At 43.2% G+C, this 114,926-nt stretch overlaps 3 protein-coding genes across 7 annotated transcripts; 1 reads left to right on the top strand and 2 right to left on the bottom strand.

Annotated features, from left to right (window-relative positions):
- The first annotated feature begins 3,864 nt into the window (after window positions 1–3,864).
- TGFBRAP1 (transforming growth factor beta receptor associated protein 1) lies at window positions 3,865–27,235 on the top strand. Of its 5 annotated transcripts, none has more exons than XM_081002997.1 (13): window positions 3,865–4,016; window positions 6,164–6,269; window positions 8,121–8,822; window positions 11,362–11,556; window positions 13,443–13,597; window positions 15,942–16,024; window positions 16,875–17,216; window positions 18,892–18,949; window positions 20,064–20,207; window positions 20,747–20,893; window positions 22,908–23,067; window positions 24,008–24,441; window positions 25,942–27,235. In XM_081002997.1, exons 2-13 carry the CDS (start codon window positions 6,224–6,226, stop codon window positions 26,128–26,130), a joined length of 2,655 nt encoding a protein of 884 aa, XP_080859123.1. In that variant the 5' UTR covers window positions 3,865–4,016; window positions 6,164–6,223; the 3' UTR covers window positions 26,131–27,235. The 5 variants fall into 5 exon arrangements, with proteins under 5 accessions (XP_080859123.1, XP_080859122.1, XP_080859121.1 ...); XM_081002996.1 differs by lacking the exon at window positions 3,865–4,016 and adding an exon at window positions 4,119–4,253; XM_081002995.1 differs by lacking the exon at window positions 3,865–4,016 and adding an exon at window positions 4,119–4,257.
- Window positions 27,236–28,238: 1,003 nt separating this feature from the next.
- On the bottom strand, window positions 28,239–30,483 carry GPR45 (G protein-coupled receptor 45). Its single transcript, XM_081003217.1, has one exon. The coding sequence runs from the start codon at window positions 30,272–30,274 to the stop codon at window positions 29,138–29,140; it is 1,137 nt and encodes a 378-aa protein (XP_080859343.1). The 5' UTR covers window positions 30,275–30,483; the 3' UTR covers window positions 28,239–29,137.
- A 16,693-nt stretch (window positions 30,484–47,176) lies between these two features.
- Window positions 47,177–85,544, bottom strand: MRPS9 (mitochondrial ribosomal protein S9). Its single transcript, XM_081003207.1, has 11 exons — window positions 85,384–85,544; window positions 76,349–76,528; window positions 66,991–67,053; window positions 66,871–66,901; window positions 65,232–65,311; window positions 58,663–58,751; window positions 55,929–56,004; window positions 53,181–53,349; window positions 49,968–50,076; window positions 48,343–48,512; window positions 47,177–47,383 (listed from the first exon to the last, which is right to left on the bottom strand). The coding sequence occupies exons 1-11, from the start codon at window positions 85,471–85,473 to the stop codon at window positions 47,292–47,294; spliced, it is 1,149 nt and encodes a 382-aa protein (XP_080859333.1). The 5' UTR covers window positions 85,474–85,544; the 3' UTR covers window positions 47,177–47,291.
- Window positions 85,545–114,926: the final 29,382 nt, after the last annotated feature.

Below are 114,926 nucleotides of genomic sequence, written 5' to 3'. Positions count from 1 at the left end.
TCGAACAGGCTGTTGTGGAAGGGTTTGGCCAGCCTGGGATGCACTGGGTCCTGAGGGGATCCCCCTGCTGTCGCTGAATAGAATCGAACCCAATTTGGGTTTGATTGCTGTGCCAGTGCCAGGCTGGTGCAGTAAATTGCCTTCCCACCTTCTGCTCCAGTGGGAGCAACTGAGCTGTGGGTGTGGCATTGACTGACGCTTTGTCGCACCACTGCTGCCTGGCTGGAGTTTGAATTTTCTTGTTAGTTACTGGTACCTCTGCCTGTTGAAGCCATAGAAACACTACCTGAAGATGTTGCCATCAAAAATAATATATTGTGGATAAATTTGGCAGTACATGGATTAGGTTTTTGACTGAATGTGATGAGGCTTATTACTTTGGCATTGATGTGTGAAGGATGGAACCAGTGCTTTTTTCTGGGGGTTCGCATACCCCTAAACATTTTGTTAATCTTTGTACATTTACTGTATTTATTTTTCCTGATTTGAAGTATAAAACGGTTGTTTCCTTGAGTCAAAATGAGAGTACCCTTAAACATTTTTTTAAGAAAAAAAAAGCACTGGATGGAACTATGAACACACACCATCATGAAGGACCTCTTGGGCTGAATAATGATAGAAATGGCTACGATTTTAATACTTTAGACTAGTTTGTATATGCATGTTAGTACAGTAATTTGAAAACCACTTCAAGGCTGGCATTGTGAAATAACCAGTTCACATTTCATTATCCTTATTTGCCTAACAAATATATTTAACATTGTAATCAAAGTGTATCTGCTCAGAAGTATGTTTCACCTGCAAGTAAGCACCTTGGTACTTAAATTAACTTGTATTTGAGTAGTGATATATATATATATATATATATATATACACACACACACATGCGCACTGCTAGGCTGTAGTCCTATGCAGCATTATCTGGGAGTTAAGTTCCATTGAATGCAATGGGGTTTATTTCTGAGTATGTATATATGTATACGATTGCACTGTTAATATTTAAATTGTTAGAAGGTCAAGTCTATAGGAGTGGTTGATTGCACAGATTCTGCCCTTGCAATAATCAGTATTTTTATTTGATTAGCTCATGCTGCTTGCAGGTTTCCTGTTCATTCCTGGGTTTTGCTACAAACTCCCAACTGGTCTTTGGGCGATTAAAAGGAAAAAAGAATGTGTACACAGATAATTGTGCTTAAACAACACATGTTGTGTCTATGTGCAACTGCATGGGAGTGGCGTAACTGGACAGCTTATCAATACATTTGTGTATTAAGAAATGAAAAAGCAGTGTCAACTCAGGTGGTTTTGCTCAGCCCTTGGGCAACAATGTTTTCGAGAAGTCCTGTCTCTGAGTAGTCCCACCTTTCCACTTTACTGCTTCCCATATGCTTGCTCTGACCTTCTGGGCACAATCTGCATCACTGCACAGAAGGAAAATAGGCAGCTTTCAAAAGTGTGGACTGGCTCTATATTTCTGCTTATTGTAAGTAGTTTTTAAATCGCCTCAGTATCGAAAGACTTGCACGTATCTTAGTTCTGCTGTTAAAAACCACATGGATTCCACTTCTTTCAATGGAGCTCATTTCCAGATAAATGGGTCTAGAATTGCAGCCTTTAAGGTATTAATTGGTGCCATTCTCATATACTATTTGCATAAAGAGCCTATGCTATGTATGAGAGTCTTGGAATAGTTCTATCTAAGATATGGTTTGCTTCACTCTATCCTTCAGAGGACTTGGGAGACTTCATACAACTACCTGATGCATCACCACAAAGAAAATAATTAACGTAGAAACTTGCTGTACTGGTTGTTAATGTTTGACTCTGCTTTTCTGATCCTGCCTAGCCCAGTTAAATGGGAGTAGCTGGAGTAAGCTGAAGGGGAATCATCATAACACATTTGGTATTGCAGTTGTTACCGAATCTCAGTGATTGCTGTGTGGCCAGTTTTAAGTCCACGTTGTTTTCTTGGGGTTTCCCTCCTTCCTTGTAGCTTTTGGGTCCTTGTCTTCATAAATGTATTTTTTATTTTATAAAATTATAAGAAAATACATAATTAAGACCAGAAAAAAATATTACAACTGAAAAACCATTGTACAGTTTTTAGTGTTTCTTGACATACTCCGTTGTAAGTTTAAATCTGTTTCAACGTAATGGAAATGCTCCTTGACCTTTGTTTGTAACTACTGCTATTTAAGTTTCAACATAATTGTCATATATATATAAAATCTGCCAACATAGCGTAAGACGTCATGCATCTGTAGTGCGGAAAAGCTTATACCATAATAAATTTGTTAATACCACACATGTCATGTGTCAATAGATACCATAATAAAACTTTAAGAGAGGGGTTGGGAACTAGTCCCCAGCCAAATTTCATATAGTGGGCAAGCAACAGGGGAATGGTGGCACCAAAAGACTGAAAAGGGGTGTCCCACCCACTTTGGGCTATGACACCACTGATGTGCACTCGCCACCATTACACCTGGTGAAAAGGCTCAACTTGTCTAAGGTGCTACGGATACTAAAATCACTTCCTAGTCTGACCGACATCTCAGGGCACACTTACCAGAGAGCAAGCCCCATTGACCACACCTTCAAAAATCACTTTGCCACCAACATGCCTGGGTATCGGGCTCCATCCCCACCTTAGGACTGCAACCAGGGCTGGACCCACCCATGAGGCCAGGTAAGGCAATTAATTACCTTGGCGGACTAGATCCACAGGGGCAGCAGATCCCAACGTAGATTGCAGAATTGTAGAGTTGGAAGGGACTGGGGAGGGGGTCCTCTAGCCAAACCCGCTGCCGTGCACCCAATGCCCTTTTAAAATGTTTTGGGGAGCATTATTGGGTTGCTCTTGCTTTTATTTCTAATATACACATTTTATGTTTTTATGTTGTGAACTGCCCTGAGACCTGCAGGTATATTTTAAATACAAATTTAAATAATAAGAGTAAATAAACAAGAATGGAGGAATCTCAACTGAAGTACCAAGCACAGGTGGACTTTGGTTTAAACACCTCCCAAGGAAAGTGCAGTCTACCACCTTCCAAGGGCACCTGTCCCACTGCCATGCAGCTCTTACCTCCAGAAAGTTCCTGGTGAAGAAGACTTTATTATTGGGTTGACAGAAGGAGGAGGAGGAGGAAGAAGACTTTATTATTGGGTTGACAGAAGGAGGAGGAGGAGGAAGAAGACTTTATTATTGGGTTGACTACTGAAGAAGAAGACTTACTGTATGTGTTGACTGAAGAAGAAGAAGACTTTATTATTGGGTTGACAGAAGGAGAAGAAGAGGAGGAAGAAGAAGACTTTATTATTGGGTTGACTACTGAAGAAGAAGACTTTATTATTGCGTTGACTACTGAAGAAGACTTATTGGGTTGACTGAAGAAGAAGAATATTTTATTTTTGGGTTGGCTGGGTTGCCCCAGCTACTTCGATCGGCTCCCAACCCATGAAAACACAACAGGGCACCCAACATTAAAAACTTCCCCATACAGGGCTGCCTTCAGACGTCTTCTAAAAACCAGAGCGTTGTTTTATTTCCTTGAACATCCGCCTTTCCTCCTAGTCCCTGGCAGCTGGAGGCACCTTTCGGGCAGGACTGCGACCCGAGGGACATCCTTTTGGGAGCATCCCTCTCCTCCCGTCCAGCTCCGTCGGTTGGAACGCGGCGCGGGGGCCGCCGAGCCCGCAGGTTCGATCCCCATCGGGGGCAGCTGCGTCTCCCTGCCCCGCGGCAGGGGGTTGGACTAGATGTCCTTCCCGCCTCCCTCCCTCCCTCCCTCTGCTCCCTCCCTTCCAGCGGGAGGAGCCTCCGCCTGTCAGCCTCGCCTTGTGACCGGAAGGGCCGCGGCGCCGCCGCCGCCCCCGGAGGGAGAGACTCAGCTGCCGCTGGCTTCGCCACCGCGGCGGCGGGAGAGCCGCGGAGCAGCGCCGGCGGGGCCTGGAAGGAGGAGCGGGCTTGGCTCGCAGCGGAGGCCTCGGCTCGGACGGTCAACAGGGGCTGGGTAAAAAAAGACGCCTTCCTCGCCCCCTCCTCCTTCCCGGCACCTTCCAGGGTCTCCCCGCCTCTGCCTCGGTCCGGCACCCTTTGCTGGCAGGGGGTCAACCCCGCGCCCGCCCCGGGGTGGGCGTGGTGCCCTTGGGTGCTGGGGGTGTCGCTGCTGCTGCTAGCCCAAGACTGCTCGCCTGGCCTGGTGCGTTGCTTGATACAAAGCGCAGTTTCCCTTTCCGCATCTGGGAGGGTTAGTAAGTACTACTCGTGTGTAGCAAGTGGACGGGTTTTTAAAACTGGGGTGGGGGGTAAAGGAAGGAGGGGTGAGGCTGGTGGTGGTGGGCTGGGCTGGGTTGCAGCAGCCAGAGCTCCTCCCTGCATCTTGGTAAGAATGGTGCAGAGACACCATCTAAGCACCATTAAGCTCATGTATATTATATACAGCGTTTAGAAGGCAGCCCTGCATAGGGAAGTTTCTTAAATGTTTTAAATACGTTTGATGCCCTGTTGTGTTTTCACTGGTTGGAAACCGACCAATATATATATTTATATAGGCTTGATAAACTTTACGCAATTTACACAAATTTCTTAGCGATTCAGCTTCCCATTCTTACATTCTTGGCAGCAGAATAAGTACTGTGCATAAGGCAGCAGGTAATTGCAGCTGGTGGAGGAAATCCCCACCCCCTGCAATTACCTGCTGCCTTATGCACAGTACTTATTCTGCTGCACGTTTCTTTCTTTACTTCGTTCTTACTATCTTCCCATTGCTTATACTTCAAGGTTTAGTCATGCTGGCCACATGACCTGGAAAGCTGTCTGTGGACAAATGCCGGCTCCCTCGGCCTGAAAAGTGAGATGAGTGCCGCAACCCCATAGTCACCTTTGACTGGACTTAACCGTCCAGGGGTCCTTTACCTTTACCTTACTTCAAGGCTCTCTCTGTGTGTTTGTTTACCAGCGAGGCTTTCGGCTAACCAGTTCTCACTAGGTATAGGGGCTGGGCTGGGCTGGCTGATCGCCTCTGTGCAGTTTCAAAAAGTAATGACGGCCATATTCCGTGCCTAAAGAAAGAAAAGGTCAAGAACTGACCCGGCCTCCACACACAGGCTGCTTCTTCCTGACTCCCTTGGAGCAGGGACAGAATGGCAGTAGAAAAAACACTGGTTGTAGGCAAGTTTCATGGAAGTCACACTGTCCCCAGAAGTTAGTTGAGCAGTTCCACACTCTTCGTAAGCAGTGGTGTTAGAAAGCCTTACAACATCACCTGCTGGGGTTCTGTGGTGTGTCATGTTGTTGATGTCTTAATAGAGCGGACACAGGTAATCTGTATAAAAGGAAGGTGCCGTAGAGTCATTCTGGTTATCAAAATCCAGGGAGGAAGCACGGGTGTGTTGCATTTCACAATTGCAGGTGGACTACTGTGTCATCCGTGTGTTGCAATATTCAGTTTTGGATTGGTGTGGCTGAGTCTGCTGTTGTTGTATTTATTCTATGAACTCCTCGACACTCGAGAGCACATTAGTCAGCCCAGAATACTCATCATTGTCATTTATTAGATTTGTGTGTCGCCTACTCAACAGCCTCTATGTGTCTTGAAAATATGCAAAACCACGAATCCAAAGTTTTAAGGCATAATTTACGTGTAAGAAAATGACAGTCTACAATGAGGCCTCACATTAGAGAAAAATCTTAAGTAAATAAGTCTCCTTATATCAGTAGAATTGAGAAAAAGGTGAGAAATGATATCACATGAAAACTATTATTGTTATACAGTGGTACCTCGGGTTAAGTACTTAATTCGTTCCGGAGGTCCGTTCTTAACCTGAAACTGTTCTTAACCTGAAGCACCACTTTAGCTAATGGGGCCTCCTGCTGCCGCCGCGCTGCCGGAGCACAATTTCTGTTCTCATCCTGAAGCAAAGTTCTTAACCCGAGGTACTATTTCTGGGTTAGCAGAGTCTGTAACCTGAAGCGTATGTACCGCTGTACCTTGTATACCTCTGTTGTTATCGCCACACTTAATACACGGTTAAATAGCTACAACGTGCAATGGGATGAAAACTGGCAATTGCTCAGCAAAACATCGGGTGAAAAGAGCAATGTTGGAAGAGAAAAAAGTCCTGCCTAGTGACTAGTCTTTCACCCTTTTCCCCACAGTGGCCTACAAGATGCTCCTAGCAAGCCCAGAGGCAAGATGGCAACCGGTGTCCTCAGCAAATGAAACTGAGGCACGCGCCTCTTAAAGCCACTGCTTGTATCAGAGGTGGGGAACCTTTTTTCAGCCTGAGGGCTGCATTGTTTCTTGGGCAGCCCTGGGGGGGGGGGGGTGTCTCTCGTGCCAGTGGTAGGCAGGTCCGCAGGCAGAAGCAGGTGGAGCAACAGGTTAAATTCCAGCTACACACAAAAGCCAGAGTGTCTACACCAATACATCTCTCCATTTCCCATCGAAGCAACGTGCCTGCACACCTCTCCGTATAGGAAAGTGAAAGGCAGTTCGAGGGCTTTTTCCAGCCACGCAAAAGCATTCAATAAGAGGGTCAATGGAGGGGCATGGCCTGGATATAAAGGAGAGTCCCCTGGGCCTGAGGTTCCCCACACTTCTCTTACACCACCTTGTATTATTTGTTGCATTTCTATCCCACCTTTTCCTCCATGGAACTCAAAGTGGCTTTCATGATTCTCCCCCCTCCTCATTTAATCCCCACCACAACCCTGCAAGGTAGGCTGGGCTGAGAGGCAGTGCCTGGCCTAAGGCCACCCGTTGAGCTTCATGGCTGAGTGGAGAATCGAACCCTAGTCTCCTAGGCCCTAGTCCAACACTCTAACCACTGCAATATGTGTGGCAGAAGGAGAATATGCTGCAGGTGTTTTGATGTCAGATTACACGCCGCACATTCTCTGCTGAGCCACAGGGAGTGAGCACTTAATTCCAAAAGTATTCCCAACCCTTATGATGGCTTTAGGAAGTCAGAAAATTGGATAGCGGCACTATTTAGGATACAAAAAATTGGGAAGATCTCGAAGCCGTCTTGCTTTCTTGAAAGGTTTTGAGGGTATACTCAGTTTTATGTCAGGATTAAAGTGAAAGTGACTCGCTCGCAGCTGTGTGTACAGGTAATGTGAATACAGTATTTCTGCAGCTGTAAAAGAAGAGGGGGGAAGCCACGGCTGTGCAGGAACACGGTCTCAGGGCACAGGCAGCCATATTGCAGTGTCTGGATGGGGGAATGCCAGGGGACGCCATGTGTGCTGCTTTGGAAAAAAGAAAGCAACAAAAGTGTGCTAAATCAAAGAGAAGTGCATTACATACATCATCCTAAAGCAGGGGTTCCCAAACTGGTCTGTGGACGACCAGTACCTGTGAGCTACATTCAGGTGGTTATTTCATATATTATATTTTATTGTACAGTAGACCCACAACTTATCACATTTGACTTGTGTGCATTTAGCTTTACGTGCTAATAATAATAATATTTTTTAAGGGGATGAGTGTGTGTGGAGGGGACTTTGGCAATACCACCCACCATTGCACCAGGTGTGTTTTGACTATATGCAATGATAGCTTTATGCGCTGTTCCTGGAACATAACCCCCAAGTAAGTTGTGAGTCTGCTGTATTACAATTTGAATTCTATGGAATTCCAGATCCAAGAATTAAAAAGCAGTGGAAACAATTTAAAAATCATATAGCATCTAGCACAGCACATTACAGTTGCTGCAACAGGCAGAAAAATCATTAGGTGCTCTGACAAGACTCTTAACAGTTTTTAAAGTGGTCCGTGGTGAAAAAGGTTTCTTGGACAAACATACATGCAACCTGTATGTCCAGTAAACCAAAGGAGGTGCTTTTCTTCTTCCTGCTGTCTGCCTGGAGCCGATAAAGTTATAGACTGCAGATTTTGAGCCGATCTGCGCCAGTCTGCTTGCCTTATATTAGCTTCAGGCTAGCCATGTACAGGGACAAGTTAACAGATGTACCATTTCTAGTGTCGCGTTGGAAAGGGCACCTGTTTACAGGCGCTGTTAAGGGTTGATTCCCTTTAAACGTTCTGTTTGTTCTCCCTGCTGCTTGGGTGTGGATAAAAATAAGCCTCTCTTCTCCTTTTCCGCGGCAGGCCATCTGGAAAGCGCGATGAGTGTCAAGGCCTTCAGGCTTGTCCCCGCGGTTGAGCGGGACTTGCTGATGGGCGACAAAGCTCGGATCAACATCGAATGCATCGAGTGCTGCGGGAAGAACCTATATATCGGAACCAATGACTGTTCCATCTACTACTTCCTGCTGGAAGAAAAGAACTCGCCAGCTGAGAAAACGTCCTTTTCCGTCTCCAAACAGCTGCACAAATACCTGAGTTTTCGGAAGCCCGTGGGGGAGCTGAAAGCCGCTTCGGCGCTCAATCGGCTCCTGGTGCTTTGCGACAACACCATAACACTGATGAACATGATGAACTTGGAGCCCATCCCCACGGGGGCCAGGATCAAGGGAGCTACGATGTTCACGTTGAACGAGAACCCCATGAGCGGGGATCCTTTCTGCGTTGAGGTTTGTATCGTTTCGGTCAAGCGCAGGACCATCCAGCTCTTCTTGGTCTATGAGGACCGCGTTCAGATTGTGAAGGAGCTTCTCACCCCGGAGCAGCCTTGTGCCGTGGCTATAGACGGCCACTATTTATGCCTCGCTCTCACCACCCAGTACATTATTCTGAACTACGACACTGGCGTTTCCCAGGACCTCTTTCCTTACTCTAGCGAAGAGAGACGGCCCATTGTGAAAAGAGTAGGCAGGCAAGAATTCCTGTTGGCGGGACCCGGAGGATTAGGTAAGGTCGCAATGTTCTCTGCTTCCTGTTGAAAGGATTTTGGGTCTGCGCTTAGAAAGGGTTTGGTCCTCCCATGATATGTCAAATCTTGATCCAGTTGAATTTGTTCCTTGGTGCTATGCTATCCGGTCATACCAATACCTAATTTCTGTGCAACGAGCTGTGATTTCACAGCAGGAGAGCATGCAGACGACAAAAGAAATAAGGAAATAAAAAGCAAAAGTTGACATACTGTTGTGGACTGGAGTGCTGCATTTAAAGATGCCCATAAAATGCTTATGACAGTTGTGCAGGCACATCCCAGGCAACAGTTGTAATAGGAATGAATGCACTGAACTGGCAGGGTAAAAGGCTGCATCCCACCAGGGCTCTATTTTCTAACTTGAGAAAACGCTATAAAATCACAGTCCGGAGGGAGATGTGCTGCATATTGTACTAAAAGCCAATTGTGTGGAAAGGTCCCAAGACTCTAGCAACTGCTGATAAATCTTGTTTTGTTTTTTAAAAAGTAGCATATTGGAAAACACGAATGAGTAGTCTGATCTTGGAAATTCATGCTTCCTTACTGCCTGATCCTAATCAGTGCTAGGCATGCTTGAGCCCATTGAAATCAATGAGATTGGGTTTGCTTTGCTCACTGTAGGATCAGGCTGTTAGTGGCATTCCACTAAAATTGAATTCTGATGTTTTTTGGCATTTTGGGTGCCTCCCATGTCACTTACTTGACTCGTCCAATGCAGGGCTTGAATCGTAAACAGAATTGTGCCAGGACTTTCCTACTGTAAGAAACAAACGAAGTAAGTGGCGCAGGGTAACTTTGTTAAGCCAACACTGAAGTCAATGGCGCTGCTTCAAGATTCAAACTGCATGCTCCGGGGGGAATCGCAACCTCCTTGCTAATATTTATTTATTGTCCTCTTTTCTAACGCGCTTGGATTCCTTTTGCAGGTTGTAGAATTAAGGTTGTTTTTGTACAGCTGCTATCCGTAAGCATTTATGGCTCAGCCATAGCTCAGTATAAGACCCCCAGCTTTGCCTGAGATAAGGTGAATCCTACATGGCGTAAATAGCTTGTTAAAGATGAGAGTCGGCTCTTGCTTTCCTTAATAAGTGGAGCCTTCTGTTCTTATGGAGAGGGCAGGTGGCTATTCGTTTCTGGAGGAAACATCTGTGTACTGTTGTTAGGCTTGATAGCACATGGAGCAATCCCTAAGTCCTAGATCCACAGGCTGCAGGAGGCGAGGAACGGAGCAGAGGGGACTCTCCACCAGTGGGCAAGATCTTTTTCTAGCAGAGGGGCACATCTACTGCAGAGAACAGCACTATAGCCGTAGATAGTTCAGTGGGCATGTATCTACCACCTCACGAGAGTGGTGCATGCTCTGGTTATCTCCCGCTTGGACTACTGCAATGCTCTCTATGTGGGGCTACTTTTGAAGGTGACCCGGAAACTACAACTAATCCAGAATGCGGCAGCTAGACTGGTGACTGGGAGCAGCCACCAAGAACACATAAAACCGGTCTTGAAAGACCTACATTGGCTCCCAGTACGTTTCCGAGCACAATTCTAAGTGTTTGTGCTGACCTTTAAAGCCCTAAACGGCCTCGGTCCAGTATGTCTGAAGGAGCGTCTCCACCCCCATTGTTCTACCCGGACACTGAGGTCCAGCACCGAGGGCTTGCTGGCGATTCCCTCACTGCGAGAAGTGGCACCCACCCTGTGGAACGCCCTCCCACCAGATGTCAAAGTGAACAACAACTACCAGACTTTTAGAAGGCATCTGAAGGCAGCCCTGTTTAGGGAAGCTTTTAATGTTTGATGCATTATTGTATTTTAATATTTTGTTGGAAGCTGCCCAGAGTGGCTGGGGAAGCCCAGCCAGATGGGCAGGGTATAAATAATAAATTATTATTATTAAATTATTATACCACCGAACACTATGGGCCTTACTTTCAAACAAATATACTTGACTGTTATTGCACAAGGTGTACATTCCTTCTACTGTATGGTGAAGGACAGAACATCGCTGATGACCAAACGGAAATGTCATGCAACGTTCTTTCTAACAGTAAATGCAACTGAGGCACCGAACGTCTGGTTGAAATCAGCATCCGCACAACTGATTCTTGCACAATGACCGCTCACTCATCAAAGCAGTGGGCGGGGTTTGCAACCTGGCACGGGCTTCCCCTGCCTGGGTGACACCCCCTTTGCTTGCTGGCCATCGCTCCGCCCCCTCCCCACCTAGCCAATCATCTGCAGGCGGGGGGGCGGAGTGAGAGCCAGGTAGAGCAGGCTCCAGCCGACCATCTCTCTCATCGGTCTTCAGAGCGTCACAGCAGTCCGCACAACTGATTCTCGCACAACCTATCCTTTTATCTATTTGTTTCTAAAACTCACTTGTGTGACGGAATGTTCCATACTGGTTAACACAGTTTAAAAAGGTGTAGCTGTATGCAGATAACTGTGTAGAAGCCGGGTGATCAGTTGGTTGTCCGATCAGACTTCTAACTCATTGCTCCCTTTCTAAACCGGCAGGCATGTTTGCAACTGTTGACGGCATCTCCCAGCGTGCTCCTGTTCACTGGTCAGAAAACGTGGTTGGTGCTGCCCTCTGCTTTCCTTACGTAGTTGCACTGGACGAGGAGTTCATTACGGTGCATAGTATGCTAGACCAGCAGCAAAAACAAACACTACCCTTTAAGGATGGTCATATCCTGCAAGACTTTGAAGGTACCTAATTGTGGGTGGGTGGGTGTGGGTGGGTGGGTGGTGAAATACTTTGGGGAAGATCTAAGTGTTTTTCTTACAGTCTTTAAAAAAACATAAAAGGCAGGGACTGGCTCAAGAGCAAACCACTGAACTGCTTTTCTTAAGCCAAGGGTGAAGAACCTGTGGTCCTCCAATGTTTTTGAACTCCCAACAGCCCCCAACCAGCATGGCCAGTTGTCAAGGATGATGGGAGCTGTGGTCCATCAGCAATCTGGTTCCCCGTCTTAGTCTTCAGCATTTCTCACTCAAAATATTAAGTATTATATTACATTCCCAGGTTATCTGTACTGCTCGGCCTACGTGTGGTGTAGTGGTTAAGAGCGGTGGACTCGTAATCTGGTGAACCGGGTTCGCTTCCCCGCTCCTCCACATGCAGCTGCTGGGTGACCTTGGGCTAGTCACACTTCTCTGAAGTCTCTCAGCCCCACTCACCTCACAGAGTGTTTGTTGTGGGGGAGGAAGGGAAAGAAGAATGTTAGCTGCTTTGAGACTCCTTCGGGTAGTGATAAAGCGGGATATCAAATCCAAACTCTTCTACTTACTCTTCTTCTACGTGTAGACGCAAAACATGCCCTAAGGAGCTAATGAGCTGAATGGCTTTTATTGTGTATTCTCAGGCCTGATCTCACTCTTAAGGAAAGGGCGTATAATCTGTGACTCTCTAGGTGTTGCTACACATCAACACCGACATTTAGCCATGCTTTCTGGGGTTGACGGAAGTTGGAGTTCCTCATCCATGTTCTGAGGAACGATCGTGCTCTGGAGCTAAGGAAACCCACACTTCGAATGTGCATACAGTGATTGAAAAATGCATATATGGGCAAACCCCCAAAAGGGGTCGCTTTCCAGGTCATTGTGCGTGTCAACCTGTTGTGTCCCCGCCTAGTTCCTCCCCCTTCTGGGGCCAAAATTGGCGCACATGTTGGCACATTGGTGTGTCACTTGGACGCACACAAAATGGCCGCCTGCTGTAAATAGCTGGTTGATTCAAGAGGGTGCACTTCCGATAATAAGGCTCTGTTGTCCAACGTGAAAGATATTTTTTGCCATCAGACACAAAATATCTCTCCTGTGGGGGTGACATGGAAGTACTTCCTATGGAAGATCATAGAGACTCAAAAAATAAAGCGGTTGACAGCGTTTGTTTGGCGCTTTTGGAAAGCATGAGCATGATTTGAGATTGTGCAAGTGCAGCACTCTTAATGTTGTTTGTACAAGTGTTGCTTCGAGCTCCTTTTTATGTGGAAATACAACTGGCATATTCTAAAAATAAACTGGCAGGCACTAGCTAAACTGAACTGATGTGGAGTTTCATTTCTTCATTTTAAAATGGAGGAAGAAAACGTGTTTGTAGAACCATCAGCGACCATTTGTGTACTTGTAACTTAAATCCATGTTCCATCACTAAAATGTCAGCAAAGATACTTGATCCCAATGGTAACTACATTTTTGCAATGCCAGGTGCTGTCTTCCTAACTTTGACATTATCTGATACAGTGCTGTGTTTGCATTGCGCTGGATTTGCAATAATAATAATAATAATAATAATAATAATAATAATAATATTTATATCCCACTCTCCCCAGCCAAAGCCGGGCTCAGAGTGGCTAACAACAATAAAAGTAACACAGTTTACATAAAATCACAATCAATTAATCAATTGCATTCTAAAATCAATTCATTCTAAAATCAGTTCAAAATCAAATTTCCTCAAAATGTATTTCCTCTTTAAATTGCATTTAGTTTATGCATATCCGTGACTTTTCTATATATATTCCGTTTTTGTTTTTTTAAGTCATTTGCGATCATGTAAAATGGACATCTTGTTTTCATTCTTTCCCCCCCAGGCAGAGTAATTGTGGCTACCACCAAAGGGGTCTATATCTTGGTCCCACTACCTCTGGAAACACAGATTCAGGATCTTTTGGCCAGCCACAGAGTCGAAGAAGCATTAGTCTTAGCAAAGGGAGCCCGAAGAAATATCCCGAAAGAGAAATTTCAGGTCTGTTGGTATTTTTTGAATGCATCTGGGCATGTGAAGGCAGCAGAATTGCAAGCAAGCTTTGAAAAGTCTTTATTTCGAAGTATCTAGAAACTGGAGCCATTTACATGCTGGTATCGCAAGAGAGAGAGAGCGCCATTCTTAGAGCTGCTTCCAGGATGCTGTCTTTAAGCTATGAGATATTAGGAAGCTGTAGTGCTTAGTTAGATTGGGTGTGTTGAGAGTTAAGATTGTTCCGTTTTCTGAGTGATGAATATCCCTGTAAGCATTTGCAACTGGAATAAAAAGGCCGTGTGCCACCTTTTGAGCTGACTAACTTTAATCTTAAACTATTTCTTGTGGAAAAGCAAGTTTCATTTACTTCAACAGAAGTAAAGAGCCAGTGTGGTGTAGTGGTTAGGAGCAGTGGACTCGTAATCTGGGGAACCGGGTTCGCGTCTCCGCTCCTCCACATGCAGCGGCTGGGTGACCTTGGGCCAGTCACACTTCTCTGAAGTCTCTCAGCCCCACTCACCTCACAGAGTGTTTGTTGTGGGGGAAGAAGGGAAAGGAGAATGTTAGCCACTTTGAGACTCCTTCAGGTAGTGATAAAGCGGGATATCAAATCCAAACTCCTCCTCTTCTTCTTCAACAGATCTTGCTTCCAGGCGGAAGTAGTAGTTTAGCAAGCATAAAAGGTGGTGACAGGCATTTGTGGAATGTAAATATCTGTGTTCGTTGGCATCATTATCTCTTTGTTGCATCTCTGAGGGTGGGAGTGACTCGCATAGGCACTGTGCTCATAAGCATTGGGCTAGCACCTGGGAGATCAGGGTTCAAATTCCCACTCAGCCATGAAATCCATGGTTGACTCTGGGCAGTTGAAATATTTCGGCCTAACCTCCCTCGCAGGGGTGTTGTGATGATAAAATGGAGGAAGGAGAAGACGCACAATACCACCTCCAGCTCCTTGGAAGGCAAGGTGGGCTATAAATAAAATTAATTGATTAGATCTTCACTTAGCTATTATGCTGTACCAGCTCTCTGAAACAATTTAGGCTTTCTTGGATATAGAATCACTGTTCGAACTTTCTTGACCCAGCAGCCCTTCATAAAGTCTACCTAAGGGTGGGGGGCTTCCCAGTCTCCCCACCCACTCACCTTCTCGTTTTGCCTTCAAATCACATTAGCTTGAACTCTCTTCAGATGAATAACTTGACTCTACTACCAGAGCTTATTTAATGTCGATGGATTCCCCCCACCCCGTGTAATTTTGTATTGCTTGAGGCTAGATAAATTTAATTAAATTACAGGAAAGTTTAGAAGACAAATTAAAACATCAGATTCTTTTCACCCTAGAGCGTTATTTCATTAGCCACAGTTGAGTCCTCTTGTTTCATCTCCTTTCGCTTTGTGCCAGCGCTCGTCTTCACATGTTTTTGTATATTTATTGCTGGTGCATTTATATCTCATCCTTCTTCCAAGGAGCTCGAGGCACCGTTACGTGATTCTCCACAGACACACAGACACTCTCTCACTCTGTCTCCACCCTTCTGTGCTTGCAGTGGTCCTGCGAGGTAGTTTAGTCTGAGAATGATTGCTTCAAGGTCCAGGTGCACCTCAGGAGAGTGCTTGGGAAAGGTTGCAATAGGTCTAGAATACACTATGAGCTTGCCAGGTTTAGCTTCTGCTCAAATCAGTGAAAGGAGGGAACAGGTGCAAATAGGTGCGCTACTTGTGGATTTTGAAAACATTGCATCTCGATTCAAAGTAGTTGGCTTGTAGACTGTTCTACTGCCACATAACGCTTGCTGCGGGTATGAAAACTGTTTGGAACAGTTTCCACATCTGAGAGAGCATGCAACCCAGTTGCAACTTGCACGTACATGCATTTTGCGGTGTGCACATTACATTGCTACTTTGCATGCACACAATCCACATGTTCTTATGCTGTTTCCTTCATGGGATTGATCAGATCTGTGGGAATCTCATTGACTTTGAAGTGCCTGTAGGCTCTCAGCTCAGACATTGCTGGAGTCATCTGAAGAAGTTTCTCATGTGTGCTTCTTTCTCTGTTGCAACTGGCACCCTTTCGCAGTCCCCCGAGGACTTGCCGGGAAGCTGATAGCTAGATAGCTATGCTTCGTAGTCTCAGGATGGACTTGCAGCCTTACCCAACTCTCTGATTCTCCATATTGTGAAAGTCGTACAAATTGCATGCAGTTATGAGCTTTAAATCAAGTCAGATTCTGGCTTATTTCTCATTTCAGCATGGCACAACTAGTGTATGAGCCACGCTATTAATTTTTTTCTTTCATCGGTTTCCTAAACAGGTGGTATTTTCCCCTCTTTGTTTCCCATTTAGGTTATGTACAAACGAATCTTGCAGCAAGCAGGATTTATACAGTTTGCACAGCTTCAGTTCCTAGAAGCAAAAGAACTCTTCAGGTAATCCCTCATGTGGGGTGAAGAACACTTTTTGAGTGTTACTCGGCAACCAATTGAATCCTTGTGCTTGGGTTTAAAGGCTTCTGAGTTCTGAAATATTGTCATGAGGCAGGACTGAAACACTTAGAAGGCAAAAGATGTAGGATTGCGGACCAAAGCAAATTTGGGGTTGCTCTTTTTTCATTCGGTAGTGGCTGATGAGTGACAAAACTCTCTGACGCGTTCCCAAGTCCTGCTGATTAAAGGGCCATGAGATAGTGCTCGTTTGTTCTGCCCACAGGCCCCTGTCTTGCTTGCATCTAGGCAACAGCTGATGTACCAGGTTTGATTTTGAATCAGCTGAGTGTTTGCAACAATTGCCTTGGCTTTCCCCTTAAAGTTGGTGTACGCATTCTGACTGGTACTGTGTGTGTATGCGTGCCGGCAAACTGCATAGCTTCTGGGAACTGAGCTTTTTGGTTTGCTGTTGCACATACAACAGAAGCGATGGTAAATGTGGAAATAGAGTTCTGTTTGTAACGTAGCCTAGATCTGGGATTACCAACACAGCACCCACAGGCACCATGACGCCCACTGCCTCTTGGGCACCCTCCAAAACCCCCTGCCCGCTACAAGCTTCTGCGCATGCGCGTGACGTCATTTTGACCGTCTGCGCATGCGCGAGCGGCGAAACCTGGAAGTAACGCACAGCCCGAAAATACTTATCCTGAAGCATATTTATCCCGAGGTATGACTGTACCAAGCTAAGTGTCCTCTGTGTGTGTGTGTGTGTGTGTGTATGCGCGCGCATGCTCCTGTGTATACTTTCCCCTTTCTTTTTGCTTCATTTAGTTTGACACTGTAATTGCAGAGGCGGCCAGCTGGACGTCCGGGAGCTGATCTCTCTCTACCCCTTCCTGCTGCCTTCTTCCTCTTCCTTCATGCGGACTCACCCTCCCCTCCACGAATATGCGGACTTGAACCAGCTGACGCAGGGGGACCAGGAGAAGATGGCCAAGTGCAAGCAGTTCCTCATGAGCTACCTGAACGAAGTGCGCAGCACCGACGTGGCCAACGGCTACAAGGAGGACGTCGACACGGCCCTGCTCAAGCTCTACGCAGAGTCCGGTCACGAAAGCCTTCTAGATCTGCTGGTCTCCGAGAATTTCTGCCTTCTCGCGGATAGCGCCGCGTGGTTGGAAAAGCACAAAAAGTAAGCCTCTGGGTGACATTTCCTAACCCCCAGTAGAGCTCAAAGTGAAAGGAGAAATGCCCAGTCACTACCCTAATTATTTTCTGGGTTTTTGTTTTTTTTAAACATCTTTTAACTAGATGCCCATATCCCATTTTGAATGATGTGAGGCCTCCGGTGAGCAACAAAATTTTCTCCATAACCTTTTTTGATTTAAAAAATGCAAGCAGCAAAATAGCGTTCTAAGTCCCCTAGTGCCAACTCCCGAGACTACCGTGTGTGTGTAAGATTATTTAATATTGTTTGTTGAAAAAAGGGATTTTAGAGCGGCTTGCAAAAGATGGTACCTGCCCTCAGGGTGTTGGTCCAAAAAGTCACGGCACGTGAGGAAAAACGGAATGGAAGGGAGGAGGGAAAAGCAAGCTCAGGCACAATACACATTCCCAGTGCTTTTTTTCTGGAGGTGCTCAAGGGTATGCGGTACTGGCACCTGTTTTCTCTCGAAGAAAAGCACTGGTTAAAAGTGTGGCAACTTCATGGTGAGTCCTGGCACCATTTTTTTTTCCAAAGAAAAGCACTGCACATTCCTAAAATAAACATTTATTCCTCATAACCCCTAAGTGACTTCCCCTTTTTGCCTTTTAGCATCAGCATAGCTCGAAAAGAGAGCCTAACTTTCGAGAAATGTTCCTTTTCTTCCGAAGGCTCTTGAGTCACTCACATAAGAACTGTAAGCTGTTGTGTAACTGTGGCATCCAAATACAATCGTGCTTGTTGCGTAACTGTAGGAGCCTGAAATTCATTGCTGAGCCCCACGGAGAGCCTCAAGGTCCATAAATAGCAATACCCTAGTGGTCCCAGCCCTAAGGAAGTTAGATTAGCTTCAACCAGAGCCAGGGCCTTTTCAGCTCTGGCTCCGGCCTGGTGGAAAGCTCTGCCTCATGAGACCAGGGCCCTGCAGGATCTGATTTCTTTCCGCAGGGCCTGTAAGACAGAGTTGTTCTGCCTGGCCTTTGGCTTGGAGTCAATTTGATTCCCTCCCCCTCTTTCTTTTTTCTTTTTCCTTTCTCCTCCTGTGATGAGGCTGCATTTTAATATTTTAATGTTTCAATATTTTAATTGTTGTATTTTAATCTTGTTTATAAGTTGTATTCATTCAACTTGTTTTTATTATTGCTTGTTAACCACCCTGAGTCCGGCCTTGGCTGGGGAGGACGGGGTATAAATAAAAATTATTATTATTATTATTGTTATTATGAGCAAGGGTTTGAAGGACCACCTATGTCGATCCTTCCCCCTGGCTTGTTCCTGCTTCAGCTGAGAAGAGGGCAGAAGCCTATTGGACTCTCTTCCAAGTGAACGTGAGAACAGGCTGATGAATCAGGCCAGGGGCCCACCTGGTCCTGGTGTGCGTACTCTTCAGATGCTGGCTGTGTTGTGTTCTGGAATCAGGGCTACAACCTCACCCCAAAGTAGCAAATAGGAGGGAGAAATACGACCTCCTTCACATGTAAAGTGGGAATAAATAGACCCACTTCACAGAAACTTTGCAAGAATTAATCCGATCCGATCGGTCTTTATGACGATCGCAAATCAGCCTCAATAATTAAATCATTAAGCCCGTTTATCACACAGAATGCCAAATAATGATTCTACTCATTTGCCTTTTTTTTTAACAATACTGCTTCTTACACAGGTTCTTCGCGCTCGGACTCCTGTATCACGCAAACGGTCAAGATGCATCAGCACTGCAGGTTAGAGCGCAGCCAGGTCTCCAAGGAAATCAAAGCAACACGTAAACCTTTCACGGGGAACCAAACCGTTTCAACTCATGTTTCAGTTCCCGTTCTGGCCATTAGGCAATTGTCATGCATGTTCATTCACTTAGAGCTATTGTTGTTGCTCTCCAGGTAGAGAGCTGAGCTAATGAAAGGGGAACAGAATCCCTGGTGTCTCTGTGTTGCTCCCTTTTTCTGGTTACCTTTCAGCTCTTTTAGCATATCTGGGCAACAGGGTGGCGGCAGCCGGGTGGCAATATCAGTTGAAGGTCAGGCACGCTATTCAGGTGGCTGGTCACCCACCATCCCAGCCAGGTGTATCATCTAGTTGTCCCCTGGCTTCTGTCTCTATTCCTTGTCCAGCTGTTCTGGACATTTCTGTAGACATTTCTGGTTTGCCTATCTTGCAGCAGTAAAAACAAAGTGCTTATTGTATGAGGTTAAAACCACAATAGCTCATCTAAGATCAGCTCAGGACAAGTCCCTCTTGCCTCTCTGCAGGTGGGGGAGGGTTCATAAATCAGTGTGAAATAGTAGCTACCTAATTTTAATCCGCTTTGGAGCGCTTGTGGTCACCCTGATATCTTTGCACTTCCAGGCCAAAACATTAGAATCTGGGAGCAGGTTCACTTATTAAGAACCGGGTAGAATGCTGCCTGTGTTCTGTGAATAAAAGGGGGTAGAGAGATTTGTACATACAAAAAGGAAGAAGGCAGCCAATGATTTGGAGTATAGACGGGGAAGATCACATCGGGGAGATGGCACAGCATGGGTAAGCATGCCCAGTTGTTGCCAGGATGATGGGCAGGGAAGGATTTTGACATGGGGTCCCCTTTTTGGTGGCAGCCCTGTGTCGAATGTTTACTTTTGCTCTAGGAGTCCAGCGCAGAGGCAAGGGGAAAGACCTGCACTTTGCACCCGTTCTCAGCTCCTGTTGGTGCTGTTACACAAGTCTTTGGCATCGGTGTGCTAAGTCTGTTGGTTTGGGTAAATTTATATTAACTAACAGCCCAGAGCAAAATAGCAGCTGGCTTTATTGCCGTGGGATTGAACCTGAACCTGATTGTTTCATGCTTCTTTTCGGCTTCAGTTATGGGTGAAAATTGTTAACGGTGACATCCAGGACTCAACCCGCACAGATCTTTATGAGTATATAGTCGACTTCCTTACATCCTGCGCAGACCATGAATTGGTGTGGAAATATGCAGAATGGGTCCTGCAGCGAAGCGAAGAGGTTTGTGGCTGGGTATTTGTGGGGTGAGGTTTTTGAAATTGAAATTGCTGTTGCTTGGGATATTTGAATATCATAGACTTGTAGCATTGGCAGGGACCCCAAGAGTCATCTAGTCCAACCCCTAGGTAGGTGTGCCATCCATATTGGTTGTCAAAACCTTCCATGTCTAACAAATCTGTATTTCTTAATGTCATCCACTCCCGGATCCAGGTGAGACGGGCCGCCTCATGATATAATTTCAAATTAAAAATATATTTTAAAGAGAGAGGCAGCAGCACAGCTGTGTGTCCCCACCATTAATCCTGTATAAACTGAATATTGTGCATTCCCTCCCTCAAACATCCATTGTTGCACCCTGCCAACTTGTGTCATGTTTTCATTGATTTTATTAGCACTAGAAAAGGTCAGATATTTTCAGTCCCTTTTAACAAGTATGAGGCAACAGGAATTGATAACCTGGCACCAGAGACTTGTGTGTGGCTTCAGCCATTTATGTAAACTTGGCAAATCTTAATATTGTTTAATGCATCTTGCTTTAGGTTGGTGTGTACATCTTCACTAGAAGACCCTCGGGAGAAGAACAGAAGAACAGCTTTAATCCAGACGACGTCATCAGCTGCCTTAACAAATATCCCATATCACTAGTAAAATATCTAGAGTTCTTGGTTCTAGAAAGAAGAGTGAAAGTAAGTGGCGATAGTTGGATCCGGTAGCATAAAAACTGGTGTGCGTCTGTTGCGATGTTCAGTTTATGCCTGAAGCTCAGAAATAAGTCCAGGTTGTTCCTTTAGTTCTCTAGATTGCTGCAGGGCAACCATGGTAACTTGCAGCTTTAAAACACCTCTATTCCATTCTGCTTGCTTATTGAGACTCTAAGCAGGCCCATTACCAAACTGGATAATTTAACACCAGGAGGTAATTATGGCACAAAGTACACCCATAAGGTGACCCTTTTGCTTATCTATGGGAGCAACGGAAAAACAAGACTTAGCCTTTACATTATTTGCTCTTGGAAGCCCAGTTCTATTTACTGTTGCAGCATAAGCAGAGGAGGAAATGCCTCCTATAGAATCCTGCTCCCTTCTCCGGCTGCTTTTGAGCAGCCCTAAATGCCTGTGTGTCCTGTCCCCCGCCCCCAATTCCAGAAAGGGGCTCTTAGTCAGCTTCTAAGGCAAAGATACAATGTCCCTCTGCACCAGGCATAGGCAAAGTCGGCCCTCCAGATGTTTTGGGACTACAACTCCCATGATCCCTAGCTAACAGGACCAGTGGTCAGGGATGGTGGGAATTGTAGTCCCAAAACAGCTGGAGGACCGAGTTTGCCTATGCCTGTTCTACACTGAGAGGTCCAGCTCCGAGGGCCTTCTGGCAGTTCCCTCACTGCGGGAATTGAAGTTACAGGGAACCAGGCAGAGGGCCTTCTCAGTAGTGGCACCCGCCCTGTGGAACGCCCTCCCATCAGATGTCAAGGCAATAAGCAACTGTCTTACTTTTAAAAGACATCTGAAGGCAGCCCTGTTTAGGGAAGTTTTTTAATGTTGTTGTTGTTATTACAGTTCCCATCATCCCTGACCACTGGTCCTGCTAGCTAGGGGTGATGGGAGTTGTAGTTCAAGACCCAAGTTTGGGAAACACTGCTTCACATCAAGGATGGGGAACCTCAGGCCCAGGGAGCACATGTGCCCCTCCTGACCTCTGTCTGACCTTGAAGACTCTTCCCACCCCCAGACTGCATCCCTCATTGGTCCTTGCAAGTGCTTTTAATTGGTTTGATTCTTTCCTTAAATTATGGTGATGCCTCTTGCTTGTCTGAGGGTGGGTGGGTGGGTGCCTGACTCTTCTCCTCCTGTAAAAAAAATAAATAATAGAAATGCTTCATTCATTTTGCCTGCCCCACCAATCACTGCCATGCGGCCCCTGGAAGGTTCCCCACAAGTAAATGTGGCCTTTGGGCTGCAAAGGATCCCCCACCCCTGCCCAAATCTCCCATGTCTGATGAAGTGTTTTCTCTGGGGTGTTGGGTATTCCAGCATGACTGCTGTCTCCCAACTTCTCCTGCAGCAATAGGGCAAAAGCTTCCTTATCTCCTTCCACATTCTAGAGTGTAGGATCTCTAGAATGTGGAATTAGACTGTTAAAAAGATGAGCTCCCCCCCCTCCTTTTTTCTCTTTTTTTAAAAGCCAGTCAGTGGGTGGTTAGGAAGAAGTAATTCCAAGATTAGAAATTTTTGCATAACTTCAAATGCTTTAGAAGCACGATTTTATATAATAATTGTTTTACCGAAAGCGAGAAGGACTCTGGGCTTAGGTAAGCCCGCTGAATTCGAATGGGTGAGATGCAAATGGGAGGAAAGAGTGACAAAATTGTGATAAGGTAAAAGTGGCATGTGAATTAATAGATAATAGGATTCGTGCTCCTTGAGTTATTGCTAATGGTGATCATATTTTGAAAGGCAAATGAATTCTTTCTATTTAAGTGCTGCTCTGGAGCTCCTTTGCTCTTGCAACGCACGTGGAATTTCAAACTTCTGAATTTGTCAGAACACAGGTGCCCAGTCCTTTTGAAATGGTTTTGTTTTCTTTTTAACCATTTTGTTGTTTTTGAAAAATTCAAAATACTCTAACATTAATACTCCAACATTAATAAACCTACTTATGGAGACAGTCTTGGAATTAAAATATTGTCTTTTATGCTGGCAGAAGGAAAAATTCCACACCCATCTGGCAGTCCTTTACCTGGAGGAAGTCCTGCATCTGAAATCACTGGCTGCAGAGAAGAGTGAGGAATTGAGCAAATCGCAGGCGAAGCTACGCAGTCTTCTGCAGAAATCTGACCTTTATAGAATTCGTTTTATTTTAGGTAAGAGAACTGAAATTGTATTTTATATGCTTCTGATGAAGGGTGTGTTGTTGTTTTTTTAACCAGCTACACAGGCAGAGAAAAGGAAAAGGACATTTGAATTGCACAAGGGTGATTTGAACTCAAGTTGTCTGAGGGATAACGTTAAATGCTTTGTGTTGATGTCGGTTCCTGTTGCATCATTACAGTGTCAGGATAACTCGGGCCTAGTTCAGCTTGCTGTGGGATCCAGGAGCAGCTCCCTGCAATTCAGTGCATTCCAGAATTTGATGCAGGCATCAGTGTAACGTGCCCGATTGCCACAATCCTTCCACTATAACTTTCTGAAGTGAGGGATCCTGGGCAACTGGACATAGCCCATATTAGGTCATTTTGGCATGTGTGTGGGTCTGTGCCCCGCTCCAGTATGGCAACAAATGAACCCAGCCAGCAACGTGTGAATTCTAAGAAGTGGCTTTAGTGGCATAAGAACATAGGTCTTTTAAACTGTGTGTTTAATGCTGTGTTAAATGCAACCGCACTGCCAAAAATAAGGTAAATATCAGCAGGGATCCCAGTAGCAGGCTTGCACCAGGGTCTTCCCCGGGGCTCTGCTTTCTGCTGCATTTCCAAAAAGCTGTCTCTGAGAACTGGGGGAATCCTGCAGAGTGATGAGTAAAACAGCTGTGTTAGGTGGGAAGCCAGCCCTGTGTCGGAAAGGGAATGTCTTCTGTTCGCGAATGAGACTTATTTCCATCCTGCTCATTGTATTCAGAAACATAACGATGAGCCTAGAATTCTACACGTAACTGCCCTGTGTTGGGAGGGAATTTTTGTTCTTGGTTTTATCATTCTGCTTGCTCGTTTTCCGTTGCTCTTTTAAGTCAGCTAGCTTTTCTGAGGAATATAGCTTTCTCTTGCACTCTAACAAGGCCTCTGCTTAAAACGTTACATTTGGCAGATAAAATCAGCGGCACAGATCTTCACATGGAGTGTGCAATACTCTTTGGGAAACTGGAACAGCATGACAAAGCTTTGCATATCCTGGTCCACGAACTGAAGGACTTTGCTGCCGCGGAGGAGTACTGCGTGTGGAATTCGGAGAGCAAAGACCTTCCTTACAGAAAGAAGCTTTTCCACATGCTCCTTTCGGAGTATCTAAATTCCAGCACATCGGAGCACCAACTGGCCATGGCGGCTGTAGACCTCCTAAACAACCACGCGGCCGAATTTGACGCGGCCTGCGTTTTGCAGCTCATACCAGACACCTGGTCAGTGCAGCTCCTCTCCTCGTTTCTCTGCGGCTCCATGCGGGAAAGCATCCATGCACAAAGAATGACGCAGATCGCACTGGGCTTAGCAAAAGCGGAGAACCTCACTTACACGCATGAGAAGGTGAGTACAGTGGACCCTCCAGATACGAATTAAATTCGTTCCGGGGGTCTTTCCGCAACCGGAAAAGTCTGTAGGCAGAGGCGCCACTTCTGTGCATGCACGAGGTGCGCAGAGCGCTTCAGCACATGCGCACGTGGCAAAACCCGGAAGTATTTGCCACGTTTAAATTATTATTATTATTATTATTATTATTATTATTATTATTTATACCCTGCCCTCCCCAGCCAAGGCCGGGCTCAGGGCAGCTAACAAGCAATAATAAAAACAAGTTGAATGAATACAACTTAAAAACAAGATTAAAATACAACATTAAAATATTAAAATGCAGCTTCATCACAGGAGGAGAAAGGAAAAAGAAAGAGGGGGAGGGAATCAAATTGGCTCCCTTAGGGAGCTGCCTCCCCGTGCCCTTGCACTAAAATGGTTTTGCCATGTTCGTAACCTGAAAGTTACATATCCAGAGTGGTACGTAACTAGAGGGTCCACTGTATGCCAATTTTGCTGTTATCAACGTGGCAAAACCAGGGCACGTGGAGGCACCTTCCTAAGGCAGGCGTTCAGCTGTGTCAGAAGGTAATAAGCCACGGGAAAGAGGCAAGCCTTCATAGACATGCTGCAAGGAGCCCTCGACATTGGGGTGGGGAACCTGCGGTCCTCCAGGTGTTGTTTAACTGCAGCTCTCATCATCCCTGCCTATTGGCCAGGCTGGTTGGAGCTGATGGGAATTTCAAGTACAGCAGCATCAAGAAGTTATGATGGCTACCTCTGCTGTACACACACACACAGAACCGGTGCGATGGATGTTCTCCCAAAGCTTCCCTGGGAGAAGGAAGCATAGTTGGGAAAAGGGGAGTATTTGCATCTTTACCAGAATTTAATTTATAAAATAGTAAACTATAAGCCCTACCACCACCTTCCATAGACCATTTTTGTCTCATAAAGTTGATACACTGCTTGACTGTAAAAGCAAGCAAACCTCAAAGCAGTTTTAAAAACAAAGCAATAGAATTATCATTAAAATGACTATTTAAATGTTCTTAAAAAATTTAAATTGGCGATCAAAAGCATATTAAAGCACACGTCTACATGCTACATATGGAATTTTGCATTTATGTACAGATGAACTACATGGCTGCACCCCTAAAGAGCTTTTTAATACCCCTTACTGTCAGGGCTTCCAGAAAGAAACTTTGGAATTGTAGCTTGATTAGTTTACCAAAAAGCATGTCAGGGAATGATCATTGCACCAATTCTAGTAGATGGCATATGCCACCAGTGAAGTACGCAGAGGGTCGCACTCAGCTAAGTCCAACTCACAAGTAGCACCCTTTGAAATTAATGAACCTAAATGACTCCTGTCCATTCACTTCAATGGGTCCACTCTAGCACTGAATACCATTCAGAGTAGCAATAGTCTCTGTGACAAAATGGCAGCCTCTTAAGCACCCTCATCAGTTCATGTTTTCAGCGGCTCTTTGGCTTGTTTCTCCCGCTTTGCAGGTGAAGCTAAAAGGGATCGCAACGGTTCTCTCGGACAGAAAGGTCTGCCAGATGTGTCAAAGTCCTTTCAGCGAGCCTGCGTTCGTCAGGTACCCAAACGGCGGCGTGGTCCACACGCACTGCGCTGCGAACCGACACGTGAATTCCAGCACAAACCACCATCTCTCCAGCCCCAGCGGACGGACATGAAATATGCCCAAGGTAGTGCCAGATGCTGCGTTGGTTAACTCCTTGGAGTAACCGAAGGAGACTCTGCTGGGCGAAAGAACAAAAATATGTCGAGGAGAGAGGAGTCTGCCCTGGGGTTGATGGAGGAGGACTTTTGGTCAAACACGGCCTCTTAAACTGCTGATCTCTTATGAATGTAGGCAGCACGAGAAATTGCAGGTGTTTATATAACGAACAAATACTTTCCTCACGGTAAGGGTGCTGGGGAGGGGGTAGGGAACGGAAAAGCTTTTAAAAATACATATACCTATATTAAAACGTGCACTGAATTCGGTGATCAAGTGGTCTTGGAAGGAGAGGGGCTGATGAGCAAAAACATCTCTTCCCCAGAAAACCGATTCTGTCTCTTGAATAAGTGGCATGAAGGAGCACTTTTCTCTTGAGAGTAGAGCATAGCCTGCATTATGTTCTCTGCCGGGTCTAAATTTTGCCTGCCGGGACAGCGTCATGAACTTGTTCTGTGCTCTTGATACTGTTTTTTTGTAAAAAAACAAAAACGATTTGTTGCACTTTTGAGCCTTTGTCCTTTTTTCTCTGCCATGCAAGTCCATTTGTTACAAAACCTATTGGAAGCGCTAGGACCCCATGGGAGCTCCTGCTCAAATGGGGAGGGAATGAGAGGAGGCATGATGACAGGATCACCATGCTGTGAAAAAGCCACTGTTTCTGACACTAATTGCAGCGAAACCACCAGGGTCTGCCACCTGGATTCATAAACCATCGACCGGAGGTGGGTGTGGGTAGGTGGGTGGGAAGGAAGAGTCTTTAATAACTGTAACGACTTATTTATTATCATACAGATGTTCTGTAAATACAGTTGAATGAAATGGTTTTTATATCGGCGTTCCCCTAGAGCAAACACATGTAACTGGTAATTCCAGGTATAGCTTTTGAAGAGTCTACACCTGAGGTTGTGTGAAGAAACAATCTGCGGTTCTGAGCTCCTTTGCAAGAATGGGTTCATTCAAAGGGATTAAGGGATGCAGTCACCCCAACGTCCGTGGTTGCATCGTGATGGTGCGCAGTAAGCTTGATAACACTTAATAAATGCTCTGTGGATACGGAAGTATAGCGTGCCAAACTTTTTTTTGGAAAAGACACCACTGTGTGTAGGTAATGTGCTGTTTTACTACGTTATTTGTACATACAAACATACACACCCATCTGTGTTGCTCTGTGTCACTCCTAACACAGTGGTACCGCGGGTTAAGTACTTAATTCATTCCGGAGGTCCGTTCTTAACCTGAAACTGTTCTTAACCTGAAGCACCGCTTTAGCTAATGGGGCCTCCTGCTGCCGCTGCGCTGCTGGAGCACAATTTCTGTTCTCAACCTGAAGCAAAGTTCTTAACCCGAGGTACTATTTCTGGGTTAGCGGAGTCTGTAACCTGAAGCGTATGTAACCCGCGGTACCACTGTATTCAGTTTAAAAGATTGGAAAAGCAGTGCTTCCTCTTTGAGTGAAACCTTTACATTTATTTTGGGGAGGCTGTGTTATTCCTCCAGAAAACCCAAAGCAAGCTTTGGTTGCTTCTCTGCACCTTATAATGCAGGTGTGATGCAGATGTACAACTCCCTTCGTCCCCTGCTCTCTCGGACTGATGGTGGGGGTGGGGAACAGTTCAGCAGTATCAGGAGGGTCAAAGGTCCCTCACACCTGACACAGGCTTTTGTACTTTGCACCTGAGGCAAAAGTCCTTGGAACGAAAATGGGCAAAGAGTGGCTGCAGAGTTGCATCGGTGCACCATGAATGTTTCAAGAGGTTTCTCCTCCCAGAAGGCTCGGTCAACTCTTGTGCTTAGTTAGTGACTGAATAGAACCAATTGTTTAAAGCAGGGTTTCCCAAACTTGGGTCTCCAGCTGCTTTTGGACTATCATTCCCACCATCGCTGACCACTGGTCCTGCTAGCTAGGGATGATGGGAGTTGTAGACTTAAGGGTCAGACTAGGTGCGGCATTATTTATCATGGCATTTGTGTGGCTGCCTAATAACCTCCTACGACCAGCAAACAAGCAGGAAACTATAAAAAGACCATTTAAAACATTAATAAATAAATACAGAAACAGTCGCAGCCAAAAATTATATATTGGAGAACTAGTTTTCACATCGTGAACAAGATACATGACATAAAACAATGGATTATAGCTGAGAGGTTAAAATCACAAAGGGTGTAAGAGAATTAAACATCCTCCTGGCACCCAAAAGTGCCAGATGAGCCTCTCAGGTAAGGGTATTCCACAACTGCAGTGCCATTCCTGAGAGGTCCTCTCTCCAGTGGCCATTGGAAACTTTGTTCACGAAACTGATGGTGGGTGGTGGTCCTTCATCAGTATAGCAGCCAGGGGGTTGGGCTCATCTCCCGCAGCCTCCGTGGTCCCAAAACTGATCTCTCTCTCTCTCTCTTTCTCATATACTGTTATTTTCAAGAGAATAAACCTAGAAAGAACAAAATGCGATCTTGCATTTAACAGCACATTCATAACCTGGGCTGTTCCATGAAATTAAGTGTTTTAAATCACAACCCGCTTTTGCTAGATTGTGCAAAATGATAGATAAAACACAAGGAAAGATTTCTGCCTCATTGTGTTTTGTCGGGCTTCACACTGCCGATTTGTTGCCACGTGTTGCTCTTCGCAGGACAAACCTAAATAACATAATGGGGAGTCATGGAGCTAAAATCCGATACCGATTATTTCACTGTGTGTGCTTGGCTGTTGGTGATGCTTTTTCCTAAATAGAAGAAAATACAGGCAGTATATTTTATTTGGCAATGTATTTGGTAAGACTACAACACTTGTTTAACCTGACAATGAGACTAGTGTGGGAAGTGCTTCAATTTAATGGATAACAAGAACAAAACTCCCTAAGTTTTCTGGGTTACAATCAACACATTAAAGAAAACAGCATGGTGCTGTGAGGGCAGTGACGGAAGATACAAGCTGCTCAGTATTATTTTTTTTACGGTTCCTAAACTGTGGATTGGTGCTCGCTACAGACATATATTGTGCTTGGCCTTATTCTCCGTTTTGTTCGTCCAGGCACTTTGGGGAAGATCTTGAATGTTTTTGGCATGAACTCCAGACAGGCCTCGCGGAACTTCTTGATCCTCCAACAATAGATGACAGGGTTGAATACGGATTTGAGGTAACTCAGCCACAACACACAGGTACTGGTGATGTAGAAAGACGGGCTGTAGTAGAAACTTCTGCTAAACACAGACATCAGGCTAAACACCGTGTGCGGAAGCCAGCACAGAGAGAAGCCGACGAAAAGGATGAGGATAGTCGTGAAGGCCCTGGTCTTGAAGCTCATGTCGACGTTCACCTGGTGAGGCTTCTGCAGCCCGGTGAGGCCTAGTTTGCTCCCCTGACTCAAGCAGACGCTCTCGGCGTGGTTGTGGATTCTGACGGTGTTGCGACGGACAGTGTTCAGGATGCAGAGGTAAGAGTACAGCATGATGCTGAACGGGACGAAGAACGCAGTCACAAGAAGCATCACGGCGTAGGCTCGGTCTGCAGGGCATTCTGTGTAGCCCAGGACACACTGGGGAGCGCGGCTCGGGACTTCTACGAACATCCACCCAACCACCGAAGGGAAAGAGATGCAGAAGGAAAAGGCCCAAGAAACCGCAATCATGACTTTGGCGCGCTGGGGGTTGAGTTTGTCTTGGCGCTGGACGATGATGAGGAATCGGTCGACGCTAATGATCAAGAGTATCGAGACGCCTTCCAAGACGAAGAACCAGTACAGCATGGCAGATATTCGGCAGAAGCGAGCCCCAAAGTTCCAGCTCACCGTCAGAATAGTGACGGCGGTGAAAGGCATGCAGAACAACGACAGCATGATATCCGAGAAAGCCAAGGTAGCTAAAAGCAGGTTGATCGCCGAACGCATGGCTGGTTTCTGGTAGACGATCAGGCAGACGACAGCATTGCCCAAAAAGCCAACCGCAATCATGAATAGCATGATAATGGCCAGCAGTATCCTGAGCGGGGTTGGGAGCACTGTGTAACTGGGGTCTGTGAGCCAGCTGCTTACATTCAGAGCGACAACGAAGTCTGCAGGAGTCTGGTTGCATGCCATCACAGTGCAAAACACCGGCATCCGAGATGCCAAACTCTCTTCCTGCTAACTCAATGGCGGCTGCCATTTTCCCATCTTATCAGCCATACAAACTCAAAGCAGGTGTTAGTCTGTGGCTAAGTCAGTCTGAAAAAATGTTTCTTCAGCAAGCGTTGGCAAAGCAGATTGCAGCAATTTTAAAGAAGCATGGGCTTCTGCAGCTCCCAAATAGAGCCAGTGTGGTGTAGTGGTTAAGAGCGGTAGTCTCGTAATCTGGGGAACCGGGTTCGATTCCCCGCTCCTCCACATGCAGCTGCTGGGTGACCTTGGGCCAGTCACACTTCTCTGAAGTCTCTCAGCCCCACTCACCTCACAGAGTGTTTGTTGTGGGGAAGGAAGGGAAAGGAGAATGTTAGCCGCTTTGAGACTCCTGAAGGGGAGGGAAAGGCGGGATATCAAATCCAAACTCTTCTTCTTCTTCTTCTAGAAGCGTGGCCATTATCAAGTGTGTATCTTCAGAGAGACGTGGCTCTGGAAAATCAGAAAAAAGAAATATGGTGGTAACTCATCTATTGGTTTTTTAGTAATATGTCTACATTGATGGTTTCCTTTCCATTGAAAAAGTATGGGCAAGGTACTGAATACTCAGTACAGTGGTACCTCGGGTTAAGTACTTAATTCGTTCCGGAGGTCCGTTCTTAACCCGAAACTGTTCTTAACCTGAAGCACCACTTTAGCTAATGGGGACGCCTGCTGCTGCCACGCCGTCGCTGTGTGATTTCTGTTCTCATCCTGAAGCAAAGTTCTTAACCCGAGGTACTATTTCTGGGTTAGCAGAGTCTGTAACCTGAAGTGTATGTAACCTGAAGCGTATGTAACCCAAGGTACCACTGTATCATACAACAAAGTGCCACTTCTTGGTTTACAAGAGCTAACTTCTATATTAAAACTTACATTTAGATCTTTTACTTTGGTAAGCCACTTATTCAGTGACTGGGAAAACCTTGAAAACTGGTTGCCTGGCCATTTAATAGCTTCCTTCCGGCACGAACCTTAAAACCTTTTCGTTTATAGTATTTCTAAACGATCTTATTGAAATATTCAAATCAAAATTGCATGGACAAACATGACGCAAAAGCAAGCTTCCGAGTTGTAATATGGTTCAGCATTATCTGAAAAATATTGGCACCTTGTGATTACCACCACAGTGTGCCAATTATATTAGTTTCATTACTGTGGGATCAGGTTTCATGGCTGCTGACGGCTACAGCGAACACACTCTGTACCAGAGGCCTGAATGCTGCTCTAACTGCTGATCCCACTCTGTATTCAGAAGCCAATTCCCTTGCTGGGACAGGACTTTCTCTGATACAGGAATCAGCCTGCGAAAAATATATATGCTTAAAATAGCAGCATGGAGCAACCTAAGATGAAGAAGGGAGCATGTTTTGCTCTCTTTCATGTAGAGCAGGGTCTGGTGGCCTGTGACCAGCCAGATCTTTGCTGGAGTACAACTTCCTTTATGCCTGACCCTTGGCCATTCTGGCTGGGTCCAATGGGAGTTCAACAACCTAGGGGAGCCACAAGTTCCTCACTCCTGTTGTAGAGAATGGATTTCCCTCTCTGTATGTGAACAAAGCAGGCACGTGAATTAAACACGCACATATGGCTGCCCTAGGTGTAACAAATAAATGCAAAATAAAAAAAATTCCTTCCAGTAGCACCTTAAGGACCCCTGACCATTAGGTTGCCGTGGCCTACTGTGGGGTTGCGGCGCTCGTCTCGCTTTATTGGCCAAGGGAGCCGGCGTACAGCTTCCGGGTCATGTGGCCAGCATGACTAAGCCGCTTCTGGCGAACCAGAGCAGCGCATGGAAACACCGTTTACCTTCCCACTGGAGTGGTACCTATTTATTTACTTGCACTTTGACGTGCTTTCGAACTGCTAGGTTGGCAGGAGCAGGGACCGAGCAACGGGAGCTCACCCCGTCACGGGGATTCAAACCGCCGACCTTCTGATCAGCAAGTCCTAGTCTCTGTGGTTTAACCCACAGCACCACCCGCGTCCCATAGTAGCACCTTAGAGACCAACTAAATTTGTTATTGGTATGAGCTTTCGTGTGCATGCATCAGGTATCTGAAGAAGTGTGCATGCACACGAAAGCTCATAGCAATAACAAACTTAGTTGGTCTCTAAGGTGCTACTGGAAGGAATTTTTTCATTTTGTTTCGACTACGGCAGACCAACACGGCGACCTACCTGTCAATAAATACAAACCAGCTGAAACACTTATACACATAACTGTGTTGCGGCTGCTCAAGTAATGCAGTCCATTCAGTAATGCAATTCGGAACATCAGAAATTGGAAGTAACAAAAGCAAGAAAAAGTGCCTTGGAAAGGCAGTGTTCCCTTCTCCAGAACCATCAGCTCAGCAATAACAAGATGTTCTTTTTCTGCACAATGTTCTCTCCACAAGCAGTAAACAAGCAGCTCCCCTTCTTTCCTAGGCACGAGCAAGTTTTCTTGTAGGGTCCTAGGCTGCCTTAAAGTACATTTGCTCCAAATCCCTTGCCCCTGCCCCCCCAATATTGCTCTGGTACGATTAAGAAGTTAACACACACAAATGCAACTCATATGTAACCCTTCCAACACTGCAAGGGGGTGATGGTCAGTGCATTCTCCTGCAGGTTTGGGTTTGCTCAGGTGGGTTGATTCCACCCAGGAATGAGGGACCTTTGGTCCTCCAGAGGTTGCTGGACCACAACTCCCATCATCCCTAGCCACTGGCCACGCTTTTGAGGGCTGATAGCTGCCGCAGTTTAGCAACCGCTGGAGGGCAAAGGTGCCCAGCTCCTGATTCAGCAAAATAATCAAGGGTCAACTGATTCTTGCCTTCCTCCACAGGCAGATTTGAGGAATGTTGAGCTAGCCCTTCAGAACAACTGCTGAGTCTGGGTCCTGCTTCCTGCAGTTCTTGTTCAGTGTTAACTCTCCCCTCCATGTGCTGTCAGCCTCGTAAAACTTGCCTCATGCAGCAACCATGCACAGTGGCTGGGTGCAGCTGTGGAGTTAGAGGCTTGACCCAAAGATGGAATGAGCTACATCCGGCCTGCAGGCTAGCAGTTCACCATCTGCAATATCAAGGTTTTTGGTTTAACTCCCCAGCGCCAACCTCCTGAGGTATCAGAACATTAACTCTTGGATCTGGACCCAGGATCTAAAGTAGTTGTGAAATAAATATAAAATATAGTGGTACCTCAGGTTACATACGCTTCAGGTTACATACGCTTCAGGTTACAGACTCCACTAACCCAAAAATAGTACCTCAGGCTAAGAACTTTGCTTCAGGATGAGAACAGAAATCGTGCTCTGGTGGCGCAGCAGCAGCAGGAGGCCCCGTTAGCTAAAGCGGTGCTTCAGGTTAAGAACAGTTTCAGGTTAAGAACGGACCTCCGGAACGAATTAAGTACTTAACCTGAGGTACCACTGTAAAGCCTGTTCACATCATCATCATTATACCTCACCATCTGATTTGTTCTTCCAGAAGTTTGCTTTAATTTATTCCCAACAAAAGATACATTGGTTCCTCCCCATTAAATATTTCCCTGAGTTTGCTCTGAAATAATAATAATAATAATAATAATAATAGAGAAAGAAGTTTCAAAAAGGATGTCGTGGAACAACCTACCCCCTGATCTGTTGTCATTGTAACCCGCTGCCTGTCAGGCCTGGTAGTGAAAAATTGCCCCATTTTTTTTTTTAAAAAAGTAATTGACGCGACAGAGATGCATGGGCAATATTTAAATGAGCCACTTAACCTGACAGTTCCAAATGCTTCCCGTTGAAACGAAACATTGGTCTTTAAATAAATGTGCTTTGTTAAATATTGGACAAAAGCAAGGCTTCCAAATTGAACCTTGCGATAAGGGCTATCTCTGATCAATGAACTGTCGCAGCAAGGTAGCTCTTTGTGAATGGCACAGAGCTGTGCATGCCATTCTCCCCCACGCAAGGCTTCAGCGGGGCTCCATTAGCTGGTTGACTCGGATCTCTTCAGGCAAGGAAACAGCATTCATATCCGTCTAGGTGTCACCATGGCAATCCCTCACTTGAAAAGGAGACACGACCTCGGTGGTAAATTAGCGAGCGATCCATCGTAACCAAGGGAGAATAGCGCATATTTGAAGCAAACTGACAACTTGGGGGGAAATTAGAAAACAAAGCCTAGGGGGGAGGGGAAGCACCCTAAAGTAGAAGTGCAACTGGGCTGGATGAGACCAGAACACTTCCAGAAACAAGGACCAGTCAGGCAAGGGTGGGTCTCACAATCTTGGCTTATTTAAGTGGATGGTTTCCCACAATGAGAAGTTTACCTGCAGTGTTCAACGTGCAATCAGTTATAGCTCAGTAGGAATGAATCTGCCCTACGTTCTTGCATAATAATAATACAGTGGTACCTCAGGTTAAGAACTTAATTCGTTCTGGAGGTCCGTTCTTAACCTGAAACTGTTCTTAACCTGAGGTACCACTTTAGCTAATGGGGCCTCCTGCTGCCGCCACACAATTTCTGTTCTCATCCTGAAGCAAAGTTCTTAACCCGAGGTACTATTTCTGGATTAGCGGAGTCTGTAACCTGAAGCGTCCGTAACCCAAGGTACCCCTGTAATAATAATAATAATTTTATTATTTACACCCCACCCATCTGTCCAACGTTCTTGCATTATTCTTATTATTATACCCCACCCATCTGGCTATGCTGCCCCAGCCACTCTGGGCGGCTTTCAACAGAACATTAAAAACAGAATAAAACTTCAAACATTAAAAACGTCACAATACAGAAGTTTATCAGGCCCTGAACAACCTGGGTCCAGGATACCTTAGGAACCACCTGATCCATTATCGTTCTACCAGATCCCTGGGATTTTCAAGGGAGTCACTGGTAGTGCTCCCTCGTGGCTTATAGCCACCAGCTACTGTATGTTCAGTATTGTGGGCACAATTTTACAAAACTCCCTTCCAGATGAGATCAGACAGGTTCCTTCCTATTGCATGTCAAATGCCCATGGAAGACCTTGGCATTCCAGCAGGCTTTTAAATGGAATACTGATTTCATTGATTTGACACGTTTCAGTTCCATTGTACTGATCCTCCTATACACCCCTTAGAGACAGACGTAATTAAGTGGTATATAAATTGTCTAGATAAATAAATAATCTGCTTCGCATGCAAAAGGTCCCAGGTTCAATCCTTGGGCGTAGGGCTGAGAAAGAATGATGCCTGAATGCTTGCACAGAAAGTCCCTGGTTCAGTCTCAAGCCTCTCAGAGTATGATGGGGGAAGAATGCCCTTTCAGTGGTCTACTCAGGAGTAGGTAAAAAGGGAGAAATTCAAGTCTCCTCCTTGACAACTACAGTCTGTGTCCTTTTCTGGCCACTTTATCAAGTATTAGTAGTCTAACCCAAACGATCTAAGCAAAACAGGGGAACCACCAAACCTTGAGTGTGTCCAAAAATCAGTATCCAATTAAGCAGGTGATTTTAAAGGTGTCTTGAAAATGTGGTAACGGGGAGAAACACCAAGTCTGTGCAATCAAAATGAAAATAAAGCAGTAAATCAGAACGTGCATCTTGTTAGAATTCTTGCTCCGTGATTGCAGTCATGGGATTGTTGTCTTTCTCATGACGGTGTATGTTTTGACTCCACAAAGTGGGAAGTGACGGAGACAGGATGTTTGTTTTACTGTGTTCTGTGAAGTGGGACTATTGTCCTTTGTTTGCTCTCTTTGCTGTCTGATGCGCCAGAGAGAGGGAGACATGTTGCAGTGCTCCGTGTATGTTTATATGTAAATAAAGTAGATTAGCCAAAATGCTGAGTTGCTGAGGTCCGTTACGCAAGCTGCAACTGCAAAGACTCTGCGGATCCCTAAGTGTGCCGATGTCTGTTGGCATCGGTCGCTGTGATGTTTGGGCTGAAGAAAGCTATCGACGCTCCCGAACAAACGACCAGGAGGGAGAGAACATGCCAGTTGGGCATGTGTCTCTGCCAGGGTCCTACTCAAGTGTAGGATGAGCTCCTGACACATCTGACCCTACACTGGGCAAAAGTTAGCATAGGAAAATTTACTCTTAATGGTCTCGTCTGAAATTGAGAAACCTCTGGTGTCAGTTGCAAGATGAGGGTGTGTGCCCCTTTGTGCCCAGGCAGCTTCCAATGATATAATAATAATAATAATAATAATAATAATAATAATAATAATAATAATTTATTTCTACTCTGCCCATCTGGCTGGGTTTCCCCAGCCACTCTGGGTGGCTCCCAACAGATTAAAAATGGAATAAAACACCAAACATTAAAAACTTCCCTAAACAGGGCTGCCTTCAGATGTCTTCTAAAAGTCGGATAGTCGTTTATTTCCTTGAAATCTGACAGGAGGGTGTTCCACAGGGTGGGCACCACTACTGAAAAGGCCCTCTGCCTGGTTCCCTGTAACCTCACTTCTCACAGTGAGGGAACCACCAGAAGGCCCTTTGAGCTGGACCTTTTGTCTGGGCTGAATGATGGAGGTGGAGACGCTCCTTCAGGTATACTGGGCTGAGACTGTTTAGGGCTTTAAAGGTCAGCAGCAACACTTTGAATTGTACTGGGAGCCAATGTAGGTCTTTCAGGACCGTTGTTATATGGTCCCGGCGCCGCTCCCAGTCACCAGTCTAGCTGCCGCATTCTGGATTAGTTGTAGTTTCCGGGTCACTTTCAAAGGTAGCCCCACGTAGAGCGCATTGCAGTAGTCCAAGCAGGAGATAACTAGACCATGCTAGTGATTGAGATCTACTTCAGGAAAGGGTAATTTTTGTAAAGTTGTGGAGGAGGTGGGCTGTCATGGTGATAACTAGTGCCAGATTTGCAAGGCTTCCCTGAGAGATGCTAAGATGGTGCATTGGACTACATGGTCTGCCCATCCTTAGGAAACAGAAGCTGACTGAACTGTACGTTTTTGGAGAGAAAGGCTGAGGGCAGGCCAGAACTGCACCACACCCTGCAATGACAGTTCCCAGGAATCCTTAGGAGAAAGAACAGCTCTTAAACTGGCCTATGTCTGAAGCACAGATTTACCCAAATGCTGTGCAGAATCTTGGTGGAATCATTGGTGCAGTGAGTTAAGACGCCAGCCTGCTTGGTTCAGCTAGGTTACTAGGCTAAGGAAGTCAAGGATCTATTTTTTTAACTAAGAGATGACGCCGAGCTGGAAGATGTTTTAGAGAGATCCATTTCAAACAGGAGTAGGAAACAGCTGTTCCATCTGGTATTGCCCCAGAGAGGCTCAGCTGTTTTGTAAAAATATTAAGAACTTGGGGCGGCAGAAAGGGAGAAAGAAGCAAAGTTATGAGCACCAAAAATGGAAAGGTTTCAAAACTCTGGAAATCTGGTCAATAAATAGACAGGACACACTAAAATATGAAATAAACAGAAAGACAAAAACATCAAAATGCTGCATTATTATTATTATTGTTTTTCAGATGAGGCAATTCTCCTGAGATTTAAGAACCTATATATGATATAAACTTGAGGAAAAGTGTGTTCAGTAAAGAGTGTACCAGTTATTGGAGGCGGGGGGAGAGAGGTAACTGCTTAACCCAGGGGTTCCCAACTTGGCGCCCACACAGAACTCCTGTGGCATTCATGAAAGGTCTCAGTAAATTTCCCCTCAAAAATCCCTCATCCATTTGAGGCTTACCTCTCTCCACAGTCTATTTCCCAGTAATCATTTTCTTCTCGGTTAGGCTCCAACCTTTGAAGTGAACTCCAGTGGGGGAAAAGTGCCTCATCAAACAGAGAGCGAGCCTCTAAGCCGTGGGTAAGTTAGGAAGACTCAGAACTTCTGACCTACACATTCCTTTCACTCTCAGAATTTATTCCTCTTCAGTTTGGCTCAAGAAGCATAACAAATAGCAAGGAAAGCTAATTTGAGAAAGCACAGAAAAATCTTTATCTCTGTGTCCAGAATAATAAATATCAAGGTATTGTGTGGTCACTTATTTTTCTATGTTACAATCTTATTTTATTTTTGTAAAAAACTTTTCCTAATTGCTTATGTATCAGACTCACAGTATCGAAGAACTGGAAGAGATCACTAGGGTCATCAAATTTTGACAATGTGGGCTTAAATGCATGACCCTGAGATTCAGAGTCTCATGCTCCACTGACTGAGCTACTATGTCTATGTGTTGTGTCCCCCCCCCCTTTTTTGCTCTTTGTCGTCTTATACGTCACGTTCATGATGCCAGAAGGTTTTGTTTGATCTCCTTAGAAATATTATTTATAATAAAATAAAAGGATCCCTGGCCTCGTTTCATAGGTAATTGGGAGAGACCTACATTTAGGAGAGATGGGCTCTGCTGCCATTATGGATGCTTAAGCTGCGATTCCTGCATTGCGAGGGGGTTGGACTAGATTACCCTTGGGGGTCCCTCCCAACTCTACAATTCTATGATTCTAGGGCAATTTGGCTGTGAGATACCAGAGGTGAATTATTTGCTCTGCAATGAAGCTGTACATCAGATGCCCAAAGTAAGAGCCACCCAGACACGCCAACAAATAGCTTCCTTTGGGCAAACCGCCATGAAGACAACATGCGGTACAACAATACACAACCATTAGCACCATACAGTGGTACCTCGGGTTATAGAGGCTTCAGGTTACAGATGCTTCAGGTTACAGACTCTGCTCACCCAGAAATAGTACCTCGGGTTAAGAACTTTGCTTCAGGATGAGAACAGAAATCGTGCTCTGGCGGCGCAGCAGCGGTGGGAGGCCCCATTAGCTATAGTGGTACCTCAGGTTAAGAACAGTTTCAGGTTAAGAACGGACCTCCAGAACGAATTAAGTTCTTATCCTGAGGTACCACTGTACTGAACAATCCTCTATGCACTTACTTCAAAGTCAACATCTCAAGTTCACGCCCAGGTGCATAGGATCTTTTGAAATCGTGGATCAGGTGAGGTATAAACCAGGCACCAGACCAGAAGGCCGATTATCTAGTGCAGGCTTCCTCAACCTCGGCCCTCCAGATGTTTTTGGCCTACAATTCCCATGATCCCTAGCTAGCAGGACCAGTGGTCAGGGCTGCTGGGAACTGTAGCCTCAAAACATCTGGAGGGCCAAGGTTGAGGAAGCCTGATCTAGTGCAAGATCCTGTTCTCACAGCAACTACCCAGATGCCTGAGGGAAACCTTCAGTCACGAGGTCACTCTCCCGTTCTGTGGTTTCCAGCAAATGGTATTCAGGAGCAATACTACCTCCGACACTGAAGGCAGAGAGCAACCGTTGGAGCGATAGCCTTCTCTTTAGTAGTGAGGCATGTCTGGAACCCCCAGAAGGGGCAAGATCCTTCTGTGACCCTGATTCACCTCCTCAATTTGGAGTTCCTTCAGGAGGCGAACTGGGTCTGTTTTTGAGCCATGCTTCAGGGGGCAGCGGGGTGGGTGTGTCACCTTGCAGCAGAATGGCCTGGGAATGGTCTTGAATGAAGGGGACTCTGCCTATCCAACTCAGAAAAATAGAATTGCAGAGTTGCAAAGGGACCCCGAGGGTCATTCTGGTCCAACCCCCCTGCAATGCAGGAATCTCAACCAAAGCATCCATGACAGATGGCCAACCAACCTCTGCTTGAAAACTTCCAAGGAAGGAGGGAAAAAACCACTGCAATAAAAAAACAGGGTTTCCCCACAAAGGACTGTTGACTTTCCAACTGAGCCATCATTTTAGCGAAGTTCCCGCTCTCATTAAAATTTTTGACCATATCCCTTCATAAGGACCCTGCATACAAGCCGTGTTTCCTTACCAGCTCTGACCGTTCTTTTCTACGCTGCACATGCTGAAGTGTAATTTAAAAAAGAGAAAAGAAAAGATGATGAGGCAGAAAACTAAGTGCCGGCTAGTTACATAATACGTTTAGCTTCCTTCCCTGCACCTCGCTTACCGTAGCATTTTGCAGAGATCGGTGCAACTCAGAACACCTCCCCCATCCCCCGATTTAGTGGTGGTGGAGGAGTATTTGGAAAAATGCCTATCAAGAGAGACAGGCTGCTGCCAAGAAAACCGGCAGGATAGAGAAGCGCACCATCAGAGCTCCCAGACAGACCAAAGTGCTGCACCTTGGCGCTAGACAGCTACTGCAGGCAGCGCCATGCAAACAGCCAGCCCGGGCTTCAGTTTCTTGCAGCACCGGGAAATGCACGGCTCCCCCCCCCCCCCTTTTCTGCTATGCATGATGATCCCCGGTTGCTGAGAGTTTAATTCAGGCCAGATGAATATGCATAGTTAAAAGGTAGCAGGAGGTTTCTCCACTCCCCGCAAACCCTTAAAAAAATAAAAATCCGGTAGCTCGCCCCTCCAGACAACGCGTGCGCGCATCCGAGCCACGTACCTCGTTTCCGCTGCAAGGAAGCAGGCAGCCGCGGAGAGGCGAGCGCTGCGTCCCCGAGACGGCGACCCCGGCGCGCTCCATCCAGCGCGCACTCTGCGCTCCCGCCGAGCGCCCATCCGCGCCCAAGCGGCTCCAGGGCTCGGAGGCGGCCGAGGACGGTGAAGGGGAAAGCGCCCCCTCTACAGGCGCTCCCCCGCGGTCCACAACCGACAAGCGAAGGCCCACTCTTTGTCGGAAACAAAAATAGATACATGTCTTTATACCGCTAACCATTCCCATCCCCAGCGGCTATTTTTATATTATTGTTGTTGTTGTTGTTGTTGTTGTTGTTGTTGTTGTTGTTTAGTCGTTTAGTTGTGTCCGACTCTTCATGACCCCATGGACCAGAGCCCGCCAGGCACTCCTGTCTTCCACTGCCTCCCGCAGTTTGGTCAGACTCATGTTGGTAAGCTTCGAGAACACTGTCCAACCATCTCATCCTCTGTCATCCCCTTCTCCTTGTGCCCTCCATCTTTCCCAACATCAGGGTCTTTTCCAGGGAGTCTTGTCTTCTCATGAGGTGACCAAAGTATTGGAGCCTAAGCTTCACGATCTGTCCTTCCAGTGAGCACTCCGGGCTGATTTCCTTAAGAATGGAGAGGTTTGATCTTCTTGCAGTCCATGGGATTCTCAAGAGTCTCCTCCAGCACCATAATTCAAAAGCATCAATTCTTTGGCGATCAGCCTTCTTTATGGTCCAGCTCTCACTTCCATACATCACTACAAAACCATAGCTTTAACTAGACATTATTATTATTATTATTATTATTATTATTATTATTATTATTATTATTTTATAAAAGAACAAGATGGAGCAAGCTTCTTTTCTCCAGCTCCGGAGGGTCGGACTCGAACCAATGGCTTCAAGTTACCAGAAAAGAGATTCCGACTAAATCTCAGGAAGAACTTTCTTACAGTAAGTCAGAACTGTTCCACATTCCCTCAAGAAGTGGTGGGCTCTGCTTCATTGGAAGTGCTACGGCTGGATGGCCATCTGTCATGGATGCTTTAGTTGAGATTTCTGCATTGCAGGGGGTTGGACTAGATGACCCTGGGACCCAGTTCTCTCTTGTGGCTCCTAGAAGTTGTCAGCATGCCATAGTGGCCACACCCTGGGAAACAGCTTTGACTGGGTGGCTAAACGTGCATGCGAAGGCAGGCTCCAGTGGATTGAAAAGAGGAGACCAATAGTGGGTCCAACAGTCAAGAAGGTGCTTTTGGGCTTGTTCGCCTGGGAAGGTAGCCCATCTAGGAGAAGGAAAACTCTGATCCTAAACCTCCACTGCCTTGTGGGATATCTTTGGGAGAAGAAAAGGCTAAGGAGTGAACCCTACACAAATCCAGAGTGCAGTCCCTAAGGCGGTTGGATGGTGCTTTGTACACCTTCCTTCTGGCAACTCCTGCAACTAAGCTGGTGGCAGACATATTGCTCTGCTTTCCTTTGGACCACTTCAGCAAGGTCTTGTCTGGGCAGCAGCCCAGGACTTCTATACAGTGCCCAAGTTTGTGTCCCAGGGCGGTCACTTCAGTGCTGCTAACACAAGAGTTTGACTCCACAGATGGATGCCTTTTCACACCCACCCACAACATAATTGAAGGACTGGCATCCTGCATTCATAGAATCCTAGAATGGTAGGGCTAGAAGGGATCTCAAGGGTTATATAGTCTAACTTTCTGCAATGCATAAATCTTTTGTGTGACATGAGGTTCGAACCCACGACCTGAGATTAAGAGCTTCCTGATCTACCAACTGAGTTATCAGTCAAGAGAAAACTATGTGGCTCGCATGGAACATTTCCCCAGTTCCCTCTCCCTCTCCTTATCACCAACCGATAAATAAAAAGCAATGAAATGAGCAAATGGAACCAAAGACAACAAAAACTACATCTGCAGAACATTCAGAGCCACTCCCAAAGCACACAGAGTAAGGAGCTTGCATCTATATGTAAACTGTAATTGTGCCACTTTCTTCTTGACATTACCATCTTCATAAAACATAATAGATTGCTAATTATCCACTGGAATGAAAGTCAAGCTTCAAGAGCAGCTTAGGTGGGGAAGAATGGTCCACAAGGGAGAGAGGGAAAACATCTCATCACAAGAATCAAAGTCATGAAGGCAGTGCCATGATTCAAGAGATGCTGGTTTATAAAACATTTTGGAGCATTTATTCATGATGTTTGCAAAAAAGGGACCCTGACAACAGAGATCTTTAAGAAGCTTTCTTCAAAATGAAGAAAACAAGATTGATCAGGAACATATATCCTAAGAGTGAACATTCCTTTTTAAAGGGCAACCCAGAGGTGATTTGACAACCACCATACATTAAAGGGCAATGTATCTGCAAATATTTTGGGGTCCTCCAATAGTTAGATCCAAATTATCCATGGAAGACAATCATACTCAGTTATGAGTGATCACCAAAGAAGGTCAGTAGTCATGGTGACTCTAATTATTATTGCTTAAACATTTTAAAGCAATAATAATTAGAGTCACCATGACTACTCACCTTCTTCTTTGGTGATCACTCATAACCGAGTAAGATTGTCTTCCATGAACACAGTCTTAACAGTGAGTCCGGAAGTAATTGTGGAGGCCACAGTGGGGACATAGGTTTCCGGGCAGGAGTTGATCACATCGAGGATTTGCCAAGCATGCCTTCCTCTAAGCTTATTTCTCCTTTTTGTCCTGAGTTCGTGCGTCTTCAAAGTCCATGATGCGTTTGGTAAAGGCTCCCCAATTAGGAGTGCTCGCAGGCCAGTGCCTCCCAATTTTCTGTGCTTATAACTGCATTTTTTAAGATTTGCCTTGAGAGCGTATTTAAACCACCAGTACAGTGGTACCTTGGGTTAAGAACTCAATTCGTTCTGGAGGTCCGTTCTTAACCTGAAACTGTTCTTAACCTGAAGCACCACTTTAGCTAATGGGGCCTCCCACTTCTGCCACACCGCCAGAACACGATTTCTGTTCTCATCCTGAAGCAAAGTTCTTAACCCGAGGTATTATTTCTGGGTTAGCGGAGTCTGTAACCTGAAGCATATGTAACCCGAGGTGCCACTGTATTTCGCTTTTCATTCTACTGAGTCACCTTACAGGGTTCTTGCTAGTGCTATGTTAGCGATAATCTACAAGCAGATTTGTCCACACTATCAGGAATACTGCAGGGTTTTTTTGTGTCCATCCCACTTTAAGACAGGCTGCGGCCGCTCCAGAACCGTGCAGTGATTGTTGAGTGGAATACCTGGACATGCAGCTATTACCTTTATGCTGAGGGAATGGCACTGGCTACTGACTAGTCACAGGGCCATGTAAACGTTTATTAACATTATAAAGCCCACAAAAACTTGGGGGCAGGGTACTCATCCCAATACAGACTTCTAAGATCACCCAGGGAAACGGTACTCGTGGCACCACTCCACAGAACATAGGATGATAGCTCTAAAATGGACAGTTTCTGCTGCTGCTACACCACTTTGGAATGCCTTTCACTCTGCCATACGTGAAGCAACAATTATTTGCTTCAGATATCTTCAGATGTATCTGTTTGTGCCAGCTTTCCCTGGTCTCTGAATCAATGGGCTTCTGTTTTGATATTGATTTAAGTGTTTTTATGTTGATTCATACTGTTGCACACCACTTGGAAACGTTTAAAACATTAAGCGGTTTTGAAATACTTTTAAATTTAATTCAATAAATACAATATTCAAAGGGGGAAAAATACTTTCTTTAAAAAGATGGAAGAGTAAAGCTAAAGGCATCGTACAGGTATCAAGCCTGTGTTAGTCTTTCGTTCTTCTGAAAATTCACTTTTTGGAAGAAGAGCCATTGGCGAAAAACAGGATGACAATGATTGGATGATGGCGTCGTGCAGATACCTCATAAAGAGTAAGTGAAGAATAGCAATTCCACTCTAAGCACGTGGTGTGGAAGCATCTTCCCCAAAACGGTCAGAAAAAAAGTTGTGTTCCATCTGGCTTCTCTGCAAAATCTTCTGGTGCAAATTAAAATTTCAAGGGTTGGGTGTTCTTTGGTTCGGTTCAGACATGCTGGTCTAAATAGCTTGTCAAAATACTGGTGCTGCTGGCTTCTCAGAGAGGAACGCCATGATTTCCTCTTTTCAGAACCTGCTTTTCTTTTGCATCTTTAAGTACATTATTTACATTGGGAGGGTAGGCAGCTGCTCTCTCTGGGCAATGACAACAAAACATTGTGGTTACCCACAATGCACTATCCAGCTTCTTTTCTTGCAACTACTGCATTGTCACCGGTATAGGCTGTGGTTCACAGGCTAGGCTCTATAGAAAGCCACTGTCCATAGAAAAGCTTGCTACGGAAATTACCAGGGTTGGGGGGGGGGCACATCTTTAAAGTTGTTAAATGTTACAAATATTATGCATAAATGTATCCTTTCGACTTGCTGGGAAATCACCTAGCTTTAAAAATCATATAAAATCAACTCCTTTGCTAGTTTCCTTCATTCCATCGCCAATTTGCTTCATCAGCCAAGGACATGGAAACCACTCGGTCCCCGCCATAATCCCTCAAGCGGGAGGTCACTCACAGGAGTACTCACTCATAGGTGTCAATCGCTGGGCAAAGGCACTCTTCCGGACTTGCCCAGGTGGCAGACTATGCAAACCAAAGTTCTATTGTCCCTTTGTAGTAGGTGCTTAGAATGTACTTCCCAATACATATCCTATATCCGCCTGTTGCCCCAACACATTCCTCCTATGTTAATCATGTATAACCCTTCCTTTTTCTGATATAGCAATGATGTAGTGATGATGCTTAATGAACTGTATGCTGGGATAAAACAGAAACTTTTAAAAGTCCTTGTCACCCCATCCTCGGGGTTCAAAATTCCTCTTTGAACCTGCTGCGCAATAAACTCTGGTCTACAGCTATTTGCTCCGACTGAAGTCCATCCTTTATTCCGCAGGGACCCATGGGCTCTGCCCGACGAGCTGCGTGACTGAGCAGCCTCGCACCTAGATTTTTCCGTAACAGCTGGTAATTGAATTTATCAACACTGTTTTAGATTCCTAGAATTGTAGAGTTGGAAGGGACCCTGAGGATCATCCAGTCCAACCCCCTGCAATGCAGGACTGTGCAGCCGACCCATACAGGGATCAAACTTGCAACCTTGGCGTGATCAGCACAACACACTAACCAACTGAGCTATCCAGGCTGTTGTTTACAATGGCAAGAGATAATGATCATGCAATGCACCAATACAGAGACATGTTATTTACCTACTGCCTGAATTCACTGTATCTGTTCCTGTATAGCTCACACAATTATTCCTCTATCCTCAGTGGGTCTTTGACATTAAAGTAAGTCTCCCACAACATTCCTCCCCTCCCAAATAATAATTGTTAGGGCTAGTAATTAAGATAATCATAGTACATTAACTGTATGATAATTGCATAAATCTGCATACGAATAAAATAATTCTGGAGAGAGCAAAAAAAAGCATTCTTCACTTTTAGATAATGCATACAGGTGTTGAAGCATGAATTATTTTAGAGAAGATGTCTCTTAAGATGCTATCTGCTTCCTGGGGTTTTGGTAATGACTTGTATTAAACACAGGCTGCCTGATTAACAGGGACACCTTTTTAGTTTATCAAAAGGTTTGCAAAATGATTACTCTAACCAATCAACTAATTATTGCAACCCTCATAATGTTCAAGCAATTAAAAACCCTCCAAATTAGTGACCTTACTTACACTAGTTAGGCAGCAATGAAAAAAAAAGAAAAAAAGTAGTAGCATTGTGTAAAATAGTCTGGGCTCTAACAATATCTGCGCTCATGATTTAAATAGTTTCGTAAGCATATGTGTGTTAAAAAGTCTGATGCAATTCTACACAATCTCCACATTTCCTTATTTTTGCCCCCTTTGGAAACCTATGTAATTTTGTAAGGTAGACTGTAAACAGCCCCATCTTGTGGTAAGAAGGTTGTATTGACAGCCAGAATTAAATTCAATTTTAAAAACTGATTAAAATAGTTTGTGTGTGCTGCAAAGAAGGTATACATTTTTCATGCAATCAGTGACTTGGGGCATCACAGATTCTAAATACGACTTGCATATGATGACAGAACATATACCAACCATGCTGTTTTCAGAAAGAGGATTCCTAATAGTTTCACCAAGGAAGAAATAATTCATTGTCTTGCTTTTTCATACTGAAGGCTCAATACCTTTGTACCTTCTGCTTTAACAACAAAGGGCAGAGCTCTTGAAGAGCAACTCACATTGCCTCCCTATTCGTCCTACAACTGCAGCCTCGTTCTGTACTTCCTTCCATGTCTAGCTGCCTCTATTCTGTTCCCCTCTATCCTGTCCCCACGTTTATTAAAGTTCCCGCTGCTCATTCAGTAGGAAAGCAACTTTGACATCAAGCAAGTTTAATACCTCCAACTCTTTTTGTTTTGTCCTTTTCGTAAAAGAAGAAAAAACATGAATGGGAATTTGGGGTAGGTGGGAGAGAAACAATTTAATTACAAATATATAGATATATATTTACACACATCCACATGTCTAAAATTTATCCATCGCAACAGCTGCAATGCACTTTGTTTCACTTCTGAATTTAGCGCTTTTGCCAGGTGAACTTTTTGCGGGATCCCGCTTGGCCGGGCTTCTTCCGCTCTCTCACACGTGGATCAACTGCTAGGAGACCAGCTGCAGGGGCGAGAGAAAGGTTAGAAGAAGTTCAGTCACGGTGCTTCTATACTACACTCAGAACAGCAGCTGAACTTGGGAGAAGAAAACAGGAAGGTGCAAGCTGAAGCCCAGTGGAATGAGATAAGCTAATGATGAGATTGTACACTTAAAAATATGAAGTACGTTTCCATTGTTTCTGGATTATATTTTTTTGTTTTTGTCTTATCAAAGACAAATGTTTAAATGATTATTTATGTAGACAAGGATTAAGCGTAAGGTATTGGTTGTGTTTAGAACAGATTTATGAAAGATTTAGAAAACTTATTGATTAGAATATTTGTATGAGATTGTATGGGAAAAATACGGAATAACAGATACAAATTTGCTTAAAATGTATATAGGAAATGCAGTGTAAGCGATGGAAGTCAATCAATGAAGTTTTATTTGTTGAGATATTTGTGGAGTGAATTTGGAGGAAATTCTTCCAATTTTTCTCCTTTTTCCAATTTTTTCTTCTTTTCTTTTCATCCTTTTCTCTTTTTTGTTCTTTTTATATATTTGTGTGCTTATCTGAAAAATATATGTATGTATTTTGCTTGTATTTTGTATTATGTTAAATAAAATTTAATAAAAAAACCAAAAATAAAAATATGAAGTACGACCACTTTTCATGAGTGGGTTCCATAAGAGTTGCAGCCAATGGATTCCATGCCTCAAGGAATAGATTTCTGTTCAGGCAGCAAGAATTCCTCTTTTTCGCCCTCCCCCTCATCTGCTCTGGATGGTTGGGGGACCTTCTGGAGCAATTTTTTTTTGGGGGGGTGTACAAAGGGATTGCTGGGGGTGGAAGAGGAAAGAAGGGTGAAGTCCTGCTGTGTGAATGGATGTCCACTTAAGCAATGCTTGGATTCAGCCCAAACATTTCTAATGCAAAACACAAAGATGAGCCAGGGCAACTTTCTTCTTCATGATTATACCTTGCCTCATGGACTCCACCTCGTTTTCGGTGACAAAGCTGCACAACGCTCTTGCGGAAGCTAAGCGGATCGCTCCGGCCTGCGCTGCTCTTCCTCCCCCAGAAACAGAGCAGACCATGTCGTGCTTCTCCAGGCGATCGAGAAACTGGAAGGGGAACATCAGCTGTTCTCTGAAAAACATACAAATGCATCCAGCATTATTGGCTCATGTAGTCCAGTTTTAACACCAGAAATCAGGGAGACAGGTGGAAATGATCTAGATCAGTGGTTCCCGATCTTTCCCCACAAAATTGTGGAGGGTTTGGATAGACCACTTGTTTATTCCCCCCCCCTTGTTGTATCAACTGTAATGCACTGTGCTAGATGCTGTATGGTTTTTCGTTGCATTTTTATCCCTCCTTTCACTTCTTTTATGTTGCATATATAGATTCCATAAAATTCAGCTTGCCTTTAATGGCAAACATAGCATGGTTGCCAGCAAAATGATGTTAATATAAAACTATGTCAAATGAAAACTCCCAAGGCAAATATCTAGAACAGGCTCATTTGCAAAGAAAGAAAGATAACCAACATAACCCTCTCTCTATTTCTCTCTCTCTTTTGCAGTGCCACAGACAACAAACAAATGAGTTTTGTTAAGATTCTGGAAGGCTGCATTTGGCTTGGTGGGGAACAATTTATGCAGGCCTCTAAAGATCAGTTTCCAATAAGGAAACTGCAGCCTTCTTGTGAGTTTAAATGCATTAATCTAGCCTTAGTTACAAACAGGATGCCTTTGGTCCAATCTGGTAGGGCTCTTGCATAAATGGCACCTAGAATACCCCTCTGTTCCAATCTGTGCCCAAGATTAACTAGATTAGGTGCATTATATCTCGGAAATCCTGGCTTGATAAATGGATTTGCATCATCACTCTCTCATGTTGCATGGAACGTTTTCTCAAGTGGAACAATCCACTTGGTGAGAAGATGAACAAACAGAGAGCTTCAGATCAGTTTCAAGGTGGCCCCAGGATTCCAACTTGTATTAGGTGCTATGACAAAAGATCATGCAGACTTCTTATCCAGTTTGAGTGCAAAAAACAAAAACAAAAACACAGTGATAGAAGGAAATAGTTTAGCCCAGGAGAGAAACATTTTTTATTTTTAATATATTTAGGCCACTCGTTCAGCCATAGTCTAATTGTTTACAAATGCTTTTGACTTTGGTGTTTTTCAGTGCAATCCTGCAATCGGGGATCCCAGGTTTTATCCGGTGGCATGGAAGAGTCTCCAGGTGAGATCTCTTTAGTCCATCATCTTCCTGGAAGTCCTCTTGATGGGCGGTGTTCAATTCAGACATTTGTGACTTTGGTTAAACAATGGCAAGAAATAAGATGCTTCCAATTTTTTGTAAGTATTGATGGTAGGGTGGTGTGCACATGTAATACAACCTCAATCTTTAAACAAAAATGAAAACTGAAGAAACTAAGAAACCTATACAACTCATATCCCTACCTTCCTCTCAAAGTCACCCAGGGCAGCAGTCTTTGCTAAGACTAGAATGGCTATAGTCTTTGTTTCAGCAACATATCCCCTTGAATTTTTTTTAATAAAATAACTATCTACAGCAAACTTAGTTCACTCACCTGTCCTGCAAGACTGGAAAGTAAAGTATATAATCATCTCCATTTATAGTAATTTTCCCACTTCCATTGTCATAAACCTTAACGGTTGCTTTTGCTGTCTTTCTCCAGCCTTGAAAAAATAACACACGTTTATATTTAGCATCTCAAAAATCACACGTGGCATGCTCATCATGGGAAAATCCTAGCAAAAGTGAAATTCTCTCATAATAAATATTATTTAATCCAAGTTCATCACACAACATTCTTTCCTAGCCAATTGCAGTACTGCCCATGTTTCTTTTTCCTATGAGGAAAAGTTTCTATTTGTAATGTAACAAAAGCTATTTTATCCATCCTGAAGCCCAATACTGATTCAGTGCCTAAATTTGTTCCGGAATGGGAAAGACTTGAGTTGCCAGCCTTTTGACACTTCCGTATGGGTGAAGCTGCCTCAGTTGTTCAGGTAATGGAAACAACAGAAAGTCCATCTCATAGCCAATAAATAGGGACTGTTATTCTAGGTATTGGCCATTGAGTGGGTTCTGATGCTTCCTGTTTATCTGTGGTTGCTAAAATGATACCAAGGAAATTTGCATTATTATTATTATTTATTATTTAGCTGCTGGGAAACCCAAGTGGTATGGCTAAGCCCTGAGATTAGTATTATTGTCTTATGGCAGAGACACTGGCATCTTTCGACAACAAAGGCTTTACACATAATCTCTCTCCATCCGTGCAAGTAGTTGTTATAAAAATACTGAAAAGATTTGAATAAATTGAAAAAAGGGATAAACAGCAAGAACAAAAATGTCTCATCCCATTAAAGAAAAATGGGACATGGTGGATAAAATATTCATATTGCCGCCATTGCTATGAATATTTCTTTTTTTCCTCCAGCAGAGGGAAGCATACTCTGAGAATTCAAAATGGCAGCCAGCATCTTCAACAGAGAAACTGGATTTTGATAAGATAAATAGTTAGTTAGATTCAGACCTATACAACATACATGGAGAATTATTCATTAATAGTGACCAAAAACTCTGTTTAAGCATAAATACTTAGCAGCTCATCTCATTTACTTCAAATGAAATTAGATATGCCTAAAGCCACAGGACTTCAGATAAAGTGATTTTTAAGGTTAGCTCAATGTGCCAATTGCAAGATTTTAGGGCAGTGAGATTTCCCCAGCTGTTGATTATTGTTGATTAATTTCTGTTTGATTTTACAATTTTTAAAACTGTCGTAAGCAGCATTGAGAACAGCAAATGCAATGGAATGGTAGGCTATAAGTATTTTAAATAATAAATATGAAGAAATGATGGACCTGGACCTTAAGGCAACTTGTTGCGAACTGGGAAGAACGTTTATCAACGAAGAAACGGCACATTAGTCCAATCAATGGCTGCGTTCATACATCGTAGTAATTTATAGCTAATGGTTTACTGTGAATGTGCAGATGCACACACAACACCCTTTCGCTAGGGTGAAAAGGAGCACCAAACCACAATCCCCGACTTAGCGTTATTTCCAAACTAGGGATCATGGTTTGTTCAACTCCAAACCAACCCTGATTTGAAGCCAAGCTTTTTCTTAGCTTCAGATCATAGTTTGGAGTCAAACAAACACAGCCTGTTACAATCCCCAGTTCAGATGTACTGTTAAGTTAGAGATCGTGGTATGTTGCTCTTGGTATGGGATGAGCAATGTGGGCGTAATCTCTGTGTTCACAGTAAAACAGTAACTGCGGCTTACCATGGCATGTGAACAGGTCATACATGGGACTATGTCTATGTTTTTAAGACTGCAATCCCATATTCACTTTCCTGGGAGTATGTCCCACTGAACTCAGTTACAAATTGTTTTGATCAAGCCCATTATGCATTTAGGGATGTAAGAAAATAAAATGATGCAATCTACTACTGATACAAAGAATGCTTTCAAAAACAAATTCCTTAGGTTTCAGATAATCTTTACACTGAAAATCTTTAAACAAAAGATTATGCTTTTCAACAAATACCCGTATTTTGTTTGATGAAGTCTCGTTGGTATGAAAATATCACCAGCATGTTTAGAAGATTCAGCCATAGTCTATAATCTTTCTCAACACAGACAGTAATATTAAATGGAAGAATTAACACACATACAAGCCCAGAATCTTATCAATCCGAGTCACTGTGGTGTTGTGAAAACTGAGTTAACAACAGGTAAAATTTGAACAGCTTTGCTTGTTAAGAAAATAAGGTACTGAACTAGCCCAAATGAACTGTCAGGTTAAAAAAACCCCACATAAATGAGAAATAAATGCTTAATAGATACAGTCATAATGCATTGCATTCTTTTATCATGAAACCAGGTGTGAATACAGCCTGATCGTAAGCCTGTGTGTTTACTCAGAAGTAAAGCCCAGTGACTTCAATGGGACTACTATGTGCGATTTTTCCGCATACGTCTGCCAAATTGTTATCTGCCCACCCAAGGAAAGCTGCTAATGGGTCCTTATGCCCTAGCAAAACAATTTCATGAAACAAGTACGACAACATTTCACATTTCACCACAAATCTTGGGGCAGCATTTCTTGGTTCAACATCATAGGAGAATAGGAAGCTGCCTTATGATCCATCTTGCACAGTACTGTCTACACATTGACTGACAGCTGCCCTTCAGAGTTTAAGACAAGAGGTGCTCACAGCACTATCTGGAAATGCTGGGGAATTTGAACCTGCGTCCTTCTGTAAAGGTAAAGGGACCCCTGACCATTAGGTCCAGTCGTGACTGACTCTGGGGTTGCGCGCTCATCTATAGGCCGAGGGAACCGGAGTTTGTCCGCAGACAGCTTCCGGGTCATGTGGCCAGCATGACTAAGCCACTTCTGGCGAACCAGAGCAGCACACGGAAACGCCGTTTACCTTCCCGCCAGATTGGTACCTATTTATCTACTTGCACATTGACATGCTTTCGAACTGCTAGGTTGGCAGGAGCTGGAACCGAGCAACGGGAGCTCACCCCATCACGGGGATTCGAACCGCCGATCTTCTGATCAGCAAGTCCTAGGCTTTGTGGTTTAACCCACAGCGCCACCCTCTGTGTCCTTCTGTATACAACGCAAATGCTCTAGCCCTGAGCTATGGCCCTTCCCATGCTTGTGAATGGACAACCAGGAAAACATATTTTATTTCTCAGGTTACCAAGAACTAGCCCTCTCTCTGCAAAGGAAAAACAAGAACAAAAAGTTACCTTCTGCAGTACTGAAGGCCAGGCCCTGCTCATCATACTGTAGGGGTTCTATGTTCTGCTTTTTGGATTGCACAGGTAATTGCTTACGGAATTTTTGCACATAATCATCTTCAATCTCATGGCACGGCATTGCAACCAGTTTTTCTAGCAGCTGAATACACCGTGAATACTGTAGACAATAAAAAATATCATTAAGGGGTTGGGGGTGCAAGTGTAATTGCATTTGCCAACAACTTCTATTTTTACATGCATGATCTTTCCAGTTCTGCTCTTATTGACAACTTTTGACAGGATGACACTTCTGCATTTGCATGCTGCTTTCAAAACAACATGCAGATGTATCATTTTCTATGTGAATAAAGATACCTAATCCTTTTTTTTTAACCCTAGCAACAAATGAATCCAGAATTCAAAAAAATGCAACCAACCTCTTTGTAAGACGGGATTACCACATTAAAATGAAGTTCATCTTAATTTTCAAAGAAATATTTTGCAGGCCTCAAAACAGAATCCAATTCTTTGATGAAGAGTGGCAAGAGGTAAGCTTCCCAACTCATTTCAAACAAGTTGATATGTACATTTAAATGGAAATAATTTTATTTTCCTAAACGCCACTTCTTAGGTGATTATATTTCGTAATACATACGGAAAATGTGTATCTATGCCACTGGCTGTTCAGTCGGGAGTTACTTTAAATGTTTATAATTTTCTTTTTAAACCAAACAATCAAGCTTCTTAAAAATTCAAGCGATACTTGACTTAAAGGGCAACCTCTTGAAATAAATTATCCTTTGCTACTATGTGCTTCGTTCCCTACATCGTGAACATGTGATTAGAAAGTAAAACGCCGCACTGCTAGTACATGATCTTGTTAATAAGGCTTATCTGAAGGCCTTGTGGCATCAAGAAATTTAAGAAGCGGCTGTAAGTATAAAGTCTTTCACACACTGGCACACATGTTTGTGTTGATGACGAATGTTGTATTGATGACCACAGATCTTAAATACCTGTTTAGTGCACACACAAAAGACAGAAATAAAGAACAGAATTAATGGGGGGGGGGGGGGAGAGCAACAGAGGTGACATAATGAAGATGCAGGTAATTCTTTGTACAGAGTACCTGATCTCTCATCATCACCTTTTTATTACAAGTAATCCAATTGGCAGACGTAGCAGTATTTGTTTGGCACAAGCCCTCTTTACTTGTTCCTCTCCACACAATTATAATCACATGGAGATGCACCCACTGCCTTTGGGGCCACACCATCCTTGCCCCTTCCTGCTCTCTACATATTTTGGAGAATGTTGTTAAAGAGAAGCCTGCTGAACGCCCATAAACACTTCCCACAAAGGGGAGAGAGCCTGAGTGCGCAATAGGCTTTCCCTTTACAAACATTCCCCCTAAAGCAGCGGTTCTCAACCTGTGGGCCCCCAGATGTTGTTGGACTACAACTCCCATCATCCCTAGCTAGCAAGGCCAGAGCTCAGGGATGATGGGAGTTGTAGTCCAACAACATCTGGGGACCCACAGGTTGAGAACCGCTGCCCTAAAGTGTGAGCAGTGGGGAAAGGCAGGACCAGCAGGGGACCCAATAGTGGGATCAGGGGTGCAGCCCTGCATGCTCTCTTCACACAACTACCATCACATGGAGACTAGGTTATCCTAGGTTCCCCAAAATATTCTGCATATTACACACTTACACACACACACACACACACACACACACACACTGTTGTACATTTGTTTAACACCACCACAACATGCAAGGGATTATATAGGGCTAGCACATTACGAGCCATTATTATTTTGTTTCTGCAGTGTTCTTGCTGATTTTATGTTTCTCTTAATAAATAAACTCTTTGTTATGGGGTTCCCTGCTGCACCAACGCTGTGAGAAGTAAAGTGCCTTCCAGGTCTCCAACCTTTAGGCAGTACTGCCTCCACCTTGCTTTTAAGTTTCCAAGTCAACAGGCAGCAGGGAAGCTCACAGCTTTAAAGCGCTTATCTTGGGATTTAGGAAACCACCCACATCCTCTCTTCATATTCCCTGCTTCCACAAGCCTGTTGCCAGAGTGGCCAGGCTCATGGGAAATAAAGCAGTGAAGTAAAGCGACAAGCCAATCCTCCCGTTTTCCAAATAAGAGTTCATTTAAGGGAAAAAATAGTGATTAAGAATGCATAGGATCTAGCTAGCCTTACACTTTCAGCAAGCTATGAAGTTCAGCTTGCATGCCTGGAAAATGCATGACTCTTTGAGATGTTTCAATGAAACCAAAGAAAATTAAAAAAAAAACCACTTTGGGTGGCAGAAGGTTGGATAGGGAAAGGCCAACCAATGAGGAAGAGAACCGGGACACCAGGAAGTAGGTCAAATATACAGGAAACTTTTGCAGATGGATGCTTGGGACAATTATCATTTTGTTCAAACAGGGGAAGAAGTTAAACTGGAAGGATCTCCTCCTGGGTTCCTGTCAGACAGATTTAACTAAAGAGAAGTGCTGCTTTGAGAGAATCCATTCAGTCTCTCACAATTTTAGTGGACAAGTTGTCCAAATGTGGCTTACGTAATTTGTATAGGAATCAATACAGATTCTTCAATATGTGTGTTTATGTGCACGAAAGAGACCAAGAACATGAATAATTCCTGTCTCCAAGGAAAAGATTTTTTCAGAATCCTTAAAGAAAAACCCATGTAGCTGTTCCGTTAAAATACAAGGTTCATTAAATAAAGGAGATTAATTACTCACATCTTGATCTGACAGTTTTTCCACTATCATTTCTTCCAATTCCTCTTTAATCAGCCATCTGCTGCCAATCAGGTTTCTGTTTAAAATATCACATATATTCTCTTTTTAACTAATCATGCAATTAGACTAAGATTGCAAAGGGCCACACATACAGTCACACTTCATTTGGAAATATACTTGTCTTTTACTTTGAAAAAGTGCAAGTTACATTTACAAACTTTCTATTCCCAAAAGCAAAGAGCAGTAGCTCCGGTGTCATAATTTTGCTTTATTAACAAGTAATATTTCTAAAGTGGTTGGGAGTTAAAAGTCCGGGCATCAGTTTAGTTTAAAGGCAACTTTCAGCAGCATTCTAATGTGTATGTAAACCAGCTGTACCAGAATGAAATTTAATACACAAGATTTCAAAAAACACAACACAAAAGATCACAAACATAGCAAGAAATAGTATTTCGTCTTCCCCATAACTCTTCCCTTCTATCTAGAGGTAATTTCAGGGTGTGAAGCACTGAAGTAGAAAGGGAATACAAAGTCTTCTGGGATTTCAACACCTTATCTAGATCAGCTCTGGTGCAAGACAGACTGACCAGTTGCTGGCCAATTGCAGAACACTCAGTTCCTGGAGGGATGACGTGCATCAAAAAGAGATGTGGTAAAACACAGTAGGGGCAGCATCAGTAGGGGCAGCATAGGATTGGATTAGCCACAATTTGAAAACAAAAATAACTATCTTACTGTCTTGCCATGTGCTGCAGGCAAAAGAGAAACCAGGCATTCTCTGGTGTTGTTTGTTTCATACATCTTGTATATCACCACACGGTGGACAGCGGAAAAATGAGCGCCCCCTGGGCTTGGTGCCGTTCATTTATCAGCATGTTCCTCTGCCCTTTAGGCTGTTTACTTTCCTTCTGTTCTTCTCATGCTTACTTTTGCTGAACGGCTTTATCTTTTATCCCTCATTCTACCTCTTCGCTTCATTTTTCAAGAAAGGAATTCTGTCTCTTCATGCTAACCTTTCCCTCCAGTTGAAACCTATTGAAACCTTACCTTTCACCAAGGCTATGTACACACCATACATTTAAAACACCCACTCAAAGGGAAATAATCAAAAAATGGTTGGGAGCTGCAGTTTACCTTGCAAAGAGCTATAGTTTCTGGCACCCTTAACAAGCTACAGCTTTGAGAATTCTTGGGGTGGGTTTGCTTTAAATGCATGGTGTGTATGTAGCCCAGGCCTAGTCCTAACAAGGGGTGTTGCTGTTGTTTTTTGGAAGTCTTTTAACCTTCTTGTCAGGGATTTCCACAGTCACTGTTTTTCCAGTGCTCGGCTTTAACTTCCTCCTCCAATTTCATTTTCTTTTGGCCTTCCTAATCCACACCTTGGATAAGTCTTCCTTACACCACCACTCCAAGTAATGGCTCATCCTTTGGTACCAGCTGGTTCTCCTCAGCAAACGATTAGTTTCCTGAAGGTGTCCCAGTGCCAATTCATTCTGACATATCTTGGCTCTGCACACAATCATTTGGATGACGATCAATCCAAGGCAAAGAGGGAAGGCATACAGAGGAGGCTGTCCTCCATGAGGAAATCATTTCTAAATGTGAAAGCAAAGCAAAGACTGTGGAGAATCTCTTTTGGGGCTGTTACATTCACTACAGGGATACTAGCAAAAGTGACATGTGCAGTTTCAACTCTTAATCAAGGAGGTGAAAGGCAAGTCTCACTGTCAAAACTGTGTTTGCTCTTCTTTCCTGCTCTAAGTTCTGCTCTTCTTCCAAGCTAGGCAATTATTATACTCTTTTCCCACAGACTCTTATCACTCACTGTCTGAGCTATCTCTGCTTTAACTTTGACTCATTCCTAAAATCTTTCACTTCATCCGTCTCCCTCATATACCACTGAAAAGCTTACATTAGAAACACAATAAAGCCAGAGTATGACAAACCTAGACAGCATCTTAAAAAGCAGAGACATCACCTTGCCAACAAAGGTCTGTATAGTTAAAGCTATGGTTTTCCCAGTAGTGATGTATGGAAGTGAGAGCTGGACCATAAAGAAGGCTGATCGCCAAAGAATTGATGCTTTTGAATTATGGTGCTGGAGGAGACTCTTGAGAGTCCCATGGACTGCAAGAAGATCAAACCTATCCATTCTTAAGGAAATCAGCCCTGAGTGCTCACTGGAAGGACAGATCCTGAAGCTGAGACTCCAATACGTTGGCCACCTCATGAGAAGAGAAGACTCCCTGGAAAAGACCCTGATGTTGGGAAAGATGGAGGGCACAAGGAGAAGGGGACGACAGAGGACAAGATGGTTGGATAGTGTTCTCGAAGCTACCAGAATGGGTTTGACTAAACTGCAGGAGGCAGTGGAAGACAGGAGTGCCTGGCATGCTCTGGTCCATGGGGTCACGAAGAGTCGGACACGACTAAACGACTAAACAACAAGAACCTATCACCTCTCCACTCCTCAATAGTCTCCTTTGCTTACCTCCCAATTCTCACCTATTTCAGACCATTTTGCATTGACACCGTCTCCTCCCACCACTGGTCCTGCTAGCTAGGAATGATGGGAGTTGTAGTCCAACAACATCTGGGGACCCAAGTTGAGAAAGTCTGGCCTAGGCTAATAATACCACATAGCATGATATATCTTGAAAATATTGTATGAGAACTGCATCTGCATCTCTCATCCCCAACATACTTTCATCATGATCACACAGAGACAACTTACAACTGGGATTTCTTCTCAGGTGATAATAATCCTTCAGCACGCATTCGTTCTTGGTGTTCCTCAATATGAAGTAGCTTACCGTACAATTCCTAGAATAGATACAAGGGTGAGCTCCACTTAAAACCTTCTGCTGAAAATTTTGGCATCAAATATCACTTAGAAGTTCAACATTAATGTCTCACAACTAATGTAACTAATCTGTAGAAAGGACTCTATTACCTGAAAATGGAGACAATGTAGGTGCTTTTGTAACCCAAGAAAATCCTTAAGAAAAACAATTATTGTGTGTGTGTGTGTGTGTGTGTGTGTGTGTTAGAAGTTCAACTGCAAGAATACAGTACCACAACTCCCATATTTGCCCCCGAACTGTGGTACAAAGGGGCATAGCACATATCTTAACTAATTTCAGTTATAACAAACCATTGTGACCAGTGGTTTGTCTGTAGTAATAACCAAAATAAAAACAATGTAATTCTTCAAACAATCCAGGCTATTTAGCTATAGAATCACCCCATTTAAGCCAGAACACAAAAGAATAAGGACATTTATCCGATTACAACTTCCTAAAAAGAGGTTCTGATTGAGCACTCAGCAATGGTGTATTTATCTCTAAACAAACCATAAGTGATACGCCGAGAACAAACCTTGCCTTCCAACTGTGGTTTGTTTGGAGAGAAGCAAACCACAAGTCCAAGTTGCACATAATGGTAAATCAGCTGTTGGTTTGTTTCCTCCCAGGACAGCAATAGCAAGAGCCAGGGAGTAGCACACTATAAAGCAGCACGCTGCTCGATCATATAAAACTGTAGTTTATTGATTTATATTTAATTATGGTTTAAATTTTAATGTTATATGTAAAGCAGGCCTGAGTTTGTGAAAACCCAATCAAGAAAGATTCTGTCAACAGGGGCAGGGCTGGTTCACTACATTTCTTGGTTCATAAGAAAATTATTCAGCATTTGGACTCAGCTATACAGCTGCCAATAAAACGTTTTAAGTGTGTTTTAAGTGCAATATACAATGTGACACTAGATGGCGATGGAAAGCCTTATGAAAAATTCATTGTATTTTTAAAAACACTTTTAAAAAAAAGCATTTCAGAATGTTTTTTTTATGTGTGTAGATTCCACCTTTGACTCAAGTTCCAGAAACTGTTATAATTTCTATTACATTCTTCTCTACATACCAGCAACCCAGGCAATTCAGGACCTTTGGAAGAGGGTGGGATAAGAGATGGTCTTGCCCATGTAAGAAATACAGCACTGCTGACTACCCTTTTAAAATGGAACCTTGTCACACGAAGCTAGCCAAACCATAAAAATTACAGTGCACACTGGCACATTCATCTCTATAACAATCTGATAGCAGGCTCTGAAAACTTCCTTCAAGCCTATGGGGGAAGATTACAGGTTGCTATGTCCCATTATCCTTGCGAGGTCCTTCATTCTTGAGATTGGTAATGATGCTCTACATGGATGGAAGAAGAGGAAGAAGTTGCTTCACTTATTGTGTTAGCTGGAATTATAGTTTGTTCCTAAAGCTACATGGCCACTTTTACTCCATTATGATTCTAACCACATGGTGAATTGTTCATTTCCCATTCGTAGCCATGCAGTGAACAAATGGTTACCTACACTTGGGATCTGTCTTGTAGTTTCGCAGACTGAAACCTTTAGACATTTGCACACCAATATGTTTTTGGAGCCCTTACCAAATAACCTCTCTAGTTTCAGAGTCTTCAGAGCTTACTGTGCCTGGACATTTTCAAGTTTCTCTGTGAATTCAAGGACTGCAAACTTTTAAAAAGAGTCAAGCTGTGCACCAGACTCACAGCCAATGGTGCATGCAATGCAAACACAACCTTGATAACCATGCTGTCTTCCTGAACACTGGCAAAAAAATCCCTTCTCCGGGCCCTGTTATAATGCTGTGCAAATGTGGCTAGGTCATAATAGCCCACAAGATACTGTATAGCTCCTCAAAGGATGGGCATTTTCAGTTCATCTTTGGCTAAATGTATTTCACCACTTATTTTTCTCAAATACAGTCTACATGGAAAAAAAAAGATAACCTAAAGAGTTTTTATCTACTGACAAGGGTACATTGTGACATGAGAATTTTTACTTGCTCATTTCAGATCCCATTTCCTTCATTCCTCAAAACACTCTGGCTGTTCTTAAATTTTATTGATGTGCATAGCTATAAAGGAAGGCATGTGCAAAATTATTTGCAGGATAACAAATCAATGGGCAGGATAATGATGCATGCTATCTTGCAATGGTATAAGAATCTGAGAAGCATGTCACTCGGCAAATGTTCACATCTGAAGCATTTCAAAAAGGAATTCCTGCTTCTTCAGAACGGATAGGTGAAGATTTAACTAACAGTTTCCAGAGGCAACAGCAAAGTCATAAATATACATGCCTATATCCCTTACAAATGTGGCCATTATGCAGTAGATTTTATAAGATACTTGTGAGCCATATATATATTGTCATAAAACAGGAGGACTGCATCCTCGATCTTGTCAATTAACAAGACAGACAGTTTTAAACAAAGCTGTTGCTGAATAGTAAGTTAAGAGCAAGCACCAGGCTACTGGATCTTTGAAATATCTTGAACAAACATAGTAGGTTATCAACACCATCAATATATTTAGACTTAGTTCTCTTGCCCCCAGGCTCAGAAGCACTGGAGAGAGGAAATAGGTGGAGTTCATATGCAACCAATATCTTAAAATGCCGACACAGATTCTATAAGTTGCTGTTAGTTGGAAAACATCCTTCTGGTCTGTTTTTGTATTCTGTTTCTTAATTTGTTACATATAGCTGTACATATACGACATAACATGTTTGGGTTTCCAATGCCATTTTAAACAAGCCAGTAATGCAACCTTGTAAAAGATGAATGATATTCTGAAGACTTCTAGTACAGCGGTTCCCAACTGGTGGTTCGCACAAATTTAAGAATTTAAGGGGTTAAGACATTTCAGGATGCAGCTGAATTTGCAACTAAAGAAACCATTTACATCCTAAACTCTTTTCAACAAACAGAGAAACAAAGATGAAACTGGGAATAGAAATGCTAAAGTAGTAATAAGCTTTAACATGTAAGCAGCATATGAAATGGAATATACAAGATGGATGGTGGTCAGTGTAGATGCTACAAGGAAGCCTATTCATACTGCATCAAGTAAGCTATATAAATGGCAGGGTGGTTGGCTCAACTGAAATAAATAACTGAAATATGACAGTAAAGCAAATGGTAATTGACACATGTAGGCAAAATGTATTTTATAAAATTTTTAAATACTGCAAATTATAAAAGGCTATGAGCACAAGATGCAGTAAAAAAGTGAAATTATTTTACATTTTCTTTTTAAAGTGACAGTTTGGCACTTAACAAGTATCTCTCTAATTTCCATTAGCCTATGATTCTCATCTTTAACACCCTTACACATATTTCACATTTCCTGAGCAGAAGATGGGATGAATCCTGTTTAATGAAATGATTTATATCACTCTTTTTAATGAAGACATCTCTAAACGCCCTGACACGACTTAAGTAAATTTACAAATATTCTACAATGATTGCATTTCTGTTTGTCAAAAGGATTTCGTGTGCAGGAAGATTTTAATCAAGTGGTGAGCACAGCTATTCTTTGAAAAGGCTGTGTGTCTCAGGAAAACCTCACATGCCGTTTTCAAAAGGCAAGCAATGGGTAAAAAAAAAAAAAAAAAAGTTGGGCGCCTTGTAATATATTTTTTTAATTTCTTCATTATGATGGAATGCAACAAAACATCTTGCCCTTGGCTTGCTCTGTTTCAGCCAAAACAAATGCAAATGGCCTGTCAGATGACAGCTGCTTGATAAGGCTCCTCGACAAGACCTGCATGCTTTACTTTTTTCCGTGAAACTTGGGATGAAAGGCAGAAGGCAGGAAGAGAATTAATGTAGCATACAGTCTAAAGGCAATGCTACAACCGTGATTAAGTAGAAAAGCTAAAAGGCACAGATTTTCCACAGCCTCTCTGCGTGCAACCCATCCGTGTAACAAGTTGACAGGCCTAGCGCGTCAGCTCCATCATCCTCTCCGACAGCTAAAACGCAGCGCTGCATCCCTTTTCAGAGAAAATTTGCGTCTGCACCATGAAGCGTTGTACATTATTTCTTAGCACTGCAGGGGGCTCAAGTCCATATGGAACCTTCACAAATATTACCACAGATCAAACCAGCAGCGTTTCGAGGCAGATTTGACATACCTATTTAAATGAACAGTAGGGGTCCTCAGGCTGCCTCAGGCTGTGCAGGAGAAAACCTCTCTGGGAAGCCTACGCTGCAGCTCCATTACTCAGCAAAGACACACTCTACATTTATCATTCATTTCATTTCTGCCAGGGCAAGAAGCTCATTTGCCCAAGGTCAACCAAAAGAAAAAATAATTCCTCTCTTCTCCCTCTACAGAAATAAATGTACCTGACAAGTGGGGATTTTGTCCTTTGGGTGTGTGGAGTACAAACACACACCAGATAATTCTAAAATGCACAGTAAAGCCATGGTGTTTTTTGTTTTTGTTTTTACAGAGGAAGTCCTCTAAATGGTACTGCAACCAGAAGTAGATACCAAGGGAAACAAGAGTTCAACGGCATCACCAGGCTGAAAAGTTATCAATCAGATTACAAAAAAATAATAATACATTTCTATAACTGAACTTCAGTACACAATTCATTCTGCAGTGGATGCATGGGTTGTGAATGTGATCCGTGTGGGAGGCACGTTTGCAACCTGCAGTGTTCACAACCTGCAGCGCCGTGTTTGCGCACGCGTGGGTTGTGATTTGGCGCTTCTGCACATGTGCATAGTGCGATTTGGCGCTTCTGCGTATGCGCGATCGCCGGAACCCCGAAGTAACCCATTCCAGCACTTCTGGGTTTGGCGCGGTGCACAACCTGAAAAAGCACAACCTGAAGAGTCTGTAACCCAAGGTATGACTGTACCAGATTCTTCCACAAAGTCAGCGAATCAAGTTATACAAATAGACAACATGCATCAAATACTATCAATATGTTCCTTCTGTAGGAAATAGGTTCAGAGATTCTTTAGTGATGCCCTTCAAATATTCTTGGACTCCAACTCCCATCAGCTACAACTTGCATGGTCAATGCTCAGGAATGATAGGAAATGTAGTCCTGCTATATCTGAAGGGCACTATATTAGCTACGCACGCTTTAGTGGATTGTTATGTAGGAGTCACTAGAAATCACAGTATGGGCTCAACTAAGAATTGCCATGCTGGACTGACCAAAATTCCATCTAATCCAGAAATTCAGCTGTGGCAAGCTAGGCAGACATAGTGTTTCTTAACACGGATGTCTGATGCCTAGCGATTACAGTTAATAGGCATGGAGAGATGTTTCCTCCTGTACCTTACTCGGTAGTGTTGGACAATACTTGAACAGACTTTTAATCTACCTACTAATTTTTACAACTGCTGGTAAATTTCGCAAAAAAACCTTAATCCCATGCCCACACTTCAGAGGTGTCATTCTCTTTTGGACCTGGGGAAGGAACTTGTCTGTAAGTTCATAAGTGCCTGTTCTTAAAAGAAAAAGAAAAAATAGGCAACTGCAGACTTTCTTCACCATACTGATGCAGGACAATCGAATAAAATTAAAGCTAGATTTCTTACAGCTTAGCAAACAAAACAAGTCAGATGGGAAATCAGCTCACTTGTTTAGTGACCACCTAATGTGTGAAGTGAGATGTGCAAAGGCAGCAGAAAAAAGGAAAGAAAGCACAAGCTAAGGACTAACACAACAACCACAATGATCAGGCATGAGGCTTAGGATTTCTACCACTACCAATGTTCATATCCTAACACAATGCAGTAGTGGGCAACAGCATGTGGGTAGCTCCCACATTCTCTACCCAGATGTGTACCAGCACCGAGTCAGTGTCAAAGTGGATTTAGATAACCGAGAGCCACGAAGTACCCATGCTCTATGGAGAGGCTGTTCTTTGTAGCCTCCGAGTAAAAAAACGTAAAAGTGGTTGAGGCTAGTGCTTTACTCAGGGCCCCAATTTTAAACAAAGCAATGTGAACTCCAGTGGAACGCACGCCAATTCTCATGTTTGAAAGGGTAGGATAGCTGCCAGTCAAAACACAGCACTGGCCTCTTGCAAATTTCCTGTGTGCTCAAATGTCAAGCTATTACAAGGAAATGTAAGTTAAAGCTTTAAACCTGGTTCACACATTATCTTATATGGCCGTCAATAAGAAACATCTAGCTGCCCTCTGCAACTTTCCTTTCCTTCAAGAATACTGTACATTTTAAAAAGGATTACCATACGAATTTGCCTCTGGTCATCTTTGGTTAGTATTTTACTTATCACAGTCTGAAATTCTTTCGTAGCAAGACCTGTTTAGTAACTATGGGGGAAACCAAAGCTAATAGTCATTCCTTCCTTTGGTAACGAGTTTGCCCTAAGAAAATTACGACAAACATACACATTATGTAATAAGTGACCATTATTTTGGTCCACTAGGAAAAAGCCATTAGATAACTTACATGCATTACAGAATAATAGGACTGCTTGCCAGTGTAAAAGAGAAAGTGAAATGGGCGGCCATTTTTGTCCCACTGGATTGCTGAAGGAAAAGAAACAAGGAGGCAAATGTAATGGTAATTACAGAAGTCTAAAAAACAAACTATAGTTTAAACAGGAATAATAAAACCCCATGCAGCACCCAGAACCCCCTCCCACACTGTTCAGAGAATGCCAGGATATCCTCTGCTGTTAATTTTTTATAAAAAGACAACGTTGGCACCACAATCTCAGCTAATAATTTATCCCACTGCTTAACCACGGTAAGGTTATGATCCTGTCTAATATGTGACAGTTCTTCACTCTAAGCTTATTACCTCTCAGCCTGGTCTTACTGGTCACAGAAACTAAGCATTTATAGAAATATTTAGCATATTAAAAATGCACATACTACCTCAGCCTTATCTATTTGCAGTTAAATATGCTTATTTCTATAATATAGCCCAATACTAGCTCCCAGTGATCTAAATTGAACTTGCTTCCAAGTGTTCATGCTCTGTATTGCAATCTCAAGTTGGCATCAGGCACATTCACACAGGGAATTATAGCAAAGCACACACAGAAGAGAAACCAACAAGAATGAACTGGTATGAAAAGTGCAGCTCCAGATTAGATAAAGATATACCAGCAATATAGAGCTGCAACTACGGCAACAGGCTATGGTCAGCTCTTTTAAAAACATAAACCGTTCCCCTCTAGCTAAAAAGTCAAGATATTTAAGGACCAAGATCTGTGAACCTTAAGGATAAGATATAAACACTGTGATTAGTGACTGCAGAAAGCTTTAACCACCACCTGCAAGGTAAAAAGTTGTGGAATTCCACTGTCCCAATATTACATTTTCATTGCGATCGCCAATAAATTTCACTATCTCTTTGGTCAGCTGAGAAATGGCCATAGGAAGATTAAAAGAAGAGCAAAATAACAAATAAAGAAGTCACACAAATATGGCGTGTGATCCAAAGGGCCTGGCAAATTATTCTGCATACCCAAAGAGGATTGAACTTGTTTGATTATTTTTACTATATCCTCAACCCCCAATGACACACAGCAAGCCACTTCTGAAACAGGTATTCTGAAGCAGTCTGTGATGTGTCAAGGGTATCTTTGCTTCCTAGTGAGGAAGGGACCCCTGACCATTACGTCCAGTTGTGGCCGACTCTGGGGTTGCAGCGCTCATCTCGCTTTATTGGCCGAGGGAGCCGGCGTACAGCTTCCGGGTCATGTGGCCAGCATGACTAAGCCACTTCTGGAGAACCAGAGCAGCACATGGAAACGCCGTTTACCTTCCCGCCAGAGCGGTACCTATTTATCTACTTGCACTTCTGACGCGCTTTCGAACTGCTAGGTTGGCAGGAGCAGGGACCGACCAACAAGAGCTCACCCCGTCGCGGTGATTCAAACCTGCCGACCTTCTGATCGGCAAGTCCTAGGCTCTGTGGTTTAACCCACAGCGCCACCCGCAACATATAAAAACACAGTGGGCATGGGAAAATTCCAGATGCACATTTAGTAGCCTTTTGTATCCCAGCTTTCGTGTACATGTGAACATAACAGAAAACAACTTAAGTGGTTTCACATACACAGTCTACCTGCACATACCTCTTTGCTTTGGAAACATTTCTTCGGGATGCTGTTTAAAAATATAATAAAATAGAAAAATGTTAGGACAACTGATACAAAATCTCTCTTTATATCTACAGCACTGAATTGTGTTCTTACCTTCATTACAGGTCTGGCCCTTTTGTCAAACAGACCAGAAGGAAAGAGATAGGCAATAGCTTTCTGAAAGAGAAAAATAAGACTCTGTTAAAAAAGCAACAAACAACCTTTATTGATGATCATAAGATTCATAAATTAGAGCTCCCGTCTCAGGAAATCTAGCACAGAGATGGGTAGACTTCATGCCTGTGGGATCTCTACCCTTTGACTTTCTTTTTACTAGATCTCCAAGGATCACCAAGTTGAGGTAGGTAAAAAATACCAGTGGAGAGCCAGATGGACTGACATACAGTATCTATTAAGAATCAAGGCCTCTGAGAACATGCTAAGCCCCAGAACAAAACTCACAGTCCTTTCACACACAAATTCACTCCTGATTTCCTCTTAAGCCTTCTTTGTTTCAGCAGTCTTATTTTGGATGGAAAGTACCCTTTGTGTTCTTGCCATTGTTCAACGATTGGGAGACAGAAGCCCTTGTCAATCTGCTGCAAATCACTCTGAGGTCTACTGGCAGATCATGGTCTCCTTTCAGCCAGCCACATAAATTTGCCTACGATTCATCAACTCAGATAATATTAACTGTCAAGGTTAAACTCATACACTACCTTCCTAATTTGGGAACATGTATAATCCAATACCCTCTGTTTGCTTTAGGATGCTGGAGAAGGGAACAGAGTGCCATTTACCAACAGCCAGCGGGAGTTTGCCAGACAAGCTTATTTTGCTTTGGCCTATGCTTCCAGAGAGAGGAGGAGCCCTATCGTGATCCTTGACATCAGCGGCAACTTTCTCTAAAGCATCAGTACATCATCATCATGTGACTTCTAGCAGGTCAAAATAACTGGCCCTGATACACTCTTACTGGCTGCTGCCATTTTTATCATCACCAATTTTATGATTTGCATTGTTGTGAGTTGCAGGGCGAGAGGGAGGCTATATCCTGAGTCTCTTCTAATTCCTGGACCCAGCAAGGGTTAAAATCTAAGTAAGGATGGGCCATTAAGGTAACAAAGGAAGTGGCTCTGTGCCAGACAGCTCCCTCCCTCAACTCACTGGTAGTTAGAAAGGCAAAGGCCAGGGTTGGGATTTGTGTGTGTGAGCTGGAAGCAATAAGCTTCTAACTTCTGCAGGCCAGACAGCTGGGAGAGACAGAACCATGCCTGATTCCGGTTTGAATCCAAGCCTGCGGCTATGAGAGAAGCAAGGCCCTCTTGGTGTGTTAATGCTGTGAGTTCCTCCATCATAAGCTCAGGTTGTTTATATGTGTAAATAAACCTTATATCTTAAAGACACCACAGTATCAGCTATCCCTCATTCCAAGGAAGCCAAAACCTGGGTAAGCGCCTGGAACCCCTGGAATCTCACACCGCTCAGAGATTGGCGTGTATGCTTCTGGAAAGAAGTACCTGATTTCACTGTGTTGTGCCCAGACACCCATCCTTAAATAGGAAAGACATTGTCTTTTCATGGAGGACACACAGAACCAGTGGAGGCTCCAGATGAAGAGTGGGAGGTGGGTTTTGCCAGTGAGTTCTATCCACCAACAGTTTAGATCCAACCCATTGAGATCAACTTGTAAGAAAATAGCTCCAACTCTGTGACACCTCAAGTCTGCATAAGGTCTGATGCACACGCATGCATTTTCGCCACTTGGTTCAGGCTGCAGGTGAAAGCGCTTGCAAGTGCTAGCTATTTCCAACTTTTCAGCAAACAAGGAAGTCCGTAATAGCTCTGAGCTCCATGTCAGCAGAGTGCAAGAAGCTCTGAGTTGGGCTAATGTGTTTACGTTGGTGTGCCAGGAAGATATCTAGTATGACATCATAATAATTTTAAAGCTATCTAATATAGCATACCTGCGATACAACGTAGCACAGAGGTTACATAAAATTATGTAAAATTCATTATGATTCTGAACCTTGAACTGTTGCATAAAGAAATACTAGGGCAAGCAAAATTTGTCTACAATGAGAAGAAAAAGTCTCAAGTCTGCAGTTAATATTTCTCTCTCTGAAGAATTGTGTTGTATTGCTGGTTACATTAACTCAAGGCTATTACACACTGATAATATTTTCTGTGGACACAGATTGGTTTGTCAACGCTATCAAACCACTTAATATGCGTGGAGTGTATAAAGACCTCACCTATTACTTTATTAATACCCTATTGGCATTCCAAACAGAAATTCTGAGAATTCAGCAGCAAACAGAAAGGATTAACTTGATTTTCTGGAATGGTATTTTGATTCTCTTAGTGACTTGATGAATTCCCATTTGTTAGTCAATGGGGATATTGTACATATACAGAGTAGGTGAACATTCATTTTTGAACAAATGGGGATTAATTATAATGACAATAGAAAAACCCACTGCAAGCCAACGGATATTAAACACCATATAAAATAACATATCAAAAGAATATATTATGGAATACTGGAACTGACTATGTATACTTATTAAGTAGTCTCTTCAGTGCCAACTTCTGCTTGATGATTCAAACAATAATTTCAGCTACAAGAGCATAAACACTGACTGTTACATATCTGTAATTAAAGTAGAACAGAGTATTGCCTGTGTACATGCTAAAGAGGTAGAAAACGAGGCAAAGGCAATGATGAGCACAAACTATGAGTGCTCTGCCCAAGACTTTTCAAGGATCTGCTTCTTTCTTGGTGGCATTCCCACATCACTGAACGGTCAGAGATCCACTTGGCCCCTCATTGAAAATCTGAACTGAAACCAAAAGGCTAAAATGGATTCACATGCGCATGAAATCCCAAGGAAGGAATTTCCAATAAATTTTCTATCAAAAAGATTCACCAACAGCAAAACTTTCTGCTGGTTTATCATAGAATGATAGAGTTGGAAGGGACCAGGAGGATCATCTAGTCCAAGCCCCTGCACGGCAGGAATCTTTTGCCCAACATGGGGCTCAAACTCACAACCCTGAGAATAAAATTATCGTGCTCAACCTGAGCTAACCTGCAATCTTAAAATCATACTTTTGGGGTGATCCGAGATAGCAAGAAGGACATGTTCATCTAGACTGCAGGTACAGGAAGATCCAGCTACTAGTGCTGCTCATATCTATCATGCAAACATATGGTACTCTAAAGGACAACGACCTAAAGGTAACTTACTGTGCAATGCTAGCATAAGAAAACTAGCTCTAGCATGTGCCAACATCAGGACTCCTTCAATTAGTGCTATTAGGATGCTGAAATCTTAAGTCACAACCCCGTTACTGTTCTACAGATCCACGCCTCTTTTCACCTTATTATGTGGCTTCCAATGAAAATTCTAATGTTTTCATTCATATCGTGTCATCAATGACACGATATGTGGTATGTACATAGGGCTCTTTAGCAGTCCCGTCACTGGTGATGCTTAGCTTCAGCAAGGCTACTGCAATTGGTGCCCAGACCACAACACTTTTTTGTTTTTTAAAGAAAACTTTAAAATGGTTAAAATCACAGCAGAAAGCCTCAGATGTGATCTTTGGTACAATGCAAGATCCTGATGCTGAATGAAATAAGAGAGAAACTGTGGCACGCAAGCGCAAGTAAGAAGGTGCTTTGTTTTACAAAATGTGGTTCAGTATTAATATGATGAAAATCTTTGGAGGCCCCTGTATTTCTCCAGGTGTCTTAGGGTCCTAAAAGAGACAAAACATGCTGTGCCTGTGCCAAGATTAGAGGCCGGCACTTCAGTAGCAAGCAGTTACGTTTTCCAAAAAGTGACCTGCAACTACTAGAGCAGTGCTGGTGACTAATGCATACAATCACTCTACAAATAACACTTTTAAGTCTCTTCCTTCTATGAAAAAGAAACAAACTCCTGATGGCTCACCTCTCATTTCTTCTCTACCAAAAAGTTCTAATTCATTTTTTAATTGAGACTTTAAAGAAAAGGTGTGGCATTCAACTCAGTTTTACTTAAAGTAATCCCACTGCCATTAATGTGGCCGGGGCAACCCAGCCAGATGGGTGGAGTATAAATAATAAAATTATTATTATTGTTAATGGACCTAACTTAGTCATGTTCAGTAATTTCTCTTATTTTATTACTTTATTTATTTATATCCCCCCCTTTCCTCACATTGGAACTCAAGGCAGCTTACACGAATTGAAACAGCCTACACTGAGTACGGCTTAGTTGACTACCACTCAAATAATTCTGTTCAAGCAACTAAAGAAGCTGAAAGAAACCACCCAGTCCAAATTACAGGTGTCTTGAAAATATTAATTACCAAATGTTTAACGCATATGTATTCAATACTAGTCACAATTAAAAAAAAAAAATAGTTTGATTCGTATGCAACTATGGCAACACAGTTTTTCAGTTTTGATTAATCTGATTGTTTTTTACTTGTCTGTCTCTTCTTTGGATAAATGTGCAAGCAGAAGCAGAGCTTATCTTAAGTCTGAAGGTGGGCTATAGAATTCTAAATGACCCAATATTATTTTATTGTAAAGTTAGTAATATGTACTCGTCTAATTTGTGTTTGATTTGTTTCATAAAAATGTGTTCCTTTATAATTATTATTTATATTCCAATTTGATATTGGGGTGGGGAGACAGCAGCTTATGCTATGCTGAACATTCAGCTGAAACGGATCTCGAGAAATGGACCTATACATGCCAAATCATATATGAGCAGAAAAGAAAGATGAATAGATAGGCTAAAACTGCTGCGGGTGTTATATACTCCCATACATTCAGGACCCAAATTACACAAAAACGTTACTCTGGATAAACGTTAAGGATAAAATTAATGTAGACTTTGGCACCCTTTTTTAAGTGAGCTGCAATCACATGTTCTGATGGACCCTGAAGGAAGCAGGAATTACTATAGCCTCACATGGAAAGAAAATAGATACTCTGGCTTCAAGAAAATGTTATCAAGAGGAAGACACATAATTCATTTTCAAATACAAACTAGGTCTGATGTTCTGTTTCCAGGTGATATCATCACATAACTGCATGAACCCCAGTTTTTTTTATTTAGAACTGGGTATAAAAAATGATATTATGTTACCAGCCAAATGTATAGGCAATATATAAAAATTTAAAGTATTTTCATGCTTTCTTATAGGAGTCTCTCAACTGATGTTTTATTCTCTTCTAAAATGTAAGTTTTAGCCGGCAGGTGTTATAAACATCTCCTCCAACTTTCTTCCAACTCCCTTCAAAAGCAACCTACAGCTACTTTATATTTTGTAATAAAAATCAAGGTATCATAAACCTCCCCCTTGGTAGATTTGCAGCAAAAAAGGAAAAAAAAGGGGGGGGGGAAGAGACATGTTCTTTTGGAGCAAAGGAAGCTTTCCCTACACCTTTTATTCCTTTTAATAAATAAGCTTTACGCAATAAAATTATTCGTCAGAGAGAACTATGCTGCTCTGCCTCTTGGAAAAAGGCATTTGTCAATGAAGTTAGTTTCTTAAAACATTTGTTTTACCTTTATGTATTAGACATTAGGTCACTGTGCATTAGGTTGTGGGTTCTAGCCCCACAATGGGCAAAAAGGGGATTGGACTAGATGAACCTCGTGGTCCCTTCCAACTCCACAATTCTATGATTCCATGAAATGCTACAGGCAGTCTGCAAATCAGTACAATCCAGACGTTTGGCTTACCCTACCCACAAACTTATTTAGCGCTCACATATACCAACAACTCTCACCTTTCTTTATCAAGCTTTGAACAAGGAAGCGGTCTTCAACAGAGGTCCAAAATAAATAACAGGATGATGTGACTGCATTTAATGGATTATAAAATATCATTCCAAGTTGGCTTGGGTACTGGTTGGGCTACCTTTTTTTGAATGGTTATATGTTAATATCGTCCAACTGTTCAACGCTAAGGTGTGTTTGCACCATACATTAAAAATGAAATCACAAAATAAAAGGATTACATTCTCAACCCAGGGAAAAGCACTAGGTCAGGACTGCAATCTCTATTAATTAGGTATCCCAGCTGGGCAGCGGGTATGCAGCTGTTAACTTGATCAATGACTTACCTAAATGTCATCTCTACTGATTCGCTTATAAATTACCAGCAAGTGAGACTAATGTACAGGTGCTAATTTATTTAAACTGTTCTCTACAGTTCTACATAGCTTTATAAACTGCATCTGGCACCTAATGTTAGCTGTCAGTTGTACTTAGACATGCCTGTCCTAACGACTCTGTTCATTAGAAATGAGCACAAATTATGAAATATTGTGAAAAATGATACATCAAATGGAATGGGCAAAGCGAATCAATTAGAGAAACTTCATACTGCATATTCACACATAGGAGAATAAAACATCCGGATTTCAGAGCACGGTCTATAATACCAATTAAAAAGCAATTGGTAGACTTCTGCAGAGTTATATATCAATTTACTGGAGTCCCCCCGCCTCTCCCCAAGACACACAGTTGTAATTTATAGCTTAACTTTTTATTTCTAAAAAATAAAACCACCAGGAAAGCACTACTCTGCGCAAAAAAAATCTCGTGAACGCAATGACAACCCCGTTAACATATTTCTCTGTATGACTTGTTTCAAAACACACACATCCAAAATGCCAGTAAGAAAAAGAACCCTAGGATGTCTACTTTGGAAATGCACAACACACACTGATTAACAGTAGACGACAGGAGATGCATAAGCACTCATCAGAAGGAATTATTACCATTCCAAGTGTAAAGCCTGATAATTCTGCTGCCAGTGCTAAGCGGCTTTTATATTTTTATAACAGAAATTTAATTATGCATAGCAGACACTGTTATACAGCCTAAGTATTTACAACACCTGATGTTATTTGAACAAGCATTACAAGTACTATGCTTTGCTAAGTAAAATGTTGTTCTTTGTTGTCTTCTCTTTTTTAAAAAAAGATAACGTGTTGAACTGGTCTTATACCTGACATCTGCAAGAAGGAGAAAATGAGATTTTTCAGGATATACCTCATTTTTCTCAAGGAAAAGTTTTCTTGAGGAGGGAGTTTGCAATAAACTAGACTTGGGCCTAACTCCTAATTCACAAAGTTGTATCTAAAACCTCCTGTGTTTCTTGGCCACAAGGTTGGGGTTTGGTACAGGATCTTAAGATTACGTCATATTAGGGCTCAATATAGTTTCAGGTGACTCCCCCCCCCCCAAAGCATCTAATATTATTGGAAGGAACTGCTGGGGAAGAACTGGCATGTGTGAGTTTAAGAGTCTATCTAACTAGACTGTTTGGAGGCAAGCTGTGTTCTAAAACACAAGGCACTAGTAAATACATATAAAAGCAGCAGTGTGGTGGGGAGATCATTTTTTGCAGAGAAAAGAGCAAAGAGTGTCACACTCTACCCATGCCTCCTCCCTGCAAAATGAATGAATGAATGATCTCTTCCCCAAATCCTTTTTCCTTGGCCGGATTTCAAGATCAGAACTTATCCCTTACAAAGGTGGGAGGGAGAGGCAGGCAGGCAACCAAGTTAGGGGACTGAGGGAAGAAAGCAGGCAAGGAATGAGTTCAACTGCCCCATTCTTGCCCATTGCTTCGTCCCCTGTTTTTGCAAATACACAAGGGAAAGTAACACTTTCCGTTTTGATTTTTACCAGTCCCAGCATTCAGATAGGGATGCTGGCAATCACTTTGTCTGGGCTGCTGAAATTTCCCACTGCAGGATGAATTGGAGTAACTGCCCCTGGCTAGTATAAATCAAAACTTCTCCATCATACGTATTAGTTGTTATACCCTCATTTCCAGGCCAGTCTTCCTTTCCGCAGAAAGAATGTTGGAGTCATCACTGACTTGTTTGGGCTACATCACTAACACCTCCTGGCTGCTGTGGCACATGCTACCTAGGATCAGAGAGAAAAGCGCCCTGGTATGTGTTTTGAACCAGCGGCATTGTTAGGAGTAGCACAGGAGTCTTGAGTCCCAGATTTTTTGGGCTTACAGAATCACCCACCATTTTAAACTGACCAGAGTCAAATCTGTGCCATGAGCTTGTGCCCCAAATCTTAACAATCTCCCTTCAATCTCAGGGGAGGTCAACAAGCATTGAATTGGTCTGTTAGCCTTAACGAAGTTAATAAACATGAGGAAATGCAAGTAATTCAAGCTTAAAGAACTGACTTGCTTATCATAAGGCTTTTAATGCTGACACAGACTCTCTAGTTTGTGCCTTTACATCAAAGCTGCTCAGAGATCAATGCAACTCCATATAAACATGGCTTCATGCTGAGGCATGCAATGTGGAGGTCAAAACTTGAACCAGTCTAATAAATAAATTTGTACTGGGGGGTGGCATATTATAAATCTCTCCCTTTGTCCCAATAGCACAAGAGCTTTTGGCTGTACACTGTAGAACCAACCAGCAAGGTGCATGTGCTATTCTAGAAAGAATCAGGAAAAAGGATAGGACCAAGGGGGAAGATAAGACTATTTTAAAAAACTGAAACAACAAGGAGAATTAAAATTGCCCTGCTAGATCAGAACAGTTGTGCAATATTTTGTTTTCAACCATGGCCATCTACACAGCTTGCTTTTCAACATTTGTACGTAAGTTAGTGTGCTTCCATCTTGCTTGTCACAGCACCCAGTATTCAGACACATTCTGCTTCTTTATGTGGAAATTACATTAAACTGCAGCGGCTCACAACTACTGACATTTTGTGCCATACCATCAAAAAAATAACACAGGGTAGAATGTGGTAGGGTGGGAGAGATTAGATTGGAGGGAAGAAGGAGATATAAGTTCCAATGATTTTTTTAAATTTTATTTGATCAGCAAAGCACCTAACACAGGGGCAACCAGAAAGAATTAAAGCTCAATGTCAAATATGTACTTGAAGTCACAAATCAAAAGCGGAACAGGCATGTTTACTCTGAATAACTTCCTGTAGGTCTTGCTCCAAAATAAGCATGCAGAGTTGCAACCCAAGTGTTGGCCCTAAGTGTTGAAAAAGGTCACTTGCCAATGCTAGCTGTTATAGTATCATACATGAAACCCCAGCATAAGTCTACCCAGCAGGTCAAATTACGGGTAAATGCTTCCAAATGCTATATAAACCTTGATAGTGGTTCTTACGACCTCAGATCAAGGGGATTATCCATTAGTAGTTTTAAAAAGAACCTGCTGTGCTTTAGCAAGGTATAGTATAGAGTTCTGCAGTGTGATGTCTGACCTCGCACAGTAGTAGGGGTAGAATCTCTATTCAGAGCCACAGTTGCAATGTTTTCTATGTATAGCAGCATTCGCTTGTACGCTGACAGTTCGATTAAAATTCACGGAGAGCTGAGGGGCTCATGCTGAAGCAAAGAGCTTTCAATTCTGAAACCCTGCAGTAAATTACTTCTCCAACTGAGCAACCATACTTACATCAATATCCTCTTGGGTAAAAGTTTCTGGATCTTCTCCCATCATGTTGGCTAAATGTCTCTTTCCTATGTTGAAATCTTCAGTCTCTTTTTTGATAAAAGCTTCTGTGTACCTTTCAGGTCCTGAAGCGGCAACATTTTTCCTCTGCGCTGTTGTGGTAGTGCAGATCAGTCTTAATGTCTAGGGAAGGGAAACACAGATCACAAACCTCAAAATAAAATGGACAGCATGGATCAAGGCACAGAATATGGCAACCGTGCTGAAGCTAAGACAGTCTGGACTCCTCAGTGCCTGGTTGAGACACTACCAGGGAACTCTTTTTATGCTGCCTTTATTTCACTGACAGAAGATAGATAGGCAGGATATAACTGTAGAAAAACACATATATAGATGTGAGCTCACTTGAATTCTTGGGTAAATTATACTGTCCCAACTGCATAACCCATCTCACAGGGCTATTGCTGTGGTGCTAAAATGCATCTTAAACTCCAATACATTTTAAAATTTAATATATGTTAACATAAGACAATCCACTTAATTTTCCAGTTAAATACTACTGGAACACTTCCAGGGATCTGGCGCTTGTGATTTATATGGGTGAAATTTCTTTGTTCCTTTCAAACATAAAGCTCTAAAGTAGTGGTAGGAAACTTGTGATCCTCCAGATGTTGGATTCCAATTCTCACCAGCATCAGCCAGCAGGAGAGATGATGGGACTTATAGCCCAGTAGCATCTGCAGGGCCACATCCCTATTCTAGAAGAAGAAGAAGAAGAAGAAGAAGAAGAAGAAGAAGAAGAAGAGCACTATTCTAGAAAAGAAGTAATGTGGCAAGATTAATTATTGCTCTGTAAATATCTGGCATCTGCTCTGTAAATAAATTCTCATTAGGGACTATTGTTTTCCAAGAAACTTGGTTTTTTGAGACAGATGTCACGATGAAGCAAGTATGGTGGTACCTTGGATTACAGACGCTTCAGGTTACAGACTCTGCTAACCCAGAAATAGTACCTCGGGTTAAGAACTTTGCTTCAGGATGAGAACAGAAATCGTGCAGCAGCAGCGCAGAGGCAGCAGGAGGCCCCATTAGCTAAAGTGGTGCTTCAGGTTAAGAACAGTTTCGGGTTAAGAACGGACCTCCAGAACGAATTAAGTACTAAGCCGAAGTACCACTGTAATAGTTTGTTTTTCAAAATGCCTGCCTTTAAACATACAAGACGTATTTTATTTACATATCCCCATCTAATATAACTAATAATCGGGTAAAGTGTTCCTATGATATTTTGGCAAGCACACAGACGAAGAAGGTGGAAGATAGGTCTAGGTCACTTATGGTAAGTGTTGGCAAAGAAAACAGGGGTGGAATGGGAAGAAGGACGAGAAAAGGAGCTGTAAAGAGAGTCTACTCCTCTAGAATTCTATGTGCCTAAACCTTCAGTAAAACAGGTTACTTAATTTTCAATATTTTCATGCACCTGATCTTTCAGAAGCGAATGAAACTCAGGACATCCAAGAGGCCAAATTTCACACACTCAAATCCAATCTGGCTCACATCCTCTTTCATGTGTTAGCTAACAGATGTAAAAAAAATAAAAATGATAGAAATATATATTTCTTGAGTGCACTGAGAATATATTAAGGTTGCATTTCATAAGCACCTTTACTTGGAATAAGTCTCACTGAACTCAGTGTAACTAATTTACAAGACTACAGTCTTAGTACCATATACTGTATTGAAAGCATGCGTGCAAACACTTATTTTTAAAGAAATTCTACACCGTTCTTGGTAAATGTTGACCAATTCTTAAAACTTCAGATTATGAGGACTCAAAGCTTTTTAGCATATTTGCCTACCATATTGACTAAGACAGCCCATTTAAAAAGCCTGGCTGACAGTTTTGGCTGAGCAATTTACTTCCTCCCTCTTAAAACCCTAGTGCGATTGCCATCAATGCCTACTAGCGAATACAATTTCTGCTCAAAACAATGGTCCAAAAGACAGTTATCTTCTGGCTTTTATGGAATCCTGTAAGATATGGCTAGACAGATTTGTTTTTCTTTTACCAAGATAATCAGTGGGTAAGACAACTGTAATTTCAATCAAGCACTCTGCCAAAGGAACAGAAGAATCACTGGCAAAGCAGTAATGGCTCAAGCTTGGCAAAGAGCCATCCTTATGCACTACTTTATTTGTCCTGTGTTCATATTAACAAAGCTTCTCAGCAGTCTAATTATTCCATAAACAGATTACTGGAGTTGTCTCCCTGGAAAGAAACAAGAAAAAGAAATGGGAGGGTGGAAAAGAAGTTGGAAGGTGAAATCTTGTAGATCTACTCAACAGTTTTGCTAGAGAGCAATTTAAGGAGTTAGCCATCTAGTGGTCAAATCTTTCAGGCTACAATGTGACACATATTCTTACTTCAGTTTGAGTTCTGTGCCTTGCATGTCTAGCTATACAGATCTACCCAAAAGAAAGTCCCAAAGATTTCAAAAGAGGGCCTATTCCCAACAAGTCACAAGCTAAAGTTTCTGACAAAGAAAGAGATGCCTTTTTTGCTGTCCAATATCTGAAGTGCTGAATTCAGATATGAAATATTTTCCATAGCCTTTCATAGAATCATAAAATTTTAAGAGTTGGGAGTGACCCTAAGGATCATCTAGTCCAATGCCCCACAACACAGGAATATGCAGCTGTCCCATACGGGCACTGAACCTGCAACCTTGGTGTTATCAGCAACACGCTCTAACCAACTTTCAACAGCAACAAACGAAGGTCTCATGCCAAAAGAAATAAAGGGTCCTTCCTATAATTCCTTGTATTACCCCTTACCAGTAGCACTCTGTCATAAAAAGCAAGCCCCAGTTATAGAACCAATGGCATCTTGTCCTGATGCAACACAAGGGCATTTCTTTGGCGATATCCCAACCATCTTTTATGTAGTTAAATATGAGCTTTCAAGGCCTGAAAACCACTGCAGAAACAAGGACAATGATGAGTCCTAGGGAGGCAGAGCTCAGTGGCTCTTCCCACTTTCCAGGAATAGAAAATGGTACTGGGAAAAGTGATTTCTTGGCTTTTCTCTTTTAACCTGGATAGTATTTTTCATCCATGACAGATAAATACATTAGCCTGCCCAGCTACTTTTAAGTATTGTCACGTGCTCCCTAGTTCCAAGATATGAGGTGTTCAAGAGGCAGAACATCAGGGATTTGGATGAGAAGGGCACTGGAGGTTTATGGTGTATTTGTAATATTTGCATTACTTAGAAATATATAAGCAGAGCATTAGCAGGATGATCAATCTGCCTTCACAAGGCAGATTTTGCATAAACTGTGGCTCCCCCCTCCAGGTTCCACCAGCTAGAGTGAAACTGTTAGAAGCTGGTGACTAGGCAAGAGAGAGTGCTCTCTCTGTCTCTGTCACACTTGCTTTTAGACCCGACCCCTGTAGGTGAATTGTCCACACAGGGAACCACCTACACACATTATTTTTTAGTCAAACAGAAGCAAACTCAAAGAGGCTTATTTCTGAGCAGACAAGTATAGGATTTTACAGTAAGAGATGTTTACTTAATTATTTGCAGGTAATTCTGTATTAAAGCTGCAAGACACTGCAAGCATTCTTTTGATCCCTAATTTACTACAATTATGTTGAAAATCAGCAGCGTAGCTGCGCTTTTTTTAGACAAACCCCAAAGTTGTTGAGTTTTTTTGAGCCAAAAAACAAGATTTTTCAATTGACTCCTAAGATCCAGGACAAAGCGCTGCCTTTTGGAAATCACACCCCCCCCCCGACTTTGAAATCCCGGTAATGTCCAGGAAAATCCGGACATATGGCAATCCTAGAATATATCCTATACTGGTATGATGGTAGTATTGCTGTTGCAACCTACTTTAGGTCAAGTCACAACCCGGTAGTAACTCCTAGTCCACCAACTGAAGACCAGTGTCCCGTCTGTTCATCCTGGTAGTACAGTTTTGTATATTGCATTGTCTTGAACGTTATTATGGCCCCTAGACTTGTAAGCATCCATTCATTAATATAAGGCATAAGTTGTATTAATCAAAATTTAAGTGGGGAAGAGTCAGAGCTGAGTGGGAGAGCATCTGCTTTGCATGCATCAGTCCCTGGCATCTCCAGGTAAGGCTGGTGAAGATACCTGGAGACCCACTGCTAGAAAGCGCAGACAAACATCTTTCCGCAGGGCCTGCAAGACAGAGCTGTTCCACCAGGCCTTTGGCCAAGGCACAGTCTGACCTCCTTTGGTAATCCTCACAGAACTCTAGCCCAGTGGTTGTCATTAATTTGATTTTGAACTGATTTTAAAATGAATTGATTTTAGAATGCTGTGTTACTTTTATTGTTGTTAGCCACTCTGAGCCCAGCTTTGGCTGGGGAGGGTGGGATATAAATAAAATTTTATTATTTTTATTTTTATTAAATACTGAGTTAGATGGACCAATGGACTGATTCAGTATAAGACAGATCCTACCAATATAAGCCTATACATATTACAAAAAACAAAAAAACAAAAAACAAGCGGGGGCCTTTCTGTGGTGGCACTTGAGTTTTGGAATTCCCTCTCACCCACCTCAAATGTGACAGACACCAATTTTATGTGGTTTTCTTTTGGTAGGGAGGGCTTGTGAGGAGGTGCAGACAGTATTGATTGTGGTGTTTGCAGGAACAGTTAGGTACTACAATGCTGAGAATTTTAGTGTTGGTCACGTGATACGATAGCAGCATGCAACAAGTTTCTATTTCATTAGGTGACCCTGCTCTGGGACAGAAATTAATTAAATAAAGCAAGCAAGGGGAAATACGTACTGAGTTACATTCCATTTGCCAGCTTAAGGAGTTCTTAAATGTTTAAATTCAAACCAGAACACGGCTGCAACATTTCATGTAGCAAATTGGGAGAGCCCATCCTTGCAAACTGTTACATTTCATCAATTATACTCATATTGCCCATGGCTGCTCTCCACTAGCACCTCAGCACCCACTTGTAAGGGTGGGGGAATTTGCTGTGCAATGGCTGAACAGTAACATTTCATTTTTGCGCCATAGAACGCAACAAGAAAAATACACTGATAACAATAATGCTATTAATAATATTATCAATCCTTCTGAACATGCATTTCAAATAATATAGCTTCTTAAATAATTTTTAAGCAGAACAATTAAATTATCATTAATACGTAACTTAAAACATATAAAACTATACTGAAATGTTGGGGGACAAGAATTTCTTTGACAATACAGTAAGAACGGGGACCAAACTTAAAGAAAATTGTTTTGTCCATATCCTGTTTATTTCAATATTAAGTAATATTTTAATTTTGACATCACAGCCAATTTCCAAAGCTTATTTATCCTGTCACTAATATGAGGAGGCAATAGGTGAGTTTTCAGTTTCTGGGAAAACAACATCCTCGCTGCAATGATCATCTCTAGATTAGTTGTAGTCTAAATATTCTCTTCGGATTAAAGTGTAATTTAGTAACAATAGCAGAAGAACTCATAACATAGAAATTTACAAAATTAACATCTAACTGTTATTGTTATTGTAAGTAACTTCCTTATCCTTATTCATCACACTTAGTACAACTGAAGTTAAATACCACCTTGACATTACTTTCAAGCAGTTTTCTCTTATAGTTTGATTTAACAAAAAGAATGAGCTCTAGCAATTTCCTGATTTCCATGGGGATCCTATTTCCAGTATCCCGCACCCATTTAATCATGTAATGAGGATTCTCATTCACAATCATACCTCTGTTTCACAAAATAAATTCAAAACAATTTTTATCTTTTTTAGGACAGTATCCTCAAACTGTTAAATCTCTTAAGAACCTATTAAATATAAAATTCTTTTAAATCTCTTAAGAATCTCTTAAACGTCATGTAACAACACAGTGTATATGAAGTATTTAAACCATAATAAATTCTCAGGATGCAAATAGTTTCTAATTGTTGAGTAATTGATCATATTTCTGGTTTTTATTAATCTTTCTATCTAATTAGGTTGTTTTTCCAGCACCAAATGTCAAAGTCTGATTTAAAATCAGGTGAAATAGTGGGCTTCATTACATTCCCATATCTTTAACACAGTAGATACAGTTTTTGACGGCTGTTGTTCTACGAGTTCTATCTCCCTACTGTATTTTGTGCAACGTGATTTTAGTAAATAATGATACATGTTGTTCAATTGTGGCCTATACAAGTACAGGCCCTCCTGGCTCACACCTTGGATTATCCCAAGTCCTTTTTGCATAATGATAACCAGGTTTCTTCTGTGCTGTATAGATGCCATATATTGCAGCAAAGGAAAGTTGGCTTCTAAACTTGGTCTTGGTACTTTGCGGTATGATTCTGGCTTGTCCTCTGCCTAGTGGAGCAGGTGTGCAGGTGAGCAATGGCATGACCTCCACTTGCACCTTCTGCAACCTGAAAAGCCCCCCCCCTCGATTTTTCAGTTACAAGAGACAGAAGCCTGTGTTTAGGATAGCCCCAACCAAAGAAAAATATGCCTCAATAGCTCCAATTAAATGCTTCCTCTGTCTTAGGAGCTGCCTGTCACGAAGGAAGTTCCCTCTACAACAGAGAATGGAAGCAGGAGAAGAACAGAGCTCTCAACTGCAGTTAGCTTGTTTTGGAAATTTGGAAGGATAGGTGGTGGAGGTGGCTTTCAAAGGGCCGGCAGATCCAGCACAAGCCCTATTATACTGGAAGGGCAGCACTCAGTCTTTTTTCAAGAGACTACTCTGTATGGTTATACTTTCTATCCTTACCTTTACACTTTGTGTATAACTACCGGAAACCCTTTTGGTTGTTTAGTTACAGCTCTTGTGTGAACCTTATTGGGGATTCCTCTCCTACAACTCTTCCCTACTTTCTTCTCAAATCAGCTTGTTGATTTAAGGATCCTATGCCCTTCTAAAATGGGGTTGGGGGGGTTGGGAGGGAAGGGTTATTGGGTTGTTGTTTTTATTTGGTTATGTTCTCGAAGCTACCACCATGTGTTTGACCAAACGGCGGCAGTGGAAGACAGAAGCGCCTGGCGTGCTCTGGTCCATGGGGTCACGAAGAGTCGGACATGACTAAACAACAACAACAACAACAACAACAACATGTATTTGGTGGTTTTATACAGTGGAACCTCGGGTTAAGTACTTAATTCATTCTGGAGGTCCCTACTTAATCTGAAACTGTTCTTAACCTGAAGCACCACTTTAGCTAATGGGGCCTCCTGCTGCCGCCCCATGATTTCCTGAAGCACTATTTCTGGGTTAGCGGAGTCTGTAACCTGAAGTGTATGTAACCTGAGGTACCACTGTATTTTGATTTTATTCTGTGAACCGCCCTGAGACCTGCGGGTAGAGGGTGGTATAATGCATTAATTAGTTAAGTTTTTTTGAGATCTTGGGGGTGCCTGACCCTGCCAGGGAATGGTGTGGTGGCAGTTGAACTATGCAAAACTGAAACTGGCTGATGGGACAGCCCAGCTGGGAATTTATCTGTAGTTGGAAGCAAAGTATACTCAAACAGATGAGACATATTCACAAGTAGAACCACCACATTTATTATTCATTATGATTCATGATGGTTCCCCCCCCCTTATTCTTCTTCCAATGAAATCAGAGCTAAACATGCACACACTTTTGCCCTTATACCTTAAAAACATTTGGTTTGCAGATTAGGACAGTGAAACAGTGAGCTCATCGCTAGGAAGGGATTTGAACCTGGGTCTCTCTGGTCAGAATCCAACACTCTACCCATTATACCACACTGACCCTCCTGATTTAGGACTGAGAATAGTTTTCCTGAATCCAAGTGTCACAGATAAAGCAATTTATTACTTCAGGCTACAATTCCAATTTCTTCCATTAGAGTCCAAGGCAGTCGTTGGATTATTATTATTTATTAAATACATTGTCAAAAAGAGAATGAACTTCACCCGTGTCATTTCTGCCTGTGACCCTCTGGGTAGTGTTGGGCTTCTCTCATTAGTGTGAGCTATATGGTTTAATTGCATTTCATTATTTTACATTGTTGCAATGCACAATTACAGGAATCACATGCGATAATCCTTATTGTAAAAACAGTGAAATGTATATATCTGAAAAGTATAAATAAAATAAAATGAAGAAGTTGCTCCACAGCACAAAAAATAATAATACAGGGATCCCTTGTGATGAGGAGCAGAACACAACATCTGTAAATAAAAATACGATGGGCGTGGGAGGCGTATGGTCTTCCAGATGTGACTGCAGACCCAACTCCTATCCTAACAGCACAGGGGCCATGTGTGTGTGAAGAATAATTTATTTGTACCCCGCCCATCTGACTGGGTGTACAGTGGTACCTCTGGTTGTGGACATGATCCGTTCCGGGGTGCCATTCGCACCCCGAAAAGTCCGCAACTAGAGCGGCGCTTCTGCGTAAGCGCGGAGCGCGATGGAGTGCTTCTGCGCATGTGCAAAGCGCGCAGAATGCTTCTGCGCATGCGACGAAATCCGACAAACACTTGCTGCGTTCGCAAGCCGAAAAGACGCAACATGAACCTAACAAAACACGAGGTATGACTGTTTATATGTGTGTGTGTGTCTGTGTATGTACACATACACAGTGTGTGTGTATAGCTATATACATATTATATATACACACACACATATAGTGTATGTATCTATGTGTGTGTCTGTGTAGAGAGCGCCGTGACTTTAATGCCAAAGTACGACCGCAGGCATTTCACAGCCCTGCCACATAAACCTATTGAAAGGCATGCGAGGTGGGAAGGCAGAGAAGCGAATTGCCTCGAGTCAACTTCGGGCTACGGAGCAACGTTTTCTGAACCTTGAGGAAGGAAAGAATTTGGGGACTGAAATTACCTCACATGGGAGGTGGGATGGGAGAGAAAACACAGCGCATGCGCCGCCGAGCGCTCAGAAACCGGCAACTCTTTACGTGAGCGGCTACTCCCCTCTCCCCCCCCCCCCCCGCGCTCTCTCTCTCTTCCTCCCTCCCTTCTCTCTTACCTTCGGCCCCGCCAACAGCTTCCCCGTCCTCACCGCCCCGCTCCACGCACGGCTCCCGAGCAGCACGCGCCCAACCGCCGCCACTACCATATTTGCTAAGGGAGAGGAGGGCGGGGCAGACAGAGAGAGACCCCTCCCCTATCTGCCGTATTCCGTTCAGCGGCCCTCCCACTGTCGCACACGCAGAAGCACGACGGCGGAGACGTCGCGCCTGATTGGCCGCAAAACGCGGCGGGCGGGCGGGCGGGGGGAGCGTTGGAGGGAAGGAGAGAGGACGCTCCGCCCTCAGGAGGAGTCATGTGACTCTCGAGCTGTGAAGCGACAAATCCATTCATAGTTACGTAGGATATTCAGTATTATTAAGGGACATCTATGGATGTCCATCTATGGACTGGATCTTCAGTAGTTCTGCAATAAAAAAAGTAGATAGGGTTGCAGTTGGCTGGTGTGTTTACCTACACACTGTGTCTTTAAAACGCATCCAAAGCACATTTTCCTGCCCCCCTTCTCAAAGATTTCTGGGTACAGTAGTTTGTTAAGTGGTGCTGCGAATTGTAATTCTATGCAGGGTGAACTTCAGCTCCCAGAATTCTTTGAGGGGGTGGGGAACGTGCTTCCAATGCTGCTTCGTGTCTTGTTATTGTTCGTTTTATAAGGATACATACTCTGTAGTTTCGGGGCTGGGAAAAGTTAAATTAAGGTTGCCGTCTTATTCGCACTTGCCTAGGAGTATAGGACTGAGTTAAACCTGGAAATGTGCAAGAAGGAATGCAAATTTGCGTGAACCATTAAATTTGTGCTTCTTGGGGACAGTTGGCATTCTGGGAAAACGCCCAAATGTAATGAAGTCAGCATCTTTCCCCGCTTAGTTGAAATTCTTTTTTTTTGCGTGATGCAACATTGAAAAGGAAAGACAGCCACTAATAGTCACTCAACATTAATTACCAACACTGTTTCCTAACAGTCAATCCTTCGGCCCAGGGAACTCTGGGAATTGAGGCTCTGAAGTGACGAGGGAGACCATAGCAACTTTCTGCACTCTTAAAAAACTACAGGATTGGGGACACACACCCATGACCGTATAAAGTGGTATAATACTGCTTGTATAGTACTGCTTGTATAGTGTGTATAGTACTGTGTATAGTGTGTAAATGAATAGTGCAGATGATGTCTGTATTAAAATTCCAAAAAACAAAATCTTCAAACAATTTACCACTGATGGTATGCTAAGCAGACCTGTATTTATCCATGTTTGCAAGACGGAACTGCGGCAAGGTGAAGAACAAATGCTTCTGGAATCCATAGTTCTGCAATGAGTGACATCCAGTATTGATTTCAGTAGATCTACTCTATATATGAATAATGTCAGATACTGCCCAAAATGTTGTGGCGACTGTTAATCAAATGCCTGATTTGACCTCCAGAAAATGGTGCAACCTGCTGGGACGTCATATGTATTTAAGTTGTTTGATTTTTAAAATAATAATTTTATTGGGCTTTAGCTGCTTTGGGAACCTGTAGGTCGAAAAGCAGCATATATTGAATAAATACAGTGGTACCTCGGGTTAAGAACTTAATTCATTCTGGAGGTCCGATCTTAACCTGAAACTGTTCTTAACCTGAGGTACCAGTTTAGCTAATGGGGCCTCCTGCTGCCGCTGCGCCGCCACCACACAATTTTTGTTCTCATCCTGAAGCAATGTTCTTAACCCGAGGTACTATTTCTGGGTTAGCGGAGTCTGAAACCTGAAGGGTCTGTAACCTGAAGCGTCTGTAACCCGAGGTACCACTGTTAAATAATAAATCAAAGGCTCTGGCTCAGAGAGCACATGCCTTCTAACCTACAGACAGATGGGGAAGCAGTAACATGAAATCTAAAAACCTCGCAATCAGTTGCTATCCAATCTGCAGCCAAATACCACGTCACTATTTCCAATATATTCACTCTCCCTTTTCCAGAAGATGTTGGCATCTTAACTGCATAATTGCAGCTAAATGTAGTGTACAATCTCTGTCTGGGGATATTGAGTGCAAACCTCTTTCCCGTTAGAAAGAATGGCCAGTGCATATTACATCCAGCAACGCCTCCGTCATTCCAATTGCTGTATAGGCTGCCCCTCTTGCCAGGGAAGCCAGCTGCAAATTCAAATGTGCCTGCGTTAATGGGAAAGATTTCAAACGCAGGTAGTTAGTTTAAAAACTGCCATTTCTTTTGCATGCACTGATAAAAATCAACATTTATTCAATGTGCAATTTCCTTGATTACTTTGAATATTTTTTACTTTTCAGAAATGACACCACACCTATCTGTGAGCTCTGTATACTGGTTTTGGTTTACTCAAATGCCCTTTCTACAGACCTCAATTTCAGGTTCTTCCCTACTAGGATTGCAAGCCTAGAGAGAATTAATGATCAAGAATGCAATATCTGGATCAGAGGATTTCTTTCTGTTTCAAGTGTACAGCAATTACGATTAAAAAATATGCTTGGCACAGAAAAAGAACAATGTTTTATCATTTTTGCATAAATGTAACATTACAAGAGGGATGCGGGTGGCGCTGTGGGTTAAACCACAGAGCCTAGGACTTGCCAATCAGAAGGTCAGCGGTTCGAATCCCCGCAACAAAGTGAGCTCCCATTGCTCGGTCCCTGCTCCTGCCAACCTAGCAGTTCGAAAGCACGTCAAAGTGCAAGTAGATAAATAGGTACCACTCTGGCGGGAAGGTAAACGCCGTTTCCGTGTGCTCCTCTGGTTCGCCAGAAGCGGCTTAGTCATGCTGGCCACATGACCCGGAAGCTGTCCGCTGGCTCCCTCGGCCAATAAAGCGAGATGAGCGCCGCAACCCCAGAGTCGGCCACGACTGGACCTAATGGTCAGGGGTCCCTTTACCTTTACCTAACATTACAAGCCTGTAACACTGAATAAAAGAAAACCTGCATGATGTTTAGGCTACAAAACAGTGGAGATGGGTGACCTCCAATTTGTTTTGGAGGTCATAGCGTTTCTTCTCTGGATCTAATCCATGCCTGGCCCCTTCTAGAATTCTGAAGCCGCAGGTCACTGTTGATTTCAGAGGTCAGCTACCTCCTACAGCGGCAGGAGAGGAAGACCTGTGGCCCTCCAGCATCTGTGTTGGTGGATTCTTATCTGCAACTGCCAAAGCCAATGGTCAGGGATGAAGGGAGTTGTAGGAGAAGTTGTTATAGCAAAAGGTTTGGAGAAGTAAAAATAGAGTAGACTGGCCTTTGCCCCTTCTCTACCAAACAGATCCTAAGCCAAAATGATAAAACCACACAATTCTCAAATCTTTGCCTCTCCTTCTGAAAACAGTGTGATTCTGATAACGACGTTATACTGTCGTATGGATGTCCCATCTGTAACTTTGGTTCTCTGAAATCCTATGATTTCCTTTGCTGCATTCTCTTGACATTTGAATAAGGAGGGACGGAATGGTGGTTCTGGCGGGGCTATTCCTTCCACATCTCCGTCCATTGTCTCTTTGCCACTTTTCTTGATAGGCCTATTACTCTTGTCTTGATACAGGAATTTCCCCTCCAATCTTGGCAGGGCTATTTCTTCATCTTCACCTGATAATGATCTCCTTTTTCCCCGCTCACAGTGCTACAGCATTTTCCTTATAAAAAAAATAACAGAGACATGTACTTTACTCCTAAATAAGAAATTGGATGATAGCAGTACTTTCTTATAGTGTCATTTCTTCCCTGGATCAAATTAGTCTTTTCTGTAATAGAGCCATGGAGGCATGTGGCGTTTCAACAGGACAGAGCCGTTAAGAACACAAGAGTCCTGCTGGATCAAACCAAAGGCTTATCTAGTCTGGCATCCTGTTTTCACAGTGGCCAACCCAAAAGCAGGATCTGAATGTGTTATGTACTGAGTTGAATAGGATCCAAAATGCAGCAGTCTGATTGGTCCTAGAACAATAGGATCCAAAATGCAGCAGTCTGATTGGTCCTAGAACAATAGGATTCAGAATGCAGCAGTCTGATTGGTTCTAGAACAATGCAGCAGTATGATTGGTCAGCAGGAGCCACCCAATCCAGCTCCAGGTGGAAGTGAATCCGCAACCTGATTGGCCTACAGGAGAATCCTGGAATTAGCCAACCACGTGCAGCCCATTGTATAAATAATGTATATAAAGCAGATATTGTGGGGGAAATTCCATTCCTCCTCACCACTATGAGCTGAATAAAGAGCATGGAATCCACTCTCGACTCCAAATATATTTCAGAATGCAATAGCACTCTCTCTGCCCAAGTTCCCCAGCAATTGGTGTTGAGAGGCATACTGGCATAGTGCAAGCCATAGTGACTAGTAGAGTTTTATCCTCCAGGAATTTGCACTAACTCCCTTTTTAAGCTACCCGCGTTGGTGGCTAGCACTACATCACGTGGCAGCAAATTCCAAAACTTAACTACAGTGGTACCTCAGGTTACATACGCTTCAGGTTATAGACTCCGCTAACCCAGAAATAGTACCTTGGGTTAAGAACTTTGCTTCATGATGAGAACAGAAATCATGCTCTGACAGCACAGCGGCAACAGGAGGCCCCATTAGCTCAAGTGGTGCTTCAGGTTAAGAACAGTTTCAGGTTAAGAACAGACCTCCGGAACGAATTAACTACTTAACCCGAGGTACCACTGTATATGCCATTTGAAGAAGTGCTTCTTTTTGCCAGTCCTGTTCTGAATCATTAGGAAAGGTAGATTGTGCTTTTGATTACTTTTAATAATAATAATTTTGTTATTTATACCCCGCCCATTTGACCGGTTGCTCCAGCCACTCTGGGCGGCTTCCAGCAGAATATACAGAACCACAACAGAACATCTCACATTAAAAGCTTCTCCGATACAAGGCTGCTTTCAGTTGTCTATGGAAGGTTGCATAATTATTTATCCGACAGGAGGGCATTTCACAGGGCAGGCGCCACTACCGAGAAAGCCCTCTGTAACCTCACCTTTCTATCACTTGGATTTTCAAGCAGCAGTTCTCAGATATAAGAGGGGAAGGAGAACTGGAAATGTAACCATGAGTCCCTGAGGAGGACTCTTCTTAAGATCCCATAGGGCTTTTAGGATGCAATTCTAGATAATCTCTTACCTCAGTGCTTAATTGTGGATTGCAACCACTATGCACCCAGACTTATCTTGTGATCCGATAGGTTTTAAAGCTGCATTCCAGAAATGTGTCAATGTGGGAGAACTATGATAAGATCTCCCAATATTTTCCTTTTGTTCAGCCACTGCTGGTAGGCAGCCAGTTTGCTTGGGCAATTATTGGCGGTAAGGGGAGAAAGATAGGTTTAACCATTCCACACGTGCTGTTGTTGTTTAGTCGTGTCCAACTCTTCGTGACCCCATGGACCAGAGCACACCAGGCACTCCTGTCTTCCATTGCCTCCCGCAGTTTGGTCAAACTCATGCTGGTAGCTTCGAGAACACTGTCCAACCATCTCGTCCTCTGTCGTCCCCTTCTCCTTGTGCCCTCCATCTTTCCCACCATCAGGGTCTTTTCTAGGGAGTCTTCTCTTCTCATGAGGTGGACAAAGTATTCCACACATACCCTGTGCCATTTTCCCATTCTAATGTACACCCAAGCTGTTGTTACCTGCTGGGGGAAATGGAGTGAAGCATACAAGCCATAGGTCCAGATCTCATAGCTGTGACTTAATCCTTCGAGTGTTTACACTGGTACTAACCCTTTGCCAATTATCTGGCGCTTCTGAGCCTGCCTTCATATTGACCTCTGGAAGCTACACCAGAATGTTAGAGGACCCTCTATGGTTTTTTCTGGACCGGTGTAGCAAAATGATCTCAGGTCAGAATGGAATGGAATGGAAAATCCAAAATGCATATGTACAGAATCACATAGCATGGCATTCTTACAATCAGCATTACTCATAATAAGTATGAGCTTTATCTTGAAGGTCACTGCAGTTTGTTTAGTTCTCCAGCAGCAGTTTAAGGATTTGTAATACAAACCTATCTATCTATCTATCTATCTATCTATCTAACCTAAAGACCTTGGCTTTCACTCTTATGCTTTCTACACTTTAGGCAATGCAACAGTAATGTCTCCGATACCCAGTCAGAATAATTTTGAATGAAAACTGCCTATTTTTCCTGTGAAATATTTGGACATACTGCCCAACCATAGTAATTATAAAATATATGTGTGTATAAAAATAGATGTGGATAACTCCATCAGAACCCGTTTCTTATCCATTATGTATATAAAGGAAACATGAAATTAATATTTTCTGTATTCAGTATTATTTGCTGTACATTCCTTCCCTGCAGTCTTTTGCTGCTGAAAAATTTGTGATGGCTTTCTAACTCCTGATGTTAATCAAGTGTGTGTGTGTGTGTGTGTGTGTGTGTGTGTGTGTGTAAAATCAGGCATTTTATGCAGCTCTACAAGATGCTTTCCACACAGTTTGTTCTGAAATATTATACACATCTCATTTCTTAGACTGATTATATGCTTATTATTTGAGGTTATACTGACAGAGAAATAGCTTTCTCAATGGAACCGTAAAACAGCTGATTACTTCCTGAAGTACCTCTTTAAATAAGAGCCCTCCCAATAAAATACCTTTAACAAATTCCTTTAATCTTGGAATACAGCTTTTAATCACCTTCAAGAGCTGATGCTGTAGCCTCCGAAAGGGCAAAAATGACCGTCTCTAGACTGATATATCTTTTGAGCTTTAAAACTAATGTTTTTCTGGTGTCTTGCTTTAATTCATCACCTGTAATTAAAATAGATTTATTTGCATTCTTTCTTGATTTGGAGTGGGAGACTTGAAGGTGTGTGCTTCACCCCCCACGATGTTGATATGTAATCCTGCTCATATCTATAACAGTAAACAAATAGATCTCAGTGGTTTAGTTGTTGGAAAGTCAAGGCACACTAGTCCACATGATAATATTCTCTACATTCACAAAGCACAAGGGCTACCTCCTCTTCCTCCTTCATTTAAAAATAATGTTTAACTAGATTTTGGATCAGTTTTAGGGATAAATTGTATCATGTGAGTACCTCTCCAAATAATGGATTTCTGATTCTCCACCCTCCTTATAACTGCAAGCCACCCAAGGCCACACAACAGCATATTGACTGATGCCTAATTTCCCCCCTCAGACTACCAGACATCCTGGGAATCTGTGTTTGCTGAAATAATGGCATTGGTTCTTAGGTGATGGCATTGGTTCTTAGCCCTCCAATTCTCCTCTGAAAATATAATACAGCGGTACCTCGAGTTATATATGCTTCAGGTTACATATGATTCAGATTACATACCCCACTAACCCAGAAATAGTGCTTCAGGTTAAGAACTTTGCTTCAGGATAAGAACAGAAATTGGGCTCCGGCGGCGTGGCAGCAGCAGGAGGCCCCATAGGCTAAAGTGGTGCTTCACGTTAAGAACAGTTTCAGGTTAAGAGCGGACCTCCGGAACGAATTAAGTACTTAACCCGAGGTACCACTGTAATTAAAAAATGTCTGAGGATATTTCAGGGAAGAGTTGGTCTGCAAGGGAAATTGTTCCTTTTCTCAATGTGTTGGGAGTTTTGAAGATGTATGGTAACTCCTTCCATGATGTTACCAATTATGCACTTAATTTATTAGATTTATATCCCATCTTTTCTCCAAAAAGGTCAAAGGAGCATACATGATTCTGCCCCCCCCCATTTCACCCTCACAACAAACCATGAGATAGGCTAAGCTGAGAGACAGCAACTGGTCCAAGAGTCACATACCCCTCAACTGCCCCGGAGAAAATGGGACATCCCATTTTTTCTCGTGAGAGGACAGTGGCGAAAATGGGTGTCGTGATCTCACACAATTTCAGGCTGCACTTTTTTCGGGCACAGTGGTCCAAATCATGTGTTTTGGGGTGCCGCATAAGATTGCTGTCCTGAAAAAAAAATGGGCATAAAGCACAATCCTACCAGAATAAAATAATAGAAGCAGAGATATAGTCTAAGTCTTGGATTCCTTTCTAAGCATGAAATATGTAACGGTGCTGGAACATAAACTGAGCAATCATCTAAATCAAGGGTAGTCAATGTGGTGCCCTCCAAATGTTGTGTAGAGTCCAACTCCCATCAGCCCACGATTGTGGATGATGGGAGTTGTAGTCTACAACATCTGAAGAGCCCCATATTGACTACCTCTGACCGAAGTGATTGCAAATAATAAGTCACAAAAAGTGCACCCTCATCACTGGTGAATTAGCATTATCATCTTCTGCTAAACAAGAATAGTTTCCAACATGTGCAACCACATGTATAATAGAATCTTCCTATTCTAGAAGTTGACACCTAGTCAACAGATTCTATAGGCCCTGAGTTGGGGGGCGGAATTCAATGGCACCCCCCTTATATCAATTTAAACACTGTTTACAATAAGCCATTATCATTAATTTGGTGCAAGAGCATCTGGAATGCTGACTGAGGGATTATTCACACTACACTGGAAATTTCTTGATGGGGTTTTCTCTGACAGTGGTGGCCAGATGGTACATGATTTGGTTCTACCAGGGGAAATTTCCACTCTCTTTCCCCTGCAATTGTCATAAACATTGTAGTAGAGAGGAGGCCCACAGCTGTTCTAAGAATCATAGGATTCAGTTTCTCTTATCTTCCTACATGACCCTTCTCCTGGTGAATCATGGGTAGTTTGAAGGGGGTTTTTTTATTTGACATTGTCACTTTTGTCATATCTTTCGGCTGGTAAGCAACATCCCCTTTAGAACAGTGGAACCAATTAGTTGTTGACTCTTCTTGACCCAGCTTCAGCATTGAGGGTCTCCTGAAATAACCTCTTGAACTATGCAAACTCTTCTGCTGTTGGAGGCCTACAGATGTACAACAAAATGGATTGAGAAACAGGAGCCAGGAAGAATTTGATATCTTGCTCATTTGTGCGTGGTGTTCTGGAGAGTCTAGCTTTTGAACCATAGGGCGGTGTCATTTTCTGCCAAGGTGTCCTCTGGTATCTGGAGGTGGAGCAATATCATGGAGGGTGACTCTCATGAAAGTACAGTATATACTATTCTGAGTACATGTGCTTCTGTCTCTCATTGACCCTGTTATTGTACGTAGGTCATGATGATGGACATGGCTTTTCAACCAGTCATTCACTTTTTGACAAAAGTAGAAGTCACAGCACTCACCAGGTTATTGCTAGGCTGGTGGAAGATTTCTACTTTATATTGTTACTAGAAATGGTAGAAGAATCCACAAAACTCCCCTGATTTGATCTAGGTGACCACTTCTTATTTATTTAACAAAAATTAACATGACCCACATAGGACCATGAGTCTGTTAGGATATAGGTCTATTCCACCTTAAAAGGAGCAGGCATGACTGGTGTATCACATGCCTGTTTACTTCCAGCTCTTGCTGGGAACTTCTGTTTGTATATAGCTTTTGTATTCTGGCTGTTTTCCTGGACACTTAGGCAAGCAGTCATGTTTTTCCTTTGTTCTGAACTACGTTGAATAAAGCTGTAAATATGCTCTCTCTCTGTCTGCATCTTTCGTTGTGGAGACTCTGCAGAAAGGGTTTGCATGGGTCTTGGAATGTCTCTGAGGCTTGTGTCGCTAATTGACTGATGCTGTTCCACGGGAGACCGGTGATCGTCCAGAGACAACTGGGGGCCTGCCTGATGCCTCCATCTCCCTGGCAGTATCCCATCAGAGTTCACTTCACTTCACTTTAGAAGTCACAGTCCTGCACATAACTTTTTGAGATGGTCCAAGGCGCCAGCATTTTCCAAGTCTTTTCTTTTTCAAGTTTTCCTTTCAGAAAGCTTCAGAATAAGTCATCCAGCCACACACAGCCTAGAGTGGATACAGCACAGGTTTTCTTGCCCACTTTGCATAGGGTAGAGCAAATCCCCCTGGGAGCAATTTTTAATGACATCTCATTGCTCTCAAAGGGAATTGTACCCAGGGGGCGGGGGAACATGGCTGTTGGACCTATGTCTTTAGTGACTGCTAGCTACTTGGCAAATGATTTCTAGACACGTGTATTTTTAGTCATGGAAAGCGTTCTTCTTTCTTCCTGTTGCTGTTCCCGAACTGATTTTTAGGCCAGCCTAACTCATTCTTTAGTCCAAAGTGCGGTGCTAATAAGTTCTGTTGCAACTCTTTATGTAGAGGTGAAATCTACTGAACCAGCAGAGGCTAGTCATTCAGTCCTGGTGTTTGAAAGTTCATTTTCTCCCATTATCCCAGACATCGGACTGTGGTGGGCTCCCCTGCCCATTATGCCCCTGTAGCTTGCAGGCTTCCACATTATTTCAACTGTCTGGGACACTTAATGGGGAAGCAGCTGGCAAGAACGTGAAATGCATCTTTGTTGAAACCAGACATGAGCTGTGAAGCTTCAGTCTTGTACCCACTTACCCTAGAGTAAACCCATTGACTTCTGAGCAGTGGCGTAGCGTGGGGGGTGCCAGGGGGGCCGGCCGCACCGGGCGCAACATGGGCGGGGGGCGCGCTCGCACTAGCAGCTCTCTGCCCCTACTAAAATCCACGGGTTAGGGAGCCCGCGCTCGCTTGGCTTGGCGAGGAGGTCGCGGAAGGGGGAGAGCGAAGCCTTCTGCCGCGGGCAAAAAAAGGAGAGGAAGCCGGGTGGGCGGGCGGGCGGGCTGGCTGGCGGGGGTCTGGCTGCGCCTGCTGCTGCCGGTGCAGGGCAAGGCAAGCAGAGCGAGGAGGAGAGAGAGGGGAAGGGGGGGGGGAAGCAGCTAGGAAACGCTGCGGTGTGGAGGAGGAATCAATTAAGGAGAGAAAGCGAAAAGCCTTGGAGAAAGGGAAAAAAGGAAAGAAAAGAGGCAGCTCCAGGAGAGCGCGGGGGAAAGAGAAGCCTCGCTGCTGCTGCTGCTTGGGAGAGTAAATTACTGTACTTGCCTTGCCCCGGGTTAGGGGGCGCAAATTATTTGCCTTGCCCCGGGTTAGGGGGCGCAAATTACTTGCCTTGCCCCGGGTGCTGATAACCCACGCTACGCCGCTGCTTCTGAGTAATGCTGCACTGAAAGACATTTGTTTTCAGTCAGGGGGTTTGATTTCAAGCTTACTTCAACCATATCTATGCATCACTCTGGACCGTACAATTCCTTATATTATGTTTCACTCTATATCCCCCCTCATCCATTTTCTAACTTCTACCTTTGAGCATATGTGTGTGTTCGGGTTAAATGAAGAGAACCTTTGCAAATAATAAAATCAATGCATAAAAACAAAACATATTCATAGTATTGGACCGGCTCTATTTTAAGGATTAAATATCTTGATTTTTCTTCTTTCTTTTTGCATTCATTTAAATTTTATACTTTGCTTTTTCATTTTGTTAAAAATGAATTGGGGGTAGATTTTGTTTTTGTTTTTTTAAAACGAAGTTCTTACTTCAGCCAGGTCACGTGACACGGAGAATAAGATACATATTGTCAGAACAATCAGAAGTCTGCACCCTGGTAAACAAATTCAGGGTTTTATTGTGTGGTGTTTTATGTTATTTCATTTTAGGTAATATTCCTATTGTGATTTTCTTTTTCACCATGCCAAGGTTTATAATTTTTTGTTGCTGTTTGTCACATTTTGATATATATAAATGCATGGCTATTACAAGGGAGATGCAAAAAATTGCTTTGCTTCCAGATGTAAATCAGCTGTATTCACACATTTCAGAGAACATTCCATTTTCATTTCTGGTATACATTAGCCGACCTCCGCAAGTCCAATTTTATTTAGAGTTACTTTGAAGAGGATTTTGAAGTGTCAAAGCAAAGAAATCCAGGGTAGGCCCATTGCAGTTGCTGTTTCTGTTTCCTAGTGAGATGTTGTCCAATAGGACCCTGTTACCACAGGGGCATGAAGGATGCTTCTTACAGTATTTCCTGCCAGGAATGGGTACCAAAGGGGGAAGGAAGTACAACTCTCTTTTATTCCTTTTAGCCCTATCAGTACTGGACTGTAGGGAAGGGCCATAGCTCAGTGCTAGAGCACACGCACCTGTGAGATGTTGCAAAAATATTTGTTCCCAAACTTCCTCTCCTTCACCTTCTTCCCCCCTCAACACTTATATCCAAAAATGTGTACTAATCTTGAGAGCTGGTGAGTGCCAGTATGTATCATCCATAAAAGTGCCAATTTCACACTGATTCATTCCAAAGTACTCCAACTGGAGAACAGCCTTTACCAAAGGTGTCATGGACTTTGAAGATGCTCAAACTCAGGACGAAAGGGGAAAACGTGCTAAGAGGAAGGCACGCTTGGCAAACCCTCACCATGATCAACTCCTGCCCAGAAACCTAGGTCCCCACAGTGAAAGGACATGTGGATCCAGAATTGGCCTCCACAGTCACTTACAGACTCACAGTTAAGACTGTGTTCATGGAAGACAATCTTACTTGGCTACGAGTGATCACCAAAGAATCCGTTAAAAGTGCTAATTTCACACTTCTTTTGACTGGCTCATTCCAAAGTACATATGGGACCTGCCACAAAAATGTCCTGTGTTTCAGCCAGCCAGTCTATCCCTTTTCCAGAACACTCTTTTGTCTTCTTCTTTCTCATCCATTTTTCAGTTCCCTCCCTCCAATAACCAGGCAACATTTTGTGCTCACTAAGCGCGCTCCGAGGCTGTTTTGGAGTGTCTCCCCCTTAGGTTCTCCCCTCCCAAATAATATTCTGTTCAGACTTCTACAAACCATGGGGCACTCCCGAACCTGCAGACACCTCCCTCATGTGGAAGGTTGGTGCCATTTTGAGCAAGGATCCACACTGAGTGAATGAGTTTGCTGTTAGTATGTAAGAACCCTAGAATTACGTACATTCAAAGAGAGAATGAAGTCATATCCTATTCCTTCTCGTTTAGAGGATGCCACTGGAATGGAAAAAGGGTATTTGTGATCTGGCAATAGTTTATGTGGTTTATCTCAGTCAAGCATGCTGTGAGACCCTCTTCATATGAATTTTGGTTTCTCATTCTTCTGGTATGTACATACAAAGGCTGGAACATATATTGCCCTTCTTCAATAGTCTGCATTTTCCTCCAGTTGACAAATATGGCCATTATTCCACTTACCTTGTAATAAGAAAATAGCCAGCAGGCTTTAAGTTGAGCAGCAAGTAAGATGAACACCTTCACAGTGGTAAATACAATCCATTGAAGAGGCTGAGGCAATCTGAGGAATAGCATCATTGCAGAGGACACAATTTGGCCAGGATCCTACTCTCTACCATGGGAGGATAAAAAGTCACTACAAACACTAATCATTCAGTATTTCCCTAAGAACAGGCAAACATACAAATTGTTAGCACTGAGAAATAATGTTTCCTACATAACTCAGCTTGGGGCAGAGGCTGAATAGTGTCATACCTTTCTGTATTTCCTTAGGGGAAATAATTTGTTTGGAATAATGCATGGATTCTTTAGTAGAGAAAGTACCTGAATGTGGCCTCCTATGTAATTAAAGTGATTATGCATTTTTCTGAGATTCTTGAGCATTATTCCAGAAAGTGGGGGAAGAAGGTGAATAAAACAGGTTTTGGGGAATTCCACAATGTTTTTCCTTTTGCCCTATACCTTTTCATATTCTCCACTTTCAATATTAGGCTCCCACTATTAGCAATGCAACATCACCAGTAAGCTATTTCCACCTCTCCTGAAAATTCTGATAACAATAATGATGCTGTTTCTATTTGGGAAACTCTGTTGTCTTCAATAATATTGCTTATAATTGACCCCATCATAGGTGAAAGCAGGAAGTGAAAATGCAGGTACCTCTTTCTGAAATGTCATTGAAAATCACATTCTTACTAAAAAGGAATGCATTTCAATTATGAATTTTTGAGATATAGCTATATATTTAGAGAGCCTAATCTGCCCAAACACCATTTGCAGTCAATATATGCCATAAGTGCCAGCTGATTCTGAAACTGAGGACAAACGTAGTTAAACTTGTAAATGTCATTCGCTATATCTCGTTTAATAAGATGACCCTTTTCTTGTCTCTCATTTTAAACTATTGGTTGTGCTTCTCTCCATTCAGAATTAGAGCAAACACAAAAGCACAGCAGTAATCTTAATTTCTGAGCCTTGTTGAAACTCTAAACACACATATCTGACAGATACAACCGAGATTAATGAGCCATGACCAGAAGTTTGATTTTTCTGTCAAGTGCTCCCATCCGTTTTTAATAAACAGAGGAACAACATAAACTCCAGAACTTGCTCTTTGCTGTTTAAGCAAAGCAGGTTCCTTTATAGCTATATGTCAAAGCTCTGTTATGGCTCTGGCACCCAGATCCTAAAAATATGCATAGCTGCCACAGTGCATCAATATAGCTACATCATCATTCTGTTAAAAGGCAGTGGAGCAGTTCTGTCTTCCCACGTTATGTCAGTTTCATTCCAACCGGTAGCTGTAACCGGATTCAAAGGCCATTATAGCCCTCTTCAGGCGCTACCATTAAGAAAACATATGAGGAGGGCAGTGGAAACTAACACGCTAGCTCTGTCCCCCTGCCCTTGTTGTTTTCATTGTCCACCAACCCAAGGAGTGCAACAATCTGAAGAGGAGAGCTTTCCTTCCACCTGGAGGCTGGCTTTGCATTTAAGAATCCTGGTTTTCCCGGGTTCCAAATCACATAAAGGTAAAGGGACCCCCGACCATTAGGTCCAGTCGTGGCCGACTCTGGGGTTGCGGCACTCATCTCGCTTTATTGGCCGAGGGAGCCAGCGTACAGCTTCCGGGTCATGTGACCAGCATGACTAAGCCGCTTCTGGTGAACCAGAGCAGCGCACGGAAACGCCATTTACCTTCCCACCGGAGCGGTACCTATTTATCTACTTGCACTTTGACGTGCTTTCGAACTGCTAGGTGGGCAGGAGCTGGGACAGAGCAATGGGAGCTCACTCCATCGCGGGGATTCGAACCGCCAACCTTCTGATTGGCAAGTCCTAGGCTCTGTGGTTTAACCCACAGTGCCACCCGCGTCCCAAATCACATAGTGAATCCCAAAAAATCCAGGACACTCCCCACTTCAGACAGTTCTCATGTTGCCATCCTCCACACACAGGCCAAATACAGAGCCCAGATTGCTTCCTGTGGGGAGAGGTGTTCCTTGAGGTATTAGGGCCCTGAGCTGCCTACGCCTGTATAGGTCAAAAACAGCATTTTGAACTGAGCTTGGAAACTAATCTGTAGGCAGTGCAGTCATGCCAGATTTGGCTTTACATGCTAAGAATGTCTTGCCATGTTCAGGAATCTGAATATTGCATCAGATGCTGTTTCCAAGCCATCTTCAAAGGCAGCCCCATGTATAACACATTGCAGTAATCTAACTTAGTGGTTACCAGAGCACATACAACAGACGTTAGGCTGTCCCTGTCAAGAGAGGGCTGCAGCTAGGGCACCAGTCAAAGTTAATGGAAGGCAATCCATGCCACTGAGGCCACCGGAGCTTCAAGTGACAGTAATGGCTCCAGAAGCACCCTCACAACTTGGCCAGACTTGAACCCTCTCTGAAGGAACAGGTTTGCAGTTTGAGCCATCGCTGTCACTGAGACACAACCAGAATATTGTCAGGCCCTAGTTTTTTACTGACAGAGAAACAATTCATTATGTTTTGCCATTTGAGTGACCATTGCATCCAGTAACTGCCATTCTACTGGTATGACTCATAGGACTGGGCCTTAAGCCACTCTGTTTCCCCTCATCTAGTCTGTTTGGGGATACTTTGGCAATACTGTACTATCTTTTTCTGTCTTCAGTTTGGCCCAGGCCTCTTCAGAAATGATGCTGTTTTTAAAAAAACATTTCCTGTATCTGTAAGTGGAATTAAAAGCTACATTGATTGGAATGCATATACAGTTTCAAAATGGCTTTCCTCCATTTTTCTCGATCACATTAATAATGTTCACCGTATGATGTATTATAGACTAAAAGCCATTTCTTAGCATTATATATATATATATATATATATATATATATATATACACACACCGTATTTTTCCGTGTATAACACGCCTCTGTGTATAAGATGCCCCCTATTTTGGGGGACTCAAATTTAAGAAAATGGGGGGAGATGACCCAGAGTTGTTGAGCTTTTTGGGGGGAGGATTGCACACAGGGTTGTTGAGCATTTCTTGGGGGGGGGGATGCAGAAAATCACTAACCCAAATCACAAACCCTGACAATCGCTAGCATCGCCGAAGCCAACATGCATCTGCCCGATCACGAACAGCAAACGGGAAACGCAAGCCCAATCACTGAAGCAGCAGCAAATCCAGAGCAACACTTGCCGCAGCAACCAATCACCCACCAAATTTCTGCAGCACCAGCCAATCAAAAGCAGCACTTTACGCAACCACCAATCACCCACAAAATCGCCACTGACAAGCTCCTGATCGCTGCTGCAACCAATCACCCATCCCCACCACACACTATCCGTGTATAAGACGACCCCCATTTTTGAACATTATTTTACAGTAAAAAAAGGTCGTCTTATACACAGAAAAGTACGGTATATCCAAATAGATCTATCCTAAACACGTTGCACAGAAGCAAGTTCATTTGATTACAGTTCACCTTATTTCCAAGTAAGAATGAAAAGAGCTGCAAACTTAGGGGATACTGGGGGCCCATTCTCTCATATGTGTGGTGTTGTGTGTGTGTGCGCGCACACACACACACACACACACACTGCTTCCACAGCAGTGCATCTCTTTCCCCCACTAATGTCTCCTCCACTCACAGAGTTACGTGCAGGCCTAAAGTTGCGTAAATGTGCATCGATCTGAGCCCATGCATTGCTATGCACGGGGCAGAGACTGGAACGTCCCCTACAGCTAATACATACATTACTGAGATCCAGTGTGGTGTAATGGTTAGCATGTCAAATCCCCACTTGGCCATGAAGCTCGATAGGTGCCCGTGGGCCTTATTGCCTCTCTGCCTCAACTACTTTGCAGGGTTGTTGCGGGGCTTAAATAAGGAGGCGGAGAACAATGTATGCCACCTCGAGCTCCTTAGAGAAGGTGGTATAAATGCCGCAAATAAATAAATAATGGCAGGGATGCGGAACAGGTGGCCCTTTTGACGCTATTGGACTCTCCTGGGAAAGGTTGTAGTTCAATGGCAGAGCATTCACTTCTTACGCAGAAGGACCCAGGTTCCATCCGCAATCTCTCCCAGTAAAAGTAGGACTAGGAAAGACCCAGTCTCTGAAATTCTGGAGAGCCACAACCAGTCAGGCTTCCTCAACCTCAGCCCTCCAGATGTTTTGAGACTACAATTCCCATCATCCCTGACCACTGGTCCTGCTAGCTAGGGATGATGGGAGTTGTAGGCCAAAAACATCTGGAGGGCCGAGGTTGAGAAAGCCTGGTGTAAAGAATACTGAACTAGATGGACTAATGGTCTGAGTGTGTGAGACAACTTCCTTTGTTCTTATTGCCCAGGTTGGCTGGGGTTAATTGGAGTCAGAGTTGAACAACATTTGTAGGGCCAGAGGTTCCCCTTCCTTGCATTTGGGCATAATTGCTCCTCTCTTTTTTTCTTTTTCTTTTTAGCCCAATAGAAATGCCTAAAGCCAAACAGTATTCCCTGTGTTTTATTTTTTCCTTGACTTGAATATACATTTTTTACTTCCAAGTACAAGGGATTGGGAAGCAGGCAAGAAGAAAGCCAAAGCGGTTTATTGCAACATCATGAGATTCTTTGTTCTTGCGTGTCGTTTCTTACATTACATTTATTCCCCTGAAAAATGCAACACAAACACATTTGAGCTAATCTGAAATTAATGTTCGAGTGACTTTATACTACTGAAACACGAAGCATTTCCTTCTCATTCTCTTTCCTTTTCACCCACTTCCTCAAAAGATGAAAGGAGCTGAAAACAAAACAGAAGATTATCGCAGGGCATTTGACACCCCGGGGATTTGCAAGAAAGAAACCAAGATGCCATAAATCTTACTGACCACTGAATGTCACTGTTTCCCCATACTTGCAGAGGTGGGAGGGAATTTACCTGGTAATGTAAAACAGTGTTCTTAAGGTAGAAAGTTTTGGTAAGCCTGTGTGCAAAGAGATTGAGAGAGGGAGAGAAAGGGGGGGGGGACCCAATTTTTGCCCAGATTCTCAAGCTTTGAAATTCTGTGCAACCAAGAAAACTAGAGCTGAATTGGATTTCATGAATCTGGCACTCAACAGACATAAACACTGAAACAGTGTTCTTTCAGCAACTCTTCCTCCTTCTGAGCATGTGCAATACAAGGTCTGAGGACTCCCCCCCCCCCCCGCTGTCATATGATAGGGGTACTATTGCAGTGCCATGACACCCATGTGCAAAATATTCCTGGTACAGAACGGTCATGAAAGGCAGGCTGCTGTTGATCAGTTCAGATTTACACCATCAGATAAAACAGGACTAGAACAGTAGCCAATTAATAACTGCAGTATTAATTCATTTTAAAAAATCTCATTTCTCATTAGAAGCGATCTCCAGCTGTCTAATCTTTGAGTAGGGATGGGCAAAGGGGTGTGTGTGGACGAATTAGATTCAGCCTTCATTTAAAGGTGACTTTACCTAATTTGCAGTCTCTGAAACGTTAACCGTCCTTTGAAATTTGTGCTTCTCTGAATGTTGCGATGCAGTTCTTTAACTAAGTAACATGCCTAAAATGTATATATTAGTGAAAATTAGTATTTAGTAAAAAAAATGCATTATATTAGGGGAAATTGTATGGGGAAAAATGTGTATCGTAGGAGTAATTGCACTAAAATAGTGACAAATTTTCATGCGGACTTAAAAAAGGGGGGGATTCACAAACTATTTTGAAAATGTGGAGTACAGTGGTACCTCGGGTTACATATGCTTCAGGTTACATACGCTTCAGATTACAGACTCTGCTAACCCAGAAATATTACCTCGGGTTAAGAACTTTGCTTCAGGATGAGAACAGAAATTGTGCAGCGGTGGCACAGCGGCAGCAGGAGGTCCCATTAGCTAAAGTGGTGCTTCAGGTTAAGAACAGTTTCAGGTTAAGAACAGACCTCCACAACGAATTAAGTACTTAACCCGAGGTACCACTGTACTGAAGTGAAGATTGGAAACGGATATTGACAGATTTTCCCATCACTACCTTTGAGATGCTGAGGCAACTGGGGAACAGCTTCCCAAGATGATCTTCATGGACAGACAGTTTCATATGGGCTCTGCTTCATGCCACATCTTCTAATTCCTTTCCATGTTTAAGTAAGTTTCACAAAAGAATTAGTTTTCTCAGCACCTCAGAAAGCTCCCTTATGCTGGCATCTTAAGACAAGATGATCTTAACCGTCAGGTAGGGATGTTTAATTGGCCTGAAGTAGTGATGGATTCGCTGGGAAGTTGACAAGCATTCATTTGGTCTTTTTAAGATACATATGATCAGAAGTGGGGGAAACCTCTAAAGCGATCACCTCCCATCGTGGCAATGCCTTGAATTTCTGTGAAGCTCTGGCTTTCATTTTTATTTCATCGCTTCTTTGAAGGACACATACTCCTCCTCTCCAGTGCCAGAGTGCAGATCTCATAATTTTTGCAAAATAGCAAGCCAACTACATATGTAATATATATTTGTAGTGTGTTTTCTGTGGTGAGGAAGTTAATTTTAGTGCATTTTTAAAATCTATGTTCCTTTGTTGTTCATCCTATGGAAATCTGGATTATCCTTACTTTAGGGGAAATAATCTTAATAAACTTCTGAGGGAAGGGAGGGAATAAAATGATGGGGGCTTCTCGGAGCATCACGAGCCATTTGGGAACTCACTGCAGTCGCATGTAAACAGTCACATGATGGGAAATGGGAGCATGCTGCCAAACCCTGCCCCCTCTGGCATGTCACTTTTATTCCTGTGTACAGCCATTCACCGGGACGCGGGTGGCGCTGTGGGTTAAACCACAGAGCCTAGGGCTTGCCAATCAGAAGGTCGGCGGTTCGAATCCCTGCGACGGGGTGAACTCCCGTTGCTCAGTCCCTGCTCCTGCCAACCTAGCAGTTCAAAATCACATCAAAGTGCAAGTAGATAAATAGGTACAGCTCCGGCAGGAAGGTAAACGGCGTTTCCATGTGCTGCTCTGGTTCGCCAGAAGCGGCTTAGTCATGCTGGCCACATGAACCGGAAGCTGTACGCCGGCTCCCTCGGCCAATAAAACGAGATGAGCGCCTCAACCCCAGAGTCGGTCACGACTGGACCTAATGGTCAGGGGTCCCTTTATCTTTACAGCCATTCACAAGTTGGAAGGCAAAGGTCTGCTGTGAGGGGCCTGGGGTTTCCTCTATGTGTGGAAGCACCCCATGCGATTCAGGTCCCTGCACAATCCATGTGGTGAATTGATGCAGCAAAGGAACAAATAGTTCCATTCTATTCTAGTCTGGTCAGACAACATCTGGATTCCTGTGTCCAGCTGTGGCACCCCATGTTAAGAAGAATGTTGACAAACTGGATTGCGTATACAAAGGAAGGTGACCAGGATGGGGGGAAGTGTGTGGAAACCAAGCCCTATGAGGAATGGTTGAAAGAGTTGGGTGTGCTTGGTTTGGAGAAGGGAAGTAGCCAAAAGGACTGTCATGTAGAAGGTGGAGGAAAATTGTTTTCTGTTGCTCTACTGCCACAGGAGTGTGCTGGCAGTAAATCACACCATTCACAGTTGGAGTTAACTCTTTATTAGCAAAAGCATGATCTCCACAGACTTGGTTGAGTGTCAGACCTCATGAGCAGAGCATGTAGCCCCATGAATCAGTTGCTGAGACTGGAAGTCCCTGCCTGCTTGCAGTCCCCTCCTCTTCATAGCTTTCCCCAAGCAATCAGAGACTGCGCCTGCATGCAGCTAACCTTTCCTCTGCCCTTTTCATGCCTCTTCTGGATCTGGTAGACAATAGGGGAGGGGAGTTTGTCACAGCGGAAGGGGGAGACACTTGTGACTCTTCACCAGCCAGACTCCCCTCTGCCTCTCGGCCTCCCTCCTCTCACTCTCCTGCTTCAGCTTCTGCCTCAGATTCTGGGCTTCTCTCTGCTACAGACTCTCCCAGCTCACTAAGGGGTGTGGAATCTCCTTAGGGGGGCCAGATGTGATCTTTTTCTCTGTTTGGCCCTAAGACCACACCCCTTCCCAGGCCACATTTCACTCATCACACAGCCAGCTTCCTGCCCTCATCATGCTTTCGCCTGGCCTGAATGTGTCCTGCTGTCCTGGGCACCTTCAGGAGGAAGGGTGAAATTTAGATTGCATAAAGAAATAAATAACTGAGTTGTGATCAGGCTGCTTGCTTGCCTGGAACATCTGGCTTTTGCATGGCAAAGTTCATATCCATTGCTCCACCCACTTTTGTGTCTGGCTCCACCCACCACTGGAATGCCACGAAAGGTTCTCTATGAGGGAATGCAGCCCCCAGGGTGAAAATGGTCCCCCCCCCTTCTCTGAAAGGATCTATGGACTTCAAGCAGTGCAACCTTACAACCCTTTACAGAAGTTAGCCTCTCTGAGTGAAGTGGAGCTCACTCTCATGTAATTGCTGCCTGAATCTGCCTACTTCCACTTCCAAAATTTCTATCCTTTTCTTCTGAGGTGGGTGTGAAATCTCTGCATGTGTTTGTTCACCCTGCACATTCCTCAAGAGTGCGATGCGTCGGAAGGGTGCAAAGCTATTGGTTTGGGGCTGGCGTGTTTTTCTTTTTAATCTTTTAAACGTAACTGGTTTTTATTAAGCATGGCTTTTGCGTGTGGCTGTGCCGTATTATTATTTTTTATCTGGTAGGCTGCTTGACAGGGCTTTTGCCCTTAAAAGGCAGTCTCAAAGTATTTTCCATAAATTAATAAAAGAAGGAAATGGGGCGTGAGAGACCTACTCCTGCTAATGTTGTGGCTTTCTGTTGGATCAGAGCAAATATCTAGCATTCTGTTCTGTAAAGAGCTATTTTAAATAAAGAAACACGTATGAATAAAATAAAGTGCCTCCATTTCTATGGAATGTGAAGAAGATAAAGATGAAGCAGCAACAACATCAACTCTGAGTACCGGGAGGAAAAGACCTATTTAGTATGTGTGAGTGTACAAAGGTATCTTTAAAAGTCTTACTGTGTTTATTCCTTCTCTGGAGAGATCTAAGTTTCTCCTGCCTCCACAGTGCTGTTTGACTAGGGGCATTTCCAGACAACCTGTTTATTGAACATTCATCATTCTGATTTGTTTGCAGGGATATTAGATGACGTTGGCTATTTAATGAGCTTTCATTCTGATTTTTGTGTGTGGAGAGGTAAACTGATATCCAGTCAAAGAAAGTATTAAGCCTACACTTTCCAGAGCATTTCCCCACTACTTTCCTTCTTGCAGAAAGCCCATTTGTTGCTCTCCCGGCTTCAGCAAAAGGAACCCGAAGCCTTCGGAGCGCAGCGCGAGTTCCTGCTGCGCTCCAAAGGCTTCAGGCAGCTATCCCTGAAGCCTGGAGAGGGAGAGGTGTCAGTGCGCACCGACCCCTCTCGCTCTCCAGGCTTCAGTGAAAGCAACGCGAAGCCTCCGGAGCACGGAGGGAGAGCTCCCTCTGTGCTTTGGAGGCTTTGCATTGCTATCGATGAAGCCAAGGAGCCTGCATTCGCTCCATAGGACGCACACACATTTCCCCTTAATTTTTGGAGGGGAAAAGGTGCGTCCTACAGAGCGAAAAATACAGTAAATCTCCAAATCAGCTTCTGTTGCCCAACACAAATTTGCCAATACATGACTGAATCCCACCCAAATACAGCGGTGGTCTGGAAATGGCCCAAATTCCTGCTGCAAAATTCCATTACAAATTCTTGCGTTTCTTGGAAGAAAGGCAGCATACATACACACAAGACATACGTATCCGTGATGAACCGCATTGTTGGAACCCTTGAAAGTATTTCTAACTCAAATCGAAACATTGCATAGTTCAGTAAATTTGAGGAAGGACGACAAATCTCTCCTACATAACTTCCTGCCCCCGTTCCCTTTTAATGCGGATAGCAACAACATGTGAAGGAGAAGAGGCAAGTTGCTTCTGGAAAGAAGCCTAACACATTTGAAAAGCACAAACCACTTTCCTTTTGAATAATTTGTTCCAGTTGGAGGCCATGAACCCCCGCAAAGAAAGGATACAATCAAAAGGCTTCAAGAGAAGGGGGGGTGCAGAATATAACAACCCATTGCTTTTAATAATCAATACCAAAATGGGGGGGGGGACGAGAGGTCTGAGATCCCTTAACCCTGATAATAAGCAACAAAACTAAACTAAATTATCTGCAAAGACTAATTGGGGTGGTGTAAACGGTGCTAACAGCCAGAATTTGTATGTCCAGGGAACTGACTCGTCACCCTTATTCGAACGGAGATCAGAAGCACAGTGCAGGGATAACACATCCGGCTTCTGCCAGAGGAGAAAGCTGGCTTCTGCTTTGTTAGTCTCCTTTGTTCATTAGCCAAAGCATTGTTCTGGAAATGGCAGCAAATGTAGCTTTCCTGCCTCCCTACCTCTCTCCCTTCCTCCCCTGCTGAGAAGAGGAGAGTTGCTGACAAGTCCACTTGACAGTAAGGGCAAGGCGGAAGAGGAAAGGCGAAAGCAAAAAGGGGGGGGCAAAACATACGTCGGAGGCCAACGCCGGCGCGCCAGTTGTGTGGAAAAGCACATTCGTTGTGAAGCGAATCTTGCCTGCCCGCACAATAACGCTGCACCTCACTGTATGTAGCATTCCTCCCCCTCCTGCTTCCACATTACACAAAAATCAAGTGAGAACTCAATTGAGGTCGCCGCTTTCGCTTTATGATTTACATAAATCATGTCAACAGAGCTCAGAGGAACTGCGGGCAAATCAAGCGCACAAGGTAATCCATTCAACTCCCCCAGTTACAAATCTTAAAACAGGTAGAAAGTGTTCGTGGGCCCACCAAATCTTCCGTAATGCAGGGAGGATAATCCCGCTGCAGCAGCTATGTGTATTACCACTTTCTTGCTTCTTAGCTGAAAGCTGTCTTTACTACTTTGGATGACACTATACCAAAAGAAAAAAAAGGGGGGGGGAGAGGGAGTCGGTGGGAAATCTTTGGATAATGTGTGCGTGTGTGTGTGTGTGTGTGTCAGCTTTGCCTTCATGAAACATATCCCTTGAAAGAATTACTCAAACAAAAGTTATACCTGGATGGAGATGGAAGTCAGAGGAAAATATCTAGACATTAAGGGAAACATCTGGACCCCAGACTTATTTTTCAAGGAGGGAGAAAAAGAGGACTGATGGAATAGAGAAAGAAGGGGAGTTAAGAATAGCTGAGGCATAATTTTTTTTTTTATGGACAATGCAAATGTTAACTACTGCGGTAGAGTAGTAGAAAGCTTCTGTCATCGCCACCACCTTGCTAGTTAATAAGCCCCATTGGACACCTCGGGGATTTACTTATGAGTAAACGTACATAGGATTGCAGTACATGAGACTTAAAGTGCAATTCTTTACGTGTTGGTTCAGATGTAAGCACCACTGAAATCAGTGGGACTTACTCCCAGGCAAGCAAGTCTAGAACTGTGGCCTTCGCTGTGAATTGCAAAAAGCTGGTTGGAATCTCACCTCAGCCATGAACTCACTAGATAGGCTACTTTCCTTCAACTACAGTCCTACATCTGTCATAAGAGGAATGATAATACCCCATGTATCTTACAGGGTTGTTATAAGAACATGTCATTGTTGTTAGTTAGTTAGTTAGTTAGCTTTGTATAAATTTGTTTTGATGATGGTTCTTGGCAGCCTCTGGGAGCAGACTGTCAGAATGGCCATGGTGGTGCAAGAAAAACTTGTTTACATACAATAATATTGCCCACTCCTCACTTTCCTGTTTGACACTAAAGACTTGCCTGAAATTGTTAGAGTTTCATGAAAACGAAGCAAAAGCTATTTCTGTACTAGTGTTCACAATACACTTTTTGTTTCGAATTGCCAGGGCATTGGTCAAGACAAGGGATGGAGGGGAAATTCAATTTTCTTTGCGATTTAATGGAAAACTACCTAATTCATACTTCTTGAATCAACAATCAAACCAAGACACAACAACCTTACGATATTCTCACTTCTCTGAATTTTGCGATGTAGTTCTCGAGCCAAGTCATATGTACGAAAATGCATATATTGGGGGGGGGGGAACATGCATGAAAACACATATTATTGAAAATATCAGACAAAATGCAATAAAGTAGGAAATTTGCTTGCAAAAAAGGTGTATATTAGTCAAAACTGCATAGAAATATATATTTATTGGGAGAAATGGACACTAATATGCTCACAAATTTTCGTGAGATTGCTTTTTAAGATTGCAAATTGCTGTGGAAATGTGGAGAGCTGAACTTATGGATGGAAAGGGGGGGATGAAAGCTACAGAGAAGTGAACTGGACAGGTCTGTCCATTCCTCGTGGTGCCACACTCAAGTGTGGAAGCTTGTTTACAAGAATCAGGTAGTAAGTATTGTGCCTGAGACCTTGGAGAGGATGTCGCCCATAAAAGATACAATACTGGGCTAGAGGGACAATCTGGGATTAGGCAACTCACCATCTTTCTTATTACTTTCTCATCCCTTATATACCCAATCAATCCCTGTGGCCTGCAAGTGAAGCTTGGAATAGTTTGGCCTTCTGTTTTGTTTCGAAGCTCGGTTGCATAAATTAAAGAACAATAGTTAGAAAGAACCATGCCAATTTTTTTGTTGTAAGGGCAGAGTTTGAACAGGGAAGTATTAAGTGTTCTGTGGAACCGCAGTTATAACTCCATCTCTAGCTCATTCAAGTGCAGGGGTCTCAGAAACACTCAGACCCCCAAGTGCAGAAAGGATTCTATATTGTGACTTAACTTTGAGAGAGAAATGCAAGGGCAACTTTCTTTGGGGCTGAGTCGCCAGAGCACAGAAGCACAGCAATACCATTGGGCCGCTATTCTCTCTTTTTTGTATACATATAAAAATTATTTATTGATACTTATTCAAAAATATACAAAAGTTCATACCCATTACAAAGTATCTTTTTATAACACACTGAAATAAAACAGTTGCTTAATTTTAAAACGAACTAAGGCAGAAAGAAGAAAAGGAAAAGAGAGACCGAAAGAAAGAGAAAGCAAAAGAATAGAAGAAGAGAAAAGAGATAAAGGAAGATAAAAGGATTTCTGGTTCTCTGCCCCGCAGCTAAATATAGTATTCGCTCCTTAAAATGCAACCTCTGTAAACCACTATTTTTTCAACCTTCAAATCCCAATATTACAAGTTCATTTTCTCTTTCACGCAAAAAGTCCATCGGAAGTTTCCAGTCCTGAATAAATGCCGATAATGATTTTTCTGTAATTAAGCATGTTAACTTTGTCATCTCAGCCAAGTCCAATATTTTTTATCAGCCATTCAGTGGGTAGGACTGCATCTTTCCGTCCTTGTGCCATTGGGCTGCTATTCTCAAAGGCCTTTAAGGAAACAGACTCCTCATGGGTTGGAGTTGTGGTTCAGTGGTAGAGCACATCCTTTGCATGTTCCAGGGGGTTCCAGATTCAATCGCCAGCATCTATAGGCAGGGCTAGGACAGACTCTGGTCTGAACCCTGGAGAGCCACTACCAGTCTGTGTAGATGATACTGAGCAGGATGGAGCAATGACAGCTTCCTATGTTTTTTAAAAAAGGTTCTCTAGAATATTTCCTTGCCCATGTTGTGCACGTTCCCATATGAGCTTTCCTTTGCCTTGACTTCCATACTGGCTCAGTGGCTTTGGTGAGGAACGGCCAGAAGACATGGGCTCAGTTTACAGTCATCTTTTGGATGACCTTAACTCATCCAAAACTTTCTGTGACAACCACGCTACACGGAGCCTGCATTTATGAAATATATCCGTTCAGCCTCTGCACTTTAACCACTGTTGCTTTTTTAGTTGTGTGAAAAAGGTTGGATTCCTGCATTAGTCCAGCTTGTCTGCCATTATAGCCTCCCCCACCCTTTTTGTGTGTGTGTGTGTGTGTGTGTGTGTGTGTGTGTGTGTGCAGGTGTAGGAAATACAGCCCAAGGCAAGAGGGGGGGGGGAGTCTCCATGCCTTTCCCTAAAGAACTTGTGGAGCTTCTGCAGTCCAGATGGTTCCAATTTGAGGCCTACACTCAGTGATGTAGCTGTATTGAGTTTCTTCCCTGAAACCAACAAAACCTGCGTTAGCATTTTGCTTGGATTAAAATATTTGTCCCTTTTTTTCGCAGGGCAAAGAGGGACTCCTGAAGCCACTGAAGGAAGGAAATCATTACAGAGATCTACAGAAGTAGGTCATGTGCTACAGCTGCTCATAGTTTGAGAGGAAGAAACATGGGACCTCAAACATGGAACATGACTCCTTCAGAATGCTTGAGAGCGGCCCAAGAAAAACATCCTCAGAGGCTTATTTAATAAACATTATCTATAATAGCCTCAATGTGTGCTCAGGTTTCCTCGGGAGTTTGCACCTACATCCCAGAGCTAACAAAATTCTAGAAGGGAACAAAAAAATAATAATAATTTACTGAGAAGGGTTCCGTCGTTTGTGTGAAAGCTAATGTGATCCTTTAAGAGCTGTCATTTTGCAAACAATGGAAGTATGTGTCTCTCCTTTGCTTGCAAAGTCTTTAAAGCGGGATTTGTAAACAGCTAGCAATAATCTGCCAGACCTGCATAAAAGGCAATTATACGTGCAGTGGAGAAAATATGTTATCCCTTCTCTTTTTGGGACTGGTAAATCAATTGACAAGGATCACGTGCGAGCATCCATTAGAACAAACCACACAAATAGCAAAAAAGTATATATGGACTTCATTAACAAACATGCAGCATTTGTTATCTTAAAAACACTTCTGTTTTCACAGCTTGCAAAATGCCTGAAGTGAATTGTTAAATTAGCTGAACATTTTAATAAGATCCAACTTGCCACTTTTGGGTTGTGGTGGGGGTCCTCCCCCTCTTCTGATAATGAATTAATGTTTCGTAAGATTTGTGCAATTTGAAACGATTGTTGTTGTTTTTAAAGTGTGAAAATGAAATTGGATGTGTCCAAACTGTGTTAATTTCAGAGTCCTCTGCTCACCTTCCCTCCCTCCCCCATGAGACGTAAGCTACTGTAGTACTATCAACAGAGCTCAGAGGGTTCACTCAGTCCAATTTTCACACACCCTTCTCCGTGTGCTCAGAAAAGAAAGTTTAAAAATGTGTTATCAACTACCTTGTAAAATTGCATTTACCCGAAATAATAAGATTCTTGACGTCAGTTCCACCCCTGCTTTGTGTATGGGATTGAGATATACCACAGACATCCTTATTTGCAGTTCTGTTAGTGCTCATTCATGCTCATGAATCTCTGCACAGTAGGTCTCCATTGGTGGAGCAAGTAGATCTGTGTGTAAGGAATGCACATACAAATCAGTTCCTTTCATTGGAAGGAATCAAGAAGCTATTCTGACCTGCGGTGGTTCTCTTCTTGCACTGGATATCATGCATCTTGAACATTGGATCATGGCAAAAAATAATAATAATGACAGGAGCAATGCCTGCTCTGACTATTTGGTGCTTTATCAAAGAGAGTCTGTGGTCACATCCACACCATACATTTAAAACAATCTTACACCACTTTCATGGCTTCACTCAATGAATCCTGGGAACTGTAGTTTGTTAAAGGTGCTGAGAGTTGTTAGAGCTTTGTTGTTGTTGAGTCGTTTAGCTGTGTCCAACTCTTCATGACCCCATAGACCAGAGCACGCCAGGCACTCCTGTCTTCCACTGCCTCCCGCAGTTTGGTCAAACTCATGCTGGTAGCTTCGAGAACACTGTCCAACCATCTCGTCCTCTGCCGTCCCCTTCTCCTTGTGCCCTCCATCTTTCCCAACATCAGGGTCTTTTCCAGGGAGTCTTCTCTTCTCATGAGGTGGCCAAAGTATTGGAGCCTCAGCTTCAGGATCTGTCCTTCCAGTGAGCACTCAGGGCTGATTTCCTTCAGAATGAAGAGGTTTGATCTTCTTGCAGTCCATGGGACTCTCAAGAGTCTCCTCTGTAATGCTTCCCAAATGTTGTCCCAAACAACAATAACCCCAAACAAACCCTGGAACTTTTGTGATATGAAAAGTTACAGGATTTTAGCAGGAAACTACGGGGCGTGCAGCTACCACAGATGAAGACGTATGGTCTCTCCAGACACAAATGGTTCTGAGAGTGGGATTGTGTTTGACCAGCCCGATAACATCACGAGCACAAATCGTGAGGAGTGCTCAATATAGAGCCCATCTGGAGGAGCCCTCAGCTTCGCACAGCGCTCATTTCTGAAAATACACATTGATTCTGCACAGAAGATTCTGCAAAGCTTCTTGAAATGGTTAAAATGATGTCAGAAATTGAAAATTACACCGAGCTTGCCCTGCTCAAACTGCTATGTAAACCATAATAAAAGATGGTTGGCACTTCAGAGCGGGGGTGGGGTGGGGTGAA

Source organism: Podarcis pityusensis (assembly GCF_964106645.2).
Source record: "Podarcis pityusensis genome assembly, chromosome: 4".
NCBI lineage: Eukaryota > Metazoa > Chordata > Lepidosauria > Squamata > Lacertidae > Podarcis > Podarcis pityusensis.
This window is presented reverse-complemented; position numbering and strand designations above follow the sequence as displayed.

Excerpts from the sequence above, each read along its gene's own strand:
- TGFBRAP1 (XM_081002997.1), top strand. The coding sequence starts at position 6,224 with ATGAAACTGAGGCACGCGCCTCTTAAAGCCACTGCTTGTATCAGAG. Across the intron at positions 6,270-8,120 it reads AGCCACTGCTTGTATCAGAG|GCCATCTGGAAAGCGCGATG; the intron begins GTGGGGAACCTT and ends TTTCCGCGGCAG. Across the intron at positions 13,598-15,941 it reads TCCCGAAAGAGAAATTTCAG|GTTATGTACAAACGAATCTT; the intron begins GTCTGTTGGTAT and ends TTTCCCATTTAG.
- GPR45 (XM_081003217.1), bottom strand. The coding sequence starts at position 30,274 with ATGCCGGTGTTTTGCACTGTGATGGCATGCAACCAGACTCCTGCAGAC.
- MRPS9 (XM_081003207.1), bottom strand. The coding sequence starts at position 85,473 with ATGGTAGTGGCGGCGGTTGGGCGCGTGCTGCTCGGGAGCCGTGCGTGG. Across the intron at positions 76,529-85,383 it reads AGCTGTTGGCGGGGCCGAAG|ACATTAAGACTGATCTGCAC; the intron begins GTAAGAGAGAAG and ends TCCCTTCCCTAG. Across the intron at positions 47,384-48,342 it reads GGTGGAGTCCATGAGGCAAG|CTGGTCTCCTAGCAGTTGAT; the intron begins GTATAATCATGA and ends TCGCCCCTGCAG.